This window comes from Plectrocnemia conspersa, unplaced genomic scaffold (assembly GCF_051122295.1).
Source record: "Plectrocnemia conspersa isolate PC_06_02 unplaced genomic scaffold, ASM5112229v1 ptg000006l, whole genome shotgun sequence".
NCBI classification, from domain to species: Eukaryota; Metazoa; Arthropoda; class Insecta; order Trichoptera; family Polycentropodidae; genus Plectrocnemia; species Plectrocnemia conspersa.
In genome coordinates this window covers 12619058-12763236 of record NW_028277170.1, presented here as the reverse complement: position 1 = coordinate 12763236, position 144179 = coordinate 12619058, and the positions used below count along the sequence as shown (strand labels likewise).

At 30.2% G+C, this 144179-nt stretch overlaps 1 protein-coding gene across 1 annotated transcript in view; it reads left to right on the top strand.

Annotated features, from left to right (window-relative positions):
- Positions 1-143725: 143725 nt before the first annotated feature.
- The window catches only part of LOC148234258 (uncharacterized), an 8964-nt gene continuing 8510 nt past the window's right edge, over positions 143726-144179 (top strand). The window contains exon 1 of the mRNA XM_088188142.1: positions 143726-143773. Coding sequence (XP_088044268.1) covers positions 143768-143773 — 6 coding nt within the window. The 5' untranslated portion in view covers positions 143726-143767. The remainder of the gene's footprint in view (positions 143774-144179) is intronic.

Sequence of the window (144179 nt, the reverse complement as noted above, 5' to 3'; positions counted from 1 at the left end):
CCCGCTCAGGCCGCTATTTTACTTTCTATATAATAATGTCAATACTATTTAAAAAAATACTGTATGCTGAAAACACTATAATTCTAACGACGTAAAACCAATTGGAATTAAACATAAAAAAAATTGACATAAACTTATAAAAGTATTTAATAAATATAAAAATAATAAACCAATATTTGATATCATGGCATCCATAGCCTCTACTGTTAAATAGTGAATAAGGAAAATGCATTAAATAGAGTGAGAGTCAAATACATGGGTATACATAAATAACCAATATCGCAGAACTCAGGTCCAAAGGGCTTGTTGCCAGTGCGGCCCTTAAGCCTATATTTAACAGACAAAAGCGCATATAAAAATGTTACTACATCTACTATTAATTTGACCGGTAAAAACATATTCTTGTTTGGAATGGGTAATACCAGTAAGGCGATACAATTAATTTAAGACCCTTTTTTCTTCACTAAGCTTAGAAAACTTCATGAAAGATTTAAAAAAACAAATAACAATGCCATAAATATATTGAAAAATACTGCAAAAATATATTAGCCATTCTATGTCTATATTTAAATTTAAATATGAACATAGAATGGCTAAACTCGTCATGCATTTCAAAGCATAAATGATTTTATTCAGTAGCTCCAATTCTCAATTAAATAAATAGGTATAAAAAGTCTTAAGCATAATAATTTAAATACTTGAGTAATTTTTTTTTTTTACTTTACTTTGTAAAACCTGTTATAAAGATTTTACCGTAATTCATCTAATGTTTTTATTAGTAATACTTTGATTTTATATTCTTACCATATTGTATATTAGAAAATAGTTATAACCCAGAAACTCGTATCTAAATTTTATTGTTTTAATTTTTTAACTAACGTATATGTATGTATTTTAAAAAAATAAAAATATTTTATGTGATATATAATATTTGGGCAAAATTAATATATTATTTATATAATATTAAAAATACATTTAAATACATTATTATCTTTGAATAACAGCAAGTAAAATATAGCTGGATAATCGCCTATTTTTGACTATGCAGTATGATTGCGCTTTTTAAATCAATTATCAACAAACAATATTTGGCTCAGAATTTAACATTTTCAGGGTTAATATTTTTTTTTTGTAATATTGTTTACTATTTAGTTTACGCCTTCCAGTCTTTAACGCTGTGCCTTGTATATTGGCTGTTACATAAGCAATTGCTGGAATTTTATATGTATATACTTCCCGAACAATGCCGTATTTGAATTTAGAATTTGTGCGTTCGTGTCAACGCGGTAGGGCGGGCGTCGTTTGTTTAAGGGCGAAAAACATTCATTCTGCCCCGTTACTACTATACCTAAAATATAATATATTGAGTCCCTCATTATTAAGGTAATAAATCATCGGGTCTTCTATAACATGGCTCTTTTCAGCGATAGCTATAGAAATAACAGATGTCGGGTTTAAATGCCTATATTACTGGAGCCATTACAGTAAATAACTGTTCGGCGGAAAGCGGGTATTGGAAAAGCCGAAGGATATTTCAAAGGGGGCCCCGTTAAAAAGTAATGTTCGGGAATTTGTTATTTTCGATAAAGGCGCGTACTCCCACTACTGTGTTTGATAAAAACACACCCTCCCCGGTCATACTTTTTACCCTCTTCTTATTTTTTTCTTTGGCCCCTGTTTTATTTTATTATTATCAATATATTCTTTTTTATAATGTGCCTTGTGCCCGACGTAAACTTTTATGCCCTATGCGCATGCGTTTTATCGTCTCTCTTTTAAGTTGATGTACTATATTCCCCGCAGCATAATCGAATTTAATAATAAAATAAACCGCAGGTTCATTTGAACGTATCAACGAGTATAAAAAAATTTACCCGGTCGAATAAGTTTAAAAAATAAAAAACACCCAAAAGCCGAAAAAACAGCACGTGAATATATTAAATATAAAGAGAAACTTGCGAATATAAAAAACAATGTTACATTTTATTAAAATCTTCACACTGCATGATTAATTGTACCTAAAAAAAATCTTTACAGTCATGGAAATGACAGTTCAAAACAAACAAAAATTTAACTGCCCGAGTTTTTTTTCTTAATAATACAAAATTCACAATGAGTATTTAAAAAATATTTTTTAACTAAAAAATACCCATGTTTATTTATTTACTCAGTTACACGTGCATGGCATACCACATTTATGCTAATGCACCCTGCACACAAAAAAACAATACATAAAATAATAAATACATATTTACAGAGCAATTAGATAAATTCATATACAATAATTAATCGAATACAATGCGTTCAACATATGTGTGTTCATAATATTATCTGATGGATGGTTAAGGATTCTGATACCTTTATTCTTCCATGCGGTACTTCAAACAATATTTAATTGCTATTAATTAGGAGGAACACAAAAACATAGATAATCTAGAAAGTATACTCGTCAACGCGACTCGAGAGAATCATATCCCAACATACACTGTAGAAATTTTGTGGGAAATAAAAATGAATAATATTTTTTAGCATTTTTTATTTAAAGTTATTCAGATGTATTATTTGTCAATAAGGCTAGAAAAAACATGTTTTATGATACTGTTTACTAAGTGATACAAGTTTTTTTATATGCTTATAGGATCTCTTCAGATATAAAACATAAGTCGGTTATCACTTTTGTGCTATAAAGCACATTGTTATTTAATTTTTAATCAAATTTAGGTGGTTATTTAATATCATGGTAGTTATGGACAAATTTTTCGTCACAAAATTAAAAAAAACTGTATAATTAAAAAAAAAAGGAATTTATTTAATTAGTTAATATTCTGACACGATTAAGTGACAAATATGTTTACTTTCGTTTGAGAAAAAGTTAACGATTAAATTAGATGTATTATTAGAATGACCTCTAAAGCAGATTGTGAAGGTTGTTAAAACTAGCAAATATAAATAGTGTTACTGTTCTCTAAACAACTTAATTAATACTCGGTTTAGAAAAATGAACGAAATATTTAAAATATTTAAAAATTAAATGAAAACAGATTTTCATATAATATCCAAGGATTGTTACACTGCAGCGACTTCTGTCATGTTTATTTAAATGATACAGTTATACCTCCTGTGGTTCTGTGTAAATGTATTATTTTTTATTCCGTTTGCTTAGGCTATGCGGTTTTAGCAGGACGTTTAATTAAAATCAGCAGTGGCTAATTGCAAACACAATTAGTGCGGTATATGCTCTATGGCTCGCTGCTCTAGGAATGAAACTTGGTTAGTACTTATTATTGTGATGCATATAAATTAAATTCGAATGAATGCCCTGTAACGATATATCAATTCAGTGCATAGCAGCAGACTTCAGAGCGTGCGTGGAGTACGTAAACAAAGATTTGACGGGGAGCAAAATGCAACAGAAAAAAAAATCACATACGTACAAATACGTGATGCTGCGAAACCTATGATTTTAATTATTATAACATATTATATAATTCAAGCTGTAATAAATATATTTTCTATGTATTTAAAAGTTAGAAGGTCTTGTCGCATTTTTTTAAAATATATTTTATATTATGTTCATTGCATATCGACTAAAAATAATAGTTTGGAAAACGCTGCACTATGGTATCTAATCGATCAATGCCGTACCACTACGAAGATTTTAAAATTTCAGTGTGCTTTATAGTTGCCAACGAAAAGTAGGATACTTGCAAACCAAAATCAAAAATATTATTTATGATATTATGACCCATTTCCGAGTTGGCTTAAAATTTCTAATGATAAAGTTTACGTATTTATTTGTAACAAGGCATGTCATAAAACAATATCCGGTCGCGATATCTGATTATGACACATTACATCATTTATTGATTTACATGAACTCAAAGTTCGTTTACGGATTGACTTATTAAACTTATCGATAAAAAACAATTTATTTATTTATATAAGTTTACATATATGTTTAAAAGGAATATAATTATATATTATTCAGAATTTAAGCCAAGTGATACTTGCCTAGAAGTTAATAAATAATTATCACGAATATATGCACTGCTAGCACTAAAATACTTACTAAATAAAAGCTATGCTTTATTACGTAATACAACCTAATTAAATACAAAATAAAAATGAAAGTGATCAATATGCTTTAAGCAAAATTTAAAGGCATAAGAATCTAAATATTATGCTAATAAATCATAAACACTGGTAGGAAAGCCATTTAGGCATTGGCATTTTAAAAACATAAACGTGTTAAAAAATATTTAAGGCAAAACATGGGCTTCTTTGGTAAAATGAGACACCACCGTGTGAAAACTTTTTTTGCAAATTTAGTCGAAGTATCCGCTATGAATCAAAATGGTTAAAAATATCCTTCGAAACACTACACTTTAGTTCGAATATTTGTTTACATAGGTAAATCTGACAAGAACATCGTTGTATATATGTATTTTGTATCATCTTTTTAATTAATTTATAAAGTTCAAATTAAATATTTATTTTTTTTATATGAATTTACATGTCTTGATGGTGTTATATGGTATATTATATATTATATAATATACAGAGCAAAGACATTTTAGTCCGAATATTTAAATATTCGAATATCGAATATATTCACTAATTGATATTTGAACATTTGTACAAGTATTTATTTATATTTTTAGTAAAGTTTTTCTTTTTTTTAATTTCTAGAATCATCAAAAAGCGACCAACTGTGGTTTGTATTGTAATAAAGCGTAATTTTTTCTTTATTATATCGTTGCATTATCTACAGCCCTATTGAATCATTTTTTTGTAATGGCAAATTTATTTTATTTTCATGTTCATGGACGTCATTTCAGCATTATCTATGGGAAGAGAAAAAGTTGGCCGATCTGTGGTCGTTATTGAAAATTTCAATTTTATTAAGATTCATAGTATTTTATTAAATTATGTGCATCTTTATAGGCAAATTTAAGGGGCATCACCTCCTCTCACCCCCTGTTCCCTATGTATAACAGCCTACCACCCTCTGTTCATGTTATGTATAACAGCCATGGCAAAACAACTATTAGCTGACAAACCATGCATTTCAGCCGAATTTACAGAAATTACTTATATGCTTAAATTGATTGATAAGATTTTTTAATCTGTCAAAATTAATTTATTATAATAATATTTAAGCAATAAGTATATTTAAAACTAAATTTGAACTAATTAAAATTTAAAAACACAATTCTCTAATATTTTAAAATGCTCTATTTATATAAATATTTATTCATAAAAAATGTTTTTACTAAGATCAGCGTAGAATTACATTTTTAACCCCGCCACTCTTTTAAAAAATGTGTTTTAAGTAAGTACAAGTTAGGTGCTAGTTAATATACATTCGCTGCTTTTTAAATAATTATATTTTGGCAAGGAAATAAATGGCAATTATATTTTTCCAGAACAATCATCGTAGCAGACAGTGGTTATCTAAAAGTAAAGCAGCAAAACCTACTTTGAAATTCGGGTTTAATTGAAAAAAAATATTGTGTGTGTTGGGAACAATAACAAGCTTATATCAGCTAGATCGTTTATACGAGAAAGTGAAAAAAAGCACAGCTCTTTTCAACAGAATTCGAATAGTTCTACAAGTCGATAATACGCGTTCCCTGTGACATAATTTACTCTCGATAATATAAAGGATCTTGACTAGAAGGTTCCATCTTATCCACCTTTATATCGAAACCTTGCTTTTTCGAAATACCATTTATTTCGATGCAACACAAAAAAAGTTCAAAATGTAGACGATGTAAAAAGGAGGCTATCGAAATATTTTGAATCAAAGCTTTTAACACACTATGGTAATAGCAATAAAAAAATAATCGAGGTGAGAGAAGGTAATATATTAAAAAAAATATATATTTTCAATCATTAAAATAAAAATAAATATTTAAAAGTGATATTTTTGCTTCTTTAAAAAAACGACATTTATTATGTATTTTCTAGTATATAATAGTTATATTTGCAAAGATTTTTCGAATATGTTTATGTTTAGTGTAAATTCAAATGTACATGCTTTAATTCGATCCTAATTTGTGCTTAAAGATGTTGATTGTTTTTAAGCCTAATATTTTTTACAAGATATTCGGGAATTTAATTTATTTTTCGATAGCAGAGGGAAACTTTTTTGTCGGCGTATGAATGTTAAAGCCAACGCGCGTGTGAGAGAGAAAGAATACAAGGAAAATTCATTTTGCAGCTTCGTCTTTGCTACCGAAATAGCCGTTCATCACAATAAAAATAAATGCGAGGCAAAGGACACAAAATATTCATCCGACGATTTTTTTGTATCCCTCTGGGAAAAATCCTTTTTTCACACTTCAAATTGCAAGCATGGTAGGCTGTAGTAGCAGCATTTTACACAGCGCGTAGATAGCAAGCACATTATGCCATATATCGTGTATGATATAATTTCAAAAATTAAAATATAAACCCCGTTTTATAAGAGTAAAAATAAAAAGTTACATCAATGCTTGTTGTACACATTTTAATCTTAATCAGTGAACCCTTTGAATTTATGGATGAGAAAGCGCATCCTCGGAGTGGGCACAAGGGTGTTTATTAAAATTTAATTATGAATTTTATAATGGTATAAAGCACTTCACATTTTTTGTTATTTATTTATATTCAGTCCAACTAGTAAAATATTGTGGAAATTTATATTAGGTAATCCCGTTAGGAATGTATTTTTTTTAATTTCAGTTTTAACAGTTATTTGGTAATTTAAACATAAGTAAGAATTGTGTTGATACACATCTAGACTCCATATTTAGATATTTAAAAAAATGGCCTCCAACTTACGATGTCAAAACCTACCTTGAAGCCAGTGCTCACTGCAAAAATAATATTTTGTATATATTGTGGGTATTAAAATATGAACCATAGAAATGAACGATTTTTTTAATAGACAGAAGTTACTTTGTTTTTTTAGCTAGATAATTCGTTATTAAGATCCAGATATTCTAAAATAGGTGTTGCTCTGCTTCTTAAATGAGCCATGTTAATGTAGAAATGCAGATATTTATCACAACATAATAAAAACTATATAAACCTGTCAATATATATATTTGATAGGGTTTCTTTACAGATGAATTTGCCAACTCTTGATACTGGTGTTAATAAAATGATAATTTTCACGAAGCCTCGCGAGTTACAAGGAAAAATATGTTTTTAGCTCTGTTGGCATAAAGTAGTTTGCTACACGTAATATCACGCAAACGTGACGTCATAATATTCATTTCCAGTTATGAAATCACTTCGTTAACGCTAATAGGGGTACGAGAGCACCTGCAAATTGATACAAGCTGGAGAATCTTACTATAATTTGATAGTCTAAATGATCTTGCTAATTTTAACGCAGTTTTAAGAAAATAAGCATAAGCTCATGTTATTGATAAAGATAACCATCAAATGTATTTGATATCGATGTGTCTGAATAAACACAATAGTGAGCTTTATATATATATGTATATTAACTATTTAAATGCAATTTTGGTTCGATATCAATTAATTTATTCAATTAAAATGACATTTTGGAATAATTATATTTTTATGTTTCATTGCTGTTTGGTTTTTGCTAGTGTTATTATTTTCTTCTTTTAGCTTTAGCGCCATCTGGATACATATTTAACTAAAATAATAAAATGTACAGTATCAATTAAATATTAATTTTCTTTAAAATAAGGATGTGATCCCATTTGCCGCATATTCAAACAAATCTTTTAGTTTTCCTACACGAAAGCATGCAACTTATAATTACAATAAGAAAACCATGGATTCTCTAAATTCAAACCACATACTTATTACGATTGATTTTGTGATTTGTTTATCGTTATTAAAAAGCGAGTTTAATTGAAGTAAATTAATTTAATTTATAATAATATTTAATTTTTGCTCGATTTACATAAACGAACAGAACAAATTAATTGATATTGCATTAAGAATAAAAATATTTTTTTAAATAAAATAATGTGTATTTTTTCATTACAAAAGATTAGAAAAATGTAAAGCAAACATCGGTATTTAAATTATTTTTGTTTGACAGTAACAGACAGATACTTTAAACTATGTTTTTGTTTTTATAATATTTTTTTTATCAAATTTATCTGTAGTTACGAAGTTAAAATAAAAGTGGTGCAGAAATTTGTGTTCATTAGATTTAAAATATAAGATTTTTTCGTTTCTATATTTTTTGGTTTTTTGATATGCCCTCATGCTTTTTATTTTCTTGATGTTCACATTATTTATCCTCTTGCCGTTAACATTAATTTACATTAATTCTTTATGCTCATACGAGGCTTTAACGTACATTACTCCAGGTTCATCCTTGAGCACTTTAAAAACTTTTAGGTCATCAATTTTAATTACTCCATTCCCCTATGCGTTGCTGAACTTCAGTCCTAGCAGTTGCATTAGTTATTTCAAATTGATACTATAATCATTAGAAATTAGACCACATAGTTATTTTTGTAACTTAATTTTGAATGATTTATTCGCCTTTGAAGCATTTTCTATAACATAAAAAAACTAGTTCATTCTGAGAATTTATTGTTTATATTAGTACTTTTACAACCAGTTAATAATATTTTTTACAAAATTACCATCATATTTAACTTAATCTATTTTCTCTGAATATTTAAATGTCCGAATTAAAAATTATACCCTTGCCCTTTTTCTATTTATAAGAAAACGAACTTAATTCTTCACCCAAATTTAATCGCTTTTACTGAGATTAATATAAATACAGTGGAATATTCAGTTGGTCTTCAATTATCATTTTTTAATAATATATGTACATATTACAACAAATTGTGTCATTATAATAATTTAATTGATTTTTTAAATTATTTTTCAGATCTAATTATATTATTATTATTTAATTTTACCAATTATATGAGTGGTTTGAACCACAATGAGACAATATTGCATAAATTGTAGAATGAGATCTTGTTGTGTTGCTTTCAACCATCTGTGCTATTAATCACAAATTAAAAGGTAATGTTAACGACCAATTGAACAACGAAAAGAGAAATCTTGTGCACAAAAAAGTATCAAAAGGGTTACAATAGTAAAACCACCAATCAATCGCCAGAAAAGAGATCTCCGTACCACAAAAGACCAGCACCAACATAATAAATCAAATATGACATATTAGTACTATCATGCAAAAGACACGTTATTAACTTCAAGTCAAACAATCAACAGATTTATGTCATTAGGTAAAGGTGTGAGAACATAATGTCTTTAGTATCAATATTTACGCTAATAATTAGTGCTATCTATTAATGCTTATAGACTTGATTCGGATAAGTAGGGAACGAAAATGACAACTGGAAGAGAATCGCTAATTTTCATGAAAGTATAAATGATAGTGGAGAGAGGCTGATCGACTTTGCTATAGTTTGCATATTGGAAGCACTATAGTTCGTTACAAAAATGTTTACAAGCACACGTGTATAGAAATAAATGAAAAATATTTAATGATTCAGGTAAGTAATTTATAAATAAAACGAGGCAAGTAACTATTGAATAGTTTTACAAAGGCGAAAAAGGCAAACAGCGATACTGTATATTACGAATGCGATGTCGTAAATAATATAAAAGAAGTTCATATCTGTAAAACATGCAATAAAATAACAAAGTTACAATTCAGAGGTCACCACAACGTCCACTTAAACAACAAAAGTTAAACATTTCAATATCACAATAGCCAACGTAACAAAAGGAAATATTGCCCGAATTACCAAATAGCGCAATCCGTACAAAGACGTTAACCATTTATTTTTATTAAGAGATGTGTTCAAGAATCGATGCAATAGGTTCGTAAACATCCTTATCTGCGATTCGATAGAACGATCAATAAATTAAATGTAATAACAACTCACCAATTGAATATACCATATTACATGACATAATTATAGTATTTAATGATTATTTAATTATTTAATCAAATACATTTATTTAATAATAAAATAATTGAATTAACACATCAACACAAAGATAGAGACTCGGGCAGACCGTCGAATGCATATTGCCAAGAGATCACACGACAACTCGATGACAATCATAGTTACTCCACTAGCACTCAGCCGTTAAATATAACTTGACACACCAGCAAAGTCTCTCTGACTTTCAAGAGCCGCATTCTGATAAAATATTTCGATATCGTGGTAAAATTTTCATATTAAATAAATTGTCATCATCTTTCCAGCATCTATTGCCTACAAAGTCACAAATCTTCGGTCTCAAAATACAAAAGTTGAATTTCTGTAGCTGGTCATTTCATGCTCTGCATCATCTAGAATCAAATGATGTAATTTTGTAGTCTATCGGTTCATTACTTATTCATTATATCTGTTCATTAAACTGTTTTTCTTAGATCGATGGTCTTATAGTCGAATGATAAGTGATCCTAAAAAGCCATGTACCATCATAATTTTTTTGCATTTTGGATAATTCGTTATTAGGTATAACCACTCTTTTGCGACTAACAGTACTTTATTGTGATTTTATTATTATAATTTATCACAATACGTACACTTTTCAGTGCCAACGGAATTTTACGATTGCGTAATTGCTTTCTCTTAAAGTTTTATTTTTTGTGCAATTAAAATATGCAAGATGGTTTTTGTATATTATTGATTAGCTTATGAGTTCTTTACTTAGCACTTTTATATATCATTATTCTGATTTTTAGTTTGTGTGTAATAAATATAAATATATTTAAAATATATTACAAAAAAACTTTACCGGCGCGTTTTGCAACTATGGCAATTTGCGATACGGTTACCATGTTATATACACTTTTTCGTTGAAACTCATTCAAGCTATCCAATGCACCACCGGCAGTAGCGTCCGTTCACGCAGAGTAGGTATTCATTTTTGAAAGTGAATAGGTGTCGTTACTTTCGGGACAGCGCCGTATTTCAGGTTTTTACGACGGTAATATTCATATTACATCACTTATTTTGTGCTCACACTCGAATGGCATATATACATATGATATGCGTATTTGTTTGTGTGGGTTTGTGTCTGTATATGAGAGCATTTCCATATTTTAGTGCACACATCAAAGTGTAGCGTTCCTGCGACGCAAACGCCGCTAATGGAGCGGCCATGTTACCGCCATGGCGACAATGGTGCTTCTGGCTGCGGAAATTTGAATTACACAGCCGTGGTTATCAATCTAACGACGAAAGGTGAATCTCGCCTTGACTATAGAGAAAAAGAGAACGAAGAGACAATTATTGGGCTGAATTTATCAGCCAGGATAGAGTAACAATAAAAAATGGCGTTCGAACGATAATGAAATATTTTATACAGCAAAAAATCATTGATAAAAAAATATATACATATAAATAAATAAATATATATATATATATGTATGTATTATTTATTGACTTAATTTTATTTGATTAAACTTGCATGAATTAATAAAAAAATATTTTTTAATTTCTTTGCAATTATTTATAGTTAATTTTAGTAAATCATTCAAGGTTTTAAATGCAATATATTTCAAAGAATTTGTGCCAAGCTAAACAGAAAATGATGTGTAAATCATCGGCAGTTCTAATTTTATTTTCATTTAATTTGATTTTCTTTCTAACATTTTTTGGTAACCATTATTTTGGTAAAATAGTATGTAAGATGACTATAAATATGTGCATAAGAAACGATCACTCTAGTTTTATACGATAATATATTTTAAAACCTGTATAAAATTTTGACATTATATTTTTTTTATTATATAATCAATATTGTTATAATTTTTTTTATCCAAAAGTAAACCAAAGAATCTTATATTATCATTTTTTGTAACTAAAGAATTATTTACTGTGATTATAATATTTCAATTATTACTAAATATCACATTGTTAGTTATATTCTTATTAATTATTAATTGGTTTAATATCATCCATTCACTAATATAGATCAAGTCACTCTGCATTACTTTGTATGTGATAGAGCTATATATTAGCACTTTAACATCAGCATACAGTTGAATCCTTCCTGCAAGTTTACATAGAGTTAAATCGTTTATGGTCCTAAAATAGAACCCTGTGGAATTCCAAATTTCACCACCATACATTCGCTTTGCGCATCATTTATTACAACTACTTGTTGTATATTATTTAAATATCTTTTTAATAAATTTAGCTTTGGTCCAACTATGACACTATGTTTTAATTTATCTAATAATATGTTATTAACAACTTTTTTTTTAGTCAAAGTTTTAAGTTTTTGTGTCAAAAGTTTTTTAAAAGTTTTATTTATATTTTTTATTATTATTACAATAAAAATATGCATATTTTGTATTGGGATTGTGATTAAATGTGATGAAAAATTTCAAAAATCATTTATTTTATTAGCTAGAACTGATTCAACAATATTTTTTAATAAAATTGGTAAAACAGATATAGGGCAATAATTGTTAGTAATCCTCTTATAATCAGCTTTGTATAAAGGATTTATTTTGGCAATTTTTAGGCAGAGTATTTGCTTTTTAAAATATTTATTGAATAATTTTACTAAAATAGAAGCATGTTAATTGATTTGATTGATTTAACTGTTATGCCATCAGTACCGGGCGCTGAGCTATTTTTTAATTTGTTTGTATATCTTATGACAATTTCTGATTTAATTTAGTGAAAATGGCTATGTAAATTTGAGTCATATTAGTAATTTTGCTTATATCATCAATGTTAATTTAAATTTGATCTGATAGAAATGTTGCAATTGAGATAAAAATATATATACATACATATATATATATATATATAAATATATATTTTTTATGACATCTCATGATTCATCGTGACTTTTCCTTACTTGTATTCTATATTTCGGGCGTGATTTTCCGGCCATGATCACGAATTATTCGCAACTCCGTGATCGTGGCCGGAAAATCACGGCCGAAATAAAGAATACAAGTAAGCAAAAATCGCGATGAATTCCGGATTTCAAAAATAACTATACTCGCGAAAATCTAAAAATCCATATATATATATATATATATATATATATATATATATATATATATATATATATATATATATATATATATATATATATATATATATATATATATATATATATATATATATATATATATATATATATATATATATATATATATATATATATATATATATATATATATATATATATATATATATATATATATATATATATATATATATATATATATATATATATATATATATATATAATCTGGCTACCGGCAAACTTTTACGCAGTTATAATTGAATATATACCCATAAATGTTGAGGTGGTTGAATTTCGTTCCATTGTTGAAGCGAAAAAAAATCGACAAGCATAAAATTGCTATCGCTCGTTTGTCGTTTAAAGAATTTATAATCAAAATTTTAGTGAACGGCACAAATAATTTATGCGAAAAAGTCCAAAAACAGATGTTATAGACGTAAATGTCAGACAGGAGGGAAAAGTTGTTTGAACGTTTGTACTATGTATGTGTGTACACTCGTACATATACATACGTATGCACAGAGCGAGCATTTAACCTCACAGTTACAGATTTCGCAAAAAAATGGGATATACTATCACATAATAATTTTAGTTATTTTAAATTTAAATGTTTTCATAATTTGTGCCAAAATTCTACCATTTTTTTTATAATAATAGAATAATATTAATATGTATATATATACACGTGTGTTTGACACTTTTGTAGCTCTTGGTGCTAGAAATTCGCCTGAAAGACGTATCGTTTGTTTGTACAGCATCTCAACGGCAGTTGCTTTAATGTCTTCTCATCATGCTGCTCGAATTCCCATCGTTACTGCCGGGAGCGTCTCGGTCCATTGGTCATCTTGGTGGCACATAATTGCGACTTTTAGTTGTCGATGAAAATGCTCTATCATCCGATTAGATTGTGGATGATATGTTGTCGTTCTAGTGTGTGTAGCTCCTGTAGAACTTGAGATGAGTTCTGAATCATGATTTCTATCCGAAGAATACCTTTTTAGCCACCGTCTCGGCTGTGATGTACTTATTGCCGCAAGATTGTGGCAGAGGTCCGACGATGCCAATGTGTATATGGTGGAACAGGGGATATGGAGGCTTAATGTTTTGTATGGGTGCCATTGTATGTCAGGATACATTTGAAAGTTGGCACACACTGCATTATCTTGTCCTCTTTTTGCAGTTTGAGCGTAAAGAAGATCAGAAGAACTTAGCCGCCATAACTTTCGTGGTTGGCCTTCCTGCCGGATGTGTTAAATTGTGGCATGTATCTGATAGCCTTTTGTATTCACCTCTTCATCTCGTCGCCATGAAGACTTAAGGAGAATTACTCCCGTGTGGAAACTACAGATTACTAAAATCAGTGACTATTCCAGATAGTTACTCTGTACCCCACATACAGGACTTTTCGCATGAATTCGCATATGAGAAGGTCCTTCAACGTCCTATGGAACTCTTCTTTTGCAATTAGGTTCCTATCGGGCGCGGGATAACGCGGGTGGTTAGATATAGGTGGTCCAGAAATTGTGCAGATATGATGCAATATCCCATGCTTCTTCTTTACTTGATTAATAATGATCTCAGGGAATTCTTTTAGCAATTTATGCTACTGCGATATTCCGGAAATCGAATCTTCGATCTGTTGGCCTCAAAATGTTTGTATAAGGCCACTTTTAGAAATCTGCCAATTTTGCTCATTGGAAATACGCAAAAGTCCACGAGTTGCGTTTAAGTTATTATATCCGTTACGAATAACGGCCTGAGTGGGATCGATCGCTTCCGGTCGTCTATTTCTTTCCGTACTAGGAGCTTCCCGTTGAAAGACCACCGTCTTGTTTGCAGGAAGTTAATAGCCTGTTAATTATTACACATTGCCGGGGTGTGCATTCGAAGCACTGACTTCGAATGCACACCCCGTAGGTGGTGCTGTGATTATTTTTCAAATTTGGGATGGTAGATACTGATATGTCTTTCAAAATTTTGTTGTGTCCATGGTAAATTTTGCCTGCTGAAACTGGCCCTCTAGCATCATGAACCAGAAGCGTAGGTATTCGTGTTAAATGGCGGGGGCATCTTGGTGATGGCTGAGATCTCTTGATTTTGTTGCGTGTTCAAATCACGTCGTGGTCACCACTTGTGCGCCGAAACTTCAATGTGCGTAGGTTATAAACAGCAACAGCTAGGTTTGCAAGCGGGTGCTCTGAAAATATTATTTTTTATTTTTTTATTTTTTTAGATTAAATTAATATTATCGTGGCCTAACAGGTTACTCCAATGCGCCACGATGGTCGAAAACAAATTTTAAATTTATAAAACAAAAAAAAAACGTATATATACATAAATAGAACAATACTTAAAAATAATAAACATAACAACAAATTATAAAATATCAAAATTAAATGATACAAACTGGATCAGCTCCTCGTAGCTAACATTAAACAGGTCAATGTGTATTGCCAGCGTATTAAGGAGCCGGATGGCCACAGCGAGTCGGCAAGTGCGGACGTCTTAGCCCTAACGGCCATCAAAAGAGGACATGATCGTGATTCTCGAAAATGTTCCGGAACCCAAAACTGGAATTCCTCGAGAACAGCTGGATTGTCGACAGCACCTTTTAGTAATTTGAAAAAATGCTTAGCGGCATACAACTTTCTGTGAGAACTAAGCGAATCGTATCCCAACGCTCCTAAAATAAAGGCGCTGGGATATATGTACGGATAATAACCAAAAGTCCTTTTGTAAAGGTATCTTAAATACCTTTTTTGAATTTTTTCCACTAAAAGGAAATATTTTGCTATTCGGGAATTCTAAATTATAGATCGCGATTCAAGAATGCTACGAATTAAGGTGTCATAGAGGATGCAAATAACTGACGGATCGAGCTGAGCTTCTTGGAAGATTTATCACAGACGTCGTGTATTAGTAGAGAGAACCTCCATTTGCTCTCGAAAGTGATTCCGAGATCTTTAGTGGAAGTTTCTCTAGTCAAAATGTTACCACCGAGATGGTAGAAATAAGCTGATGGCAAATGGGATCGAGAAAATGACACAGTATGGCACTTTCCGAACTAAAGGGCAGACGGTTAACAGAAGCCTATCTCCACAGAGAGTCTAAATCACTTTGTAGAGAGAAGGAGTCCACAACAGATCGAATGCATTTATATAATTTTAAATCATCTGCGTACAGAAGAAAACTTGAATTTGTAATTGCTGTGTATTTATGTCATTAATAAATAACACAAAAAGCAGAGGGCCCAGATTGGATCCTTGAGGAACCTCCGAAGGGGTAAAATATTCTTTCGACAATCGGCCACCATATGTTACAAACTGTCTACGATTGCTTAAATAACTCAAGAATAACTGAGTTAATGTTATGATTGTATGTAATTTTGACAACTGATTAGGGACTATCTTTATTTATTCGATACACGTGTGAATAATGATAATTACATATTAATGGGCTACACGTGTAAATAATTACATAAAATTTTATCAATGTGTAACATGTGCCAATAAACATTTATTCGTTGCTATGCGAATTTACTTTTAATAAAATAATGAGTTTATAGAACTCAAACATTAGTGGTTGTTAATTTGTTGGTCTCTACAATATACTAAATATATTAGGTTACTAAGCAATCTGTGTTTTAAAATGAAAAATAAATATTTATATCAAGTAAATTTTTATTATGCTAATTTAATTATCTTGATTATTTCCGAAGGTGAAATATCTGCTCACCATCATCGTTGCTCGCCGAACTATTGGAACTATCGGAAACGTATTAGAGATAATCGAATCCATTACGTTCGGACAAGAAGTAAAAGTCGGTCATCAGTTTTCGTGCAGTATCATGTGTATAATCGTCGGACCGTGTGTGTATGTAATGTACATACAGATTGTCTACATAGGTAAATATTCAATATGTATGTATGTATGCATATAAATATATATATTTATATACATTAAGCACTGATTCGCCACCTTCCCGCACCACAAATTAAGACATTACGCTTTGTCATCGGTTTATTTAAGGACACCTGGAATTTACCATTCTGTATCGCCCGTGGACAAATTGGGCGGAAAAAATAACGCCAATTCTTGGCAACAACTAGAAATATTTTTTTTTTGCTTTTCTCTTTATTTATCTTTCTCTCGCTTTTTGCTGTGCCATGCGATTCAGCTAGGGCGTGACGAGCAATTATGATTTATTTTTAATACAAAGTCAATCAAACGGTTTTTACCCCCACCTAGTCGGTCCTAGTTTAAATAATAATAGCCTAAAATATATTTTTTTAAATTTCAATTTACTGTATTAGGTTATTAATATCATTACTTTAGAGAGTTCTGATTTATTTTGTTAAAACTCATATAAGGGTATATGATTTATAATTTTTTTATATAGTTGTAGTAAATACTTGATGTGAGTACATTCTTTTATAGATATTTGCTGGAGATTATAGAGAAATTTCTTTTCACAATACTGAAGCGAAGATTTTATACTTTTGGAAGACAGCCAAAGGGTTACAGCTGCGTCAGATGCTGCTCTTACTGAATTGTTACGGTGGACAGAAAATACTCTTCCAAGTGACCATTATTATTTTAAGCGAAAACATAATGTCAAAGCTTAGGCAAATAAATAAAATAATACTAGCATATAATATGTGTTCAGTTTATAGTTCATATTAAATTATATTCGAAGCTATAATCTCCCAAAACGGGGATCTTTGTTGGTATAGATGTACAATTCGTTATCCAACACTAGCTTTTTGCCGCATTTACATAGTACAATTTAATATTCATGAAATAATTCAAGCACTTGATGTATTTGTGTAAATCCAATATGAACCTGATATTAAACGTAAATATGCATATGAACACATTACGAGTATGAGATGTATCAAATATCCGTACAGAAATCTGATCGATCAAATCGTTTATTTGCGTAATTTGTTACAAATTTCAATGCGAATTATGCATAGTTATAAATAATTGATTAAATTGATTTATCTCTTATAACATAAACATGTATATATAATACGTTTATGCAGCAATAAAATCAACTTTTATTTTTAAATTAGCGAAGATTTAAATTAATAAAAACGTGCCACAAAAAGCTAAAGTATTTTTTTCTATTATAAATCAAACATTAAAAAAATATTTATGCTGCATACATAAAATAGATGAGCAGCATAGCTATAGCTGAAAATATCCTTGTCTTTGGCAAGCTTGTTGAAAATCTGGAAGTCCAGCGCTGACGTTCTTGCTTGGGGTTGCAGTAATACCGTTATTACTGAGAGAGAAAAACAGTAATATATTTTTTTATTAATTAATAATATTAATAGACGCTAAAGTTTATGCTAAAATATATTGTTGAATGCTACTACGTAAATGCTTTAATACTGCATAATAATATTTTATATTGATATCCTACGCTGATAATACTAAATACTTGATCTATTACAATGAGCATTATTTTTTCTCCGCTTCTGATTCAAAAAATATAGTAATCGTCGTTTTTGTAGTTCTAAGCAGTGAAGATATCGATTTAAGCATAGAAAATGTATGGATTACAAAAAAAAAAATCGGTATCACCACTACTTCATTTTGTATTATCGGTATTCTAATCCATAGTTCTGGTCGCGTTCGGAAAACATAAGGAACGTAATTGCGACTCTCTACCATCCCTTAAAATTTTAAAAACTGTTTTATTTAGTAGACGCTACGCCGATTATATAGTATACAATTATATTTTTAGTTCTATCGATACATTATAATATAGTAAAAATTCCTAGATTATATAAACTATAGAAAGAAAAAAATGATTTTTTGTATCAGAAAATAGTTGAAAATAAAAGTCAAGCAATTTTTTCATAGAAAAAAAGACACACCAGATAATTTTTGGTATAGTTTTGGGGTAACTTCTCTTTAATATGTAAGTATTTATATTTAAGATTAATCAGATGTTGTATGGAAGCAGTCTCTAAATTTTGTAGAGTAATTTACGGTGCCATACTTGGGTGCCTGAGTTATATCTAAGAATGCGACTGAGCAGTAAGTCTTCATTGATATATTTTATGATAATTGTTAAGAGATTAAAAATAGTTTTCAAGTGAGAATTTCACACCTTTGATTTATTAATATTTTTTACATTTTTGTGTGTATGTAAAAAAATTAAGATGCAGTAGATAATGAGCCATAAAGAATATATATATAAATAAATTATTCTAACTACCGATTCTTATTTGTTTATTTATTAAATGTTATATTTACCAATATTTTTTAGTTAAAATAATAATACTTTATTCTTAGACAGGATAAAATATCTTGTGAGATCATTTTTCAGACATCTCTTTTGCCTATTAAAAATATTTGTTGATTTCTATCTCAACCGCTTCCCGACGTCCGAATAAAAAAACTATTATCATAGCATTATTATTATATAAAAAAATATTATTGCATAAAAAAATTCAATTTGATGGTTTTCCTCGAAGCGAATAATAAAACAATGAAATAGACAATAACATTACATATTCAATTTAGTTTTAAACGTTATAAATAATATATAACGTTACATGTCTATAAAAACCTATATAATCTTTTATATATCTGTAAATCAAATTATGTGAAATATTAAACGTCGTTTGGATGAAAATGACCCAATTATTTGTCATTGATATAATACCATATTGCCGTGGAATAAATATTAGCGCTATTCATAGCATGCTATCGATATTATAATTAAAATGCTTAAATTTGATTTGTTAGATAATGCTGGATAATAATGGATTAGTATCTAATTTTAACTTTTATGAATTTGGAAGGTTTAATGGGTTCACATTTAAGAAAGCGCACTGCATATATAATCATAAGTAGTATATTATTTTATTTATGATGCAGAATGAATCGCGGTTGATGAAACATATGGTTAAAACTGTAGTTCAACAACAGTAATTCATTTTTAATATTTATTTGCAAAAATAACGTGCTGAATCATATCGGGCCAATCGAATTCTGCTGAGATAAAAAAGGATGTTGCGATGAAAATATTATTAAATATTATTCATTTAAGAATGTTCGCCACATTGCGGACGAAAGCAAGTGAAAAAATAATAAATATTGCAAAACTAATAATATATATGTATATATATCCACAAGATAAAAATGTAATTTTATGTGTATCAATAATATCTATTTCACAATATAACACAAACTGTCTCATTAGGCGGGCTTCTGGTGGGGGCGATAAAAGGGCGCACTGTGAAAAATTAACGGCGCCCCTTCATAAAACGTTTCGACACAAAAGAAAAGTCATCGCCGTAGTCGAAACGTTTGACATTTCCATCAACATTTGCTATATCAATGGCAGTTAAATTGTGCGCAATAAATTATGCAGACGTTTGTTATTATACAAATTTACACAGCGCTATGGAGCTTTTCACCGCGACATAATGCCCTGGAATCGCGAACGAATCCAATTCGTGCGAATTCTCTTTCTAATCTGTCAACTAGAGTGAAGATATGTTTATGATTTTTATTGCGTATTCTGCACTCTACTACACTTAACTATGAAATGAAATCAATTTTTAGTTATAAAATGACAAAAAAATGTAAAAGTTACACTTGTATGTACAAATAAAATTGATAAAAAAATATAATGTAATGAGAATAATCTGCTCGTATACAAAACCAACCTTAAGCCAATTTTAATGTACAGTATTCATCTCTGGGGATCAGCAAGCACCTCAAAAATAAAAATAAGTTCCAAAATTAAATTTACTGAGTGATATTGAATGGTCCGTGGTATGTCCCAAGCTTTATTATTCACGAAGACTTAATAATTAAAATCATTTTTACTAGAATTCAGTAAATCATATTCATGTACTTCTGAAATAAACTCATTATTCAGATACAAATATAACTTATCTTAACTGTCTTAAACTTAAAATACAAAATATTAATAAATAAATATTATTTATTAAATTTTCATTTTTCTAAGAATTAATTAGAGCTAAAATTCACTACATTGTGTAATATATTAAAAAAAATTGACAACTAAACAACTTTTGTATCAAAATAAAATTTTCTAAACGTCGAACGTCCACTGCATAAAAAAGCTTATAAAATAAGAAACAATCTTGCATTAAAGTTATTAAATATTAAGCAAAATTAAAATAAAAAAATTAAACATGATAAATGAATTGGTTGAGTTTACCTACATATTATCAACGTCTCTAATTATATCCCATGTTAAATATATGAGATTTGGGAAAATGTAAACCAGTAATTTACGGTGCATTCCTATGTCCATTAAGTTTTATAGAAAAATATATACACCACCATCTGAGCTATTTATTCAGAAAAAAAGACTAAAACACGAACGCTTCTATGAGTTAAACCCCATAATTCTACTTATTAAATTAAGAGGGAGCACACCTGGCCTTATGGCCCCTGACATATTAGGCCAATCCATTTCCGGTATTCTGCGGTGTCAGTTATTGTTTGCATACACCTATGACCTAACACAACCATAATTCTTTTTTATATTATCATCTAATATTTTATTTTCAATATTAGTTATTTGTAGCATTTGGTGTTTGCTGCAAATGTTACAAATAACTATGCATCTATCATTGTTGTGAATATAATTGTTATAAAACGGTCGTCAGAATAGGTAACTTCTAAATTAAACCATATTGTGCATGTGAAGAAGTGAAACCCATAAAGTATCATATGATGCATTCAGTTTATTAGTATTTAATAAATATAATTATATTATTAAGAACAAATTAATTCCGTATTACTCGAAACTTTAATTTATTAAAATAAAAAAAATGAAATTATGAAATGATTTAAAAAAGTACACTTGAGTTCAATTAACTGTAAGAATTAAATACATTTTTAATCAACTATTTCTCGTGACATGAATTCGTTAAGCTTAACCTTAACATTGTTAACTCATCATAATTAAACCATTCATATTGACTTAGTGATATATAAAATTGATATATTATGGTTATCGTTGTATAAAAAATACACCGATACAGTTTTTTTCAGTATTTTAAAAGCTGCTTTTTTATTTAATTCAATTCATCAATTAATTGAACGGAAAGTGAAACTAGCTAACTTAATCATATTTGCGGTTCTTCCTCATTCTTTGCTTATTAGTTACGAACTTAACTTGGAATCACCGCTTTGCTAGATTTATACATGAACGTTATCCACTTTCGCTATTGTAAAGAAATCTACATTAACGTTTATATAGTATTTGATTATAATAAATCTAAAAATATCTGTAAATCGTATAACTGCGGAAGAGCATTTGTGAAATATCTCACATAAATAACAATGGCCGCAATTTTGCTGAATTGAAGCGAATAGTTATATTTAGAATGTAACTTTAAAAGGTGTAGCGGCCGTCATAATGATTTTATATAAAAGGTTATTACATTAAATATCGATCAATCGCATTATATTCAGAGGTATATAATTGTGACATATTAATACTAATATTTATAAATATCAACAATATTAATGTACAATAAATTGTATTAGATAATTTATTTGGTTAGAAAGACGGAGTACATATTGTTCCAATATTCTAATACAGACATTTTTTCCGATTTGGGGGTGCGTGATACAAAACTGTATTATTTTATAGCCATTGGATTCTGATCATATATTTTTTTAGTTAACAATATAAATTGGTTATGCTTTTTTATGTACAAAGTTTGTCAAACATTCAGTATATTTGTGCGAATGTATTTTACAATTTATGTAAACACATATATAAATATATATATATATATATATATATATATATATATATATATATATATATATATATATATATATATATATATATATATATATATTTATGTGTGTGTGTGTGTGTATATATTTATATACACGCAAACATCGCACAAAACAATAGGTACATAGCCGTACGTCATTTTTATATTCGAGATATAATTTCGACAAAGGGTTCAAGTTTAACTGTTCGCCTCTGGTTTCGATTTGAACTAAATTGGAATGATTTATAGATTTGGGGCTATTTGCCATAAACACAATTGTTTTCGTACTACCAATTTTGCCGGTGCGGTTTTAGTCTTGTGTCGTGATGGTTGACCGTTTGGTTTTGTCGATAAAATATAGAGGAGATTCTTCAAGTATTGTGTAACACCCGACCTATATACAGATACATATTTTAATATTATATAGTAAATTTAAATATTAATAATCAATAAAATATATTATTACCAATATGTCACAAACCTTATGTAACCTATTGTGGATAAATGATTATCACTTATATTATATGAAATAATTTATACAAAGAAAAACTATAATTAAATATTTGTGTACTACACATATATAGAACAACCCTTATAAAATAATGTATATCTTAAAATTAAATTTAACAGATAGAAACACTAGTCTAGTTAAGTTGTAGACCATAGATTTATTTATCTTACCCAAAATCGCTTACAACAATTATTATCTGCACGTATTATATTAAAAAGCGACATATTTATTAAAGGATTCAATTTAATTAAATGCTTACATTTATAGAAGAATAACTATATTATATATAAATTATTCATTACATTGATAATTAAATAAAAGTAGCATGTTTTTAATAAAATTATGGTAGCCACCTCGAAGTGTAATTATGATAAATAAAACCATTAATGTTTAATATACGAGAAAAATAATTGTAATAAAAAAATATAACAGAATTTATAATTTAATCAAAACCATTATTTTGTTATTAAAAAATAACAATACAGGTTTTTACGATAAATTATATTGTTGCTTTATTCAGAGAGTCAGATCGGGTGTCTTTATTCAGTAGATATGTACAGATGTATATGTGTAAAATTTCTACAAAATATATATTTAAGTTAGTTTAACACTTCGCCTGTATTTATCTTACGACTTGTTTATGTATGTATGTATATATGTATATAGTATATATACTAATTCCACTCTTATTTATTTTATACGACCTAGATCTTATATTCTTATTTATACCACATATCGTTTGTTCTTAGCAATCTTGACAATCGAAAGCATTAGAGACAATAGTTGCCTTCTTGCTACAATATATAAATAATTATTACAAATACAAATCTGCTCTTTAACCATAAATTAAGTCGTGGATTTTTTTAAGGGTTGCGGAGGTAGTCTTTCTGCTCCTCAAAAACATATTAAGAGCACTAATTATTTTTAATTATTTAATTTTATACGAAAAAAAATATAATAACGATATCTGTTAAAAGAATATACTATCAAAAATATAAATAATCTCTTTTGGTGTCCTAAAATATTCAAAGATGTCAGTAAGAGTCTGTTGGAGTCCCCGATAAGCATGTGGTATTATAAATTGACACGTGACCACGATGCAGCGGTCGACATGCGTGTTAACCATAGGACGTCTACGCGCATACTGAAACTGAGCCGAGCTACTCGTTCTATATCAGTTTGCAAAACACAATATCATTATCTCTCTCACTCTCGTCACTTAACACGCGAGAGAGAGAAAGGAGAAGTATCTCACTGCTTGCGCTCGAAAGAGCAGCTCCGACTTCGGTCACTTTGACTCGGAAAATAATGCCGACAATGTTCGGAAGCGCTCGAAGCTAGCCAAGTCGACCGAATTACCCCCACTTTATCTCCCGTTCTCGGTAACCTCGGACAACTTCCGAGAGATTTTAGAACGCGCAACTTTCAGAGAGTGTAGTGCAGGCATAACATTCGGTTTCTGGCGATTCCCCGAATCTTGTATCCCCGAATCGGGAAAAATGTTTGCACGGACCGGCAATTATTTCTTGCGGACCGTTGCCGGTTCACGGACCACCAGATTGAAGAGCACTGGCTTAGATGATTTAACTTGGTTATTCTCTCTATACAATTACTTGAGTGATCGTAGACAATTATGACAAATGGCAAATTAAAACAAATAAAAACGGTAAAACTTAATAAAAACTTTTGTTCTCTGGACTTTAAATATAAACGCCTAAAATAATATCTAGATATCAAAATGCGAGTTAAAATTATTTATCAGTTAATTTATCATGATTTAGTATGACTTACTATAAAGTCTAGTTCATATTGATAATTTCACTTACTCTAGCTAATAAGTATTGATTTGTGTAGTATAAAATTAGTAAATCAGATGTCATTCAACAAATATATAACTGCACACCCAAAAAACAGTTAAGTAATGTTAAACCAATATTTTAGGCGTTGTGTTATTTTCTTCTCTTTTGGCAAGAACCATATATCATCCACGATTGTCTGTTTCACGCACTATCTCGTCCTAGCATTCTTGTATTTTTTCCTCATTTATCCCGATTCTCATGTACATTTTTCTAATTTCGAACCACGAGCTGGTTCCCCATCATAAATTTTCCATAATTTATAGCCATCGCCTTTTTTACTTATTCGTTGATATGGTAAAAGTTCTTTGTATGACTCTCGCTTTTCTCTCTCTTTTACTTGCGGTGCTTAATCGCGCAATATCATTTTTAATATTAGAACAAGTTTAAAAAAATCATCAACATTAAATTTATTAGTAAAATACTAATTCGATATATGTTAGCGGCTTTCACAAACAACAAAAAACAATACAAGCACATAAACGGTGTTTTTTTTTCTATCATGGTTTTGATTCAAAATTTAAAATTTTGTAGTGAATTATACCAAACACTGACCATTCAACAATTAGTTTTTTAATATTCTAATAAAAAAATTATGAAATAGTGGCATATACAGGAAAAAAATATCTGGCTGACTCAAGTTTAATTTAGTTTTGTCAACCATGAATCAGAGCGTTTTCCTTGCTTTTTTAATTTTAATGAGCACTAGCAAAACACCTCCATATATCCGTAGCTATTAAAAAAAGCTCCGATTGTGTAAAGTTACAATTACCTATTAAACTTACCATTTTTAGTAAATATTGTGAGCTTTAATAGTAATTCTGTTATTACGTATTATTCTAAGTACATTTAAATGTATGTATATTTACATGATTATATGTAAAACAAACTAAATTTATGAAAAAATGCACAGTTAAGATTCACGCTATTCTAAATTTTGACTCGTAATATTTAATAGTTTTTAGATTATATATATATATATCGTAATATTTAATAGTTTTTAGATTATATAACTTTTTTGAAAAATCTATTTAAGCATATTATTATGTATTTTGTGACATTTCAGTTTTTAAAACAACCGAAAATGTCAGAGTATTTAATAATAAACCACCTATATTACCATTTCTTGTAAAAATTATAAAGCATCCAAAATGTCGCTGACATTTATATCTGTCAAGCAAATAATGCCGTACTAAATATGTGAAACAGAAATAACTATAAAATATATGAGCCGGTAATTTGAAGTATTGTATAAAAAATATTTTATTTACCATATTATTAGATAAAACCGTTATTATAATTGAAAAATGGCATTTATTATTATTTGTCGTTAGTTTTTAGAAAAAATTCAAAAGGTTTATAAATCAATGTTTAAAAAAAATATAAAAACATGTATCGAAAATGATAATGTAGGTATTTGAAATTTAATTAGTTAATATTAAAATAAGACTTAATATACATATTTATTTAAATAAAATATGCTTGGCAATCAAAAAAATTATAGAATGCTCTTCCGCTTATTAAATTTGTTATGGAAACTTCAAATAGTTGTCTGTGAAATTTAATTAGTTTACTTATTTTAATGTCGTCTCATTGTTGAACTTTTCTCATATTTCTTATAGGTATTAATTAATTTTTGACACTGTTTTAATTTAAATAACACTGTAACAAAATTTTATTTATTTTTGTTCCTATATATAATTTTTTTGATTATTAATTCTTTAAAGTAGGAAATGTTGATAACATATAATTTTTTCATCATGTTTAAAGCAATTAAATATTTTCGTATCTTATAATAATTAGTCATTAAATACATTTTTATTATATTTTCATAAAAATTAAATAAATGTCGTGTCTCCGATAAGAGATATATATTTTAAAATAAATTCAAAGATATAATACATAGCTAGAAGTTATATAGTATAGGCATTACAGCTGTAGTTTGATTCTTAAGTAAATACTCGAATAACTGTCATAATTTTACGTGCTTGCTTAAAAATACTTGATTTTGATTCCTCATGTAACAAACAATTCGTGTTTTTTTATCAAGTCGTTTGTTACATAGAATCAGAGTTTTTTTAGTAACTATTGTATACAAAGTAATTGCGTTTTCAAAAACGTGTACTATTTTTACCTTTGAAAGCGACTGAAATATATATCGATGCTTTCGAAAAGATTCAGTCGAGACACGAGAAAAGAAGCGTTTATATTTAACATAAAAAATAGTCAATTCTTGACACGAATATTCAAAGGCTCAAAATATATTAAGGAAGCAATTATAATTAGAAAAGCGAATGAGAGAAATAAAGAGAAAATCAGAGGCCACAGACGGGTAAGGTGAATGTAAAAGAACAACATGCACAGCGTAAGACGTATTATTTATCTTGCATCCTTTCCAAACAAAGATAATTTTAGCAGTACTTTTAAGTGATTAACGTCTCATTGCGGATGTCTGTGAAATATTTCCAATTATTATAGCAATTTTTTGTTACATAAAATACTGTGTGCCCTTACTTTTATGACTTGTTTATGTTTGTTAGAAATATTCGTTGAATTGAAATCCCCATAATGTAACATGTAGAATTTACATTGTAGATGAAATGAGATTTTAAATAGCTTGTTTTATTTGAAATACCCAAACCTTACATGAAATAGCTAGTCGCATTCAACATAAAGATTTATAACTTATATAATTATTGTTGCTCTTATTTTTTTGTTATTATATAAGATGGCAATAAATTTGAGTTTTAGAGAAGGTTTTTCTAGTTGAATTAACCACAGACATCTAATTGCAAAGACTAATCTGTGATGATCGATTAGGATTAAATAATACTTACATATCATTAATTTCGGTTTTCAAAACACAATAAAAAATAAAAGAAAACCACCAACCTCCATATGTGATTCGAACCCAGTTCTTTCAAGTCAATAGTCAGCGACTTATATCACTCGTCTGCTGTTTTTTTTTTAATATATATTAAAAGGTTTTTATATTTAATACCAATAATTACTTGGGCTTTAAATATAAAATGATCAAGTTATTTTTTTACTTATTTTTACGATGTTAATTGGTTATATACCAAGATCTTTTTTGTATGATGAACGGTATTAATAATCTCCACCTTATTTCACTGTTTCTTTTAATATTATTGAGATTTTACTGGCACCTAATAAAATGCTTTATTAGCAAAATATATATAATATACATAAAGTTTTACAGATTATTAATTTTATATTTCAATATATCTGTAAATGGAATTTATTAAACGAGCACCAGAGAGCATCCCCTCGCTTTTTTGTTCTACTTTCAAATAGTGAATCAAGGTGGGTATGAATCATTTATAAGTATTAGATGTGTGTAATCAAGGGTCGTCGACCATCCACTAACTTTTCGTGACTCACGCTTCATTGGTTTCCGTGACTTGTAAGTGATTTTATCACGAATCCACGACAATAAAACTGCCTAACACATGTTACCTGTCATGGTGAAAAGAATAAAAGGTGATTGTTAGTAAAATACTTGAAAGTGATATTTTTTCATCGTTATCAAAGATAATATTCTTTGTAATAATTATAATATTTTTTAATGTGTCGAAGTGCATCCTAAATACGTAAACTCACAAGTAGTACTCATTTTTGAAAAAAAATGGGTAGGCATCTAAACCAAAAAATCAATAACTGAACGATGATTTGATTAATCTATTAGCCAAACACATCTATGCTTGTCTAATATAACGCTAATATAAATTGTCACATCATTTTTCTAACCCTCTTAAACGACATCTATATGTCATTTTCAACAGATATTTTTTTTTAATTTAGCGGAAAATGCCCGTAGATCATGATTTAAATTATCTTACTTCCAAGTAGACAAAACTATTATAAAATAAAATTTTGTTCACGGATGAAACAATAAAGTCTTTCAAGATTTTAAACTGCATCCCACCGTAATATATCAAACGTTGCACCAAACTTGGGTTTTACCTTTTCGCAACTGGTGTGTGCTGTTGGAAGTTTTAATCCGTCATATTCCATAAGACTTTTCGACTTTTCGAAGAAGAAATTACAAACACACTCGCTTTATATAAAATAAGAGTCAGAGTTGGGTATGTCGTTAGCAAGCCGCAGTCTTGGAATTAAGGATCTTTTACCTCCAAGTTTGACGCAACACATGTTCGAGACGTGCTTTACAATGGGTCGCTTTTGGACACTCTGAACGCGCGTGTGATGCTAAGTGGTAGTGGTGCTCGTTTTAATGGATTTTACAGCCATACCTCACTAGCATGTACAACTAAATATGTGTAGGGATGAGGGTCACGCAAGAAATAGCTGACGTTTTCTAAAGACCTTTTGGCTCGGACATATATTTAATATGTCGTTAACTATAACTCGCTGGGTTAACGGTACACCGTAAAATAAAAGCACGTTAAACGCCTTTTTACCTCACGTGCGTTCGATTAGTTGAAAGTCAATTAAGGCAAGCATTATATCCCTGGAAATACAAAAAATATTTAAGGACTATATCAAGTCACGATCATTGACGCATAACGAAATTCATTTGTGTAGTTTCTAATTTTATTTTATCGTTTAGCTTTATGTTGCTAGAATGTAGAATTTAGATTGGCATAAAAACATAACGACAATTTATGTAACACAAAATATTTAATCTTAAATTTAATGCTAAATTATAACCATATTCTTTAGTCTCGTGCTTGTAAAATATGTACATTATAAACGGCTAAACAAGAGGTCCTGATAGTAGGAATATATAATTAAAACTGAACATTTAAAGATTAGGCGAAACTCCCGTAGCCTGATGATATCCAACTTTAAAGTAAGTTCACCCTTATTTGAAATAACAAGTATTAAGTCTTGAATGTTGCATAACATCAACAGGTGTGGTAATCATCTTCATGTGCGAGGGTCGTACAAATAGCAATACTTAAAACTCAATGTTTGAAAGTTAAACATTTACAAATACGATTTATCAGATTTTAAAAAACAACCCCTTTTGCATATTTCGCGAAATTTTTTAAGAACTATGACACTGAATCAATGTTTCTCATCTAAATAAATACGAAAATCCATTTTGAATGGAAAAAAAAGGAAAACACAAACAGGTCTATGATATGTTCAATTTTGCAAAATAAAAATATAATTCAGGAATACGTTAAAAATTGTGGAAATTTAAGATATATTTCCACAATCTTTAAATATATCTTTCCAAAAAAAAAACACAGCAAAAAAAAACATGGATGAAATGGTAAAATCTTTGTCATCATAGATCGATGACCAACATCAAAAATATGTCCCTCTGAGTATTTTAATTATTCAAGCAAAAGCTCTCAGTTTGCACAAAAATTTGAAGGATAGATTAAAAAAGATTTAACACTTTTTTTCAAACAAGTAACGGTTGATTTTACAATTTTAAAATGAAGTATTCTTTTTATAATATTAAATTTACTGGAGAATCGGCTGATGCGGATAAAGATGCTGCAGAAGAATTTATTTCTTAATTATTCAAAATTATTGAAGATGGAGAATATTCTTCTTGCAAAATATTTAATTTAGATGAGACAGGCTTATTTTGGAAAACTCTTTAACAATGAAAAATATGAATGAAGTCTTCACGCATCTTGACAATTTTTTAAATATAATGGAAGATTGTGATCCCAACGGAGAACGCATATCTCAAGTGCGTAGAGCGATCAATAAAGACATAGCATGTTACAAAATACTATATGAGGAAAAGAAAAATAATAGTGGAAAACAGTTAACTCTTGATAACTTTTCAAAGGAAGCATTTCTTAAACATCTTATATTTACTTGATAAATAAATATTTTAAAATACACATAATTAAAAAAATTTTTACTTTCCTTTACTTTCCAACATTCAACATTCGCACACATTTTCAGGAACCAATTATGTGTGAAAGTCGAGGGCCGCCTGTATTATTGTGTCATATTCAGTGTTCGTAAAATATTTCCTATGATAGCACTGGTCTTTTGTTGTATTGAGATCTTGATACTTTTATAGTGTGAGAGATATCACATTTTGTTGTTTTAGTGGTCGATATGGTGACTTCGCAATTTGTGATTAATAGCGCAGGGGATTGAAACCCTATACATGACTACAAAAGCTCATGTATCGACTTATTACGATATATTATCTTTATCACGGTAACACGGTTTCATAATAATTACAATTTAATGATGGTATCTGATTTAAAACATATTCTATAATTGTGTTGGTCTATGAAAGGATTTGGCAGCCTGAAACTATTTGTTAATCATGTATAATTTCGCACAACAAAATAACAAATCCACGTGACCTCTTATATGTATTGGAATGTATCGTGAACGCTCCGTCTACTGTAATTGGCTTCTTAGACCATGAGAGGTGAGAGAAGACGGGATTTTTCTCTCCCCCCATCAAAGTCAAAACTTCGCATCTGACGAGTTCCGACATTAGGTACCGCAGTCTTTCAGTTTAACTCTTCCAGACTGTTTGAACATTATGTCTATCAGGAGTGCTCACTAGTGAAGTTCAGCCTTCGTATATTGGATTATGGTAGCCGATCAGTCGAATTTGATCAGCAGTCACCTACGATGAGATGACCTGGCCACTCTTTGATATAGAACTACGGCACAAACGATCCAATAAATATAACATATAGTACAAAGTTACATGATAATAAGTTGTGAAATAAATTAATATCTATACCACACACTGTTATAACATAATAAAAAAAATTATTTAATAAAACTTTTTTTCTTATTGCTATTTTTTAAATGAAAAAAATGTCAATTTGCGCACATTTCAAGAGGTCAAAATTAATAACAAAATTGTAATTTCGCTCACATACTATATCTGCATGCCGCGTCGTAATTTATGGTTCATATAAAGGTTTTTCACATATGTACCCATGTGTGAAAAAATAACGTACATATAAAACAAACGTATGCTGGGTTATCTCCTTGCATGAAACGTGACCGTACAATGCGAGGTTGCTCATACTATGATTTACGCCGCTAAGGTTGTCAGCACTGAACATTTTACAATCGTGCTGGGCGCGTGCTCCCGCTATAGTTTTACCAATTTTGTTTGATACAGCGTGCGTGCACACACGTGCCTAATGATGTTTGTGTGGAATTTGCATATTGCGCTGTGTGATGTGCGCACGGGCTTTATTACATTACATGCATATATGTACATACATATTTTTAACACACATAAACTTACATATAACGGATTCGGAACGTATTTTCTATATAATTAAAATTTTAAAATACTCGAGTACTCGAGTACTTTCGAGTATTTACCAAATGTACCAAAATAGCTATTATTCAAATTCGTGCACATATAAATAAATAAATAAAATACTTAGTATGTTAATTTTTACAATTATTTTAACTTCACGAACATACTTTTTAAAAACAATAATGCAAAAAGTGTCTCGAATTTAATATTTCTGCTAACCTTTGGTTTTATTATTCCCGTTATGGAAAAAACCCTTTCCGTTGCTGTTGATGCTGGTCTTATTGTCATTAACGCGTTGGATAAGGCTTCTAATTTATATCTGTTCGCTTTTTATAGATATAAAATATTTTGAACTCTCTTTTTATGTTCTCTTCTTTCATTCCCTTCTCTGCTTTTCTCTTATTTCCTTTAACTATTGACAAAATAGCATTTTGTAATTCTTCTTGAATAGATTTTTTTTCTTAACAATATACAATATTCTACTCCTTCTGATTAATGCGAAGAATTTAAATCTATATCCTTCGAAGATGTATTTGGGTGAATCCCTTTCACTCTAGAGCTAAACGGTTCGCAAAGAACTGACTTTACTTTAAATGCCTTTAAAACACACAATTGATTTGATTTATATTTTAAGCTGAGGGATCAGTATAAACAATTTACAACACTTTACGCTACAACTGCATAGTCATAAAACCTAAAATTTTTTTTGTTGATATTTCATATTGTTCATTGCCATAAATTAGATAAGTCGGGACTGTGGAACAGAAAACACAAAAGAAATTTTTCCGTCGTACCCACTAACATAGCCGACGACCGGAACTATGCAACTATGGAACTATGAAAAAATTATACCTGATAGTAACCACTCTAACTCGGGACTTCGGGAATAAACACCAAATAAAAGCAAGACGTTAACCTTTACCGGACCGAGTTAAAGTTATTTTTGTTTTTGAAATATTTCAAAATTTTTTAATTTCGAGTATTAATCGAGTAATTTTCAAAATACTCGATTATCAAGTACTTGAAAAATAAACAAAAATACTCGAGTATCGAGTACTCGATTACTCGAATTGGAGAATCTAATTACTACGTACAATATATAATCATAAAAATGTACATGCCACTGTAAGGCGGTGGAATAAAAATTATAGGTCTTGAAAATCTGACTTTTAAATATTTACTAGCGTGTCGAGTTGTATTATTGTCGGCTGTGTTTTCGTATATGTGCTGATGTGTTATAGTAATTATGCTGGACGATCCCTGATGCGGTGGCGTCTCTTGATAAATTTAAAGTAATCCATTGAGACTAAATTTACAAGGACCAAACTCCCGCGCGCCACTCCTAAGTGCGGTTCCTACTCAGAACCGATCGTATAAAATCGTATCCCCACACTAAATTGTGCGGCTGGTAATTATCCCTACAATATAATATTTATTATTTTGCTTGACTTTTTAACATTATTAAACGCTGAAAAATCTCTTAAACTGCAATATGCAGAAATAATTTTATGATTTTGCCGTGCTTGGAAAATTGCTTCTGTCAGCCTTCAAAGTTGTTGTAAGTAACCATTTACTGTTTGTGAAAATTAAATTTAGAAAATTCCCTGCATATTACCCCTTCCTAATAATTCAGATAACATAGTTTTATTGACTATCTTGGCGAAATATATAGAGAATGAAACTCAAAAAGAAAAAACGCGATCTAAAACACGTAAATATAATAAAAAAAAATTAATATATTTATCGCGTAAAAAAATCAATATAAAATATATATATATATATATATACATTCCTAAACATACATATATGTATATGTGTGTGGGTTAAGCTTTAAGAGCGGGTTCGAAATTTTAGAAAATAGCGTTGATAAGGATATTGCTGAAAGGGGAGGAAGTCGTGCTGACTATTTATAGGAAATGAGTCGTCATTTGTCTTCGCTGACCACGGTAAAGGACCTTAAAACCCGACCAAAAGGTAAATCCGAGATGTTTGAGAAGCAAGTTCGGTATCGGACGACAAACTTTATACCCTTGTTTGAGTAAATATTACATCGGAGAAACTTTTCGACCGCGACCAGTCAGACGGACATTTTTTCCTTCTGGTCAGGAGATCCATCTGGAAAAAAATACTACGTAACAAAACGAAACGGCAAATTTACATATTTGGTCTCTCCTTTAGAAACTTTTACTGCACCCCTTTGGATTTAGTTTTTTAGGAAGATCATAAATTACGCCATAGCATGTTTACGTAGTGAGTCGCTTTTATGCGTCATATACGAAAATGCATGGGGAAAATGCAATACATCAGTGACTCACTGGAAATTTAAACATATAAATCTAATTTACACGCACTCTTAATACTTAAGTTCTAGACAAGGAAACTAACAAAAATAAATCGCGCATGCCAAATGATTTTTGAATCATCCATAAGGGTTGTAAAAAAGTAACTTCACAACAATACTCGTAGTTTCATTTATTTATGTAGTTCCATTCATCAAGCTTATATGAATTCAGAAAAATATACAATATTTTTTATTATTTATTTAAATACATATACATGGCGTAACAGATTTATATCAATACACTAAGCACAAAGGAATTAAGAAAAAACAGCATTTTATTGCTTTTTTTGTAAATGAAAGAATTACTTAACAACACGTTATACGTGTTCTTAAGTAATCTTTCACGAGCACTTTGCAATGTCATTATTGTTTTCACGCCTTCATTTAATATTAAGCATTCCTTAACTTAAATATATTTTTGTTGTCGTAAGTTAAATCAGATAAGCTTTTACGCTTTTTGTGTAAATGTGACATTTTTGTGGCACTGAAATTTGATCATTCATTTAACTTTATCTTAAATCCAATAATCAATGCAAAAAGTTCTCAATTTATTCTATTAAGAAACATATCGTAAAACTATTTATTAGGTTTTTAATCATTGATTGAAGATCAATACAAACGCCAATAACACTGGGCAACATTTTTCAACTCTTTGATGCGGTGAGATATTTTTCCTCTCAATCACTCGCATGTTAAGTGACGAGAGTGAGAGATAAGGGCATGTGGTCCGCATAACTATTTTAGATACACTTTTTCACATTTGCAACACAGTAATATTGACAAAACTGCTGTCAACTGTCAGATACCTCGTAATCGATTGTTAGTTTTAGTGAGAAAAAGCACTTAGAAATCCTAAAAATAAAACGTGAAATCAATAAAATGTTCAAGGGCAGTTCAAGACACTGCAAGGCCGCGGTTGACAGTTTTTTTACATTTGTGAAACATATATATATATATATATATATATATATATATATATATATATATATATATATATATATATATATATATATATATATATATATATATATATATATATATATATATATATATATATATATATATATATATATATATATATATATATATATATATATATATATATATATATATATATATATATATATATATATATATATATATATATATATATATATATATATATATATATATATATATATATATATATATATATATATATATATATATATATATATATATATATATATATATATATATATATATATATATATATATATATATATATATATATATATATATATATATATATATATATATATATATATATATATATATATATATATATATATATATATATATATATATATATATATATATATATATATATATATATATATATATATATATATATATATATATATATATATATATATATATATATATATATATATATATATATATATATATATATATATATATATATATATATATATATATATATATATATATATATATATATATATATATATATATATATATATATATATATATATATATATATATTAAACAGAGAAATAATATAACTCCGAATTTTAAAACTGCATATTTTCACTTCTATATAAAATAAGGTAATAAAAAAATATTGATTGCAATAGCTCATGCGGCCATTATTAAAGAAGCCTGCGACAGTTTGTTTATTCTGAGTAATTTAATAAAATACAATGATTTCCAATGAAATATTTGTGGAGCCTTAGAAATATTGGAGATATGGAAAATGCTGTGGACACATTATGGCATGACGTTTTAATTTATAATCTATACAAAAACAAAACAGCTGCTTTTCTGGCACAGCTATTTTAACTGCTGCTTACAGTCATAAACCAATCGCGAAAAATTAAAAAGATGACTTTTTAAAATTATAAAAAATTGCAGTTGTTGAATTTGGTAGCTAGTCTGATTGAGTAGTATCCTAAATGAAAGCTAAGGATTTTATTTATATTGCCACGAGTTGCTCTTTTTTATTGCGGCGCACCCGAGAGCAAGAGCAAAATAAAGCTAATATGAAGAAGAAGCAGAACACGAAAAATAAAATGCGGGCCTGTTATCTGTTTCCCCCCATTAGGCGGCCGCCCCGAAAGATTTGTACCGCCGCAACGGTTTTGCAAATGCAAGATTAGGGTGGTTGGTTAGGACCGTGGGGTGGCTTGCCTTTCTCCAGTAGGAGGTCCGTTGATAAATTTAATATTACGCGAAAAAATATAATAAGACAATGTTTTCACAACCCTCTGTGCAAATTGTGTTTTTTAAAGCTTTATCGTTGCGCCGAGCGCTCGCGGGATAATGTAAAATAACACCGAGATTTGCGGTTTTGCTTAGATTCTTGGGACGCACATGTCCACCGTCCAGTACCAATTACGTATTCATACCCAAAATCATAAATTTGGGCAACGCAATTTTGCTGTGTTATAATTTTATGATGCAGTGGAAAATTATTAAGGTGAGCAGTCACTGATAAGCAATGAATTTATTTTATACTATTTATTGCATTAAACTCTTTGTCAAGATTCGACATGATGATTAAAATCCCTAAAGAAACAGAATGATAGAAAACATATACTATATAGAAATACAAACATAAACTAAAATAAAGTAGTAAAAGTGCATTTTTTTAAATATTAAATAAATTGAGTAAAGAAAAATTGTCTTGTAATTTAAATTAGTTTTCTTATATTATAAAACCTTATTTATCGATTTAAACTTGCCTAATGATAGACTATAATAGGACCGCAATCATATTGTTTGGTTATAAGAAAGATACCATTATGTGCTGTAAAATTGTATTTATATATTATTTTTATTTATTATTAATTTTATATTATTATTCTATACTGTATTCTAAATGTAAAATGAATATGGTTGTATTGTCTAAAATACGTCCAGACCATGCTTTAAAAAACGAAGAAGATAAGATAAGTGAAATATTTGAAAAAAGAGGGGTAATTCATTACATCACAAACTGTAAGCAGAAGTAAAAGGAAGTGGGACAAAGCACGACATTTGCTGTGGCTTTTAAATAAAGGAAAGGCTGGAGTTGGTTAGGAAACGATTGCGAAAATAATTTGATTCAACAAATTTAACTCTGAGATAAGTTTTATCTCTTGATTGTATAATTAAACATTTGGAATATAATTTATTATAGTTGGTATATTTAAATACCTAAATACTGTTACCGTCATGTTTTATGATTCATTTTGCAACCAAAATTACTGTATATGTGGGTTGAAGAATCAGAGTAATAATTCACTGATTGCGGCAAATAAGAAGGTGGGAGAAGGCTTAGTAAAAAAAGTAACCATTTTAGTATTATATTGACCCATTTTAATTCTTGTGCAACAATGTTAGATATGTTTAAGAAATTAGACAAAATTATGTTGCAAAAATTAGAGTAATTTTTAATTAAAATATAATTACTAGTTGTAGAAGTATGATTGATAGATTTGAATGGTTAAATGTTCAAGAGATATTGAATATGATTTTTTTAGTATTTAAATATAAGTTAGAAAATAATATTTTATCAATGTAATGTAATTAGTATTTAATAATAAATTAAGATGAAAATTGATAATACTAGATATAAAGACAATTAAGGGATAGTTAGGTGTAAGAAAACGAGTACGGTCAGGGGAATTTATATTTATAAAATAGAGTTTGCACGATGATTTTCGAGCCTCTACTAATGAATTCTTTTCTTGTCGATCAATGAAAAATAAGCATTTAAATATATAACAAGATGGCCGACAGTAACTTGACAACAGTTTTAAATAATTATTATTTATAAACAAAATTTTGCTATGCGACAGTAATTTTCATTAATTTGTTGTGCTCTTAGTTTGATTTGACTGGATATAAATATTCGGATTGCAAATTAACAAGGTATGTTATAACTATAAAAATGAAATATATACATAATGTGTGTAAGGATTTTAAGAATACATTGATTAATCTAGATAAACAATCTTCGTAAGGAAATCTTCGAATTTTGAATTCCCGTCGACAAGCTCCGAGGCCGAAAAGTGAGTTTTTCCTTTTATAATACATAAAAATTATCATTGCTTCTGATTTAACGCACATATTCGTTCGATATGACGAATTGCAAATAAGCCAGATACGTTTTAAACGTGAACGTGTAATATTACCTTAGTATGTATGAGGATTGAAAGTTAATGTCGATCAAATCGGTTTCTTGGATGTTATCTAATAAACGAATTTTAAAATGATTATAAATATGTGATCATTGGTTAAAATATCTAGAAGTGAGTTATTTTTAATTCCGATGCAGTAAAATATGTATCTACGTCATGTTTTTTTTATAAATTTTTCTTCTGTGCAATCATTTCTCTTTTGGAACAGCCAAATTCAGAATATTCAGTTACATAAAACTTATGTAGTATGTTCTTTATAAAAAGATAATTTTTGCTGACAGTGACTTTTTGTTTATATATACCAATTCTACGTTGTCGTCACATATAGGTCACTAAATTGAACCAATTTGAAAAATAATTATTTTTCAAATTGTTTTAATCAGAACTATGAAAAACTGTTTTAACAATTTTAACTTTAAATAATTAAAAATGTTTTTTTCTGGTAATATTAAATAGTGTTTTTATAAATTAAAGCATTTTGACTTTCATTGAAAATTCTAAATAATAATGTCTAACATCAACCATTAAATTTAAAAATATATTAAAAAAAATCTGAACGAAGCAAAAATAATATTTAAAATCCATAAAGTTGAGGGTCTGGTATTCATACACTCGCTAGCTTCGCTAGTTAGTATATTTATATAAAACTAGCTAGCTAGTTTTATATAAATGTACTTACCAAAATGAAAAACAAACCATCAATAAAATTGATTGCAACGGACATTGCGATAACGCGCCATTTCAGTTGAGCAAAACGGCCATGGGCGCTCAATTAGTTAACTCGGTTGTGTGTTAAACCGTTACCCGGTAATTTTATTGGTTTTCCGTTATCAATAACCGAGTGTGTAAAAGGGCAGTCAAATCTAGTTTTACCGAATGTTCTGATAAACTTGTAGTATTATATTATAAATAATAAATAGGTGTTTCATTTTCTGATTATTTTAACCAATAATTGTTTGTGCTAAAATACCACTCTGTAAATGCAGTCAGAGCTTTGCGGGTTACTTTGACTGTGTAATGCTATAATGTGTTTTATGTAGTTTATTTTACATAACGAGATGGGAGGGATTGCATATCGTGCCATTTCCTTTTTAATTTCTCTTGCCAATGTTTCAATCTTTTAGTCATCATCTTATTAGTAGTGTAAATTATTAAGAAAATGTTAAAAATCATTAGATAAACCATAGTATTTTTAACTTTTCATTTTATTTTTTTAGATTTGGAAGCTTCTCATTTTTTTTACATGGTTGGATAACGTTTGCCGTTTTGATTTCATAACTAAAACTGCCACACGCTGACGACGCGTTTGTTTAAAATTATATTTAACGCCTCTCCCGGCGCTTTGAGCGAGAGTTATGCGCTGGCCGCCGAATGCGGCCCTGCACGCATTCGCAACGAGCTCGTCCCTGGTTTCATGAATTTTCAATTGGATCGCTGCCGCTGAAAACTTTTCATTTCGGCTAGTCGGCCCCGGGCGGCCGAGATTACAAAATAAAGTGAGCGCCCGCTTTTATAAACTTTGCTGACGTGCGGGACCAATTGGAAAAGTTTCAATGCACAAACTTGCGCACTACACCTCCATCTCTCTCTCTCTCTCTCTCTCTCTCTGCGTCCGCACCATCGCATTCAAAAACAACTATAAATAATTTTCAACTGCGACCTCGTGCTCTAGGTCAGGGGTATGCAAGCTTTGCTAGATAATCAAAAGGCGACAAATTTCACTTTTTTTCTACCACCCTCGTGCCTGAAGCTGATCATGATCATTATCATGATATTGTGAAGTTACGTGTGAAATGTAATAGTATAGGTTTTTGCATAAATTACTATTTTACTTAATATATTTCCAAGCCTATTTAAAAACTACTCTTAAAAGTCATTAATCAAGTGTTCAGTTGAGTTTAAATTAATATCAATTAATAGAATAGTCAATAAAAAATCAGTTATTTTCTAAATAGTAGTAAAGACCTAATTCTTAATTTTTCACAAGCTTTTTATTAGATCTATTATGCAGATTATACGAATTCTTATATTGATAAGAAAAACATGTTGATAGCACAACAGAAATCTGATATTTATTTATTTTAGACATCAGTGTCACAATGGCGGGATTATGGCTATGAAATATTGAGTGCAATCTCAAATTATTAAATTAAACGAATTTTTGTATTTTTTACCATGCTTGTCATATTATTTGAATCTTATTTGAGTTCACACTGCCAACGTATTGACAAAATTAGTGACATTTTTTGGTACAATTCAAAATTTTATTTGTTTTTTTTCCTCTTCGTCAGATAGAAAATACTTTTTCTGTGTTATTAAAGAATCATTGCAATACTCATAAGTCATCCAAAATATGCAGTATATTCGTGAGCATGGTTAAAATTAGTAACTCTTCTTTTATTAGACTAAAATTCATTAGTAAATGCGCTATAAATTTCTCGAAAAATATCGTGCTTTTTAACATATTGTTATCAATCATTCAACTAAGGAAATCAAAACAAATTAAATGTATATTGGTGTAAAATATTGATTTTGTGTATTTTGCAAAACAGCTTTTAATTGCGTGTCTATGTATTGTATAAATAATTGTATCAAGCTTAGCAGCTGATTAAATATTGTAGTAGCATCAATATATTGAATAGTTGTTAGCAAAGGAGGATTTATAAATCATAAGCTGATAAGACAAAACATCAACATTTCTTGTTAAGCGTTTTGTGTCGATGTTTGAGTTAATCAGAGGTTAAATGTAAATTGAAATAAAAAGCTAAAGGCCATAAGTAAATGATTGTATATTTTTTAGTAAGCATATATTTCTTCTCATAATTATTAATTCTGTTAGTATGAACATATAAGTAATGGACAATAAGTACAATTTGCAAATAATTCAAAGCAATATTATTATGTTCGCGACCCCAGTTTGGAAACACCCGCTCAACATAATTAGAATAATACTTGACGGGTCATCTCGCGACGGCCGCCCAATTACGGCCCATGACCGCATTACAAAGGTCTTCTATTGCCTTCGCCCACTAATGGCCACATTCGAATTACCTTCGGGCGTAACGACGATGCTCGCTCATATTCGTCGAGCCTAAAATGGCCTTTCGAATAATTTACATTGCGTTGCCGTTAACGTTTTTATGCGATAATTTTATCGCGCGCCCCAGCCCAGTTTTTCCGCAAAAAGGGTTTACAAACCGGTTTGCGAGCCAATAACGCCAGCTCGGACAATTAAGTTTTAAGACTATTTCTTTATATAGCTGCGATGAAAATGCGCAGTGAAAGTGTAGTGTATTTTTGACGCAGTCTATTAAAATATGTTTTGACCTCTTATTTTATGACAAATATATGATTATACTCAATGTATAAATCATATATTCATATTTAAGATCTACAATTTAAATACAAATTAGAATTATGTAATAAAAAACGCAAGAGTTGATTACTCTTTTAAATAAAAAAACAATATGTAAAAAAAAAATTAAAAACTAAAATTCAAAGTTTGACTATTATTTCAGTTCATCTTAGTGGTTTATATTTGCTAGAGAATCTCAAAATATATTTTTTGATATTATTTATTTATATATTTAATAATGTGATTCTGCAAAAATATTTTTTTTGATTTTTCATTCACAATCTGTCTTTTCATCCCGACATTTTAACATTAAAGTTCACATGGGTAAATCGCGCATTTACGATTCATCAGGACAAATATAATACATCAATATGTTTTCTTTTTAATGTTCCAGACGATCTCTCTGTAATCAGTTTCCTTGACAATTTTTATTTTATGTATTTGTGAATGAAAAAGTTTAGGATATACCATGGAACATCTAACATCACTCAAAATTTTATTTTGGAACCTCTGACTTATTTCTATCTTGGAGTTATTTACTGATCCATAGAGTTTGATACCGTACATTCGAATTGGTTTAAGGATGGATTTGTATAAGAGTAGTTAATTCTCTATTTTCAGATAGAGGTTTGGCCTATTAGCCAGTAATATTTTCTCAGACTGGTGTCCTATTTTTATTTTTATTCTAAGTATGGGTTTTCCGGGGATAGCCTTCTATGATGGTACATACTCAAATACTTTGCACCATTCATTTGTAGTATTATTACGTTTAATCAGACGGGAGGACATGTTCTCATTCTAATGGTAAATATAACTTGGACAGACTTTAGCTCGTTTGCCTTTCTACTTCAAATACACAGCCATTTTGTGAAGGTTTTCTTGGAGATAAGTAGAACCGGAGTGTCGCCATGAGCCAGGATGCACTTCAATTGCATAGGAATTTACTTTTCAAGTATATTGAAACAGTTACAGACAGTTACTCATTAAACGATGTATTTTTTCTGGTATGGATACATAATTATTTCTTTGTGTAATTTATACATAGAGATCGTAAAATGTCACCGAAAATTTCATTCAATGGCGAAGCAAAGCAATGAAACATATTAAACTGGCATTATTCTCGTCTTTTATGATTATAAAGTCTCTTTAGCGAACATAAATTTTGGGATATTGTTCGTATACAAAATAAAGAGAAATGTCACGAGCAAACTTCTCAGAGGAACTCCACTTGGAATTTTACGCAGTATCATGTTTTATTATTTAGGGAAATGGCTTCTGCTACTCAGGTATGAGCGTATTGAGCAAAACAGATAGTTGCGGGTCTTATATTTGTATAGTTTGTGAATAAAACCGTCACGTGCTAAAAGCTTTTTTTATATCTAACATTAAAAGGCTCGTACTCATTTTCATAATAAAGTTAGTTATTTTATAAGGCGTTTGGAATACAAAGAGCGGACTCAACAAGGTACATATATTATTATTTCATGATATAATTTTTAAACACTAAGCATTAAATACTAAAATACATAAACTCTAGACCTTTACAATAATATCTATTTATACACTGTGTAAGTTGAATATGCAAATTGAAAAGTAAAAGAAATTTTTGATGCAACAGAATATGCATGATTTCCTTTACTTCAACAATTTGATAACCGTTACTCGTAAAAATGGTTTTTAAACCAACGAGTTTAATTAGGCGTTATTATTTTAAAACTCACTTATTATTCTACAATAATCTGTAGATAATTATCTTAGAACATTAACTTTTAGTTTGTTTTAAATATTTTCAACTCGTTATTTTATAGATTTAAATATATTTTTTATTAATTTAAAAAATATTATATATCGTTATGTAAGAAAAACCATGAATTTAATTTAGTAATAAGATTTAAGGCTGTTAGTAATCATATTTTATTTGGACTCTTTTTTTTGATATTCAACTGAAAAAATATTTATAGCCGAACTTTAAAGATTTTAATACAGCTACATTAACAACATCTAGTATTACGTTTCGCAAAAATAACTTACTGAAAAAAGCACGTCATAAGAAAACTTAATCTGGGAAAGCTATAAAACGTTTTATAGCTGAATTTTTTTACACCTTCATAAATGAACAAAATCATATTCTTATATTAGGTATATGCAAGCATATAAACATTGGTAATAAAATATACATAAACAATGATTTTCACTTCTTTTTACATCTCATTTTTTATGTGTGTATGTTTGTGAGCTTATTTGGTTTATGTGTTGGCGAAATATTACACATAATACTTCTTAAATAATAATTTTATTAAATTAAAATATAGAAAACCACTTATTTAAATTACCAAACAACACAATGTTTTCAAAATAAATATAAATTTCTGGTTCAATCTTGTAAAAAAATCTTAATAATGCAATACTATTTTTTAATTTGTTGTGGTATTATTAGTACATACTGATAAATTCCAACAAATAATTAAATATTTCATTAAAATATTATTTTTGATTTTCGCTAAATTTGTCTCACGGCATTAGTCGTGCGTAAGAGCAAAACAATGAAGCAGCATTTGAAAAATAGTGGCGGCTCTTAATGAGTACTAGTGTGATTTTATTGAGCAAAAAGTCTGGTAGCAAAAGATAACTAATGCGGATATTACAATTTGGCATACTTATTAAGATTTTTAACAGTACCAGTTATTTTTCTTTCCATTACTTTCTTATTTTATTTGTTAATGAAATAATATTTTTGCATGCTTAATAATTCTATTTTCATATATAATATATTATCGAGCATACTTTTTGCACTTTATCAAGCATTTTATAAAGCGGGTACCAAGTGAAGGAGGGGCGCGTGTGTGATAGCGCGCGGGAATTTGGCCCTTGGAAATTTAGTCGCAATGTATCGCTTCACGGGGGAACAAATTTTGCGTAAAATGTTTTACAAAAACAACGATTCTTATATGAATATTTGCGCTCACTACCGATTACATAGTGTGAATTAATATCCGAGGGTTAATTTAATTAAATTATTATAAATTTAATTTTGGGTTGTAGTATAAGATGTTACTTTTTAGACATTTTCAATTTGCTTTCCCATAATCGAAAATTATTTAAAAGCTAACGTCATCCCTACATTCCAGTGTAAAGAACACAATAATAATCCCATGCAATGCATTGATTAACGCAATGGCATAGTAGATGACATCATGCGATAATCATGGTTATTGACCGGTGAATATAGAAAGTATACACTCATCATGCAAATTAAATACGGTTCTCCCAGATCAATGCGCTCTTAAGCAATTAAATTGTGTGTTCCTGGAATCAAAATAACAAAGATTTAAATTCCAAACACAACATTTTAATTTTCGATTGGTTAAAAACCAATTTTTTTATTTCATACATTAAGCTGATAGTAAAAATATCTAGTATATATATATTTTATTATATTTTAAGTTATATTATAAATAATTAACATTATAAGTATTCTTAAACACATAAAATTGGATCTGGATTACCACTTAATATTTTATATTCAATAATTAATAAAGTTTTCACGAGAATATAAAACAGTTACGGTCTAGTAGCTTTAACCCATCAAATTAAATTATCCATATGTGATTTCTAGGGAAGTGTAGAGAACGATATATTCGTATGTATGTATGTGTATACATATAATATATACGTAATGTATTCCATCTTATTCGTATTTATCTTGAGTGGAATAGTTTAACAAAATATGCTATCACACGGTGTTCAGAGATACGGCATAATTTGATGAACTAGTTTTCTACATCGATTCTGTCTCTCAACTTATCTCTTCAACCCTATTTGAACTGCTTCGAAGGGTTCCAAAACAAACACTGCTGCTGTTATCTCGCTGTATATCACAGGCTTTAATTTCCCCTTGCTAAACCGGCACGAAGAATAGTTGTTACGTTTCCCATTCAGATTACGTTTTAATCATTAATGATCTAATTGAAATATTGATTTCCATCCCTAAACTCTCAAAGGATTGTATAACATGCCACAACCATTAGTTTTCATATAAGCGTATACGTAATTTATAGTACAACATAAGATTAATGTCATATGTTATAATACGTATTTCTTAATCCCTATCATGTTATAAATACACTAATATCGATTCAAGATACCATAGTTTTTAAAAATATAAAATATTATGAAATTTACTAATAGATTTTGAGGTATTTTATGATTTAAAAATACTGCTTGTTTTTCAATTCTACATTTAGCACTCGCTTTGCCTTTAAGTAGTTCGTGAAATTAAAAATATGATTAGTGTGACTGTGTATTTGTAAAGACTAACGTTACTGTGAAACATGAATAATGCTTTTGATAGATCACACAAACTCTTAGTTAGTAATTTTATGATTTTTTAGTTAAAAAAATGACAATTATTTTTTTGATGAAACAATGTTAGTTATAGAAAATTGACACAAAGTATCAAAAGGGTGAAAAATAAAAAAAATTAAAGTAATGTTTTTTATTTCGTAAAATACTAAGTGGGTATTGAAATTATTTAAACTAAATATGTACACTAATATTAAACTACAAAAAAGTAACAGCCTTCAAAATGATGTTCCTGAATTGGAGAACAAAATGTTCTAACAAATCTCTAAATCAAGTACTCGCTCGCTTCAGTGAATTTATATTACTTTTACATAAAAAAAATTGAATGTAAATATATTATTATCATATATAGATTTTGCACATATTTTAATATATTAAATAAATATGCTAGAACTATGCACAATATAATCCTAACCACAAGCAAAAATATATAATTTATTTGATTTAACTATTGATTTGACATTTTTATGATTATTTTTTTTTCATTAATATTTGCATTTCATTTTTATGACAAGCAATATTTCTTAACTTATTACATTTATAAGAAACGTTGGTTTCCGTAAATCATAAATATATCTAGTATTCATACATTTGTATAATAATTTCGCTTCCCACATATCTAATAAACATCCCAGCGTAGGAGGTAAAAGGAAACCCTTACACCTTTAACATTTCGAAGTAAAGAATTAAATCCACAATCATGTTTAATGAGAATATTATTAATAACACAATAATATCAAATCAATTTAAAAATTGATCACTAATGCTAAATTGTTATAAGCAAATATATATAGTTAACGTGACTTAATACAAAATATATACCATATCATCGAAACACATCGAAATATTTTTAAAGATATTTCAGAAAGATTGTCTAAGTCTGTCCATTATTTGTAATGGTCTTTACAATAATAGTCGAGTTTAAAATATGATAACAGGGTGTTGGTTTTTATCTTTGCTACATTTTTTAACTGTACCTTTTTTATCAATTAATTAATGAATCTATTTAATTTTAAATTGGTTCAAGTGTGAAGTCATTCACATGTTATTGTAGAACTGACAAATATGAAAAATTTGTTTTTATTTATACGACTATACAGCTATGTACATTTTTTCAAGGGTTTTTGAGTTTGATATTATTTAATTTTGTGTACAATAATTGAGATCGTCTTGTACAGTTTGTATTTGTTAGTTATACGTTAGGTTTTCTGTGAGTGCTTCCGTAGGCCCCAGGAGTTTTCAAAGCGGGTTCAATTCTAAAATTCGAACCGGCCGCAGTCGTCGATCGCGACGACGTGGGTCGAGAATGAAGGTGGAACACTTCGTTGGTGTAAAGCCGATTATGCGAAGCCTACAGGATGTTAAAGTAACTGGTTGCTAATTTATTATTCATTACTGTTAAATCTTCCGTTGTAACCTAACAGGCATAAGCCCAATGGGTTACAACGGGGTAAATTTGTATTAACTGAGTGAGTGGATCAGATACAATGAGTAACTATAAATATATATTAACCACCAGGCAAAGCCTGGGAGTCAGTGACATCTATATTATTAATTATAAATTAATATGTGTAATATAATTTATAACCAATATATGTTACTGCAACTGAAAACGTTTTTTTTTTAAAAATAGCGCAGTTTTTTTAAAAATAAAAATTCAAGTGCTGCTACCGGGGCTCGAACCCGCAACCTCAGAGTTACTAGTCCGAGACGTTATTTCTACCGCTACTATTCCGCTTTTATTCTTTATCTTTTGATGTTTAAAAGACTTCAACTCCGTAGTGGATGCTAAAGTGGGAATGTCATTAGTGTCTAAGAAAGTGTATTCTCATATTTATACCCTTTTTTTTAAGTATTTTATTTCATTTTAAAGTTCTATACCTCTAAAATAACACCATTTATGTAATAAAGTAAATTTAAATTTAGAAAGTACAGTCGAGATTGCACTGATTTGCTCAAGGAGTAACAAAAACCCAATGTTTTTTTTATATGTTAATATTTTTTGCGTTTTTGTACTCATATGCCGAAATTCTGTTTATAGAATTAATACGTATCCACATAATAGATGGGCGGGTACCTAACCCATAGAAAACAATCACATTTTTCATGATGTCAAAAGTCAGCCAGCTCTTACCCGCTGACTTTTAAGCCCCCACCTTTAAACCCGACCCACCTCCCTCCTTTCTCCACCGCCCGGAGCGCGAAGTTAATAATTTAAAAAGGATCCGCGGCGGACTTTAGTGCTCGCGTTTTAAACACATTGTCCAAGCATAATACACTCGCGGACAATCGGACGCGGCAAATTTATTAAGCGACATTTTTTTTTGTATTTTGCACCAGCCGCCATCACCGCCGGAAGATAAAGGCGTCCGGACGCCATTCGGCGCCGGGGTGGTGGGATACGGCTCGGAGGTTGGCGCCCTTTGTCGTGGATATTTTCCGTACGGTATGATTTACAACAATCGCTAATAAAAGTGAGCCGGACGAAAATGTCACCGTCATAAACATTTTATTCGGTTTGTCCGTCCATTGTGCGGGCGGCAGCCATTGTGCCCCTGCGCTATGTTAAATATTGTCGCTTTCGCTTGGTCCCGCCGCCATTCATATGCAAAGCGCGGTCGACGGAATGAAAATATTAAGCATTTACTCGATACGAAAAGCAACTATTCGCGGCCATGGCCGATCGCTTGCATGGCGAAATTTTTGAAAATATTTCACTGCTTCGTGGTGAAATATACCAGTAGATGTATAAAATTGAAATTATAGTCTTTTATTTTTGCCTATATTATGTTTTAGTATGACTTTAAGCCTGACAATAGACGCTGAAAAAACTAGCAAAAGTTTATTTTATTAACAAATACAAATTATCACATATACAAAGAAATGTAGATGCCGTTTTAAGGCGGTGAAGTCGAAATGGCAGCAAGAAATCGGAGAATCGCTGGCGTGTCGAGTTGTATTATTGTCGGCTGTCATTTCGGTGGAGCAGCTGGGATCTTGTGATGCAGTTTGTACGATCCGCTAATGTATCTCGCATTGATGCAGTTTCGTCTTTGTGCTCTGTGACCAAGTGTCACATATTTTATAATTTCGATTCGAGACAACTCTGGCAACAAATTTTGGACACTCACCTTAAATGAATTTACACCTTAAGAGAAACGGCTTAGATGGCTACTCCCGCGATCAACACAATTTATGTCCCTTTTTGCTAAAAAAAATTGCGCTGATTTCAGAGACGTAAAAAAATATTTCTAGTAAGTCAGGTTTTTGTGGGATTGTAATTTTTTCCAAAATGTGTGTAACTTAATTTTATCGGGAAGTAACACCGATTCCGATAATTTTTATGGCAACGCTTGACTCAAATTTCAGTTTGACTGATACCGCTATTACTTTTCTAACCTCTTTTTAACTAGTTTTTGTTGGTAAATAATGGAAAAAAATTGTTGAAAATGCTTTGAAAGTGTAAAAACACAGCTGATTCTTTTTGTTATACGTGCAATGAGTATACCAGTTTCTCGAAAAAAAATATTGGTTTTAGAGGAAGAGGCGTATGAACTTTATTTCAAGTGCCAAGTGGGCGACCAGAAAAAATCATAGGTTCCGCACGTGTGCTGAGTACGATGTAAAATAGATCTCAAGAGTTGGCTACGAGGTTCACACAAAGTTATGTTGTTGCGGCTCCGATGGTTTGGATGGATCTGAAGGATCACATCAATGATTGCTATTTCTGCATGACAAATGTATCGGGGTGTTCAAAGAAAAAGAAGAAGCACATCACATACCCGAACCTCGAATCAGTCACAACGAATCTCTACTATACCGAAACCTCCAGAATATTTTCATTTAGAGGGAACTTCATCAGAATCAGATCCTGAATTTCTTACGTTATCAAAGTAAGCTTAATAATCTGGATTGTGACCTAAACTTGTCAAAGCTTCAAGCAGACATGTTAGGTTTGCGCTTGCAACAGTGGAATCTCGACAAGGATACCAAAATTACTCAATTTAGTTTATTATTTTGTAATGGAAGACACGTTATGTTTCTTTCGAGATACTGAAGGTCCGTTGACAGCTCTTGGCTTGCAACATAACAGTGCAGCTAGAAACTTATCATTGACTCTTCGAAAGTGAATTTGCAAGCTTTTTTGATTCACAATAGAAATTCTCAACCATCCATATAAATGCTGCTGCCATGCTACAAATATAAAAGAGACGTACGACAAACAAAATAAATTTGCTATTGACAAAAATGTAGTATGAAAAATACTGATGGAAAATATGTGGCAACCTGAAAGTAATAGAGCTCTTACTCAGTATGCAAACGAGATACACGGAGTGTTATTGTTTTCTGTGTGAGTGAGATAGTAGGGACAGAAAAAATCATTACACCAGGAAGAAAAAGTCTGCCAGAGAGGACCATATCCCTGGCGCGAAGAATGTTCACCATTTTCCTCTAGTAAAATTTGAAGATATCCTTCTTCCACAATTACACGTTAATTTCGGCTTAATGAAAAACTTTGTCAAAGGGTTGTCTTTAGATGTAGATGGGAAAACGTATTTGAAGAAAAAAAATCCCAGGACCAGCAAAACAAAAATAAAAAAAAAATCTTTGTGGGGCTTTATTTGGAAAGTTATGACTGATCTGAATTTAAATTTAGTGTTGAGACAGTTTGAGCTTGCCACTTGGCCTACAAAGGTATGAGATGTAATACGTCTTTATAAATCTACTTTCTACACTCTCATCTTGATTTCTTGCGCAAAAATTTCTTTAGAAATTTATTTACTTTGTATAGTTATAATACTATTAAAGTATTTAAAAATAACGACAGTGACTTTTCGTTAACTTATGTCAACTTATATTAGAATTACATCCAACTTTAACTACTTAAGTGAACTAGATATTTACTACATATGTTTTTATTTTATCAATGCTGACTTTTATTATCAATGTTTTAAATAAATACGACACAAAAGAGTATGAAATATTTCAAACAATTTAATGTACATATGCCTACTTTATATCATATATGTACGTTATCCTTGGCATTTTTTATAACTTTATAAATTAAAAGTCATTCAATTTGAAATGTGGACTACAATAAGACCACATCTTAGTAGTATACATATTCAATTCATTAAACATAAACCTACTTCAGCTTCTAAGCTGCTGATTGCAATTGTATTTGCAATTATTTTAGTCTTTAATATTAAATCGGGAAAATTCATATTTTATTATGGGATGTGGTTTTCAACTAAGACAAAATTACAATTTTTAAGATTTAAATTACGTTTGTCTATTACATTTTTTAGGATTTCGATCAATTTTATAAAATAAATTTCACCCTCAAAGAAAAACAATTTTATCAAGTAGCCAGGTTGACGGATCGATTATATTATAATTTTTGTCATTACAAAATTCTTCGTGGAAACTCGTGTGGATGTAGATAACAATCGATGTTTTAAATTTTCCGCCAGTGTCTAAGAACTTTTATCTGGAAAGAGAATTGAATTGATGGATGTTTTGGGATGGAATATTTTTAAACCCAGCTGAAAAAAATACATTTTCAACTCGTTTTTATTGTTTTTAATCTCTTTTATTGCTTTAACTAAACGTTTATATAATTTGTAAGCTTTGTGCTAATTAATTAATCTGGATTGTAGCGTAGTAAGAAATAATAACTTTTATTAACTGGTTTCAACAAAAAACCGAATTTTTATTTGCTTAAACAAGTTTTAATTTGCGGTACTACTTTAGGAGAATTTCTTTGATACTTTTATACATTAGTACTAATGAAAAAATATTAATATAAAATAAAAAGAAAGACACTTTTATTTGCTTAGCGATTTTTAATTTATTGAGAACAAAACATTTCAATGTTAAAAAAATCATGGGAGAGGAATGCTTTCCAAATGTTCAAAAACAGAGAACCGGTTGTTAAACATTTTTAGCACACCCCTGCATAAATATATTTTTAAAAACCTTGTGTTTTAAAAACTGAATAACTCGTGCAAGAGAAGTGTTCTCAAGCGTCGAAGTCTTAGCCACGAAGGATAAGAATACGGGATGCGATCGCGTCTCTCTACGGCACTATACAATTTTCAAGGGAAAGTAGCCGAGCGTTATTAGGATGAGCCCCTAGTAGCTTTGAGTAGACGTAAAGCCAAGAATAATTAATAGTACCTCAACCCTCCTAGTAAATAGGCATTTGGATACAATTACCGATATAATCCGTGCTCCTTGTAGAGATATCTGAGATTTTTTTTTTTGAATTCTCTCCAACAACAAGGAATACATTGTTGCTTTGGGATTCTTAACGAAGGAATCGTATTCCTTTGTATATTTAATATTCTATTTTTAAACGAATGATTGCGCTCTATAATATTGAATCATTCTACTAAAGTTTTACTTCATAATAAAGCTGAGATTTTGTATTATAGTGATTCTCATACATGTTTATTATGTGTTTTTGAATTGTGAGCTTACCATGTGAAAATCACAGCATTCGTGTCCGTTTCAGTGTTACATATTACATTTGTATACACACTACTCACACGTTACGTACACGTTAGTTATGTACAGGTTACTGGACCAGACATCTTCCGATCGGTCGCAAAAGCTTATCCATGCCTAAAGCAAAGCTTTGATTGGCACATAGTAGAATACTGCATATTGAATACACGATGCATTTATAAAACGTATTACATCATTTTACAATATTACCTTCTCGATTATCGAAACTTTTGCGACGCGGAAATCATACTGATATATTAAACTTTTAATAGACAATATTGCTTTAAATCAGGGCTTCTTAAACTTTTTTCATTCCCGACCTTATTTATTATTGTGAGTTTCTTCGCGACCTTAGATAAATATAAAATAAAGATATATAAATATTTTGTGCTGATTTATTGATTAGATAACAATGTTCATACATATAAATTTTAGAATTTGCTTAGAAACATACACAAATATAAAATTAAAAATTGCACAAAAAGTTGTAAAGCTGTATTTATTATAGTTACAAAAATTATTTGTCTTATTTCTCATCAAAACTGTATTTTTTGCAATAACATAAATAAAAGAGAATAATGAGCAAAATAGTATATATTCGAGCCCGGGCATTTTGGTCGTCTTAGTCGGTTCGAATATATTCGAGCGCAGTCGTTAAGGGGTTAAGTACACAAAAACTAAAGGAAAAAATCGTTTTTTAATGAGACGGATGTGCTTATTTTTTACTGCATAACAAATTAAATTTTGGTGCAATATTTGACACTGCTGGATGTAAAATCACTTCAACATTTTTTAGCGATGATCGATATTGGGATTTAATGTGTTAAAGCTGAAAAAATAATTTCACATAAATATGTGGTGTTGAATAGCAGAAGAACAGTTAACCCAGATATGCCCAGCAAATTTTGTTCTCTTAAAATTTTATTTTGATCAATGAATTTGCTTTATATATATATATATATATATATATATATATATATATATATATATATATATATATATATATATATATATATATATATATATATATATATATATATATATATATATATATATATATATATATATATATATATATATATATATATATATATATATAAAATCAATATAAAAAAAAAAAAAAAAATGAATCGCCATTAGTTTTCCGGAAAAGTGCCATCCTACCTGTAGGTCAGTGGGCAATGGGGTATTGAAAAAATAATAAAAAAATTAAGATATTTCATATATTACAACACATTTAATAGTTGTTAATATGTACATTGTCACAAAATTATCAATAATAAATTTTAACATATAAAAATATTTAAAAAATTAAAAATTTGCTTTATGGTAATCGATAAAACATTTGGTGTGCAATCCAACATCACATTTTCTACACCTTGTCATACATTTACAGTGGCAATGTGCACATTTTGTTTGTTTTTGATGAATTATATTAAGATGGTCCATTCTATCGTATCGTATGTCAATATTTTTTTTGCAGATACTCGTCCTTTTACATGTTGTGAATTTTGTCCATATCCTTCTAATATGTTGGTCATAATTCGCCTACAGAAATTCAAATGATCTGACCTTTCGCCCGTTGTTTTATAAATTTGCCATGCGCTTTGTTCTGCAGTATCAAGAATATGTGTAATAATGGGAAAATATCATTTTTTCCTCTTATAGATGTTTTATATAAACTTACGTTCTGATCAACACGATCTATTCCACCCATAAATTCATTGTATCGATTGAAGTCATTTGGCTAGGATACCTTTATAAATTTACGGTCTTTTTGAGAATACCTAGTATAAAATCATTGACAAATAATTTAATTATGAGACCATCAATAAATAAGACAAAAATATCCATCGGACTTAGATTATTATTTACAAAGTGCATATTTGGCCATTTTTCATATGTAGGTTCTAATATCAGCTAATTTCTATTCTACTATTTTTTTCTTCTTTCTTGCTAATTTGGTTCTCTTTAGAAATAATGGAAAAAGGAACGTTAAAATCACTATCACTATCACTAAAATTGTTTCTCATCACTTGTTCACCTTCAGACAATAGTTGGCCGGTAGAAAAACTGTTTATTGAGTTTTCATCTTTATTTCCATCATCTTCATCAGTTAAATTTCCATCATCTTCGTCAGTTATATCTTCACAACTATTTATCGGAGGCAGTATATTAATTATACTTTTATCCTGGTTTGCATTTCTCAAATATTCTACGATCTTGTGTTATTTCATATTCCTAAAAAATAAAAGTAAAAAAGCCGCTTCCCACTGTCCCATGTGTAGGACAACGATGTTTGGTACCAATTTACTACAATAACCGATGTATCAATAAACAAAATACTTTCAGAAACTATTTGCTTAGACTAATAATAAACTGAAAACATTTATTTTATAAAAATATAATAAAAAGAAACTCACTTTGGACGACTCATTATCAATAATTTCGACGCTTAAAAAACAGCATAACTTCAACAGACGACAAACAACACTATACTTAACAATATTCCGGATTTTATTGTTTAGGATTTATTATTAGACCCTTTTTATGAGTTCATTCACGTTTTGACTCGTGTAAAAATAATAAAAACGTCATAATTATAAAAAACAGTGACACAAGTTTAGTGACCTACCCATGGGACAGTGGGCATATCTGGGTTAAATGTCATATCAGAGATTGTGGAAAATTCAGTTCTAGTTCCGATCCAGTATTCAGTCAAGGGCTTTTTAGGAAAATCTAGTTTAAAGTTTGACTAGTGATCAATCAAAAATGGTTTTTGAATACAAGATAACTTTTTGAAATCAATATTTGATATAAAATATTTACCAAGCTATGTTTAAAGCGCTTTTAAGTGACATATATTAATTTTTGCGATAAAAGTTTTACAATGATTTTTCTCGATTATGAAATTGTCCATACTGGAAAACATTTCGAACGAATCCTTTTCTACCTTACTTTTCCAAATGTTGATATTTTTAATAAAACTTTTAATTTTTATTATTCAAAGAAAATATATCGCAATTGTTTCCTTAAAGAGACAAGCTGAGATCGTAAAATTTCTCAAAAATATCTGACAGATAACGCAGCTAGGATAGCCATGGGTCATTTTGAAAAAAAGCAGCAAGATCACATTTTTGTTCGGTTACAAATATTTCGATTTCGTTCTTTTTTAACAATAATCTTCTTAAACTTTCACCTTCTAATATACATCTTACTTCTGCGTGTAATAATAAATTTGTATAGTGGGAATCCGTATTTTTACAGAGATTTGAAAATAAGCGGGTGTTAAGGGCATGGCTCTTGATACAATTTATAATCTTAACAGCAGCCTGAAGCACATCGTTCAATTCTGATGCTAATTTTTTTGCTGCAAGGGCCTCCTGATGAATAAGGCAGTGAGTAAAAGTTATATGATCATATTAAGCAGCTTGAAAAAATGATTTAAAACATTTAATTTAAAATCATGTATTGAAATATTTTTTTTCAAGATTTCGCTAAGCGACTCATAGTTTAAGAAGCCCTAATAAATTATATTTAGTAAGAGAATTGATATCAAATATTGGTATAAATTTAACTAATCAGAAAATCTTGACACGGTCTTGAAAGTTGAGTGCTACAATTATTTATAATAATTGTAAATAGTTATACTGTGCTTTAAAATATATATATATATGTACATAGTATATATATTAAAAATATATGAAAGTATAAATACATACATGTTTTCCATTTTCCCCATTCCTGAGCATCATCTACCTACCGCCTCGGTCCCGCGAGAAGAGCAACTGACGTGACTCAATGCTACAATGTAGTTGCGGCGTTGTAAGTGGTCTGTTAAATTTTGAATAAGATTTTCCTTCAATAGTGCTTGTGGCAATTAATTTTATTTTAGTTATTCTAGATACATGCTTTGGCTAACTGGGTCTGTGATTAAGAAAATTTCGATGACGGTTATACATATTATTTTACTCAATCTCATAGTATATTGTAGTTTTAAGCTGCTTAACTTCATTTTAAAGAGTATGTTATCTTGACTTAGTAATTCACTATCGATAGGAACTATCAATTAGGATTTGAATTTTACACCACTTCGCTTCTGACTTAGAACAAACGATAGTTAAGCCTTAATCGCACTATGTGGAGCTATGGCGAGTATCGACCGAGACGAGTTTACGTCAAACGTGGTTCACTTTAAATGTCATCGGAATCTAAAAGTTTAACCAGATCTTTAATATGATTAAAAGACTGCGTGATACATGTCAATATTTAAAATTATTACTAAATTAAAAGATTGTTAAAAATTATTTACAACGTACTCTTATATACATATAATTGTTCTAGTGCTTATATATTATTTTATTTATACATTATACGCCGCTATCTAGTTATTAAATAAACCTATAAATTAAAAAAAAGCGAAACACTGAACGTCACAAAGAGATAGAAGGGCACTTGATTTGAAGACCCTTAATCCTAATTTCGTATTATTTTTCGGAAACGGGGTCGTAAACATATCAGACGTTTGATTTTTGTCCTACGCACAAATCAATATATTGATTAGAATTATATGGTGATACGAGTGGGACACATTCGATTATTCTAAATATAAATACTACATATGTATGTATTTTCGAGCTCAATGGTGTGTGTCACGTTTCAATTTAATCCAATTTGCCATTTTTTCTTTCATATCTAGCAGTGAACAGTAACTATAATGTTGGGATTTCATATGAAATTATTGATTAATAAATATAAATGTGTCATACATTAGAAGGGAAACTTACATAACCATACTGGGTTGCTAGTTTAGTTTATTATTAGTTTTTTACCATTAAAAACGTTTATTTAAATTTTATATATAATTTTACAGACATACTAATTATATATAAAATACACGCTACTGGTTTTTAGCAATTTTTATATTTACATCTGGGTTTAGTCACATTTTGAAAAAAAAATAAAAAAAACAATGATTGTTATAATTTAAGAAAAAAAATTAAAAATCTTGTACCATTTAAGCGAATGAAAAAGAAAAAATAGGAAACAAAAATAAAACAAAAATATAAGATATATTATAATATTTTCTGGTATGAAAATGACAGTACTTTCTAATTGTTGGTATTTGAAGGCTTATATATAATTTTTAAGATTAGTATAAAAATGTGTATTATATTATATATTATTTTTATAGCTTCGTTATAAATGACTTCTAACTCTTTTACTGGTGATTAATTGCTTATTAAATATGTTATATTAATATTGACCTTGTGAATTTTTTTATACTTATAGTATAAAGTCTTAAAAAAAACTCTTAAAAATAAATAGTACTATGAGGGGTGAGGACCGCTCTCTGGACGTAAAAATCTAGCAGTTCTCTCATTGAGGTGAACTCGTAAGGCCTCAGTATCAATGTGCTGGAATTATTACTTGTACTTGGGCTAGTACCCGTTCAAAATTCACCTTAAATTATTTTGCAAATAATAATTCTAATTTGTCATCAAACTAAATATTGACACATTTTTTTATTTCAATGAAAAATATTATTATTAAAATTAGTATCTTATTTGGGTTCATTGTTTAATGACAAAAATATAAGCTGATGCATGCAAAATAAGAAACAAAAGTTACAATATGATGCATATTTATTAATTCTTATAGGTAGCACTCAATCTGGACCTTAAATCGGTATTTATTCTAATGGAAATACGAATAGCGGATATCTAAATATCACATATGCATCTAGTGCCGGTCTTCTCGTATTTTGAAAGTTTTTTTACATTTCAGGTGGCTGTAGTATGCATTTGCATATTTTGATTCTGGCATATGCTCTGCAGACACACATGCTTGGAATATGGATTAGCATTTGCTTTTTGATTATTTTCGAGAGAACGTTTTAGTGAATTTAAATACATATTTAACGGATACAAATTGAGTAGCAGAAAATGTATTTTTATAACTTTATATATGTAATAAAACTTTATTGTGTTGTTTTATTATCATTATTTATTCAATTTCAATAGTATTTGATTAAATAAAATTTGTAACAATATAAAAAAATCGAATATTTTTAGTACGTTCCTATCCGCGGGGCAGATATGAGATTAATTTAATTAAAAGTCAGAAATATTAAAGTGCGTTACTAAAACTCTTATCTGTGCGTTGTGCAAAAAAGTATACCATAAATAAATATTGGCTTACGTGTCTCGTTTCCATACTTTTATGCGTCACTCACCGCGCCTTTCTTCTGTTTTTAAGAGTCACAGATTTTATATATTTGGTTCAAGACAGGTCTGGAAAATGCTTGTGAGATAATTGCATCGCTTTCTGGACACACCCACAAAGTGTGTTTACGCCTTAAAATAAAAACGGTTCAGATTGTCACTCTTATGGCTAGTAACCAAAAAGTTAACGAAACAATTGTTTAGTAGTAGTAAAGAATATTCTTTCAGCGGTAATTATGGACGATTAACGTTTTGAGATGAATGTGTTATTAGATGATACATGCAATATTTGCGATTAATAATTCAATTGCTTGGTCACGAGATCTATCTTCAATTGTAAATATACAAGTGTGGCCTGACTTTCAAGACTTTCGATATCTCTTATTATTTGTTTGAAATGATCGTTAAAATGATGATAAAACTCTCTTTTCGCAATAATAAATTTTCAAACAAGTAAATGCTTAAAAACAAAATACATTAAAAAAACCTTGCACAATTTAAACTACAAAAAAGTTTAATATTTATAACTTGATTTAATAATTTAAATTTAGTCAGAATTGTTTTTAATATATTTTAATAAAGAAAGTGTGTGTGTGCTATTTTGCTAGTTTAAATCTATCACTACTTCTTTTAAAAGTGTTTATTCGATAAATTGCAAGGCTGGGACAACGAGTCTCAATGTCCCGCGAAACCCATTTTGCTTGGACTTCCGAGTCACAGAACTCGTATATTAAACAACAGACTGGGGGGTGGTAATGGGTGTTGGTCCGGCGAATCCAATATCTGCAACCCGGACACCACCCTCTGACGATGTACGGTGTGAATGTTCCAAAACCGTTCAATAAAACCATGTTGCAGGACAAAATGAACCAACGTAACCAAACAAAGCTCCTGCAGAGTCGGCGGAATGCGTCCATGGCGAATTAGCACGTGCCAAAATGTATATGACGCACGAAAGAAGAATATTTCTGAGGACGTGACAAATTTGCGAGCGAATGTAAAAGAAAAAGGAAACGGTGTAACTTCAGCTTAATTGACGTCATAGTTATTTTTTGGGGGGAAATGGTGAGCTTTTGTAGGGTTGTGAAATATGCATTGTTCTTAACACACTTCTAAATTATTTCGCACGTGACATTTTTGCGTTAATATATAAAGTTTATAGAGATGTTTTTTACAAATGCCTATTTTATTTTACATTCTGAACATATGATATATAATTTAGGTATAATTTAGAAATCCTAATTTATACAGTGTCTAATATTTATTTTTTTCCAGTTCCTGGCCAAAGCCATTTACCTGGGTATCTATTAATTGGTTCTCACTTTTATTTATTTATTTTTAGGGCAAAAAAAAAAAAAGTAAAAAAAAAAAAAAAACTTTGTTTCTTATTACGTTAGCTAGCACTTTTTTTTACAAATATTCATGTTACCTTATTAAGGTTTTTAACTAGTGGGTTAGAATGATTTTTATTTCTGTCATGGTAATTTACTTTAAGTTTATCGAAATAATCGCGTAAAGTGTCTATTTTTAAATCTTTATGTATATTTGAGTTTCGGACAAACCATTGGGCATTTGTCGCCATTCTTAGCGCAATATTTTGTTGCGTTTGTAGTGATTTCGAATAATTACGACTAAGTATACCTCCCCAGACGGGGGAGGCATATGAAATAACTGGTCGGATGATCGATTTGTACAGGAGCAGTTTGTTTTATACATTTAGTTTGCTCTTTCTGTTTAATAATGGATATAGACGAGCACGAGTTGTTTTGACTCTTGAAGTTATGTTATTTATATGGGATTTCCATGTTAATTTGGAGTCCAGAGTTAATCCTAAGTATTTGGCAGAATTTTGCCATTCGAGGCTTTTATCGTACATTTTTAATTTAGAGAGATTATTATTAGCATAAGCGTGTTTTCTCCTGCGATTAAACATTACAGCGACGCTTTTGTTGGGATTTGCTGTTATTAGCCACTTATCGAACCACTTTTGAATAGTGTTGAGTTTGTTTTGAAGATGAATTATTGCACGATGGGGGTTTTTATAAGAGCATAAAATGGCGGTATCATCCGCGAATAGGGCAGTAATTACTTTTTTATATGGCTTGGAGGGAAAGTCGCTAGTAAAAATTGTAAATAATAATGGACCCAAAATTGATCCCTGCGGAACGCCTGCCAGAATAGGTCTCGGACTCGATAGATGGTTTTCCAATTTAATTTTAAAGGTTCTATTTTTAAGAAAAGATTCAATTATTTTGACCAGTTCAGATGGAAATTTGTATTTTATAAGTTTAAATAGTATACCATAATGGTATACTTTGTCAAACACTTTGGCTATATCCAAAAATACTGCTCCTGTTGTCATTTTTTTATTAAAGCCCGACTGGATGTGGTTCACAACTCTATGCAGCTGCTGCGTAGCCGAGTGTTCCGTTCTAAAACCGAACTGTTCATTGGGTAATATTTTATTTTCTATTACATGTTTTAATAATCTACGTTGGATAAGCCTTTCAAATATTTTACTCGCGACGGGTAGGAGGCTTATGGGTCGATAGCTTGCGGGAAGAGTTGGGTCGGTACCGGGTTTTCTCAGAACTATCACATTAGCTTGTTTCCAAACTGTTGGAAAATACAGACAGTTAAATGATGCGTTTATGATATTAAGAAAAAAACTGATAGCGCTAGGAGGAAAGATTTTGAAAGCTTTACTAGGGATGGAATCGTTTCCAGGGGCTTTGCGGTTGACTAGTGATCGAAGAATATTTTCTAGTTCAATTGACGTTACTGGTTCTATTTGGTTGTGTTTTTTTCCTAGAGTAGTTCTAATTTCTTTTTCTATTTTGTTTTTAAAGTCTACATTTATTAAAGATAAGTTAATTGTACATTGATCTTGGAGGCTATCGGCAATAGCTTCTGCTTTATCTTCTAAAGAATAAACTAGCACTTGTGAAGGAGTCATAGTTTTTTTTATATCTACTGGATCTCTGCGTAAAATTTTTGACATATTCCAAAGGGAATTGTCTTCAGGGTTTAGGTCGGTAAGTTTATTCTCCCATAGTTCATTATTGTATTCTGAAATTGCAGTTTTTATTTCGGACTGTAAGCGGTTTAATTTTGATTTATCTGACTTATTCTTAGATTGTTGCCATTTCCTACGAATTTGATTTTTAATTTTAATAAGTTCGCGAATATTATTTGGTAAAGAAATATCTTTGTTTGTCTTTCTTTCGAGAGTAACTCGTTCTATCGATTTGTTTATTGAGCAAGTGAGAGTATTAATTTCTTCTTCTATTTCTACCGTGTTGTTAAGCTCTTTTTGTTCAGGAAGGGTTTGCTCTAAGTAATAAGGGAAGAAATCCCACTGTACTTTTTTTATGTTTCTTCTAATGTTAATATCAAAATTTATTGGAAGGCAAAAAATGACTGGGTTATGATCAGACGCGAGACTATTGTGGACCTCTATATTGCATGTGGGTAAGTTGTTTGTTATGGCAATATCTAAAATATCTGAAACACCCCGTGTTGAATAGTGGGTTGGATCTGTTGGGATTTCTAAGTTTATGTTATTATTATCTTTGGCAAATTTATTTAGCGTTCTACCATTTTTATTTTTATTAGTCGCCCTGCAATTCCATTCTCTATGTTTGGAGTTAAAGTCCCCTGCAGCAAAAATAGGTTGCGAATAGTTAAATAAATGTTGTAAATCTTCAATGGGATACGCCGGTTTCGGTGGGGTATATACAGAATGAATAATTATGGGCGATCAAGCATCAGCTTTAACTTCTAAAGTTGTAGCTTCAAGCTTATTAAATGTTTTTGTAAGCGCATCATTATGCTTTATCTCGTTTTTAATGTAAATTGCAGTTCCTCCCCCGGCACGGATTTGCCTGTCCGAGCGATAGGTTTTGTAATTAGCAAAGTTAATTTTTATCGATTCTTTTAGGTGTGTTTCGGAAATAAGAGCTATATCTATGTTTTGATCTATGAGGAATTGATTAAGTTTAAATTTTTTATCGCGAAGGCCATTAGCATTCCACGCTAATATCCTTAAAATTTTACGGTGGTGGGTTTTCCCTTTTTTTTCGCACATCATAATGTTGGCAATAGGTGAGAACTGATAAATTTTATTTTTTCACTTAATTCCATAAACATCTTGATTATGACGTCGCGATTGGAGGGGTTATCTGTTGTCACATTATTGATAGGAGTCTCTTCCGGGTTTCCTTTAAGTTTTTCGGCGAATGAGCAGCCGTTTATTTTATTATTAATATGGTTATGGGTTTTTTTATTATCTCGCGGTTTCTTGTAATCTATATTTTTTTTATTGTTTGGGTTTTTAGCACATCCCCCGTAATTCGCAGGATGAGAACCGGCGCAGTTACTGCATTAGGCCTTATCAATTTTTTCCTCGTGGGAGCAATCTCTGGTGAGATGGGGACCGGCACATTTTACGCATGCAGGAGTAGCTCTGCAATTAATCGCAGAGTGGCCGAGCAATTGGCAACGGTGGCACTGGAGAATGCCTTTTGGTCTATTCTGCTGCTCCACCGTAATACGCTGGGGCAGGAGATATCCCAAATTGTATATTGATTTATTGTGCTCGCTTTTTTTTAGCGAGACTGCAAATAATAGCATAGGTTTGCTTGACTTTTTATTTTTTAATTGGTTGATGGATTCAACCTCGAACTTAAGCGACAGGAGCTCCTCTTTAATTTCGTCGCAGGTAAAGTCAGCGTTCAGCCCCCGGATGACTACCCGAAGAGGTTTGTCTTCGGTTAGTGTGTAAGTATGAAAGGAGAATTTCCTTTCATCTAGCAATTTAGCTATTTTGCGGAAGTCATCGGTTGACACCGCAATAATTTTTGCGCAGTCGGTGCGCTGAATAGAGGAAAACGACAAACCATTGTTGATAATGGTTTGTCTCGCCGCTTTGTAATCTGATGGATTATTAAGTATAATTGGCGTGATATTCGCCTTTTTTATTTCCGTTTCTACTATTGGCGGTGTGCTAGGCCGTAGCCTCTTCTTAGTAGGGGACGATTCCCTATTATTCGAGGGATAACGAGTAGTCGAGGGCGCGGTCAGTTTATCAGCGAGAAATTTCGCGGGTGCAGAGGCAGTGTTCAATGTCACTATTCCGGTCGAAACGTTACTCGCGGGTATCGCGGGTGCAGATGCGGTAACAACGATTGGTACCGCGGATATGTTTTGTTTATTATTATTTTTTATTTGAGTAGAATGTGCGCCTTTTAGAAGCGCAGAAATAACTGCCTCCGTTGCGGACGCGGAAGAAACGGAAACCGTTTTTTTATTTGGTTTTTTGCCCTTCAGGAGCTCGGCAATTTGCACCTCAAGGTAGATGCGAAGTCGACGTTCCTCAAGGAGTTCCTGGCGAAGGATCTCCATTTCCTCCCTGAGGTTCGTCAAGTCTGAGGCATGCTCACTTACTTGAGTGAACTCCATGCTTAGGGAGTCCACGTCAAAGATTGGCTCCGCCATGACAGAGCCGGTCTGGAAGACTGATGAGTCAGCGGGGGAAAACCGTCGTTGGGGTGGTGTGCTCAGAGCGTGTATCTCGTCCGGTAGCCGAAACAAGAATGATCCTAATTTATGCATATACGTATTGCTTATATATATATTTATTATGTGCGTGTGTTTGAAATAGCGCTATAATAATATATATATATATATATATATATATATAAAATGAAGAGCATCAAGTGTTTTTGCGGGAATTCTATCGTATTGTTATTACACGTTGTTGAGATTATTTGGCGATACAATACAAATTTTCTATTACATACGCTAATGCGTATTATGCTCAGAAGCTAATCTGGTGCTTTAGAATCAATAGTTTATGTACTAAACATTCAACGTCGTGCTTATCGATTTGTTGTCGAGTAACAATAGCCTATTTATATTATAATACCAAAAATAAAAAAAATGCGCTCTTGATTTGATGTTTTTACACTGTGTTTAAAATGGTCGCGTTAATTTCTAATCGGTCTAAGAGCAAAGTATGTAAATTTAAACTCTATAATACTAGTTTATGAGACTACTTTGAAACAATACTATGGTTGTGTGGAAATGATTGGATTTGCAATTGCATATCTTAATTTTATTTTGTATTTTATTATTAACTCAGCCTGATGTAAGATATATACTTTCTGGTCAGTCAGTATATATTGTAAGGAAACAATGAAGGGTAAAAGTGAATCCAGTTGGAAATCAGCCTCCTTTTGTGGGTGGAGGAGGGTCGGTCGGTGGGAAAACCTCCTGACTCCGTGATTTATGTCTCTCACGTTCGGCTAATGAATAAGGGTAATTACTTTTTTGCAACACTGTAATAAAGAAGACGGACGATAATCTGTCCGGAATAATGGAATCTTCTATCATCAAATACAGAGTCGAGTCGCAACTTTTGGTTCGACGTTAACGATTGTGGGGGAAAGAAAACTTAATTTAATCCGCAACAAACAGCAATATATATTTTTTGCGTACATACGCAATTATCGTATAACCCTCACGCTACATAAATAGATACGTACTTGTTCATCTAAAGGCATAGAATTAAGATCCTTTCCTTGATTTGATGTTCTTGAACTTTTATATTTAAAAGTAAAGCGATACAAATATTTCGCATATTTTCTCCCCTAATTTCGCATACATGTTTACTGTTCGAAATCCTTAGCGTACGTTAGAATTTATTGACATTAACATATTATACACATAATTTATAAATAAAACAGGCAATATTGTATATTACTATATTTATTTATGCTGACAAGCCAACAAAGGGAATAACGAAATAACAATTTAAGATTATAAAAAGTAAAATTATATAAGCAAAATTAAAAGGTTTTTACTGGGATTAAATATTTTTGATAATTAAATAAACAATATATTGCTTTACGATATTTTTAATTAAAATTGCCTTTACTAATAATGCAAAATAAGTTACAAACACTTGAAAAATAATAAAAAAGAGCCATTTAATGCTCAAGTTTTAAGCAATTAATTTGCATTTTGTAAAATTTTGTTGAAGTTGGGTGACATTTTTTGGTATTCATCGCAAATAAGCAGTGAAACTTTGTTTTTATTGCTACTTGAAACGGAAAAAAACAGTTTAAAGCATTGCCAATACAACTTAAAATATATTAATATTCACAAGAGACGGTGGAGGTATTGATTATTTAAAATTTCAACGTTTAGAAAAGTACTTTTAAATTATATAATTTGTATTGTTCTCAACCTATAGTTTAAGTATTTCCGATCATATTAGTTAAGCTGACGAATATTATAAAATTAAATTAAAACGAAGATATTTGGGGTGGATCGTAATGTAGTCGTAACATAAAGTAACATATCAGGCTGCTCGGTCGAGGGTTGAATGAAAATATAATGGTGGCTTAATAGGATAATCATATATAATAAACCTCTTGTGACGAAACGAAAAGTTCCCGAGTTGCGTCTCAGTCTGGATCACTGAATCTCTAGATGTCGCAATTCTGCCGTTATAATAATTTCTTTAAGGAATAATAGTGTAGGGTAATAAAAATTGTCATAACTATCATATCAAATACAATTCAATACAGTAAAATTAAAACATACTTAACATATGAAATGGTCTAGTGAGATAATTATATATTATCTGCCTGTCGCTATGAGACAGAGGTATTGGAATTGCACCCCCATCTGGGCCACCCTAAGATTTTGTTCCCGTTTTTAGTGAAAAAAATTCCTGCGAGGTGCCGATTTCGCATCATATTTTTATGAGCTTGTTAGGTACAATAAAAGAAAAATTACCTGTAATAATGTAACAGCGCCATTAATGTCCCCTAGTGCCTCCCGCTATAACGTCGTTAGGGTGAAATAAAGTAAGCGGAAATTAGACGAATCCTTACTACTGAATGATTTTTTTGCTTATTCTGTGTTCGCCCTGTAAAAAATATAAATATTATGTCGGTACAATTTATTTTTAATATGATTATTTATATATCTTTTACTTATTTTTTGCAAATTTTTACAATAAAAAAATTTAAGAAATTATTCTTGCAAAAATAAATTAAAGCAATGTAGTAATTCGATCAAATTTTGATCAATTGATCAGGTTATCGCTTTGACGAAAAAAAAACACGCAGTTGCATTATATACTTTGATTCATGTCAGATATAGGCAATACAGCTAGGTTAATCTTTCTTTCGCGTGATAATTATATTTTGAATAAGTGAAATGGACATCAATGATTCCACATTCTGCATCAAACAGTTTAATTTTATTTAATTGGTAGTCTGCATCCCCCTAAAATAATACATTTATTTTTGTATGTTATTTTTTTTATTATTTTCATTTTATAAAGCAATTTCCAAAAAAATCTAGCATATTTAAAAAAACTGATACTCTAAATATTTTCAATGAGATTGCATTTTTCATTTAAATGGTACTAGTATGTTTGTAGAAAAACACGTATTGTACAATGTAACATACTTTTAAACGGTGTGAATTTACAGACGTGTCTTCAATGTCGTATAATTTATACGAAAACATCGTGATGTTTTCGTATAAATTATAAATGTTGTATAAGTTTAACGATGTGAATGACTTCATCGTTAACGATTTGCTTTCCCATATAACATATCTCAATGTACGTAGCATTAAAAATAAAATAGTCCATGTACAAAATGTAAGATCGGAATAACATTGTCCAAAAGGCAGCAGATTCAACTTTGTATTTATAAAAATGCGCTAATATTAAAAAACAGCCCTATCTATAAAGTAGCATTGATTAAATATAAATTATAATACAATTACAATTCATATTTAATGATATATGTAGATGTCACCGATTTCCATACTTTCATTATGGTGGTTAATACTAACTTATAGGTATTAATTATGTCTGATTTACACAGTTTATACAGATCTATTCTGTTGTACCGCATTGGGCCTGTCAGGTTAAATACGAAGTATTAAAAAAATACAACTAAAATATAAAATGTAGTTCAAAAGAAACGCACATATGTATTTTGCGATAATGTATTTTATTATGACCGTAAAATGCTCTTAGCTGATGCAGAATCACATATAACAAACAAAAATATAAATGCTGTGAAATTGATCGTTCTTGATATTGTTGCTTTGCTAGCACTATTTGTTAATAAGCAATTATTTTTATTAAATTATAGTGTCTGTACGAATTAGAATTGAAATAATACTTATGAAAATACCGTATAATTAAGTCTTTAAAGAAGTATTTCAATGTTTTTTTTAGAATCGTTTTAGTAGACGTCTTATTTAGCATAATGAATTGCGAGTGTTGAAACTCTTGAATAACAAACGTCGCAAATGTCTCTCTTGTTGAATTTATATTATACTATAGCCAAGTATAATATAATATTATTAAATAATAATTTAAGCGTATGAATACATGTGTATTAGTATTTCTGTACAATTGTTAATTATATTCACATTATTTATATTTCTGGAGGTTAATTAAAATATCTTAGTAAGCTTAACAAGTAGCTGTTGCCAGCAGCGAAACTTGTTGATGCTTTCATACAAAGACATCTTATTGAACAACAACATTCACGTATCATAATTATGTTGTTTTTCACGTATTATCTAGCAAATGATCGATATATTATATAAGTGATATTTTTGCTAAAACAGACCGTGTTTTTTGTTGTTCAAGATATTACAACTATTAATTTTAGCTATATTAGTATAGTTAAAAGTTATTTTAGTAATCTTATGTGGAGTTCTTCAAGGAAGTTTAGTCGGGCCATTTCTCTTTATCTTGTATACTTACGATATCGCAATAATTAAAAAATATGCGTTTACTTATGTACGCCGATATTATAATTTATTTCAATCTTAAATAAATATTTTGGGATGTAAAAAAATTAAATTTACCGAATTAATAAAACAGAAGCAATTATTTTTGTAAAACGTAGACTAACTATGCCACCATCTTACTTAAATAAAGATCACAGTAACGTGAAATGGAAAAAAAGCGTTAAATACCTGAATGAATTTGCGCGCTAACTGATATTATATTATAGTAAGCGCTAGATATAAATATATATATATATATATATATATATATATATATATATATATATATATATATATATATATATATATATAAATATTGTATATACTGTAGTTTGCGCGCTAACTATAAAGAATCAAATTTTAATTTATAAACAATTTATCAGACCAATTTTAACTCTTGCCTGTCCGGTAATACTAATTTCTCTAAATTACAAGTCATTAAAAATACAGCTAAAAATTTAATATATAATATACATTTTTGTACGAATCCTAATAAAAATGCTTAATAGCCTTTACATATCTATAATTAAAGAACACTGTCATTTTCATACCAGAAAATATTATAAAAATATCTTGCGAATCCATACTAATCCACTTATCTCGTGTATTAGTGTCTATTATGAATACAGCCTTAATTTAAATACAAACAGAAAATGGCAAAGCATATATTGATTTAGAGGCTAAAGATAACGTATCAATGGTTCTAATTCTCCAATGAAACGTATAACTTAAGTTATCACTAAATTAATAAGTTTTTTTTAATTTCTTAAATTTTTTTGATTTATTTGTACACTTTTTTTTCCCTTTAAATTACAACTACAGACACTTATTTTTGATCGAATTGTAGCTAATAAAAAATTTTAAACATAAAAATTGTTATAAACCAGTAACATGTATAGTAGAGTCTCCAATTACTCGAACCATCAACTACTCGAGTATCGAATATTAAAATTTTAAAATACTCGAGTACTCGAGTACTTTCGAGTATTTACCAAATGTACCAAAATAGCTATTATTCAAATTCGTGCACATATAAATAAATAAATAAAATACTTGGTATTTTAATTTTTACATTTATTTTAACTTCACGAACATACTTTTTAAAAACAATAATGCAAAAAGTGTCTCGAATTTAATATTACTGCTAACCTTTGGTTTTATTATTCCCGTTATGGAAAAAACCCTTCCGTTGCTGTTGATGTTGGTCTTATTGTCATTAACGCGTTGGATAAGGCTTCTAATTTATATCTGTTCGCTTTTTATAGATATAAAATTTTTTGAACTCTCTTTTTATGTTCTCTTCTTTCATTCCCTTCTCTGCTTTTCTCTTATTTCCTTCGACTATTGACAAAATAGCATTTTGTAATTCTTCTTGAATAGATTTTTTTTTCTTAACAATATACAATATTCTACTCCTTCTGATTAATGCGAAGAATTTAAATCTATATCCTTCGAAGATGTATTTGGGTGAATCCCCTTCACTCTAGAGCTAAACGGTTCGCAAAGAACTGACTTTACTTTAAATGTCTTTAAAACACATAATTGTTTTGATTTATATTTTAAGCTGAGGGATCAGTATAAACAATTGACAACACTTTACGCTACAACTGCATAGTCATAAAACCTAAAATTTTTTTTGTTGAAATTTCATATTGTTCATTGCCATAAATTAGATAAGTCGGGACTATCGAACAGAAAACACAAAAGAAATTTCTCCGTCGTACCCACTAACATAGCCGACGACCGGAACTATGCAACTATGGAACTATGAAAAAATTATACCTGATAGTAACCGCTCTAGCTCGGGACTTCGGGCATAAACGCCAAATAAAAGCAAGACGTTAACCTTTACCGGACCGAGTGAAAGTTATTTTTGTTTCTGAAATATTTAAAAAAAAAATTATTTCGAGTATTAATCGAGTAATTTTCAAAATACTCGATTATCAAGTACTTGAAAAATAGACAAAAATACTCGAGTATCGAGTACTCGATTACTCGAATTGGAGACTCAAATGTATAGCATATATAAATAATTGGTATGTTTGAAAATTATTTATAAAATTGAAATAAACGTTTATAAAAAAAATCTAACTTTATGCGATTTCTTTGGTACGGTTATGTTTGTAAATTTAATTCTTTCCCAAGTTTCTCAGGGTTAAAATTTTGCGTCTTTTTCTATAAATTTTTGATTAGTAACACTCTATGTTACTTAAACTTATTGCTTAATTTAAGAAATAGTAGCAGTAAGCTAATGTAATTTATACGTTTATACATGATAACCAAATTTTATTTAAATGCGACGATTTTAATTGCATAAAGGTAACCATTGATTTTGTGGTTTTATATAATATGATGGTTATATATTATTTGTACATTTTGAAATTCTGGGAAAATGTCGCAGTTGAGGAGAGCGATCGTAATTATAATATTGTATCTATATACATATATGGTTCACCAGTTCAAATAATATCAGTTCGAAGCATGTTTCAATATGTTTCAATAATCTGCACTTCGATATTCTCTATCAGTGAAATTTGCCAGCACAGTATTCTCTTTTCTGACAAAGAGAATTCAGTCAAAATGATCTGTAATAAATTTATTTGAAATAAGTTCAAGGCTTAAAAACAATTATAAATCTAGTTCAATTTGAACTGCGCCAATTGAATTTTGTTAATGGGCACTTAAACATTTTATTCGTACAGAAAAGACAGTTGCTTAAACTTGTTCAACCATTTACAGCCCTATAAAATTACATGAAAGTTTCCATTTTAAATCTAAATATATTAATCTGGTAGTTTGAGTCAAACGTTATTTTTTTGAAATAAAAGGGTTTGAGGTAAGCTTCAGAAGTCTATTTGGGTTTGAGCTAATCTTAAAAGATCTCTTTACCTTACCGTGGTCCTTTTTCAATAAACAGCAAGATTTATTTTATTTTAGCTCTTTTAAATGATATTGATTTTTTGATTTTAATGTTACTAAGAGTTTAATTTTAAATTCATAATGCTCCAAATAGATGCACTGGAATAATCGAGAGTACACTGTATTATATTTATTTATTTATTTTATTAATTTATTTACTTAATAGCTAATCTTTACATCTAACAAATTTAGTAAACATATATAAAATATATATAAAAAATACATAACAGAAAGAAAAAATAAAAATATACAATATTAAAGACTTAATATTATAATTTATTTCTATATGTACGAAGGTGTTTTTTTATTCCATTTATGAAACCCGTTATATTTTCGCTGTTTCGGATTTCTCTTGGAAGACTATTATATAAATCAAAACCTCCGTACATAACTCCCCTAGCCGTACTCGTTTTCTTATACTTAATTATCTTTAAATTTTCTCTATTTCTAGTATTATATTTATGTACATCTTTATTTCTTATTAAATACTTATTACAATATTCTGGTAACATATTATTTTCTAACTTATATATAAATACTAAAACATTCATACTCAATATTTCTTGAACATTCAACCATTCTAATCTATCAATCATACTTTTACAATTAGTTAATCTATTTTTATTTAAGATTACTCTCATTGCCCTATTTTGTAATTTTTGCAACATTTGTTTGTCTAAATTATTTAACATATTTAATAGTGTTGCACAATAATTAAAATGGGGCAATATTGTACTATTGTAAATTATTTTTTTTGTATTTATACTTAATATATTTCTTAATCTAGATAATAAACCAATTTTTCTACTATTTTTTTTTAATATGTAATTACAATGTTCTTTAAAATTTAATTTTGTATCAACAACTACTCCTAAATATTTTATATTATCCACTATTTCTATACTAGAGTTATTTATTACTATTTTGGTACTATTATCTAACACATTTTTATAATTAATAAACATAAATTTAGTTTTATTCTCATTTAATTTAAGTACATTATTCTTTAACCATATTTCTAATATACTTAATTCATTATTTAAGTTATTTACAATTTCTTTAATGTTATCACCTATGCAATACATTAATGTGTCATCCGCAAATAGATGAATTTTACATTTTTTCACGTTATTAACTATATCATTAATATACAAAACAAATAACAATGATCCCAATTTAGACCCTTGTGGTACTCCATAAAACACTAATTTCTCTTCAGAATATACATTATTTATTTTAACTTTTTGTTTTCTTTTATAAAAGTAATTATTAAACCATCTTAAAACTATATCACTTATACCTATACTCTCCAATTTCTTTAACATTATTTTTCTGTCTATTGTTTCGAAGGCTATCTTGAAATCCAAGAAAACTGCTCCAATGATTTTGTTTGTATCCTTAGCCAACAGCCAATCATTTATCACTACTTGTAATGCAGTTTCAGTGGAATGCTTGTTATATTATATATTAATATAATTATTTATTGTTATATTAATTATTAATAAAATTATATATTGTTATATTATATATTAATATAATTATAATTGTTATATTATATATTAATATAATTATATATTGTTATATTAATATAATATATAAAAATCTACTTGCCATACTTTTAGTACATATGTATTTAACCACAACTGTGAAAATAAATTGTCTCATCCTTACTCACATGCAAAGCTTTTGATTTTTGCGGTGTATTCTTATACCATAGAGCTTTTAATTTACCAGAGCTACGTTGACGGCGTTAAAGTGTGCGGATAGTTGTTTTGGGTCCCGCGACACATGTCTGTTTGCCGTCGCACAATAAAACTCGGTCGGCGCCATTTTGAAGACGTAGCGGCGGTGTCGCATTACTCCCAGTCGCCGACAATGATATCCGAAGGCGTCTACGGTGGCGAAACGAAATGAATCCCGGGACGACGGGCTTTCGAGCTGGGCCGGAGCTTTGAAAGCTCGACCAACTTTCCCACCCGCTGACAATACGTCCCGTGACGAGCGTGACGCCATTCGTCCTTTCGAGAGACACTTTTACAAGCGAACGACCAGGACGTGGAGAACGGATTTTGTAACTTATTACCGCCGCCGTTTTGGCCCTTACACGCCTTTTCGAACATTAACCCGCCTTTTACGTTATCCAAGCGCGCGCGTGTGTGTACTGTTAAAAAACACACACCCACACATACGTAGGGATAAAATCGTGATAAAGTACTGGAACGTAAATAAATTCACTCGAGCATAAAAAAGGGAATTAACGTATTCACGTATGTTCTTCTTCTTCTTTCAGAGCCGTATCCGTTATCGTACATTACACTGTGCTCAAAGATTTTGTTACAAAGTTAAGATTTCAAACCTTTAATAAAAACATACTTTCTAAAAACAAAATTGTGTGTGTTTTATAATAATTAATACAGGTTTAGACTAAGTAAACTCACTCACATTGAATCATTATGTAGGCACCGAAAGATTTTATATAGCTCATTATTTTCCTTATGTATTATTAAAATATGATCTAAAATGTTTTGCTCGGATGATTTAACTCGATCGTAGACAGTTTGTCCTCTATGGTGGCCGATTGTAGAAAGAGTATTTCACCCCTTCGGGGGTTCTTCAAGGGTCCATCTTGGGCCCTCTGCTCTTCAGGTTATTGATTAACCAAGCATCTATGTCATGTCTAATATAATTTCTATTTTTTTAAGGCATTTTAAAAGACTTGATGATACAATTTAAAGTATTTTATTTCATTATTTCCTCAGAGATTCATCTATCAATATATTACAGTAAAAAAATTTAGTAATTCCTAACCATTTTATCTAGAATTGTTGAATTACTAAAATTCGAGGTAAAATCTGTTAATCCATCGATGGATTTTAAAAATAAGTTTTTCACTAGTCTTTACCAGTCGCTCAAAACCTAGTAGTGAAAATTGTTATCCATGGTTCTCAATTCAAAAAGTTTTGTTTTTAGATTTACGTACATATTTTATTTAAATAAATTGAATTACTTTTTTTAGAAAAAAACACACAAATTTAAAGATATCTTCAGTTTTTTATTATTCGAATAAAAATAATACCAATTTATTAGCCGCCTTTGAAGCTTTTGCTGCAGCCAATATTTTCGATGTAATTTTTATGACTTTTTCGTGCATTTCGGGTGGTATCTCGCCTGTAACTTAGGTTCTTCAACGGTGTTAAATCGCATGATATTGTAAACCAGTTGCCCCTCCCCCTCCATGAATTTGGCCAGAAAAATGCATGTCATTTAATGAAATACTATGAAAATACTTAATATTAAAAAAACACTGAATAGGCAACTTTAACCCCCCTTCCTCTCACTTTAAGAATTCTGAAATCATGTCCCTAATTCTAAATCATTAAAACAATCTATTCCAAAAATATGTAATTTTAGTGAATTTAAATCGGATAATATTTTCACCGACAGATATAGATATATTTCTACCAGATTATCTGGCAGGTGCTAGCAAAATTATATGATATATATTAATATTTAAGTTATAATATATATTATTATATGTATATTTTTCAGTTAAGTTATATTTTCACTAGTGAAATCCAAATGTATTTTTACCAGTAGATATTTCTACTATCAAAAATATAATTTATCTGATAGGCGCTATTGAAATTATATGCTGCTCTAAAATGTCTATAAAACTCTATTTGCCAGTTGCGAAATGTCCATTTTCTGTTCAAACCCAAACCTAACATAATGAAAGTGCTAAAATTAATTATATCGCCTTAGAACTTTAATTAGCTCAAATCCAAAATATTTATTTTATGAGAGAATAAGCGGAAAACGAAGTACAGACAGAAATCGTCATCGAAATGCTTTCAAATATAATTTAATTTTGAAGATATAACCTTTTCCCACCTATCAGTCGATTCATAGAGTCAATTTTGCTAGATGGTGATGCACATTGTCGTGTTGTAGAACTATTAAACTTTTGTTGACTGGAGCAGACCATTTTTTACTTTGCTGTACACAACTATTCAGCTGATCACAAAAGGATCTTGCTGTTATTTTTTAAAATGTATAACACCTCTTTCTATTGTAATAGTTTCTGTTCGTTCTATTTCATTGCTTATCACTGCTGATTGATACCAATACATATTTTTGAAAAATCTTTCATTTATCCGAATATAATTTAGGCCCTATATAAGTTGGTCGTCTTTTACGCGATCCTGTGCTTTTTCAAAATCTATAATGCGGATGTAAATATGATTTTTCAATATATGCGCAAACAAATATATGTATATTTGGCATACTTATTAAATAAAAAAAGTATGACTTATATCGGATATATAATACAATATAAAAATATTGATTATATATTATACATACCGAATAGATACTGTATTTTGTATTGTATATTCCATGTTGTACATTAGTGTGTAGTTTGTCATTGAGTGAATAGCTGTGAAAAATGATAGCACCCCTGACATAATGGGTTAGATGGTTGTCAGATAGGCGTAGCCGTCTTCGTGACAAATGAAAGGTCGGTTAATAGTATTATGGTAATAAGTGGCATATCTAATAGGATCTGTTAGGCCGTTGGCCAACTTTCCAATGGCCATTATTTGAAATAAATACAAGAGCCAGATCCAATTAAAAGTCGTTAAAACGATAAACGATGTCGTCGCGTAGCTTTATCTCGTTTTGATGCATGGCACAGCCACAAAATAGGCTACGGCTTTTATATTAACCATTATAATAAGAGAGGGAGAGAGAGAGAGAGAAGAGATGAGAAGGGATGCGGGAGAGCCTTTAACCAGTAGTCCATTATTATTTTTATTATTATTATTACCATCGCGTGATGTTATTATTATTATGTGCGACAGGTTAATTATGACGCGAATTGTCGCGGAAGGTTAGATTGCTATTTGTGTACCTCGCTATTTAGATTTCAAATTATGATCAAATTTACGGTTAATTCTGTAGCGGTTATTTATTCATAACAGATTTGAGTTTATTTGAATTAAAATGTAATAATAAAATAATTTTAAAATGTTATTTTTGTAAATCCATATATAATGATTAAAACGAAAAAATATTTGTCACAGTAAGTAACATAAATATAAAACGAAAATAACGATCAATGATTGAAAAAATCAAATATAGAATTATAAATTTCTACAATTGTATACATATGTTTTGTAGGCTCAATAATCACAAATATTTGTGGATTTAACTATAGTGAAATTTAGAACATTAATTAATTACATTACATTTAAATCTTATTTTAGTTTAAATGGAGTATCTGCAGTTTTTACTGTATATGGTTTAAAATAATTAACTTAGTTTATTAACAAACATATTGATCAAATAATTCTTAGGGGTGATTAGAGACGGTTGCGAACTCTTGACTGTGATAGCTAAAAGATCTAGTGTAAGACGAGTGAGCAAAGTACTAAATGCTTCAGGCTACAGCCAAGAGATTTGGGGTAGAAAAATATAGAAATTCAATAAGCGATTGTTGTATGTCACGATTTTTAACAATGTAAGAAAAAAATGAAAAAATAATATACACTGCCAGTCGTTTTGATTCTAAGATCTCTATTATACATTTGTATATAATATAAAATCCGCCAAATATAAGAAATACGCCGCGACATAAAAAGGTATTGTTCGATAATTGGCGTAGTCTTTGTGGTTAACGCTTTTTTTTCTTTCACCGTTTTTTTGTTCTTCTTGTTGTTAATTCTTTGTAATTAAACGTCAGGTTAGCGACGACTCGAACACAAAGGGAACAAAAGACGTTTGAAAAAATCCTGTCAAATATTTTAAATAAGAGTTCATGCTCTCCTTTGTCCTACCTGCAAAAATGCGTGCCTCTTTGAACGAGAATAATGTAGTCGTTATCGGTTTTTCCAAGTTATATATTTTTCATTTTTGTTATAAAAGAAGCACAAAATTTCACCATAGTATAAAATATCGTATTAGACTCGTTTATGTAAACCGAAGCGATGATATCATTTGAAGAATTGCCTTATTTTCAACAAATATGTCAATTTCCGTAAACTTTTGTTTACAGCATATTAAGTATTGATTTATTTTAAGATAAATAAATAATGTCAAGATGGTTGTTTGGTAGGAATTAATTTATTTTAATCAAGTTTTTTAAGGGTGAAATTTATTTTATTTTATTACGTTGTAATAACTATATATATATATATATATATATATATGTAGTATATATATATTCGAAAGTATAAATTAATCTTTTTTAAATATTTCTACCCAAAGGAGTACTGAAACTTTTCATTGTAATCCCAAAGGTAATTCGAATATTTCTCATCTCAGAATGATGTAAACACTATTTTGTTAGAATGATAATTGTAATTATGATAATCTGAAATTACAATTTTATATTAATATAAATAATTGTTTATGTAATTAAGAGCTTAAAAATATAGAAAACATTTTTTCAGACATACCACTTAGACCAGGGGTGTCAAACTCAAAAGGCACCAAGGGCCGCATAAGGTATTTTGAGCACGCCGGCGGGCCACATCAAAAAACTTAAGAATCACTGTAACATTTCGTATTATATTTAATTAATTTACATACTTACTACAACGGCTACATTAAGCTATTGTCTCTTAACGCTAAGTATAATAATTTTGATCAAAATTTTGAAGGATGGGATGAAAAAAATATAACATTACATTATCAAAAAAATACAATTTATTTATTACAAATACAATTTTTTATTTTTGTCCTGAGGTTTGATGCCTCTTTTTCATCACAATTGTTTTTAAATTTGGCTTAAATGTATTTGTTGTTCCCACCTTCATTAGGGATGACAAATGTTTATCATTAAGCCTTGTTCTTTGAGATGTTTTTGTTAATTTCATAAATGAAAATAACTGTTCGCACAAATAAGTGGAACCGAACATTGATATAATTTTTATTGACAGTTTTTTTAAGTTCGTATAGCTTTTGGGAAGGTATGAATAATTCGTATAGCTCTGAGCGTAGAATCTGACTGCATTTCTAATAATTCCATCTGCAAGTTTTCTTTTGCTTTTACAACGTCAAAGTTGAACGGTGCTGAGAATAATGTAAATTGTTCATCCAAAGATGAGAAATTACTAAATCTATTCTGAAATTCTTCCAACAACAAATCCAGGTGACTTTCGTATTTAGAAAAGGTAAATATGGATTCAGTATTAACATTGTTTTTGAGTTCTTTGCAGTTAGGAAAATGAACCAAATTTTCACGTGACAACTGTTTCTTCCATAACTTTAGTTTTGTAATGAAGCATTTGATATCATCGTACAACTGAGTGATGAGTTTGTTTTTGCCTTGTAATTTCAAATTAAGATCACTTAAATGTGCAGTAATATCTACAGCAAATGCTAGATCATGGACCCAACTATCATTCTTTATTTCATCCGTGTTTTTACCTTTAATCTCCAAAAATAAAATGATTTCTTGTCTTAGCAAATAAAATCTTTTCCACACTTTATGACCCGATAACCATCGAACTGCCGTGTAGAATGGAACATCTGTGAACTCATTATCCATATCTTCTAACAGCTGACTGAATTGACGATGGTTGAGAGCATTTCCTTTGATAAAGTTCACTGTTTTTGTAACCAAGCTAAGCACGCGGTCCAATGGTAATGCCTTTTTACACAAATTTTGTTGATGAATAATACAGTGAAAATGGACAAATGATGAATCTGGATACAAGTTGTTAATTTTTGTTCGCAATTTGGCAGCAACACCATTATGCCTGCCAGACATATTCGCTGCACCATCAGTAAATAAGCACACAAGTTTACTCAAATCAAAATCATAGTCATCCAAAATCCCCTCGACTTTTTCAAAAATGTCTTCGCTTTTCGTTGTATCGTGCATTGGAATCAATTCGATGAGTTCTTCGTAAACATTGAATTCAGTGTCACAGGCCCTGATAAACACTGCGAGCTGTGCGATTCCTGTGATGTCAATAGTCTCGTCCAACGCAATAGAATAATGCTCAAATTTGCATGATGCAGCCTTCAATTGTTGTTTCAGATCATCCGCCATTTCATCAATACGTTCAGCTACAGTGTTTCTAGTTAATGATATGTCCTTAAATAACTGCACAATTTCGGCTGAAATATTCGCGGGCAGACGGGTCGCTTCTAATGAGACTGTTTTCGAGCGAATAGCCCTTAGTTGTCGAAATCGTCGCGAACTATAGTAATTTGAAGTTAAAAACATAGGGATGTTCAAGAGCGCGCGCGCGCGCTCGCTCGCTAATTATTGTAACGCGACTTTTACTCCGTTTTAATTACAAATTACTAAAAATCAATATACTTAAATAAATCTGATCAAAAAAACCTTTTGCGTGGACAAATAATGAAAATACCGCGGGTACCCGCGGGCCGCAAAAAAATGGCTTACGGGCCGCGAGTTTGACATGGCTGACTTAGACGATATTTTAAGTTACTTACAAACTTTGCAATATTGATAAAAATATAATATATTTTAAATAAACTTTTTCACTACAAAATGGCAAACTTAACCGACAATTAATTATAAAATAAAAGAGAATTGGGTTTATGCCCCTACTATTAGCTCTAAAGCTCACGATACGCATATACGTTCGATATACTTATCATTACTCCTGTGTCTTTGTGCAGATGTTTTTGGCTCTAACGGACATAAAAATCAAACCCAAAACTGAAATTTCCGCAACTTAAGAATTACTAGTCTGAGCTATTCTGTTCATTAATATTTTAATTTTAGAATGAACTTTTTTATTGATATCAGCAATCGTGAAACAATAAATATTTTTTTAAATTTGTAAACAATAAATATTTTTTTACCTTTGTAATCGTGAAAAAAAATTAAATTCAGCATATGCAAAAAAATAATGTCTAACATGTCACGCGGACCCTAAAAGAAACGGCCGAGATTGCAACTCAAAAAATTATATGCATTTTTAATAGTCAGTATCTTAATTTTTTTTTTATCGTTTTATAATATTTTATTGGTTTAACGTATAATATTGTAAAATAAAATATAATACGTTAAACTTTGTTTTGAATTTTCTAATAAATTTACAAAATATATATTAAATATATTTAAAGCTCCAGGCTCATTTAGTGTTTCTTATTGAATTAAATACACTTTTTAGGCATAGTAATTTATATCATACATAGCAATCTTTATTTTATTTGCAAGCATGCATAGTTTTTTATATTTAATTAGGCCAATAATTTAAATGTGTCATTATATTTTGTATAATATTTTTATTCGTACAAAATTATTTATTTAATATTATCTTAAAATTAGCAATTTATTTGCATGCACATTTAAATGATTCATAATTTCATACTTTACATAGAATCTGCACTTCCTAGTACTTACGTATATTCAATGTCGACATATTTTCTCATATCACACCATAGTTTTACTCAACTTTGGCCTCATGTAGCATAAAATACTAGAATTTCCTTTGTCTAAATGCCGTTTTGTCTGTCGTACTATATAATTTCTTAATTGCCGATTAACCTTTTAACTATTTTAAAATCTTAATTAAGTAAAGCGATAATAAAGAGGTTTATGTATTAGAAACCATTGAAATAATGCAAATGAAGTGAACTGATACTGAAACTGCGCCAATTACAATGCACTTGTTTTTCTCTGAAATACAAAAAACTATATTTACCACATTACTAAGCGTTTCTCTAGTTTAAATTGCATTCCCAGTAGAGAACCTCAAGCACATCTCATCGCACAGTCAAAAGTTGGACATGCTTAAGAGTAGATTTGCTTGTTAAGAAACTTTGAGTGAATGTCGAATGTCTTAACGAGCTGCGAAATGGCATATTCACCCGAATTGCTAATTGGGAATCGTACGGCAGCTGTTCCGCTAACAGTTCGCTCGGTCAGGTGTAATTGCAATTGCTTCAGCTAAACTTGTGTGTGATCGGGTAAACAAGTAAATGTTTACCTTTAAGCGCGCCGAAGAAACTTTGTTTACTAAATTGAATCACATAAACTTTATATCGTTTTCGATACGACTGTAACACTTACATTTAAGTGCTTAGATAGTTTTATATGCTTTTACTAATAGCGCACAATTTAGTGCTGCATAGACTCAACAATAAAAAGTTTCATACTTTTTTGTTGTTTTTGTCATATCTGTCATCCCTCAACCAACTGACTTCTATCATATAAGTATGTATCTAATCGATTGTTATACAATTTTCTCGACATTCTACATACACACATATGTATATAGGTGTATGTTTTTCCTTATTGAAAGAATATTTTTTAGAGGTATGAAATTAAGTAAAACACATAAAAATCATAGTAATGGCCATGATATTGAAAAGATATTTTTATGCCTTTAGTTTTAAAATATGATTTCGGATATATGAGCGCCGAGGATCGTCAAGCAGCTTCAATTCTTGCACGAGCTGGATCTTGTAAGCTCGTAAACTAAAATCTTCCATAAATGGATGGACACAGTTCCAATTGCTGTCCTCCTCAATATTTCGCTCCACAGCAAAAACAACTTCTTCGGTGCGCCCTGTACGACGTCTCTGCGGTTGCGTATTATCAATTAGAGCATGCGTGGTGCGAAAACGATCCATTGTTATACGAATTCCTTGCTCGGATGGACGGTAATGTCGAATATAAAATTTAGAAAGGGCACATCAAATTTTTCGATTTTCGAAATAAATTTGCATTATTTGTAAGCGTTTGTCTGGCGTAAGTCTATTCATGATGAAATGGTAAACCAAGCTAAGCACAAATCAGCTGTCAGCTGCGAAATTGGCTGTCGCTAGAAAAAGTGTTGCCAAACCTCTAAAAAATATTTATTTCACATGTGCGTTCGCGGCGGAATTATTAAAAATATTTTTAATGAAGTTGAGAAAAAGATTACAATGTACAATCTTGTATCAATTAAAATGTTTTACATCTGATGGTTCTAGAAATATGTGTAATATATGTTAGGGCTAAGTTAGAAAAAATACATGCTTTATGAAAATGCATGTAAAATGAAAAAGTATTCAAAGCCTCTGATTATTTATTGTAAATAATTAGTTGTGTCAGTGGTGAACTAATTTACACTCGTAGACTTAACTGTTATGAGTTCTCTGATTTATATTATCAGAAATAGAAACCTAATATCCTGTTTTGCATTATCATACACCAGTAGGATCGCTCAGTAACGTAATATAGAGATTTTTTAAACTCAGAAGAGGGAATTAAATTTTTTTTTAATGAAAATATTGAATTGCTTTGGGAATAGGCGCCGAAAAATAAGGGTGGAGAAAAAAAGAGCACAGACAAAATAGGGCGGACAAAAAGGCGCAGCGACATAATAGCGTCAGATATAACGGCGCAACGAAAAAAAAGCGAAATGCATATAACAAAATTGATTGAGGACAATAACAATAAAAAAACGTTTTTTATTTTTTTTTAATAAATTTTTGCTATATTTTTGATATTATCTTAAATTAAAGCAAAATAATTATATTTAATTTGTCGATTCTCAATATTCAAGTTTCAGATTCAGTTCAATTTAAAATGAAAAGCAATTATATTTTTTTTAAATTAAATAAACTATAGCTATTGCAGATAAAATAAGCTAAGATCACACGAGTGTGAATAAAATACAGTCAAACACTTTACATCTAAATCGAATAAATACATGATTTTAAATGTAAAACTTAAATATATTTGAAACGAATTTTATAAACATGAGGATCGGAACCTTGGCTTGTTTGTTTTGTGCGGAATTACAGCTGTGACAAACTAAAAATATTTAAATTGTGTAATTAAACATAATATCAAAGGAACAGATGAACAAATTAAAAATTTAAATAAGAAACAGTTCTCATTTTATCATTATTTGATTTTTTATTTTTATTATCCTATTGTTTTTATTTTTTGTATATGCGTTGCGCTGTTTTGTCGTTGCACTATTCAATCTTGCGCTATTTGCCGCGCTCTTTTGTCCTGAGTATTTTTGATAAATTGATGCAGATATCACAGTATTTCTTAACGAATTTTACTTAAAACTAATACTGCGGTGAAAACTTATCGACGACAAATGGCCTTAATAAATCACAATTAATGTCAAGCTGTTTTGTGTATTTTTCATGATGTCAAAAAATTGGAACATAAGTGATATCTCTATTCCCACAATTTATTTTTTTTAAATTATGATTTTTCAATAAATTTGTCCCGAAAATATACACAAACTTAGAAAAATTATGCCAACCCTAAATCTAATTAAAATTAAAGGTACTTTAAGAGCTGCTTTCTGCAATATTACACTTCGGTATATTTTCTTATTCATAAAGTGCTGAAGCGTTAAAATATTTGCTAAAAATACAAAGATTTCTAATAATTTATATAAAAAGCTTGTATATTCATCATTTAATTATTATTAAAGATAAAAAACTCGTTATTGTTTACTTCTGAAATTGAATATAAATTGTGACCAAGGGTACATTTTAAGCATAAAAAAGCAAATATATTTAAATATATAGAGTTTTCATTGCAAAAGCGCAAAAATTGCGGGTTTATTTTCCCAAAAGCACTACACATCGCCATTAGCCGATAATAAAGTGGGAATCGTGGTACATCAGGGAATACCGGGAATAACGGCAAAATTTAGTATTTCTTTATCAGTTTAATATTTTATTAGCGGCTTAAAATACTGCAAGAACAGTTTTCCTTCTCTCTCTCCCTCTTTCTCTCTTAAATCTCTCACATTCTTCTGACCTGCTATGGAAATCATTGTAAAGTCAAATTCTATCGACTATATCACATTGTTGATTTGGCACAAGAATATTTATTAGGGTATGGCTGGTTTGCATTTTATTTATGTACTTTTTTGCCCGTCGAGAAATATTCAAATGTTGCTTTCGATGGGTTCGATCATCTGTGGGGATTTTCTTTTAGGTTGTAAATTATCCGCGAATACCTTTTTGCTTATTTTCAAACATTTATTTCTGTAGATAATGTGATGTTTCTAACTTATAAATTATAGTAGCAAAACATATTTTTTTCAAATAATTAAATAAAAATGAATTTAATTTTCGTATTTAAAAAAGCATAATTCAATTGTGCCATTTTTCACATCAATAAATCTTCAACAATATTTCAACAAACTTTACCAAATTTCAATACATAATAAACCGGGAATTATGTATATTTATATATTCTATTAGAACGTCTATATTTACAATTCCAAGACTTCCAGGTCTTTGTTCGCCCGATACTGAAAAATTGCTAGATCGAAATCTGGCAAACAACGTATTAACAGTAATCTCACGTAGCAACAGTTAACTTCGCACACGTTACCAATGTTTATAGGCGCTTCAACAGAGAATTCGTATTTTTTAAACAAAAAAGTAATAAACATCGAGATCCGTGTGTAACGGACGAAGTTAGTCGATAGTGTAATTATAAACATTTTATATGAATTTTATTTTGCTTAAATTAATTAGTATATTTTTATTCTATATTTAAGATAGTGCTGGTGCCTAAGAAAAAAAATTGTCTCATGAATATAATAAAAAAATACACAAAACCGTTTATTTCAACAATATAAATAATTTATCAATCATACAATTATATACAATATATTTATATTCACTTTCATATTTACAATTTTGATATAAGTTGCAATATAATAAAAAAAGTAATATAAAATAAAACAGTGGGAATTGTAATTAAAAGTGAAAAACTAAGAAACATTTTATATTTTAAGTAGAACAAAAAAAATAATCGATTGAGTGCTAATCTAAGCATATTTAGCTTAAAATCTCAAATCTTTGATATTTGTTCTTTAGTCTATAAAGCAATTTGTGCTTATATTTTAATTTAGGGTTGTTTAATCACTAATACATTAGATTAATCGATTAGTGTGGTTAAGCAAAATATTTTTATAGTATTTTTTGATAACAAAATATCAATATTATTTGATTGTTTGTATTTGTGTATTATGCCTGCACTACACTCTCTAGAAGTTAGCGAAGGTTGGCCAAGGACGGAGAATATAGTGGGTTAGTTCGTTCGAGCTCGGTTCTGCCCGCTCTAAAATCTCTCGAAGTCCGAGGTTACCGAGAACGGGTAATTTAGTCGACTTGGCCAGCTTCGAACGCTTCCGAACATTGTCGGCAAAAGGACCGAAGTCGGAGCTGCTCTTTCGAGTGCAAGCGGTGAGATACTTCCCCTTTCGATGATAGTGAGAGAGATAATGATATGGTGTTTCGCAAAGTGAGATAGAACGAGTAGCTCGGTTCAATTTCAGTATGCGCGTAGGCGTGCTATGGTCAACACGCATGTCGAGCGCTGCATCGTGGTCACGTGGTCAATTTATAATACCACATGCTTATCGGGGACTTCAACAGACTCTTACTGACATCTTTGAATATTTTAGGATACTAAAAGGGATTAATTATATTTTTAATAGTATATTCTTCTAACATATATCGTTATTATATTTTTTTTCATATAAAATTAAATAATAAAAAAATAATTAGTGGTACTTGATTTTGTTAAAAAAATCGTTTCGAATATCCTTATGTATTTTCCTAGATCGGTTTATATAAATGTCACACCATAACGAATTCTTATTTAGAATCGATGGCGATAAATTCTAGGATAGTCACAGATGTGGTGTTCGTATTCTGAAGTATCATTTGTATGCCTTATGGCATTTTGTAAAAGCCGACAAAATTGAATATTTACGACCGAAAAGTCTTCACTGATATTGTATTGGTGAGTGCCCACACAAACTTTTATAATTATCAGTAGCGTAATTTTAATAAAATGACAATTTAAAAATTGCGATTATTTGGCACATTTTTTGACCGCGCGCAAATATGCCAGCTGTACGTGACAGCAGCCGCCGTGCGGACGTCGTTCACGGCCGCCGTCCGGACGGCATATTCAATTTGTGGCAGTGTGACCGTTACTCGGAATTCGGCGACCTCAGCCGACTTTAGTTGAACTTCGGTTCGGACAACTTCCAGAGAGTGTAGTGCAGACATTAAATATTACTATAAAAATATGAATTAGATATTATTTTCATAGCTTTGCTTTATATTACTTTATATTTATAGAAATTAGTATTACTAGTGTTACCCCACTCCATAATATATACTTTGGAATTGTGTGCTTATATTTAAATTAAGGGTTATTTACTTGTACTTTTTATTTTATTTGTATAGGGTTTTTGTAATTTTATCTAATGGTTTTTAGTATTAGTACCCATATTCTATATTTTAAATTTTCACTTGTAAACTCAAAAATGGTTATTAATGAGCAACTTTTACGACTGTAGTTGTAAAACTAAATATTAATAACTGAAACAATCAAAGCATCACATATCTACAATGAGAGTTTCAATAAAGCGCTAATAATAATATTTGACGCAGCCTCTTCAAATAGCACTGGCAGTTTTAATATGAAATTTTCAACTGGCCTACAAAAAAAGTGAAAGCAGATTTAATTCAATTTAGTATGCATAATAAAGTCTCAAGGTTTTAAAAAATGAATAGTGTCTATGTTAGGCAGGTTTTATTATTTTTTTAAGCTCAAATTACATATATTACTTATATAGTTTTTTAGTCCACAGATTCCATTATAAAATATTTTTTACTGTTTTCTGATTGTATCAAAACATGATTGAGTTTTTCCTTGCATTTTATTTATTAATGTTACGACTCACTTACACGTTTGATATGATTTATGCAAGACGTCTTGATACATTTTAAATTTGTGTTATTCTAAAGTTTTTTTCAAAGACTGCTCGTGATTCAAATTGAATTTTATCGTGCACGTGGCACACAGCCGCAGATCCGCGCCGCGATACGTGCGGGTGCATTTGTAAAATTGCTTTCCGGCCGGAAATACGATTCGATGGCTACGGCCTACGCTTGTACCGACTGTAGTGTGTAAGATATCTAGTAGATTTTTATCGGATACGCGATATACATGGTGATACGTAATACGTTAATTTATTAATTTAAAAAAAAAAAAATGTTTTGCATCGCTCACCGATCCAAGTCAAAAAGCTTAATGGTAATTCTGCTCTGGCCGACCATAGTTTTAATAAAGACCACAAGATTAAATTCAATAGCACAATGACTGTTGCTAATATATGTTCGCACAAAAAATTAAGTAGTGGATATTGAAATTCACAAAAATATCGCATTGAACAAACGATACGATAACATAATGATCTCAAAGTCACGGCTTCTGCTTTCTTCGTGAAGGGCTGCAGCATTTTTGACAAATGTCTTGCTAGCTTTGGAGTGGGAGTGCTTATGGCGCTCACTACATCAAAACCGCATTCACAACATCAAAACCGCATGCACATCAAAACCGCAAGTATATCCAAACCGCATGTACCACATCAAAACCACATTCACAACACTAGTGAAGATTCGTGACCACACACGAAGAGTCAAGGACCGAATTAAATAAAAAGGACAAGGAGTGTACGAGATCCCCTGCAATGACAATGGGAAAACTGAAAATTTAAATTATATATAAAAAATGAAAATCTCCTGATGATGCCAAAAATATTTAAGCGAAATATAAAAATTGAAACTCCAATCATGTTATCATAATAATTTTATAAAATATATTTATCACGTATATAAAACTATTAGTATATCTATATACACTGAAGAAACAACTATTTAAATAGTGCTTACGGTCTTTAAGCAATTGCGAATAAATTATATACATCTTTTCAAATCTATAATAATTATTTTGAGAAGTCAAAATCAAAATCAGAAGCAATTATTTTCACTAAACATAGCTGATCTATGATACCACATCTCTAAAATAAACAGGAGAGTAAAGCTAATTAGAAAACAAGTGGTAAATACCTGGGCTTACACATGGGCTTTAAGCTTAAATTTAATAAAAATGCTCCGGAACTTCACTCTGGCCGCGATTGCAGTCCTTAGAACGCAAACTATAAAAAATTAAAGTTAAATTTATTAACTTTAAATTAGGTCCATTACAACATATGCCTGTTCAGTGGGGAGTAGGGATTCCAATCCCGGGATCCCGGATCCCGGGATCCCGGGATCCCGAACGATTTTCAATACCCGATGAGTCCCGGGATTATAAAACATAATCCCGAATTTTTCGGATTGGTTGATTTATCAAGCACAATCGAATTATTATTGACAACATCGTTATATTTCGTGTACAAACTTGCGCGAGTTGCACGTGTCATCTGTGAATCTTTGAGGCTGTGAGTCTGAACGTGCTTTTTCAGCAGCAGGCTGCTTAGGAACCAAAATCAGATCAAGGCTAAATGATAAAACACTTGATGCTTTGATGTTACTTCGTGAGTTTTATTCAAAATAATGTTTTCAATTAATTGTGTCTATGAATGTACATACCTATGTACATACATTGGCAAAAGTTCATTTTTTTCTTCTCAAATAAATATATAAGACCTTCCCTTTTTTATTTTTATTATATTATTTTCTATTTTAAGTCCAAGACTAAAATTATACGTACTTTATACATTGTACGTTATAAAAAACAGATGTAAAAATATATTGTATTATTCATTTTAAATTAATTTTATCGATAAAATAACATGAAAATTATCCCGGGACTGGTCCCGGGATCCCGGGATCGACTAATTGCAATACCGAAATCCCGGGATCAAAATTTTGGCCCGGGATTGGAATCCCTAGTGTGGAGTAATACTGCTTTTGAAAATAAAGCTATATAAATAATATATCTATAATATATCTTTATGTACTAAAAATGCCATCAATTAAAGAACAGTGTTATTTTCATTCCTGATAATATTAAAAAAAAAACACTAACTCACTTATCTCTTGTATCGAAAACAACATTTAATTCAAATATAAGCGCAAAATTCCAAAGCACATATTGCTTTATATAAGGTTAACCACATTGCGCTTGAATACATATCGCTTAAAGGCAATATATCAATGGTTCCAGAATTTCAGTAAAATGTACTCAAATTACTTTTTAATTTATTGTTTTGATTTAAAGCTTTTATTCTCCTCAATTATAACCTCTAACGTTTTATTTTATGTTCCAATTTTTATAAAATTGTAGCTATAAAATATTATGAACGTGAGAATGGTTAGTATTCATAATTAGTATGTTGGTAAAATTATTTACATTATTAAATCAAAAATATATCTGGAATGTGCAGATTAACAGAAAATTTGATAACGTCGATCGGCGAAACATCGAGTAGTTTGATCGCAATTCAAATGCTCCTGTTTTCAAGGTTTGAATGATTTGGATAATAAATTTATTGCCACTTAAACTAAAGAATTATTGTTGGTAAGAATACAGGTAAAGTAGATACTAACATTTGTATTAAAATTTAATGTACTACATCGAATGGAGGATATTTAAATATAATCATATATTATTTATTATAAAAATTCATACTGATATTCGGATTTCAAAAGCAATCAAGAGTTACAAATTTTGCTTAGAAATAAAATAAATTATAATTTACATTGTAAAAATATCAAACATATTTAAAACACCTATAAAATTGATAGTTTCGGATTATGCGTGTTTGTTTTTCAATTATCCGTGGCCTTTTCTTCTTCCCAGAATTAGCCAGGATAATCGAGATTGTACCTTTTTATAAATATTTTTTTTGTTCCATTAGGGAAGTCCAATTCAAATCAGTTAATACAAATCTTAGTTCATATGACAAGATTATTTTTTATTGTAAAACTTATAGCGACCAAAAAAAATAAAAAATATAGTAATTTTAAGTCTCAATTCACAAAAAATTCCTTTGTAATAATAAGTTTTCGCTGTTATTTTTAATGGTGAATTATTTATCATTTATTATGTATCTCTTTTTTTAAGTTTTCATTTCCTTTCACTCAACTTTTTATTTAAAAATAAATGTATAAAAAATTCTTAGCAGATCATCCCCTATAAACGGATTTGATGGGGCGGCGATAAAATCCGTTTGCGGATAATTGCCGCCACACCTTGGACCCATACATAATATGCGTGATGAATGACAATTTGTCTGAATCTGCCTAAGATATCGAATCGACTAGAAAGGCAGGCTGAACTCGTTTTCCGTTCTTTTGAACGGTCGATCGTAAAATTTAATTTATGTTCGACTTTCAAATAGGCGATAATTGGAAGACCGCGTAGATATTGCTTTCGTAAAAAATATATTTAAGAATAAAAATAAAACGTTCAAAGACACGCAATAAAACGCACAATAAAGCAGTGGTATACACCTTAAAAAAACTGAATTAAAACCCTAGTGTTTTTTTTTTTAATTTATCATGTCTGGGAGATCATAATTAGTGATTAATATATAATTAATATTCCGATCGATCAATACAGATTAGTTATCATTGTCGTCTCATTTTAATGACTTATTAAAAATAAAACACCAATTAATACATAAATTATATGACCAAAATATAAAACCGCAATTTGTTACATTTACGATTTATATAATGTGTTCGTACTCTAACCACATACACGAATTCTGGAATAGCTAAATTATTGAGTATTGCGGTTTACTCGATATTAACAAATCATATCAGGTCTACTTAGAGAAGGAATTTTAAATTATTTTCAAATAGTTTTATTTCATGTCAATAATAATATCATATTAAAAAAATGATTATGTGCAGTAAATTAAATTATATAAAATATAATACGCGTATTTATAATTTTACAACAGTTAATAAATATAATAAAGTTCTTTACAAAAACTATTGTTACGTAAAAACGTAACACTATATTTACACTTCGTTTAAATATTAAGTCGTTTCATATGAAGTGGTGGTTTTTGTAGTGAAATATAAAACACTATATGAGCCATTGATTTTTAATGTGGGGCAAGTCCATATTAAGTTATTGTTGAATAATTAATGTCAAAAAAATCTACTGTGGGTACACAGTAATTTATTTATAGTTTATGTTGAAATATATTTTATCCTACCTAAGTAGCATATGAAATAATTGATTCGTAGCTACCTTTCCAAACATAATATTTTACTAACGTTAGGAATATATAGCAAAAGAATTCATATGCAGAAACCTAATGTAACGAGTGCATTTGGAACTGCAATAATAAAACAATATGATAAAATATAAAGTGCTCGCGAACAAAAAGATCGGTGTAGTACGTTATTTGTTTACGAACAGCCTGATAGACAGACATACAAAAGGGCCCCTTTAGTGTTGCATACGAAAAATACCTTGTTAAAAATAATATATTATACTTACACGTATAGTTTTTAAATTCAATTTTCCGTTTGTTCGTTTACACATAGATCACTTTGAAATACTGTGGCTCACTATGTAATATTGCAATTTATATTTTGCAAGCCCAGTAATATGTTTTGCGTGAGTTTTTCTAACGAATGTTTTCAGTGAGAACAGTGTTTTTTTTTAGTTGGGATAAAATAAAAATGAGACGTGCAACGTTTCGTATGAAATTCGTGCTTTTTAAATCTATCTACGCATATTTACGCCTTTAATACAATGAAGTATTGCAGATACATATTATTCTAAAAATTAAATTAAAATTAAATTAGAAGCAATATTATCTATTTTTGTTAAAAAAAATCGTCTGTGAAAAAATTTCTCTCGTTTAGTGTTGATGTTGGTTTAATCGACAAGTTTAATCGATGGGTAAGAGACATTTGCTCTCTCGCCTGTCGATTCAAATATCTTTTATTCTTTCTGCATTAATCTGTAACAAGTTAGTTTTCTTACATTACTCTCTCTAAAGCTGAAAGAAATATCTTTCTCTAATTGTTGCGCCAAAAATAAATTATCAATTTCTTCAATGGATTTTAATGATTTAATGAAATTGCGAGGGTCCTTAGAATTCGTCGATCCATTAAATAATATGCGAATATTTTTTTTCATATGCTTTTGGAGAATAACGAAAAAAGTAAATATTTTTTTGACTAGTGAAAGATTCTGGATTTTGCAAATATTAAATTAGTGACATCAATACCTGGTTTCTTTAATTATGTAATTTCTTTTAAATTGCCTGTTTAAAATCAGAGTTTATCTTAAAATTGATATTTTCAAATTGTTTTACAAAAAATTTAAGGCATCTTTGGCTGTTAATAATAATCCTAAGACAATCGTCAGTTCTTGCTACTTTACTAAAACATTATAAAAAAATTTTTGGATTATCGAAAAATAAATGCATTCTTACGATTCCCATGCGTAATTTCTTCTTATTGGAACGAGGATTTATATTACCACAGTAAATATAACCGCCGGCCGATTAGTGTAATAAAAAATTAAAAAAAAATGTTTGCCATTCTAATTTTTTCGATCTTCTGAGAAAATATGCATATTTTCAAACGTCTGGTATTGTCTGGTTTCTTATCTGAGCATCTTCTTTTAAAAAATTGTCATTTACAGACCATATTCAAACCTTTCAAGAAGTATGCATATAAGGCATGATCCCACCCTTTTAAAATATTCGTAAATATTAAATTTTATTTATTAAAAAATGCTTAATAAAATTTTTGATGAGAATTCTCAGTTTCACATTGTTTTCGAGAAATTCTCAAGAAGAAGCACTACCTAAGACATATCAAGCCAATTTGTTTCTGCGTCATAGAAGAAGGAAACTATGATGAGAAGAAGACATTTGATTAGCTCTTGAGGATGTCCAAATAATTTAATTTCAATTTAAAGCAATTTAATGTACAAAATAACTTCTGTTTAATATTAGCTAATCCCGAAATAAATGTCACTTTTTTAATAAAACATAAAAATAAAAATTAAATTTCTTTTTAATAATTATATCATTAAAGTAAATTTTTCACTCTCGGTCAATTTTTTAATTCCATTAAGATAAAATGTCTGAGGCTTTGATTCAAAATAATCTGATAGCTCCCTTTTCATATCGTCTGCATTTTTATTTTCCGTCTAGGAAGTGTTGCATCAATCAAAATAATTGCTTGTCGGAAGAAGCAAGGTCTGAGAATAAAGTGGATGAGATAAAACCTTCCAGCCAAGTTCCTTGATTCTATCGAGAATGAATTAAGTGACGCGGGGACGCGGATTGTCATGTTATAGAACTATTATAAGTTCGTGCCTTCTTTACTTCCTCTTGCAAATGACCAGATTTATTACAACTGAAGCTTGTTGTTAATAATTGACCAGGTTTAAGAATTTTGTAATTCTCAATTTTTATATAGTCCCACCACACACACACAAAATGTAAGTTTTGCTAATTGAACTTTATGTAACTACTGTATTTTACGATGATTCTCGATACGTGCTAACTTGTTTTCTTCGCTTAATTCGTGTGGAACCCATGAACATTGTCTCCAAGCCTTTCCAATATTTTTAATGTGTCTGTGCTGATCATTATAAGTTGCTGGTTGATCGAGTCCGTGCACGCCGAGGAAATGATCAGATCCATGGGCGGTTGTTTTGACTGATATTTCGGCATGCGGTGTCGTTGCGGCTGTGGGTGATCATATGGTCGCTTTTGTAGTCGATATCGTTAAGTCGTAATTCTTCAAGCGGAGACGGTGTATTTGTGACGGCGGCGGTTTGGTGTCGTCCATATGTTGTAGTGGTGGTGAGACAGGCAGTGTTTTCCATAGTCTTTGGCTTGTTTTATCAGAAGGTTGCGTTTTTGTATCACGTCGGGTTCACCACTTTATGGGGCGTATCCCTAAGGGTGGTTGACGTGGTGATTGATGAGGCTCTTCGGTGAATTCTATTAGATTGTTTATTAACTTATAATTACATTTTGACTATGGACGATTATGGCGTGACGTTTCTCGCGATGAAGGTGTGCAGGAGATGATGTCTCAGGGAGTGTGATCTTCAGGTTTGTCGGTGAGGGCGCGTGGCTGGTTCCTCCGGATGGCTGCTGGTAGATCTTGGCTCTCTGGTCGTCTGCGTCGCTGGCTCTGCTGTCTGGTGACGTCTCTTGTCTCGTGCCTCAGCCGTTTCGTATCTCGGACCGTCTGCACTCTCCTCGTCGGAGTCCGAGCTTATATCCTATAGGGGGATCCACGCTAGATCCCTCTTGTGTCATGATGTTTGTCTCATTTTAGTGAATTAGCGTTTTTGGTCACGATCATTAACAACGAGACAATCGCTATTTTAAATGTGCCTATATGTGTGGTCGCCACATGTTTATGTACTGTTGAATCAGACTGCTTTAGTTTCTCAGCAGGCTGATAGATGGTTTGGGTAAGATTTGCTATCATTTCTGCAGCCAGAAGATCAACATCCAGGACTATTATTGATATCGTAATTATTTTGCCACTTACGGATTTAAAGACATGTTTTTAGTTGCCAATCTATTTTAATAAAATTAACTTTGTTTAACACATGTACATGCAAATTCGTATAAATTGTTCACTGGGTAAAAGTTCTGCCATCGTGAATTTTTAAGCCTATTTTTTTAATGTCTGAATGTGCACTAACATAGATAGAATAAAATACATAAATAGGAATCAATTCCCAAGGAACGACTGACTGTTAAAACTTCATTTCGGGATTATCAAATATTAAATAGCAAATAAATCAAACAAGTGTATAATTTTAATACATATTTTCAATATTAAATACATTATTTAATTTTTTTTAATGTAATTAAAGTAAAGTGTTACAAAAGTAATTAAATAAAATAAAACTGTGTTAGTATGTACACTATGTCACACTCAACAAAACCCATCTAATTGTGAAATTAACATTGTTTCTTAGCGGTTTTGAGCGCACAGCTGAATCGTCTATTTCTATTCTCTTTGTTCCCACTTGCAGAGCTTCTATTCTTCCGTTCGACTAAAAGCGCTTAATTTCCACTCGAAAGTCGTCATAATGGATGCTGCATCCCTACTTGCTATATTCTTCGCGAGAACAGCGGCAGTATTTTCAAAAAGTACTAGAGAATCCATGGCCTTATTACTGGCTCATAGTCACACAAACGGTTGGTCACAGACATAATGAAAAAAATAAAATATGTTGAAATTTATTATGCAATATTTAAAAAAAAACATATTATTTTTTAATTTAAACCTGATGGAAGTTTGTAACTCACCTGCAAACACTTCTGGGCATTCAAGTTATAAAAAGTTGTAGTTCTATATACGAAAAATATTTTACAGCATCTGAAGCAATTATTATGTAACTTTAATATAATATTAGCAAATGTAGCGACCCAGGTATTTAAACCCTATATTCTTGAAAAAAATCAATTTTTTTATTGTACACAACTACATAATCTATTTTAAAATATATTTTTATATTTTACTATGTGGCGACCACACATTGTTTGAAAGAGTCTTTGACTCAAACTTGCATTAATTTACTGTAACCAAAATGATCAATCATCAATAAGGAGACAAGATAATAGCGTAAAGGATTTGGACCACACCATTCGTTTCGACCACATATATAAATAACACGAGTTTTGTTCTTACTATAAATATTCTTCGTCATTGAGAGAATAATTCTTTGTTTTGAAACGGTCACAGATGTAATAAATCAACAAGATTCCCGTTGCAATGCAAAACGACCATGGACAATGTCCATCAAGGGAACGTCGCTTTCTAAAGGCGTATACCTATTTCGCCGTTCTAAGAAGCGACATATCGCTTTATAATTGCAATTGAACGGCAAGCTTTGCAGCCCTGGATACTTAAACCTGGACTTCGATGAGGAGAGGGCAGTCACCAACAGCTTCTTGAAGAGACCAGCAAACGCCCGCCGCCAGCTTCTTCACCACCGCTCGGAGAACATTTTTTTATCGTTTCATTTATCGTCTGTCGCAACAAATGTAAATATAATGTAATAAAACTCTAACTAAATTCCACCCTGAGTCTCACTGGCTATGAAGTCACAGACCTATAGAGTTCTCAAATCTTAAAACACAAAATGTACACTGGCTTCAAAATTCTAAAAACTAATCCTTTTTTCGGTTTCAAAAATAATTTTTAACGCCGTTTTGTGTACAGCAGATTCTCTAATTTTTTTCAAGTAGCTTTTTATCTTTTCCAGAATATGCGACTTCATTGTTGGCCCATTCATTGAAAATTTGCTTTCTATCGTCGTTTTAATTAAAAAAGTTCCGTTTTGTGTATGTTCAACCATTCATTTTTTGAACAAAAATCGTTTTTTTATCTAATGATCAGCAATCTAACCAATCATTTTGAGTTCGGCCTTGCTCCTCAAGATGATTCAGAATCATTTTCTGTCGTCATTTCTGTTTTTGTTTTGGACTTTTTTTCATAGTAAACGGAATTTACTTTCATTTTTCACTTTAAGGTTAAGCTTTCACACTTAAAAATAAGGAAAATGAAAATAATGACGTCATATTTACGTGAAAATTAAGAAATAAAATGTTTCGCAATTGTCAATAGCTGCGCATGTGTACTTAGTAACAATAAAAATACCGTTAAAAAATATGCTGGAACCCCAAAGAATGACAAAGAAAGCCCTCAGTATATGAATTACGTACAAACCAAAACAGCAATCAATGTACAGCTGGATAGATTCAAAGAATTCTTTTAACTTTAAAAGCACCCGATAAATTACACTCGATCACTACATCGACGAACTATCAACATAAAACCTATGTACATACAAAAGGGTGCCACAAGACACGCAACCGATAACGAAAAGTTTGCCAATTACCGACTTATTCGCACTATTTTTATTGCCGGTCCCGTCCCGACCAAAAGACCCATTGTGTCCCGAGGCCCGACCCTATCCGGCCAAACCCTTCATCAAAAACCCTTTCGCCCACTGATTGAATAGTTTACCGATTAAGCGCGTGATTTGTTGATTTGTATGTGTGTGTTTTGGGATTCGTTAAAAACACATTTTTTCTGTTTGCGCTAATTAACAAAACGATCGTGTTCCATTGACACATAAAACTGCGACTGTAAACTTTAGCCAATGGTTAAAGGGCGTGTAATGTTTTCGCTTGAATGGTTACAATTTGCATAAATTTATTCTTTGTATGTATTTTTTTGAGTAATTTTAATGAACTACATAAAGTACAGTCACTGCTATGAACTGAGTCACATAAAATACGTGACGCTAAAGCAGTGTAGATAAAAGCAAATATATTTATTCAAGTGATTTCATTTTAAACCATGCTAATTATAGTGTAAACGTGTTCAAATAAAATAAATAAATAAAAGCTAGAAATATTAACGATAACGCAAGAGACTTTTTTGGACCATTAAATTTTAGATGCGCTTATTAAACAACATACATATAAAAAAATATTTTTGTGTAACATTAAATTATTAAATAATAGAAAAAATAAAATTTACAATATTTAAAGTCATTAGGGATTTTTGCCTTTTGATATGCAAATACCCATTTTTGTTTTGTAAGAATTTAGAAAATATAACGCTGTAATTAGTGATTGCCAATGTATCTCAAAGTTGTACCCAAATTAGAAATTTATTATACAAGACATTGTTAGCTAATTTTAAAAATATGCAATGGGAAGTCCAATAAAATTACATTAATAAAAGCTTGTTGTTATTATTTTATGTGTACTAAATTATTTAGTGTATTATTCAAATGTAACCTTTATTCAACTGAAAGCCACATTATTTATGCAATAAAAATCTCTTTTTACAAATATACGAGTTTGTTATATAATACTCCTTCTTTAATACATATTAATACATATTTTAATACATATTTTCTTTAAATAAAATTGTTATTAAAAAATTAAAAAACCTAACCATTTAAAAATTAAATACAATTGAGTAGTGTATTATTATTATTTTTGAATTATTAGTGACCATGGCTGAAGAATCACAGCCGAAATATAGAATAGAGACAACTATTACTGTACTATATTCTACTTTCTGTAAGACAATATCTTAAGAATAAATTTTGCGCAATTGTCTTTAAGAATAGTTGCATGCTCTTTATTTACATATTACAAAATTCTCTATTGTAAAATATTTAACAATCTTAAACTTAAAGTATAAAAGTACGTATATGTATAATCGCAGCCCTGTCCTATTAACTTAACAATTATCTCTGGGGTCAAGTTAAACTTGTTAAATTAATGCTCAGTTAAAGTTATAAGTTTATAATTTATTTGATTAATTCACAAACTTTTTATTTCTTCAAAAACAGCCACACATATTATATTCTCATATCAATATTTGTTTTATAGATGTCTATATGATTATATATACGATTAGTTGATACACCGTAAAAGATACGATTTTTTCAACTTTATCTTCTTTTATTCGAATTATGTCAATAACAAAACTTTTGCAGCGTGACTTGAATACGGAACTGCAATTTTTACTCCTGGAATAAGTCCTGAGATTTCTTAGTGAAGTCACATAGAGTAAATTGTTCAACCAGAAATCGATGCGGTCTCAAATAAATAGAAGAGGCAATAAGTTAAGAACGTCTATCCGACGTTACGGCCAGAATTCTCACAAATATACACGTATAAAGAAATATATTTTTCGACGATCTTTTTCGATGCTTAAATATATATGTATATAAAATGGTACTTGAATGGAGAAAATGGATAGGTATACAAACTTATAGTATCTCTGAATATATTTATTTTACATAGTTACAGTAACCCTAACCAAATTATTTTAAACTCGTAACTAAAATATTAAATTAGACAAGCATGTAATTTTTTTTTTACCAATAAAAATTTAATCTTGATCAGCTTACATGGATTCCGTTTTTTTCTACTGATAAACGAAGACATATGTACGTCGTGTTCAAGATATTACGTGTTAACGAATAACGCTAAATTCTTCATCATAAATTTCCATTGAGAAAACAGTAATATCATTCTCCATTAACCATCTACGTGTTGTTTATTTTCACTTTTTTATTGTATTTTAGTCCGGCAGCAGCAGATAAACTGTAATAATAATGTTTAAATATTCAACGTGATGCACGGTATCGCCATAAATTTTAATAATCGCGTAATATATCTCACGGTAATTGAGCAAAGCAATTTCATAGTGAAATATTTCGGTCGTATACAACGTGTATTGTGTGCGGCATGGCAGGTTACTAAAGATCAAAATCGACTATGAAGGAATCAAATATCCAAAAATATCTTATTGTTCTCAAACGATAGTTATACCTCATTAGTTAACCACAATATTAAATTATTGTACATTATAAGTGTAAAGATACAAAGCTTTTTAAGTTGAAAAACTGCAGGACAAATTTTCTTTACTTAGCTTGCCCTAGATTATTTAGCAGTAGTGCAAAGTCTCGGTAGGGTTTAGTGCTTTTACTAAAACCGACTTTTGAGCACACTAGTTTAAGAATTTCATTATTTTATTGATAGTCCAGTCAAATAAGGGTTTAAAGATAACAAGCTGAAATTTTTCACAGACCTTTGTTTTGGTGTTCTAAATATATGGTGAAAAGTCTCAAAAGATATCGTGTCTGCTAATCAATATATTAAAGGTCAAAGGTCATAAAAATCGTTTTTTTGCAAATATCTCGCCTCTTTTGCGTCGCATTTCATTAAATGCTTCACAAAACTTATAGAAAATAAAATTTTCTACAAGTTTGTTTTAAATTATTTCTTCGTATGGTTAATGGTTTTCGAGATATAGCGCGGGGAGTGGGAAGCGCGCATCCGTTTATAGGATAACGCTATGTGAACTACGGAGCCAGAGCTACCTGCACATTTTTCCACAGTTTCATAGGAAACATCGCAAAATGTTATCTGCTGAATGAACCCATCTAGAGCATTATAACTTTCAATCTCCATATCTTCAAAAATCATCATCGATAATGCAAAAAGTAATATGTATGGCCTCTGATACTTCTTGCAAAAGCGGGACCATCCAACATTTTGTCGACAGAATTCGATGCATAAATTGTACTGAGAGCTTCCTTGATTCCGCTTCCATTCATTATATACCCTATGCATCCAATAAAAGACATAAGCATATGAAAGCCTCCTAGTTTCACAACTACTCTGGACAAGTCTGAGCTAGCACCTGAAGCTGCTACGATTTTACGTGCTTTTATGTACAACGGTAGATCAAAAGTTATTAAGCATGTTCTTTGTTCATGTTTCTTGGCAGTGTTTATAGCACACTGTAATGTAGTGTAAATTGTGTCCATATTACTCACAGGATGATGAATAAAAGTAAGAAACAGAATCCGAGAAGTTACAAAGTTCTCATTGTTTTTTGTAAGTTGTTCAATAAATCCATTCCACCCTGGCAACGGTGAGATATTTTTCCACTTTCCGTACTTCCACAACAAATCAACTACATTAAATATTTGTTCGGTTAGTTCTTCTACATCATTAAAATTTTGAACTTGAATCTCTTGCTCAATCCGGGTACGACATGATTTTCATACACTAGAAGGGGTATATGTGATAGTGCTGCTAACTCCTTTGCACTTGGTTTTGTTGTAAATTTCTTTATGCGGTCATCAGATATAACTTCAGATTTTGGAGTTATTATTTTTATCATTCCCATTATATGAACAGTATTATTGCCATGAAGAGTATAAATATTTTTCTGCATTATCTGCTGCATACTGTACTAAGGCACTTGACTATGATGGTTGATTACGAGGCTGTGGGTGATAAACAGCTGAAATTTAACATTTTACAGTATCACTATATGAAGCGAAAAAACCTAAACTTGACAAAACATCCAAAAGTCTTTTTGGATGTTTGGCCTATCTGTATTTAAGACTTGGTCTCAACAACAGAAGATCGAATATCTTCTCTAATAATCGCCGCAGCAGCTTCCATTACGCGCAAGTGCTCTTCTTCCGAAGTGCCTTTTTTATTTTCATACCAAGCTATGGATAAAACTTAAGCTTGAGCATCGCGAAAAGAAAAAATAGGGAATGATCCAATCTTCGTTATAATTATAATATCAGTTAAATATTTTTCTCTTAATTTGGAAATGATCTTCTTATCATCTGGTACATACTCCGTAAGGACATCTCTCAACTCTTTCAATTTTTTGCACAAATTTCTTGTCGAGCAATATTTCATTTTTAATTCCTAATAATACAATGAAGAAAGTAATAAAATTATGGTTCAAACGACTTGCCGAGACCACTTTTTTCACGATTGTTTACTTTTTCAAAGCTTATACCAAGTTAAGCAGGTAGAAATACTCGCTGGATTCTATAAACGGATGTACGCCTCCCACTCTTCGCGCTATATCTCAAAAACGGTGATACAAAACAAATATTATAACTAAACTTGTAGATAATTTTATGCTTTACAAGTTTTGGGAAGCATCTAATGACGTGCAACGCATAAAACGCGAGATATTTGCAAAAAAACAAATTTTGTGACCTTTGACCTTTGATATCTTGATTAGCAGACACGATATTTTATGAGACTTTTCACCCTGTCCTTAGAACATCAAAACGAAGGTCTGTGCAAAATTTCAGCTTGGTGTCTTTCATTCCGAGGTTTAGCCTTTATTTCACCTTATTTGACTGGACTATGATCCATTTTAGCATATCTCTATCCAATGTGGAGTAACACCAGTAAAACATTTTTTTCTAAATTACAAGTTGTTCAAAACAAAACTACAAAAATAATATGTAACACAACTTTTTATACTAATCTTAAAAAAATGCATATTAACCTTCAAATATCAACAATTATAGAACACTGTCATTTTTATACCAGAAATTATTATAAAAATATCTTGCGAAACCACACTAACCCACTAATTTCGTGTATAGGTAACTACATTAAAAACAACATTAATTTCAAATGTATGCACAAAATGCCAAAGCACATTTTGCTTTAAAGGCTAAAGATAACATATGAAATGTTCTCAAATTATCATTTAAATAATTGTTTTTATTTGTTTCCTATATTTTAATTTTTTTGCTTAAACTGTAAGGAGTTTTGTATTTTTCCCTTAAATTATCACCACAAACGTTTTCTTTCATATCCATATTTTTTTTATTGAAATAAGTTAATAAAAATGGTTATAAACCAGTGTAATGTATATTATACATTATATATTAAATACGTCTGAAAATAATCTATATTATTGAAATAAACGTATTAAAAAAATAAAAAAAATGATACATGATTTCGAATACTTTGGCTGATGCTGATAAAATCGATATAGTCCTTCAATTATTTATCATTTCTTTATATACATCGGAGTCACTTTTGTAATTTTCATTTATCGCAAAAAGTATTTATTTTAAACGATAGGTTAAAAGCAGCGGATGTGCGATAATGTTTTGTATTTTAAAAACACATTGGTTATGACACCATTATTTATTATTGCGAATTAATATGAATGCGTGTACGCTTAGAATATATATAGTTGGATATTTGTTCCAAATCCTTTTTGTCTTTAGGCCATATCCGTTTTAGTGACGAGGGGAGTGAATCCCAAAATTAAACAAATTCTCAGTTCGACGCTCAGGCAAATCAACCTATTTACCTTTGGTAAACAGAACTACTCGGCTGGAGACATTTCGAATTTCAGTATTCTACTTACGTGTGTTTGATTTTGTCTGCAGCAGTAATGCTACTTAATTAATAATAATATTATTATGTATAATACTTCTACCTTTGATAAAATACGATTCCAGTACATGGTTCCTTATCAGTGTGAATCATCTTTTTATATGCCAAAATTAAATCAACGTTTAATCTTAATCACATTCACGCAACATACATGGTAAATAGAGATGAGACATGATTTTAACATTAAACTTTATCAATTGGCAATGTAACTTATACTACTATTACCTAATTTAAATAATGAATATTATAGAATTATTTAAAATGACACCAGGATAGAAGAATAATGCTGCTTCGAAAATCACTAAGATATCTTAGAAACTATTCAATAATGCAACTTTATTTTAAGTAATTTATATTTATGTATATTAAAGTGGTTTTATTATAAAATATTTTTAATTTATTTGGAAAGACCCTCTACTGATATATAATTTAAAAATATAATGTACCCAGTAAATGAAATTACAAATATCGGTGTGATACATTTTCAACACAGCTTGTAAACAGCAATAATCATAAGCCGTTGTGAATTTCATGTCCAATATTTTGAATTTCAAGTAAGAATCTGATATTTCATATGCGACTGAATAAAAGTTTAAGTGTCACTGCCACCCCGGTGCGGTTGGGTGGCCCGAGAGCTCGAGTAAATAATCAAATTAAGAATTTACGCCGCTCCTAGCATTTGTAATGTTAATAAATGTGAGTTAAGTGTACCGCGGCACCAACCAGTACCTAGGTACATAATACACCAGCCGGACGTAACTAGATGAAAGTGAGCGAAATTGCCGAGCGAGGTGCTCCGGTGGCTGCCGTTAGAGAGAAACGAAACGAGCCACCAATTTAACAAAGTGAATTTTTAATTCGAACCCTGACCCTAGGCCGAGGGTATGTGGTGGTCGGTATTCCTGAATATCCCTAATTTGACCCGATCGATTCGCGAACACGGCCCACCTACAAAACGCTAATGCGCTTCGACAAACTTTCCAGAGCTGTTAAACGAACCAAAACATTAAACGCTTAATGGTTAATAAACAGTTAATATATAATAACATTTATAATGCTTATCTCTTAAAAATATAATTATGAGTAGCAACCATCATTAGTCGACATACATTATTTGTAATAATACATATAGTAATAAAATGTATACATCTACTTATAAAATCAGTAAATAATTTGCTGTCTTATAAGCACGTCAGAAAGATGATATACATAATTGAACTCACTCGACAACTAACTGCAGAAAATAGCAGTCATGTTATTGCACTTGTGTTCAGATAAATAAAAAAACGCCAGAGAATAAAATCTTGTTGAAATCTAACTTATTGATTTAATAACGCATACGATAAACTAAATAAACAGAAATCGTTACTCAGAAGAGATACATTGACACAAGATAACGGTTGATTGAATTTAATGTCGGTTATAATCGTAGACATCAATAAGATGAGTTATACAAACCCGCATCTTAAATAACAACGCTCCTACAAATCAAATGCTCATTTCTCAGTGTATGTACTGTTTTGCAAATATCACAAGAGGTGAATTAAAAAAAAACAATAACAATTTAAGCCCAAAAAATAACCCCTACTAACTGCAGTAAGTGTAATAATAAGAGTGAGAAACCGAAATTAGTCCTAAAAATACTTTATTTAATGTACAGTCAGTTCTCGAGTTACGACGGGGTTCCGTTCCACCACCTTGGTCGTAAGTCGAAAATCATACAAAAAATAATTAAAAATAATGCATACATGCGAAATACAAAAACCACTTTTATTGCTGACTTCAAGTTGTTAACTAAATACTTTTTAGCAAATATCTACATAAATAATTTATTTATAAGAATTGATCTAGAGTATTTTTATCATCTGTGCTACTGATATCCATTGTTAATTCTTGAGATTTTTCAGCGAGTGCAGTGATAGTGCTTGTTTTTCTTAAAAAAACGTCCAGGTTTGTTTGTACAGTTTGTTGTTTCTTTTCTCTATAAATTTCATAATAACACGCAAGTGCTTGCTGAATAAGGCCGTGTACCCTCGAAGATCTATCGATGTTTTTGTCCATATTTTCAAATTTTTTAATAGCATCATTGATTTGGCTAAAAGCTGCAGCCATGACTTTTAACACAATTTTTTTTAGTGGTTCTTCGAGTTCATCTAATTCTTTTAGCTCTATTACATTTTTTTCTGCAACTCGTTGTTCCTCAATCTCAATCAAATCTTGGTTTGTAAGTTCCTCAACATCATTTTCCAAAAGATGAATTGCATATTCATTATCAACTTCCAGATTAAGTTGTTGAGCACATTTTACAATAATATTTGCCACCTCATCTATTTCCCCTTCTTTATTAAAATACATATTGTCATTATATCTTTTTAAGAGTTTGTTCTATATGCCGTTAATACAATTCGTCGTTACTTTGGACCATCCTTTTGAGATATTGTTTATTGCATGAAAGATGTTGTAATTTTTCCAAAATTCTCTCAATGTCTGATGTTGGTCTGTTCCTGCAATTGCTTGGGCAAAAGTGATTCTTAAATAATAGGCTTTGAAGTAAGCAATACCCCCTTGATCCATCGGCTGTAGAATGCTGGTGGTGTTTGGAGGTAAATAAACCACTTCTATATTTGGATGTGATTCCCCTAAGTGTGGAGGATGGCCTGGAGCATCGTCAAGAATCAATAAAATTTTAAAGGCTATGTCGTTTTCATCACAGTTTTTCTTTACTTCTGGAATGAAACAGTTATCAAACCAGTCTTGAAATTATGTATATGACATAAAAAAAAAAATTTTTACAACTTTTTTTTCGTCGTAACTCCGAATGGTCGTAGGTCGAGGTGGTCGTAGCTCGAGAACTGCCTGTATAACAGTTTTTTAATGCCGCTTTTTCTCCTCAATACATCTATGTATGAAATGACAAAACAACTGAGAAAGCTTTTATAGATTATGGTTTATCATGGTAGTAAATAAATAATATATTTTATTAAAAATCCATTTCATTCGACGTGCAATATTGGTCGAAGAGCAGCGATAGCGGTTAGGTTGGTTAATAGTTGTTAAATTTAAGCTTGGCGTCCAGTTGAATGCCTAGGTATTTAACTTTCTTTCTTCATACTATGGGAGTGCGTTCCTCACTATAGAGAAATGTGGGTAATGCTTATCGGTGGGTTGTAAAGATTATGGCTTCGGTTTTGTTTTCGTTTATTTTAATTTTCCATTTTAAAGAGAGTATTTAAATTTTTCAGGAGTTTTTGTAATCTTATAGAAATTTGTTTAGGATTTTCTCGACTTTCGCACATAATTGGTTCCTGAAAATGTGTGCGACTGTTGAATGTTCGAAAGTAAAGGGAAGTTAAAAAAATTAAAATTGTGTGTATTTTAAAATATTTATTTATCAAGTAAACATAAGACGTTTAAGAGGCGTTTAAGAGATATATTAGGGTGGAGTTTGCGGGCGTTTCCTTTGAAAAACTTAACTGTTTTCCACTATTCTTTTTTTTTTCTTCTTATAGTATTTTATAACATGCTATGTCTTTATTGATCGCACTACGCACTTAAGATATGCGTTCTCCATTAGGATCACAATCTTCCATAATATTTAAAAAATTGTCAAGATGCGTGAAGGCTTTATTCGTATATTTAATTGTTAAAGAGTTTTCCAAAATAAACCTGTCTCATCTACATCTATTTGGCTTGAAGAATATTCTCCATCTTCAATAAGTTTGGATAATTAGGAAATAAATTCTTTTGCAGCATCTTTATCCGCATCAGCTGATTCTCCAGTAAATTTATTATTATGAAAAGAATACTTCATTTTAAAATTGTAAAACCAATCGTTATTTGCTTGAAAAACCGTGTTAAAATCTTTTTTTAATCTGTCCTTACAATCTTTGTGCAAACTAAAAGCTTTGGCTTGAATAATTGAAATACTCAAAGGGACATATTTTTGATGTTGGTCATCGATCCATGATGACAAAGATTTTTCCATTTCATCCATGTTTTTTTGGAAACATATCTTTAAAGATTGTGGAAATATATCTCAGTAATGTTATTTTTTAAATTTTACCAATTGATGAAAGTAAGCTTATCGGGCTATAATTAATTGGAATAGTCAGGTCTTTTCTTGGTATTTTATTGTGATAAATTTTTGCCGTTTTTCAGATCGAGAAGTATCCAAGATATGGGGACGCATTAGAAATGTTTGATAAGAGTTGTTTAATAATAATGTTATCCAAACTATCAAGTCCCGGACTTTTCTTGTTTTTAAGCTGCTTGGCGATATTTAATATTTTTAAAGACGTAACAGTGTCAATTAAATTTACATCTAAAATTGATTATTCATTTTTTTGAATTGCATTCTTTTTTCCGTGTTTGTGTGACTGAGGTCACGTTTAAGCACAAATGATGTGGCAAAAGCACTCCCGTTCCTAGTTTTTAACGAAGGAATTTCTGAATGCTTATTTTTAATCGATTTTGAGAGAATTATCTGTGGGATGCAATTTTTGAAGTTCACGCGTCCAGTTGACGTTTTTTATATTTTTTATTTCAACGCTAATTAGGTGGGCTACTTAATTTTTAATAATTTTATGTGCAGTTTTTGGCCACATTTTTGTATTTTATTTTTAAATGTAATAAATTTTATTTAATGTGTATTTACGCGTAATAACAAAACTCGCGTTGATAACTGTGACCAAAAATGATCAATAATGATAAACTAGACAATAGTGTAAAAAATAGGACCACACAAAGGTCTTTGTTACGACTAGAAAAATGGGTTCCATATAAATTCTTTGGTGCATTGAATAAATATTTCTTTGTTACGAAACGGTCACGGGAAACAATATATCACCGGAAGGCAACAAGCACCACAAGGTCACAATAGTCACTTTCTAAAGGCGTATACATATTTCGTTGTTTTAAGAAACGAGTGAAACAATTGGCTGGATGATCGCTGCATGATTTTAATTCGCCAGCGAGTTTTCCATCTCTTAATACTTGAGGCCCGCCTGGCAGATGAATACGATCATCGCATCGAGAGGAACTGATCTACATATACTGTCACTGCCACCTACAAGACCCCTGAGGATCTTCCATGGACATTATCCCTGCACCAGATTCTCCACCACTGCTCGGAGAAAACGATACTCGCCCATCATAGTAACTCGCAATATATGTAACAATCTGATAAATTATTGCTAGTTTCCACCTGCGTCTTACTAGTTGCGAAGTCACACCCCTTAGGGTTAATGAACCTTAAAGTATGTAGTAGATATAGCACTTGGTGACACTTGAAGATTTTCTAGACACTTGAAGATTCAAACGCAAAAAAAAACATTTATAGCAACAGCTCCGTAACGCTGAATCCCAAATCATTTATTCTTATTTTTTAGTATTATTTCAATCAATCTGTGATTTTATTTCAAAAGTTTCTGAAGCATCGTTTTGCACTGTGAATGTCAGTAGAACAAGATTATCTTCGGCTATTTTTCTTGTATATTCAGTTGGAAATGGTTGTCTTTTCTATCATGTTAGTCATTTGGTAATATTATTGTTAAATGGGTTAATTGAGAAACCTTCGGATGTTTACATGATCATAAATAGACCTAGCGGATCTTTGACTTAATACGTTAAGGTTAAGGTGTACGGTCGAAATGTGTATAATATAATTATGTACTATATACTATTGTATCATGTCTATGGGCACTTTTGATGCCAAAGCATACCGAATCATACCCAGTACGACACCCGCGAGACTGAAACTGCAAAACTGACACAGCGTAAACCTTTTCTCTTCTCCGTGTCAGGTAGATATGGTTTGAGGCTGAAAGAGATTCGGGTGGCAATAATTTAAACGAGTGTTTTCCAAACAACGTATGTACACAGCGCGAGAGATCACGTATGAGACAGGCCGTAATTAAAACTAATTCGCCATACAAACGATAGTATCTCCGGGCCGCAATTCCTTGCTCCGCGGGCCGCAAACTTTATAACCCCTGAAGTTTTCCTCTTTTGGGGCTCAGGTTCATTTTTATAACGGCCCCCGGCGAATGCAATCGCTTTCCTTTTATGGCCCACATATTTTGGCCTATCATGCTTACGAGCGAAGCTCATATAGCGAATGCATTGTGATCGGCGTTTAAATCGCATCTTTGAATTTCGATTATATGTTAAACGCAAATAAGACTTTGATGAGTAAAACATAGATAATAATATTATTTGGTAGGTATTACTTTTTCATAAATGTATCAGAAGTCGCAATCTAATATAACCATTATTATTAAAATAAATATACACAATTAAAGGGATAATTAATCCTAATTCAGCATACGTGTGCCAGCGAATTCAGGCCGTAAAGTGAGTAACCCCTGAAGTTTACCCTATCCCAGTCACTTTTATAACGGCCCTCAGAGAATGCAATCGCCCTTCTTTTATGGCCTACCTTTTTTGTACATTTATATTTTTGTGTATATGTAGGTCATAAAAAAACATATTTGTTTATGGACAAATATTGCATACGTATTATAAACCAACGATAAAATGCGTGTATCAATTAATTTTTCGTTTGATCTGGTAAGCATTTTGTATGCACATTTTGATTGATTGATTTTTTCCAAATGGTTAAAATTATGGCTTGAAATGTATCTATAACACTTAAATGTATAGAGGTGTGAATACGTTAATTTATTAGCAACTCATTGTACATGCTATCAATTCATAATTTAGTTTGAAAAATGCCATTTGTGAATTTTGTGAAATGTGGCAAAAAGCGTGAGTGGAATTGCTTAAAAAAAGCTTTATTTCCAAGCGTGCATTTTATTGTGCAGCTTAAAATGTTTTGCTACGAATGCTTTTATGTAAGTAATTAACTTTTAAATTGTTGTAGTATATTTTTTCCTTATTAACTTGTAATTAAATCAGATAAATGAGCAATGATATGAACTAAAATATCTTCCATTTATTATTAGCTAGAAAATCGACCAATATTTTTTCCTATCATTCTTGTAAATAGTTATACCTAGGCTTAAACAATATATCGCACTGTAATAAAAATTTATTTTAGATAATATACCGTTTATTATATTTTTTTATAATAATGGTTTTGTGTGTAACAAACGGGGATAAATGAAAAACTAATTTTCCCGGTAATTGTTTTAAATTTTGAACAGAATGCTTACCTGTGTATAATATGTAAAGTTAATCATTTTTCAAAGAATTAAAATTCACAAAAAAGAAATCAAAAATTCAGAATCAAAACCACGCACAAAAAATTACAAATTGTGTGGACTCACGTATCGCGCCGTGTCAATTACCGGTTAAGACTTATTATATATCTAGTATTGAAATTCATTTTTATATGTATATATACAGTATGTTGCCAAGTAAAACAGCACTGGTTTTTTAACTTGAAGCTTTAGGGAGCGTACCCCTAGGGGTGGTTGACCTCACGGCCAATGATACTCTTCTGTGAATCCTATTAGATTGTTTATTAAGTTCGTAGGTGACAATCGGCCACCATAGGTGGCCGATTGTCACCTATGGTGGCCGATTGTCAAAGGAATATTTTACCCCTTCGGGGGTTCCTCAAGGATCCAATCTGGGACCTCTGCTTTTTGTGTTATTTATTAATGACATAAATACAGCAATTAAAAATTCAAGTTTTCTTCTGTACGCAGATGATTTAAAATTATATAAATGCATTTGATCTGTTGCGGACTCCTTCTCTCTACAAAGTGATTTAGACTCTCTGTGGAGATGGGCTTCCGTTAACCGTCTGCCCTTTAGTGTCGGAAAGTGCCATACTGTGTCATTTTCTCGATCCCGTTCGCCATCAGCTTATTTCTAGCATCTCGGTGGTAACATTTTGACTAGAGAAACTTCCATTAAAGATCTCGGAATCACTTTCGAGAGCAAATGGAGGTTCTCTCTACACATACACGACGTCTGTGATAAATCTTCCAAGATGCTCGGCTTTGTTATGAGGAATGCCTTTCACTTTGACGATCCGTCAGTTATTCGCATCCTCTATGACACCTTAGTTCGTAGCATTCTTGAATCGGGATCTATAATTTGGAATCCCCGAATAGCCAAATATTCCCTTTTAGTAGAAAAAATTCAAAAAAGGTATTTAAGATACCTTTACAAAAGGACATTTGGTTATTATCTGTACTTATATCCCAGCGCCTTTCTTTTAGGGGCGTTGGGATATGATTCGCTGAATTCTCGCAGAAAGCTGTATGTCGCTAAGCATTTTTTCAAACTACTAAAAGGTGCTGTCGACAATTCAGCTATTCTCGAGGAATTCCAGTTTTGGGTTTCGGAACATTTTCGAGAATCACGATCGAGATCTCTTTTGATGGCAGTTAGGGCTAGGACATCCGCACTTGCCGACTCGCCTATAGCTGTGGCCATACGGCTCCTTAATACGCTTGCATTACATATTGACCTGTTTAATGTTAGCTACAAGAAGCTGATCCAGTTTGTCTCATTTAATTTTGATATTTTATAATTTTTTGTTATGTTTATTATTTTTAAGTATTGTTCTATTTATGTATATATACGTTTTTTTTTTGTTTTATAAATTTAAAATTTGTTTTCGACCATCGTGGCGCATTGGGGTAACCTGTTAGGCCACGATGGTCTTAATTTAATCTAAAAATAAATAATTACAATTTTGACTATGGACGATTACGACGTGACGTTTTTAGTCACGGTCATTAACAATAAGACGATCGCTATTTTAAATGTGCCTATATGTGAGGTCGCCACAAAACTATTGTTTTTTCGTGCACAAATTTAATATCTGTATTTTTATGAAATAACATAAAAATGAAAAAATATATTATTTTTGAGATAGAAACAATGTTATTGTTAGAATTGTTTGTACCAGGGGTTTTGGTACTTTTTGCAATCTGATTCGGAAATGGTTCTGTGCTGAAATTTGTAGAACAATAGAGATATTTACTTGTTTAATGGTACATGACTCAATGATATATGTTCGTCTATTTTTGCGGAATTGTTAGTGTTATTTCGTTACACTTGCGGATAAAGATTCGCTATCTATTGTTAGATCATTACATATGACATTACATGTGTCATCAGGTGGTAGAGTAATACTTTTGGCTGTTACAAAATATATTATTCGAGAATCAAATACAATTCGCTTACAATGCGACCTCTCAACACAACGCTAATTATATATCGTATCACCTTTTATTAACGCGAACCGCTTACTCAATTTAGAACTTTAAATTTAATTTAGCCGAGATAAATTCGCGAAGTGTCAGTTTATGATATCTCTCTCTTTTCGAGAGACATGAATATTCAAGCCTGCGAAACTCACGTTAAGGCGAAAACTTATTTAAATGCCAAATTAATTTAGCGCGCAAACGTGTAAAGAATTTTATTTCTAAAGGATATTAAGCGACTCTCTCCCTCCTTCTTTTTCTCACCCTCCGTCTCACACGCATAACTTATATTGACTTAGCTTGTTTCGCAAACTTTATGATAATTGGCTGGATGCGTGTTTTTATTCGTTTAAGGTGGCGGTTTCGTTTTGGCAGCGCGCAGCCAATCTCTTTCGATCGACTCGACTTGCGACGAGTTCGTAACTTGGCCAATTTGCGCTTCGTTTTCGGCCGAATTAAATATGCAAAGCGAAGGGTACCCGCGAGGCCGCGATACGTTACACGGAATACGTTTTAGACTGCTACGAACGAGAATTTTCATTATTGTTTAATGTTTTGTAGGTGTGTATGTGCGTAACGATCTTTAAATAGATTATAATTGTGATGCATTTGCATAGAAGAGAAAATATCACATTGGCTACGAATATGTTTATTCAATATTTATAATTTTAATTCATTTTTCGCTACTCTTAAAGTAAATTCATTTAAATTGCTCAAAAATTTGGTTTCTTTTCGATTTTAGAAAGTTGTATTAAGACAAAATTTGATTACAAGTCATCGATTTTTAAATCAATCATGTACAATGTTGAATGATCTTGATGTAGTGCGGAAAATCACGTAGTTGATCAGTTCTACCCTACTTTAAAACTAGACTACTACTTACCAAACACATGTAGTAGTTATGAAGTGAGGCTGCTCATAAGAACCGTAGACAGACGTTAAAACTTTACTTGCCATAAAAAATTGTTTCGATTTTCTATTTAAGGTTATAATTAAAAAATCACCATGCAAAATATATTCAGGATCATAATACATATATGTATATTATGTATACATACAAGTGTTTTACAATATTATTACAAATGCATAATCACTGTCACTACAGTCGCTGTGATGGCTCGAATCGAAACTACTTTATGTTAGAAATGTTTATGTAAATGTATATTTATATGTGAAAGCATTTTATCCAGAAATGTATTCATTGTCTGGGATAAACAGATGCGAGTTAAAGTGTGGTATAGAGTTGCAATCGCGCCTATTATTCCATAACATTGCTTTCATAATGTCAGCGACATAAAGTTTTCATCTGACACGAGCGATCCAGCTCCTACTGAATGAGCATTTGAGACACAAATATGTACATAAAATATACAATTAATATTACAAACATGCCATTATTTTTAATACTATATTTATCATTTTAATGTTTATAATTTAATATGTGTAACAATGTAATAAAAATATGAGTATATTTAACAAAACAATACTGGTTATCATTTAAAGAAAAAAATTAAAACACATTTTACAATTTATTGACATATGTGCTTTGGCATTTTGTACTTATATTTAAATTTAAGGTTATTTCTATCGTAGTCTTTAATTGTTTTAGATGACTTACAATTTATAAAAAAAATAGTGCTACTGGTGTAACTCCATACTAGACGAGCACCTTATATTCCGGACGCGCATAACTTAACCCTTTGCACTCGTATTTTTTTTTTGGTTGGGGTAGTGCCAGCTCGTATTTAATTTCAAGATTTTTTTTAAGTTCAATTTTTGGAAGTAAAAATGAAATAAAACATGTTTTGGTTAATCTTTTTACAAATTAAAATTTACACAGCGAAAGATTGATAGTTTGTCAGTATTTTAGTGAAAAAACAATAAATTAAATATTAAAAATATATTATAATTTAAATACTTTAATCGAAAAATAACTTTTTTTATTGTACTTTTTTAAATAATTTGTAAAACGTTAACCATGAAACTTAGAAAAGAATAATTTATTGAAATGTGTTGACGAAGAATTGTACTTACTATTCACAAAAAATAAATTACATAGTATTAGGTATACATAGTATAGGAAGGTAAATGTAATGATGTTTTTAGATGATTTTTCGTCCATCGCAATCAAATGCGCGGTAAAACAAATAAATAAATTATTTAAAAAACAGCTGAGTGATGAAGCGGCAGGGGTTTATAACCATTAAGAAATTGCTAGATGTCATATGAATTCTGAATAATTAAAATATTGACCTGCTTGTATTTTTTTGCACCTATCGTTTATTGTCTTGCGCAATGCGCTTATTATCTTGCGCATCGCGCTCTTTCTATAGCGCTTAGCGCTCATAACATCGATCAACAATTTGCGTTCATACAAAAAAAGAATGGTTACAATATAATAAAATCAAGATTAAAATTACAAAATGCACAAGTTTTTTAATTGTTGTTTTTTTTTCTTAGTAAAACCTTAGTTTTTAGTTTTTTTAATTGTTGTTTTTTCTTGGTGAATAGTTAATATATTCCCATTAACAAGTTTTAGACTTTTTATAAAATCAAATTGAACCTATTATAAAAGATAAAAAATGTACTGTTAGTTAAATAAAACATATAATAACATATAATAAAGTTTTAAAACATAGATAATACGAAAAATTGGGATGCACCTTACAATAAATAAAACACAAACAATATGCACATCAGCACATATGTTTTAAGCAAAAGGATACATTTTGACGATTTAACCAATGATTTTTAAAAGAAAATTTAACACTTTTGACGCTAAGTTGCCGATAATGAGATTCTGAATAAAGTAAAGCGAAGGTCCATATATAAAGGAGAATGTAGATTAGTAAATATGGTTCTAGGACACTAACCGCCTGGAAATATACTTCTTGGACAATAACCCCCCGTCAAAACCCCCCTGGACATTGACCCCCCGTGCAAATAACCCCCTGACCATTAACCCACCATGCAAATAACCCCCCTGACAATTAGCCCCCGCCACGTATAAAGATAAGTATTTTATATAAGTTGTTAGTATTTATAATAAATGGTCATTATTTTAATAAAAGAATGTTTAATACGAATAATCAGTATCAATACTAATTATTTGCACAGGGGATTATTTGTACGGGGGGGTTAATTTCCAGGGGAGTTTTGATGGGGGGTATATGTCCAGGGGCTATTTGTCCTGCGTTTACGTGCACTTAGGATAGGAATATTTAAAATATGAAAAAGAAGGCCAAATTAAATTAGATATTTTTTTAATATATTCACTGTCTATGGCAGAGGTCAGAAAATTACGGCCAAATCCAGCCCTCTGCTTATTTTAATCCGGCCTGCAAGTAATTGTTAGATTTGACATTTAAAAAAATCAAAGTATGTGCTATAATAGAGCGGCCAACCGTCGAGTTAAGGAGCTAGCTAGGTATCACCTTATAAGGTACTCCTATTGCTTTGGATTTCACTGTGACGTTATGCAGTTTAAATTTGACAGCATCTTCATTGCCCACGTAACGCCATTTGCAATAGATTTGTTCGTCTACCAGTTCTTTGGCGAGAACAGTTGCTAAAAGATAAGCACATTGTGTGTAACATCAATAGACAACTAAATAACAGTTTTTTTAACTCAATTTGGTGGATTTAAATTATTTTCGACTCTTAACACCATTGCTGAATTCAGGCTTTTGCATGGCTCTCTAAGTCAAAATATTACATGTAGCCTTTGCCAAATAGTTAATATTTTGTATAAGTGAAGGGTTATGTATAAATAGTAGCAATATTTATCCAGTTTTAAAGGCTTCTGCAAACAGTAAGTTACTAAGTAAGTTACTGGTTTGCACTAAATTATTTATTCAAGCAGTCAATGCTATGTTTAAGTGACTGAAAAATTAGTTTTAATGATTAGTTCGCATGGAACAACTACAAATAAAAATATTATTAATAAAGTTGAAAAACGTTAACAAAGTACATTTTAAAGTGAATTTCGAATAAAATTTGTAACATCTGATATTAAATAGATTTGAGAATTAGCCTTTGCTGCAGATATCATGAGATTTCTTAACAGATTGAACTTAGAGCTAAAAGAAAAACAGTGCTTATATTTCAAATTTACACCACATTTGAATATTTGAGAGAAATGATAAAGCTCATTTTAATTTTGCTTCCTGGCCCGCTGAGCTTAAAATAGTTACAATCTGGTCCTTCACAAAAAAGGTTTGCCGACCCCTGGTTAGACGAGTAAAATAACCTTGTCTATATTCTTCAGTCATATGTTTTACAGAGAGACTTTCAAAGTGCGTCATGGCGATTTTACAACTTTATATTTAGATTGTCTTGTATAACCGGAATGTCGCAGTCCTTAAGGCGTTGAACTGATATCCAAGAGGCTATCGGTTCAGGTCCCCGCAGCAAACTAAACATTTTAATAATAGGAATGCGCTATTATTAAAATTAGGCCCTAGCTGCTAAGCGACATCTATTGATTGTAAGCTGTAATTATAGTTAACAATATATAATAGATATCACTAATTTGCAAACTGTGTTTTAAATCTTATCCAAATAAACGTGTAAGTATTGATTATGTTGTGCATAAACGGCTTTTAACAATAGTTTTTCAATGACGCATATTTGAGTCATCCACCTGTAGAGTGTTAAATATGGATACTTTTTTATAAGTACAATACAATCCTAAAACTCACTGAAAAAATATGTCTTAGAAGACTTTTAACCCTTTCCCCGCGGATGACTTCTATAGATGTCATCAAGAAAATCGCCAGTACTCATTTGACATTTAAAGGTGCCGTAAACATTTGAGCCTAATAAAATGGCTTTTTAGTATAATTTAAGGCTGTAAATCACTAGAATTATTTGAACCATAATATTTTTTAAAATATGGCATAAATAGGTGCTCCCTATTCATATTAACATATTAACAAATTTCAAAATGGCGCTCAAAAATATCAGCTGTAGTGATAATCTAAATGCAATCGGGGCCAGGCCCCACCCATTTTTTTGTACATAAAAAATATTAGGTGGGGCCGGTAAAGTTTTATTATATTTTGTGAAAATGATCAAATTTTATATTTAGACAAATATTCTACAAGTTTTCGTATGTATTTGCCCATTTGAGGCAGAAATGATAAATATTTCATTGTTTTTTTGTGGGGGTCTGTTTTGAATTGGCAGGCGTTCTTACATCTAGAGCGAACCAGCGTAGTTTGGCCTCGTGGCTTTATTTTTTAAGTTTTGAATTTATTAAAACAGTTTTTAAAAATATAAATAAATTGATCATAAAAAAATATTACATTAAAAAATTATCCTAAAACTTGAAACTTGAAATACTTGTACAAGATTTAAAACTGGTAGAAATAGTCTTAGCATAAACGCATACTTTTACTGTCACAGTAATAATATCACGGTTAATATCAAATTCATCGTCACGTCCTTAAAAATCTATTATTATATCGTCATTCGTAATTATATGGATAATTTTTAAAATAAAATTAATATATGTATTTATAAATATATAAAACACAGATTACTAATTCTGTTAGACATAATTTAGTAATTTACTAGCTCGAAAATAAATTAAATGTGTCGAGACCAATATTATCATTTGAGTTGAGTACCCAGGTCGATAGTTGTCAATCGCTCATTTTATTAGTGCGAGCGAGTAAGCGAGCTCTGCTTGCATAACGGCATCTCGCTCTTTTTTCCGTCATACAAATTTTATTTTTATTTCATAACAGACACACAATATAAAGTACTAATTATTCACAATTAGAGCATATGATCCCGTTTCATCCCATATCATAAAAATATAGATGCCCTTTGAAGGAAAAAATCAGTTTTAGAGCAATAATTGCCAACCTACATCTGTCAAGTCTAGCGCGATGCCGTCCTAACAGCGCGCGCTTTGACCATGTTCCGATGAAAAATTTTACAATAAACTTACACTTGGAAATTTAAAATTATTGAGTTATTTGCATAAGTTAAAAATTCAATATTACTGAAATGTGTTTAACAGAAGTCTTTTTACTATTAATAAATTTAAATTTTCAAAATTTGCTTGAGCACAAAGCCAATAAATGCATTCAAAGTTTTGTCGACATATTGTCGACGTTCGAGTGCAACGCTTGAAATACGATGTCGACACATAGTCGACTTACGAGCGCAAAGGGTTAAAATTAAATATTCTCCGCTCAATTTTCTACTTAGTGAATTGTATCGCTTTGTATGTACGGTGTATAATAATAAACGTAAACATAGAAAATATATTTAATTATAATAAAAAAATAAAAATTAAATTTGCTCCGATTAATTTTCGAGCCACCGGTATTGCATTCGGAAACCAAGCATTCTAATATAAAACAAGATGGCCGACATCAACATGACAACAGTTTCAAATAATTATTATTTATAAATAAACTTTTGCTACGCGACCATAATTTTCATTAATTCGTCATGTGCGTTGTTCGATTTTACTGAAATTAAATATTCGGATTACAAATTAAATAGGTATGTTATAACTATGAAAATGAAATATATACATAATATGTGTAAAGATTATAAGAATACATTGATTATACTAGATAAATAATCATAAACAATCTTCGTAATGAAAACTTCAAATTTTGAATTCCCATCGATGGGCTCCGAGGCCGAAAAGTGAGTTTTTCTTTTTATAATACCTAAACATTATCATTGCTTCCGATTTAATGCATGATTGGACTAAACTAGGTACGTTTTAAACGTGAACATGTAATATATACTTAGTACGTATGAAGATTGAGGTTAATATCGACCGTGTAAATCTATTGATATTTGGGGATACTACCTTTTACGACGATCGCGTGACAATGATTGTGATGCAGTTGGTTATTTAGCTGAAGAAGCTTAATTACAGCAAAATAAATTAAAACCATTATTGCAGCCTAAAAAAATTTACCTAGATCGTTCCATTCCGAGTGACGATTCACATATGTATGTGTAGTTTCTTGGTTGTTATCTAATAGACGACAATTTACAATGATTGCATAACTGGAATAATCGATAAGCAAAATATCTAAGAGTGGCTTATGTTTAATTCCAATGTGGCAAAATATGTATGTATACGTCATGGTTTTTAATCAATTTTTATTCTGTGCCATCATTCTTCTTTAGGCATAGGCAAATTCAAGATATTCAGTTACATCAAACTTATGTAGTACGATTTTTATAAAGAAATAATACTTGCTGACAATGAATTCAGCATGAGAAGATTCACTCTTTGTTTATATATACCAATTTATAGTTTTTAGAGAATTTTTTTAAAATAACATTTCCTTCATAAGGAGGCAAAGTCTCAAAATAAGTATTCGCGCTATCTAATATAAGAAACACATGTGTTACGGAAATCCCATTTATATTGACGCCTTCGAAAGGAAACTACACAAGATTGTAAAACACTAGTTAAATATTTTTAAAATTATAAAGTTTCATTATTAAATTTGAAGATTTTCTCAATTTTTATTTTTTTATGGACTTCAAATATTTTTAGTTTATTATAGATTTTATATATGTTTAATTTATTATAAATTTCAAATATAGTCAAAACTTTTTAAGCTCAATAATAATTAAATTATATGATGCTGCACAAAAAACATTTACTTTTAAAAAAATGTAAATCAAAATATTTTTTAATAAAAATAGACAAAGCTCTAAAAATTATTAATATTTTTAAAGCCAATATTGTGCATTCTGTCCTCTTCTGGTCTAAGCAATAGATCAGGTAGGTGGTATTTTCAGTTTATTGATTCCTTTTACTTTGAGCACGCAAAATATAATATTTTTATTTTATCAAGGTAATATATTATTACGTAATAGTAACGTAGTAGATGTACTTATTGCGGTGAATTTAAATCCCAGTTTAAATATAATCCCATAATATATACTGGAAACATGATACATACTACACATTGAATTTCATTTCCTATATAATACATAATAAAATTACACATTCGATAACGTCGCGTACTTTGATATCGAGATTTTCAACGTAACGAGTAAAAAATGACTTGTTTGTATAAAGTAACAATAATTATGTTTAAAAAATCATTTTGTTCTTAAAAAGCATACAATTTAACTTGATCACTTCTAAAGTTGCTCTATCGGAAATGAGCACAACTGTTTTTTGTATCAATAAAAGTATCATACAATAGTTTTGATGTGAGGGACCGTTCAGAGCCCTCGTCGTGGCTGACTAGACGTTTCGAATGACGGTGTATTTTCAGGTGGATTTTGTTTTGACAAAACGTTAGTTATGTAAAAAGTCAGGTTCATGTATTACACGATTTCGTAGTTCTGATGAATTGATTCTCTGATTCTCCTTCTACTTATTTGACAAATACACCCATACCTCGCTATACGGCCGCTCTTTATACGGCCTTTCGCTATAACGGCCCTCTTCAATTAAGGCACGTTTTCGATATACGGCCTAAAATGTTTCGCTATAACGGCAAAAAAACTTTTTTTCGATGTCGATTTTTTAAAAAATTTTAAAAATTATTTAATTTGCATAATTTTAAAATGAAAGGTGAAGCAGCTAGCGCCGATGAGGCCGCATCTAAGGAATATCCCAACATTTTAAAGGGAATTATTGAAAGAGGTGGTTATAAACCTGAACAAGTGTTTAACGTAGACGAAACAGGGCTTTATTGGAAGCGAATGCCTGATCGCACGTACATTTTAAAAACCGGAAAATCTGCGCATGGTTATAAGGGGTCTAAAGAACGATTAACTTTGCTACTTGGTGCAAATGCCGCCGGTGATTTTAAGCTAAAACCACTTTAAATATATTTGTCCGAAAATCCAAGGCCTCTTAAAGGACTAAATAAAAATCAATTACCCGTCATATGGAGATCCAACAAGAAAGCTTGGATGACTAAAGCTACTTTAGAGGATTGGTTCAAAAATCACTTTTGCACAGAAGTGAAAAAAATATTTAATATTATAATTTTGGATAATGCACCAGGGCATCCTACTGATTTATCCGAACTATCTGAAGATGTCATGATTGAGTATCTTCCGAAAAATACAACAGCTCTGATCCAACCAATGGATCAGGGTGCAATAGCCACTTTTAAGGCATATTACCTACGCCGAACTTTCCGACAACTTATAAGGAAAACCGATGGTAAATCTTCAATTAAAACATTTTGGAAAAACTATAACACCAAGGATGCTGTTTACAGCATCAGTGAATCATGGAAGGAATTAAAATAAACAACAATGAACCATGTTTGGAAAAAAATATGGCCAGAATGTGTAAAAAGTACTGATGCAGAAGTTAACTGCCTTCCTGAAATTAGGCAAAACATTTTGGATCTAGCACATGATCTCGGCTTTGAAGGTTTGAACGAACGTGATGTACTTTATTTACTTGAAGCCGATAGGGAACCCCTTTCATATAAGGAACTCATTCAGTTGCAAGCAGAACCGGCATTTGATGAAGAGACACTGCCTGTTGTATTCAAACAGCTAACATCAAAAATATTGCCAAAAGCTTTTTCCTATTTCGAACAAGGAATATACATCTTCATTGAAAACGTTCCTGACATCGAACGTAGCGCTAAAGTTTCTCGAGGAATTAACTCAGCCATTAGCTATTATTAATCACTGAAGAACGAAAGAGACAAAAAGGCAAAACAAACAACGTTGGACAATTTTTTTTAGCCAGTCCCATCCTTACCAGCGAAAAATGAGAACGACAGTGATCTGCAGGTTACTATTTCTTCATCGTCTTCAGATTAAAGCCATTTTAAAATAATTATGTATATATTCATACACATATTTTATGTAACATGAAGTTGTTTCATTTTTGTTTATGGATTATTGTTGGTTTTTGGACTCTGTTATTATTTTATATACAAATGTATGTACTTGTTATGTATGTATTTTTTATTTAAATGAAATAAAAAGATAAAATGCATTTTAAATGATAAAGCATGTTACATATTTAACAAATTTGGAACCGATCCCATTGAATTTGTATGAATTTGTATTAGAATAATTGATTCGTTATACGGTTTTTCGCTTTGCGGCCAAGTTTCGTGGAACGTATCTAGGCCGTAAAGCGAGGTATGGGTGTACTTCGGAACGAGTCCTGCAATAATGTTCCCCACATTGAAAATTTTAGTACTGATTCAATACACGATAGTTTTTGACATTCCAACCTCATATGTGATTAGTTTGATATTTAAACACCGGTAATAATCAACACCCATAAAAACGCCCACAATTTTGCTAAGGGTCATACGAAGAGCTATTAATCTTCAATGACCATCCGTGAAAGTCTTGTGTTACAAAAAATAAGCTTTTCCCTGTACTGCCTTTAACATTTCAAAGCTCATTTAACGCAAATTTTAATCGACCACCACTGTCTGACGTTTATCTGATTTTTTTCCGTCGACGAGGTTACACAAATGTACTTCTGTAACATATCCACCTTTCAAAAGATTTGCCTCATTACTTTTGGAATAATGCTTACTTACCAGAAATAGAGTTCAAATACACGTATAACATGCGTAAGACGACTATAACAAAGTTAGTGCACAGTTTGTAGGTAATTCCATAAATTAAATAATTACGCCTAATACATATTGTATTGCGAAAATTGCCGTTCTTCCTTTTCTATTTCTTTCAAAGTTTTGTATAATACATAAATATGATACAAAATCGCGTATTCAACTTTACCATGAAATTTTTAAACCTAGATTTCTCGAAACTTAAAAATCCTTTAATATTATTATTGCGCTCTATCTACTTTATTTTTATATGTTTCGGGAAAATATGCTTCCTCCGTGTGTAGAAAATCTTTTCAATAAAATCGAACTAAGTATTCAAAGATAAAATTGTAACTACAATAATATACAAGTAACCAGTACATTAGGGCATACATTAGGGCTTCCGTCCCGGCTAGCAATATAGGATTATCTTACAAACTTTACCGCGAACAAACTACTTAAATAAAATCCATATAGCAACTGAAAATGCATATACATTTAGTAAAGGTTTTATAACCATCTCCTGCGTTTTTCTCAAAGAACGAAGAGTGGATGGTACTGTCCTTTCTGGAGACTCCGTATCTATTTAAAGTGCTTGTTAAAAAAACTCCTAGAGATGATCTAATAACAGGAAAAATATTAATGGAACTTCCTGATAGTGTTATTATAAGGATCATATTTATTTTCAATTCTTATTTGAGACTTCAATACGATCCATTTCAATAGAATATTGTAAAGGTTATAATGATACCAAAACCAGCAAAGGATTCACAAGATCTAAAATCCAAGTATCTTGCCCATGTTATAAGTTATCGAAAAAAATTAGATCTGCTAAACAGAGAAAAAAATTAGTTCCTAATCATTAATTTGGTTTTCTTCAGTAATACAGTACAATCGAACAAGTACACCGAGTGGTGGGCGAGGTGAACCGAAGTATCCATGAATTGAAGAACTGATAATCTGTGTTTCTAGACATCAGTCAGGCGTTCGAAAAAGTGTGGCACGTGTACCTATAGCAGGGCTTCTTAAACTATGGGTCGCGACCGCCCAAACAGGGTCGCGAGATTTTATTATAAAATATTTAAATACACGAATTTAAATAAAATGTCTTAAATATTTTTTTCAAGCTGCTCATTATGATCATATAAATTTTATTCACTGCCTTATTCATCGGGAGGCCCTTGCAGCAAAAAAAATAGCACAGATGCTGTTAAGATTATAAATTTTATCAAGAACCATGCCCTTAAAAGTCGCTTATTTTCAAATTTATGTAAGGATACGGATTCCCACTATACAAATTTATTATTACACGCAGAAGTAAAATGGATATCAAAAAATCATAGTTTAAGAAGATTATTGTTATTAAAGGATGAAATCGAAATATTTTTAACCAAACAAAAATGTGATTTTGCTGCTTTTTTTCAAAATGACATATGGCTATCCAAGTTGCGTTATCTGTCAGATATTTTTAAGAATAAAACGATCTCAACTTGTCTATTCAAGAAAACTTCGAATATTTACTTCGAATGATAAAATTAAAAGCTTTATTAAAAATATCAACATTTGAAAAAGTAGGGTAGAAAAGGTTTCATTCCAAATGTTTTCCCGTATCGACAAATTTATAATTGAGAAAAATCATTAGAAAACTTTGCCACAAAAATTATTATAGGTCACTTAAAAGCGCTAAAAACACAGATTCGTAAATATTTTATATCAAATATTGATTTTAAAAAGTTATCTTGAATTCAAAAACCATTTTTGATTGGCTTGAGTTAGATTGATCATCTGGCATATAAAGCACAAGAGGAATTTGCTGAGCTTTCGAGTGACTCAAACATAAAATTAGATTTTCCAAAAAATCCCTTGACTGAATTCTGGATCGGAACTAGAACTGAATTTCCTACAATCTCTGATATGACATTAACTGTTCTTCTGCCATTCAACACCACATATTTATGTGAAATTATTTTTTTTAGCTTTGAGACATATTAAATCCCAATATCGTTCATCGCTAAAAAATGTTGAAGAAATTTTACGTCCAGCAGTGTCAAATATTGCACTAAAATTTAATTTGTTATGCAGTAGAAAATAAGCACATCCGTCTCATTAAAAAACGATTTTTCCCTTTCATTTTTGTGTACTTAACCACTTAACGACTGCGCTCGAATATATTCGAACGGACTAAGACGACCAAAATGCCCGGGCTCAAATATATACCAGCGACGATATATTTTGCTCAATATTCTCTTTTAATTATGTTATTGCAAAAAATACAGTTTTGATAAAAAAACTGTATAACATCTGAATAAAAATGGCTACGATTCTTCAGTATCGAAGCAAACGAGCGAAAATCTGTCCATATGACATTTACCATGAAAAAGGAAACATGCTCATTCGTCCAGATAAATAATACTATAGTACCACAACCAGATAGTGCCAAATAGCACCGAAAACTCACATGGAACACAAGGTCGTCAGATGAATGTTTTGGATACAACTAAGGGTGTCAACAAGCAGCTCTAATATAGATTTAATCCAAAGATACCAAAATAAAATGCTAAGGATGATTTGGATACTCCATGGTTTTTTTTAAATACATACTTCTATTGGTACATGAATATGGAAATAGGGAAAAAAGAGACCAACAAGATAAAGTATAAAGAAAAACTGACGAACCGTCCTAACCTGCTTGCAAAGGATTTAATAAAAGTCCAATACAGGAAATGTCTGAAGAGGAAGGAAATTTTATAAAGTAAAGGCTAAAATGATATCTTCAGTTGCGAAGTGAATAGCTGATGGGTGACTCACCCACCTGTCACTAAACGGACAAACAAATTGTTTAATGTCCCATAAAGACAGATTACAATTTTTTTATATAAAGAAATAAAAAAATAATAAACAATAGTGAACGTGCAAAAAATTTTGTTAAATATAGAGCATACTAAGAAAAACGATCACTAATGTAGAGCAAAACATATGTACTTAAAGTGTAAAGAATCTTATTATGCTTTAATATAATAAAAATATAATAAGAAAAATAAAGTAAAATTCTCATATTGAAAATTAAATCACGGGTAAATTTTATACAGGCATGCATATTATATAAATATATAAATGGAAATAAGAAAAACGACTGGATTTCATAATTTGTTTAAATCCATCCATCTGTACCCTGTCTGAAACAGCCACGTATTCCTTTTACGATTTCTTCATTGCGATACAATCAGACGTATATTCCGCTCACGTAGTCGCATATAAGTCGTTACGTCAAAATCAATACGCTTTATTTTTAGTTATTATGGTTGGTATGTAGGTACGTACATTATGTGCAATGTGCGGAGATTTACATAAGCCGCTATCTGAGCGCACATATATAAATCATTATTCAAAACGACCAAAAATGACGATGTCGCACCTGATGCGATGCGATGAAAATGATTCGAGTCTGATGTTTCCAATGATATCCGTCATGAGCGCTCGCTATTCATCCATTTGAATTAACATATATGTATATGTAGGTTAGACTGATAAAAATGGAAAGATATTTATGTATAATATTTTCATTCATAGTATTTAGAAGATAAGAAATATTTATTTTTATTAAATGTTACCTTCGTATTTTATTACCTTTCTTATCTGGTTTTAAAATTGTTTATTTTTTATGATGTTAGTGTTGTATTTATTAAAAAGTATTATAGCCAAAAAACAATACAAACTGAATGTTATATTTAGGTCCAACAAATAAATTGCCTGTTAGAGTACGCTCGGGATAAGGATGCTGGTTTGTTATTGTGTGCGTGTACATGTATATGAGAGGAAGAAGCGATGTAGCGTGTACTTCGTTGTCTCGTCTTCTCTTTTAAGGACAGTCGCTGATTCGTCAACGCTGGTATTCGTCATTAAATGCAGTGTGGCACAGAAGTTCGATCTTCTCTAGTGATTTATTTTAAATAATTTTGTGTTGATATTGGTTTAACTCAGATATGCCCACTGTCCCATGGGTAGGTCACTAAACTCGTGCCACTGTTTTTTATTCATAAATGTAATTTTAAGAGAACAAAATTTCTTGGGCATATCTGGGTTAATTGATATCAAGGCTTCAAATATACACTGTAAGTTATTCGTTCTCTTACCCGTGGATTAAAATATTTTAATTATTTTTCCACTAATCCGTACGTTGTGGGTTTTTTAACACTATTCTCTGTAAGGCTTAAAAAAGTTATTATTCTTATCGTTGCGCCAATGGTAATTTTTTAATTTATTCAATAGATTCTAATGATTTAATAGAGTCGTCGAGTCATTAAACATTCTGCGAATAATTTCTTTCCCAATTTTATATCTTTTTGCTTTTGAAGAATATCTTAAGACTTCATTATTTTTTTGACTAGTGAAATATTTTTAATTTTGCAAATATGTAATTAATGACATCAATGTCTGGTTTCTTCGATTATATAATATATTTTTCATTGTCCGTTGAAATTTTCAACTTAGCTCAGATGTATGTATGTTAAATAAACATATATTTTCTTTTAAAATAAAAAAATTAAATATTCTGAGCAAAATTTTTTTTTAGCCACACAGTTCATGTACACAATAACAAACCGGAATCTTTATCCCGAGCGTACTCTAGATAATACTACTTAAAAAATATTAGATTTCTGCAATTATCATTATATTTTAAAATGTAAGAAAATATTTCCCTATATTATTTACCAATGAATTACATTAACACTACACAAATGTATAAAATTACATTGTGTGTATATACTTTTGGCCTCCTATAAATTAAAAGAGTCATATTTCATATATCACAATCTATATATATATAGTGTAAACAAAAGTATAGTGTGTATTTATTTTTCATTTTTATACACATAGCATAAATGATTTGATTATGATAGCATAAATGAGGTTAATTGATGCATTATTACCGTTGAAAACACAATTAAAAATTAATTTGTGCTTCTAGTTTACTTTGCGGTTATGGGTATAAATAAATTGACAATAATCATATATTGTTTCCACATTCATATAAACTTATTATTAAATATTTTGATGTACATTTTGAAGTTAAATGGTTTTTAATTAATATGTTTAGTATGTATCATTTAATTGGCAAAAAGAGACTATCAAAATTCCCGATAAGTTATTAGTGAAATCGATATTTTTTATAAGTAATTATCTTTTTGTTATATAATACTTACATATGTACGTATAAATACACTTTTTATGACTTGCTATACTTTTATTAAATATTCAGTGTTTTATTACGCCACGTCATAATTATACATTGTGTACAAGATTATAAAAATACTAAAAATTATTGTACAATAAATTAAATTAAAATTCTCCGTACAAAAGGAGTTTCCTAAAATTTTCGAATTTCCATAATAAAAGCAATAACATACGTATTTTATTATAAAAATATTTTGATCAGCTTAACCCATATATTCCAAGATTTATTTAGAGCACTAACACCTTTTAAAAAAATCCTAACGCCCCTCTATAAATCACATTCTTTAAGCTAAAAAAACTAATTATTTTATGTACATATCTATATTTTTATTTACAGAACATAAATATATAGTAAAATAGTGTTATAAATAGTATAAAATAGTACTTACATTAATAAATTATTTATTAAGATCAACCATAGTAACATTACCAAAAATCATAGAAAGTAAAGTAAACGAAGCAAATTTTTAAATAATGATATAATTATTTCCAGCATTTTTTTTCTTTTGTAAATCGAACATACATCTATGTTCAGGTTTTCAATTTTATAGTCATTTTTTCAATTCTCATCTGCACTGTATTATTTCTTAAGGGAGTTTTTTTGGTAATATTTGACGCTAGCTTGTGTAATATAGTATAACTTCTCTTTGTTTTTTGCCAAATATATTCAATTTTCCTAAATTATAAATCGGTATTAAATATTGTGAGCAGTACGCAACACATTTACGGTGATAATAAATATAAATTATTATCTGTGTTTTAATCGTAAACTTATTTTAAATGTTTATGTGGTCTTGTATGTTTTCTACGTAAACTATGTTTTCTACGTAAAAATATATTACTCGCTAGTATTTTTTTTAGACATTACGGTTTATTAAAAAGTGTAGTGAGGTGATGATCAGAAATCCAATTGACTTATTGTTGTTGATTTTGAAAAATAACTATTTTTGTAACATTATTACAATAAAAATATAAAAATATCACATGTAAAAATAGTTGTTTTTAACATTTTAGAATAGTTTTTTTTTAATTTTATTTTGCTTTGTTGTTGCTATCAATTGAATCCGACGCTACTGCTGCTGGATGGATCACCCAGTGCTCACTGGTTTAAATGTTAAATCGATATGTCAAAATATGAATAAAATAGAAAATGTTAACGTGAAGGTGCATATTTGTGAATATCTATAATCCTCAAGCCCACACACGTGCAAGTTTTCTAGCGTAAAGTGACAGTTGAAGATAACGACCACAACTTGAGAAACAGCTGCCGGGAGGCCTAGATATTTATTGTAGTATAGTTTAAAACATAGAGTAGTTTAGAAACATTAGTTTTCAAAATATTGATAATTATAATTTTAAAAGAAAATAATATTAGTGCATATGTTACAACAAGTAGCTTCAAAGTTTTAAATGTAAAAAATATTGTTGTATGCTAAAATAGTTTTAGTTAAGTAATGTATAAAAAGAACGTAAATATGTATTTTGTTAAATATTCCAAGTCCTTCTGGTATTTGATTAAGTACAATGTGTGGTCAAATAGACATTAAATCACCGTGCCAGAGATAAGATTGCCAGGCAACAAGGGACGCTTACCAAGGAAGACGGCGACTTAATTGTTCTCATCTCTAGGTAGAAGAGGTATACGGGATATGGTCGTGTCTATCTAGAGGTGTGTATACGACTGATTCTAGCATCCTCGTGTAACGACTTTTAACGATACTTTTTTATTTTTTGATGGTAATGAAGTGAACGAATCACTTGACGATAAAAAATAATCTGCATATATATATATATATATATATATATATATATATATATATATATATATATATATATATATATATATATATATATATATATATATATATATATATATATATTATATATACTTGTCATATTCACGTTCTTGCGGTGGGTTAGTATTAATGATATTCATTAATTGCCCATTTTCCGGGGACGCGTCATTTGTGTCTGTGTTAATGTGATTGTGTGGCAATTAGGGCGGTAAACTGATTTTTTCGCTCGTGTAGACTCCAAAACCGGAAGCCAAGACTTTGATATTATGATGCTGTCATCCCGTTTGTTCATTGCAATATGTTTATGGATTTCTATTTTCTGTGCTTCACGTCTTGTAGGAACAAACGGATTTTTAACCTTAGCTACAGTCTTTGTGCTGCTAAAATCAAGTTGTGTTAAGCCAGAGCAGAATTGTTATTTAATTTTTTTCATTTTGTGTTCTTTTTCTCGGTGTGCGATGCGCCTGTTAGACTGTCCAATATAAACTGTATCGCAATTTTCACAGGAGATTTTATACACACCTTGGGATTTATGTTTATGTGATTTTTTTCATTTGGAAGCTTTGAACTAATTTTGTGTTTAAATTGAAAAATAGGTCGGATATCGTGCTTCATCAGGGCTCTTCCGATCTTTTCCGCCATCCCTCGGATGTATGGTAGAAGTGCATGTCCTATATATAAATAGTTTTTCTGGGTTTTATTTTATTTTCTGTTGTCTTAAAATTTTATTTTCTGATTTACGGTGTAGAGTTCGGCGTTAATATGTTCTTGGTCAGCCAAAACTCTGGCTCTATTGAGTAGAGAGTTTGCTACTGATTTAATGTGGTGGGAATTCACATGTAGATATATGTTAGTGTATGTATTTTTTCTGAATACTGTATATATATAAAAATATGCAAAGCTATACAAGTAGTGTTGCCATTCATAACATAATTTTAATTCAAATAGGGATTTTCTGCATTGGCTGAAAATAAATTAAAATATTAACCCAGTTTTGTGATAAAAAATAACCCTTAATGGTTTTTTCATCTAAAATACTACGCAATTTATAAAACTTGTGATATTAGACAGTTCATCCATTGTAGGTACATATAGTACCCACAATGGATGTAGCGTTATGATGCGTATACCGTGGATTGATTTGTATATTTGTGTATAAATCGTTGTTTTAAAATGGCTCGCTCGCCAATACCAATAATTATGCACACTCAACTATCAATTTCCATCGATTCTTTCAAATCAATATAGTGTATCGTTCATTATTAGAGCGAAGGCGCTTCCGCTGTTTTCAATAAAGGCAAGCAGCCTGTCGCTCGACGTGCTAAAAAAGCGCCATTTGCATATCTTAGGCAAATTGCTGACAAAGTAAAAGAACGTAAACAAAATACAGGTCGCCTTTGCCTCGGAAAGCTTACAAGCTAAAGCTTAATTTCGACCCCATGGCTTCCTTCGGCTGGCTGCCACTGTTGCTGCTCTTACTCGAAAAGTATCGCGTTTCACCCCCATCGTACTATACACCCTTGTGCAGTGAATTGCCGTTAAGACTACGACACATGCTCTCGTAGTATAGCGTAGCCGACGACCGAATCGCTCGATACTTGCATTATATGAAGAAAGTCGTTAAAATATTGATACCATTTAACATTGGTCATATTTGTAGGTTTCAATATAGGTTCTGTATCTCGTTTGCTTAAATCTAAATTAACAATTCATGTACTTTTATAGAATATGTCTATTTTTATTAACAATATTATTTTATTTATATTAACAAAGTAAACAAATCTCGAATCGTTGATGCTCCTTTTTGGTCTAATTAACAACAGGATTTATTTTTGTCTATTACTACGCCTTTTGTTTGATATATCACAGCAGAATCGCATTCTAATTGAAATAATTAAATTAATTTAAAAAAATGACGAATTCCTCAATTATTAATAATTCTTTTAAGTAATAAAATGTATCGCATTATGTAGCATTATACACGTGTTCTATTAAATAGTGACTCCTAATTCATTATTTAAATTTCTACACGTTTATTTCGCAACAGCCTAGGGGAAATTAGCATAGGACAGAACTGACGAGATGAATTTAGGTCAAGAATAATTATTAATAATCTAATATACTCATACGTCCCAAGTATGCATATTCGATCCTCTCAGCTCGATGCTAACTTGCATCCATTATTCAAGCGGCGTCAGCTAACAATGAGCTTTTGAAAAGGCTTTACGTGTCTTGGAGATCTCTCTTCGGCCGAGTTTAGTTTTTATTCGCGACAACCAGTGACAATTTATTGCGTGGAAGCTCCCGCCTGACTTGGTTGCCAACACTACATTTGCATCCATTACGAAACTTATTAATTAACTAGGGTATGTCGGGTGTACATTCCGCTGTGTGTATTTTTCCGCGTTTTACCTACCTGTGAAACAAGGACCCCACCGAGCCAGAGATGAGTCCTAATTAGGCTAATTCTGCTACCTTCTCTCGAAATGGCTCTGCTTTCAACGTTGCGAGAACTTGGGAGAAAGCATTTAGGAGACGGTGGAAAAATTTAGTAGTTAATAAATTGTTATATCAGCGTCATTATATTTAGAAGCTTTAAATGAAGAAACATCGAGGCATTTACGATCTTGCTAAATTAAAGGCACGTGTTTTTTTATTATCAAGTTTGTTATTCAATATACGTAATAGTATACTTTTTGGAAGTACACTCGGTTCTCTTTATATGCGGTTTATATTTCAAGAAGCATTTTTTATAAGTAACTATTTTAGACCATTTTGACATGTCAAAAGGGTAAGAAATTCGAAAAATTTCCAGGACAATTCAGCTAATCTATATTTGGAACATCCTAATGTACAGGTACTATTTCTTCCACCCAACACAACAAGCATCATCCAATCATTGGATCAAGGCATAATTTCCACAAAAAATATTACATTAAGAGCACCTATCGATATAAAGTGGATAAACTAGATAATGAGTCAGTGACAGAAACTGACATTTAGAAAAGTTTTTCTATGTTGCGCTGTTTAAATCATGTTGCACATGCTATCTTTCAAATAAGACCCCAAACTTTAAATTCTTGTTGGAAAGCAAATTGCCCCACTTGTGTTAGTCAATGAAACCAACCAAACGTCGTCAGTTTTAGATGAAATAAATTCTTTAGCACATGAAATTTGTGGGGAAGGTTTTGAAACATATACCAAAAACGATGTAGACGAATTAGTACTTGAGGATACTATCATGAATGACAAAAATATCATCGGTATAACTCTTGATACCGAACAAGAAAACGACAGTCACCCTCACTGCAAGTGTAATTCGAGAAGGTCTTCAACTTTCGAGTAAATTGGCAAACCATTTCCTTGAAAATGATGATAATTCTAGACGAGCATTTAAGTTTCAACGCGAGCTTCAGAATTGCATTTCTGAATATCAGGAATTGTACAAAAAATTAGCAAAGCTTAATCACTGATTATATTATCAAAGGGAAAAAATCAACATGCGTAGTTTAGGCTAATTTTACTTGTGAAGAATCATTATCTTCAGGACATAGATCTCTTCTACTGATGAAAGTGATTTCGAATAAGTTCGCAAATTATGCCGAGCACTCTCATATAGCGATGATAATTCTAAAGAAAAAAATGTAAAAAAGGATTAACTTTATTGTATTTTTTTTTATTTATAGATTTAGAAGAAATATGTTATTATATTTTTCTGAAATTAAAAAAACTTTTCTGTGCGATTTTCGGTAGTTTTAACTCCTTGGATTAGTGTTATGCGTTTTTAGAAAATTACTGTTATATAGCGATGCTAATTCTAAAAAAAAAATATTGTTAGCGTTTTTATAAAAATATGAATAAATATTTTAGAAGAAATATGGTAAGACTAATTATTTTTCTGAAATTGAATAAACGTTTTTTATGTGATTTTCGGTATATTGTAACTCATTGATTTATTTATTTGCGGTTTTAAAATATTATTGAACGTATCCTTTATTTTTATTCGTGCTTATTCGCTTTCCTGTGGAACGTATCTACCGCATAAAAAAGAACCGAGTGTAATCGTAAATATGATTTTTTTTTCTTGAGAATTATCAACGTGTTTCAATCACACGTTTTCAATTTATTATATTCAAACAAGATTTTTGCTATTTATTAAAAGTGACAGCTTTACATAACAGCAACATAATGTTAAAAATTCCGTGTTTTTTTTCTTAATATTTGACACAAGCTAGCATATTATTACCTACTTTTTTAATGTTTATTTTATAATTTTTATATAACAATGATTATAATTTATTAAATATGTAACCGCATAAGCTTTATTCTTTATTATCCGGTGTCGTCTTTATTATATTAAATATTGAGCTTTTTATAAAAAATTAAACATCTAATACTTTTAGCAATTATATACTCCACCATCTTTCTCTACAATTATTCTCCAAAATAATGCATTTTTAGAGACAATAAATACTTAATTGACATTTTTTATTTGTTTTTGTAAAATACTTAAAATTGTTGCAGTGATCTAAAGAGATGATAGTCGTTTAGAGCATAGTCTAGAAAAAAAGGTGGTTATGTAAGAACTTCCCAAGAAAATTCATTATTATTTTTATAGCCTTCTTCGACATGAAAGGGCGAGCGTTATATCGGTTTAAAATTACCCTTCTTTGATTTATAAAGCTGAGCACATTGTGTGTTTGACTTAACTGTTTGTCCATAATTCATAATAAATTAGGCCCTTCTTATCCAACCAAATGCATAATATAACCTTCTTATGGTGTAATATTGTTCTAAGGATTGCAATTTTGGGTTCATTGGCGTTCAAGAACTGCCTTTACTGTACAACACGACTAAAATAAATATTTCTGTTCTAGAATCATCAATAATTATAGTCTATTTATTTTCAAGAGTCAGTGCGCAAGAACATTGTTTAACGCGTAATCAAAATGTGCTCTTAAATTTCTGCCTTGTGCTTGGTCGTTCTCAATGAAACGATTGATCTTACGGCGAACGACCAATCACAGGGCAGAAATTTAAAAGCATGTTATGATTACGCGTTAAACAATGTTCTTGCGCACTGACTCTTGAAAATAAATAGACTATAGTATATTTGGATACGCTGCGTGTGGTATGCTCTCATACTATTTATGAATTACCCAATTTCCGCAAGCTAACACCACACTATTTTTAAATGTCTGTGAACTGATGTAGACCATACATTGAGCTTTTGTGCTAGCCCTATTAGCGTTTTTTTTTTTATTTGCTTTGATGGAAGCCTTGATATCCTCCCTTACAACCTCCAAGGACTATCCGTTCTGACGTATATCTAAAAGATAAAAAATTCCTAAACAAAATTCCTTGAACCATATTGGCCACTTAATAAATAAAATATTTGATTTTCGTATTTTGCTCTAACAGTATTTAAATATAAATATTAAAAAAATTAAAACTGATTTATAATATAAACAATAGATAATTATAGATATAGAAACAAGAACATTTACATTTTACCTCATAGATAAAACTTAGGATATTTTTTTTAAATTCCTAAGTCAAATATATTAAAAAAATTTAAAAATATCAATGCATCTAATATTTCATATTTTATATAACTTGAAAAATTGTTAGCATCAGAAGCAATAATAATAAATTTAATTTATAATAAATATGAATTACCTAATTAAATAACTATTTATTTGTAATTGGTAGCAATTATATATTTATATAAATATACACATATGATTTATTCATTAAAACATTACTACATTTATATTTATTCTAAATATTAAATAATGTATGTCCCACTGTAAATTTATTAAATATAATTTTAGGATTTAAAATAATAGATTTAGAAGTGTGAAAAATTAGAAATGTATGATTTTTTAAACGAAATCTAAAAATTAATTTTAATAAAAATCAGACGGAATTGTTATATTTTTATTAGTAACATTAAAAAAAATGTATATTATCGTTGATAATAAAAATAAATGTATTATATAAAAAATATGTATAAATATATTATATAATTTCCTGATTCTTGATTTAAATTAATTTTATTTACAGTATACAGATAAATTTAGAATAGCATTTGAAAAACTAAATGCGGAAGTTTAATAAAAAATATTAGTAGAAGTGTTTAAAATTTTTAGTAATATTAATACTTTAATTTTTTTTACAATAGCGGCTGAATTTATTGTTTAGTACAAAACTCTTATTGTTGCTAAATTTATCAGTGTTAAAATATTCGTAGAATAATGAATTAACAATCCGATCATTTTTGAAACTCGCATATGAATCTAGTGTAATTTTATAAATTTGTATGTAAGAAAGGTTTAATTTTAGTCATAATATATCGATTTAAAGGTCCTTAATCAAGATTAAATTATGGCATGAAACCAAAGTAAGACCACTCTTGTTTCTCTTTTTGTCCGTTAGCGTGGAATAATTTCGCTTTTTGTCTTTTAGCGTGGAATAGTTCTTCGTAAAAATAGGTGAAATGGCTTACTCGTTCCAATATATCGTTGACAGGAAAAATTTCTTTTCACTATGAGTAAAACAAAGGATTCACAAAAACGATATGTAGTGCTGACCATTGTCAACTCTCGCGGATTGTAAACTTGAAAGCATAATAAGGTTTTCAATGAAATTTTTACATTCTACAATATTTATGGATTACCTAATTGTACATGTATTTTCTTTTTTCATATTTGTAAAAGTAAAAAATAAATATGTATGGTCACTTCTAAGTCAATAATAAATATTATTTATTTAATTAAATAATTTACTTTGTGTAATTAATATCAAAATTGCATTGGAATATTTAAAAAAAATCTTCTAGCGGTATCAACCGATGGATAAATCACTAAGGGTTAATAATAACAATAGACTTAAATTCCGCTTTGTTGTGCAGTGTGTATTTTTAAAAAAATTTCAAGCGACAACTGTTTGTAAAATCCGAAATATGTCATCAAAATTCTATTATTCAACAATATTTTCGAACTGTTAAATAGGGATTTTCTGTCCCTTTTATATACACCGCTCTCACTACTCACTTAATCTCTTGTTTTGGGCTTTATTTTTTTACTGAGTTTTGCGAAATATTGTAGAAGAATAGCCGGATAAATTTAAATTAAAATAACCTGGTATCCGTTTAAAACAGCAGTGTAATCGGTTCCGGTTCTACCTGGGTTGAAAGGCATAGGTACAACCACTGTTAATAGCTTAACGACCGGTGTTTATTTGCCAAACTTTGCTTGGTGACCGGGTGATTTCACGGAAAAATGGTAAATGATTATCAATTGAATATTAAATTAATTGTTATTTTGCAAATAGTTATTGTTAATTTACAAAGAAAATTAAAAGACTTATGATACAACCTAATATAATATGTTAACATGAATAAAAAATTATAAAGGGGAAAATTTTATATATAATTTAAAATATACATACAAAAAAATTTTTTTTTATTTCATTGCAGCTGTCTTATTAAAATATATTAAATAGAATTAAAGGATTTAAAAGCTATGCATTTTAATAATTTTATACTAAATTCTAAAAAAAGCTATAAGTATCAATACATGTTTAGTTGTTATAATATTATTTATTTTCAAGGAAAAGGTAGGATTAATAAAAAAATTAGAGGATTTCTACGACTATGTAAGACCGAGGATCTTTAAATTAAATTAAATTAAATATAAGCCGAAGAACGTTCATAAGAGCAAACATGCATCTTGTCAGTATATAGTATGGGTTAAAATCTGTTCTTACTGAAGAGATGAACTTCAGTTTGCTAAATCCATATACCGGATAAGCCAAACTAAAGTTTTTGACTGAACAGAACCATTCACGCTGTAATATTTTTTATGGTTCTGATTAAGGATAATTAATTAAATCCTTTTTACTACAGTGTAGGTATATACGTAGTTAAATTCTCAGAGAATGCCTTTATATATATATATGAATATATATGTATGTACATACATATATTATTTTTGGAAACAACACTCGAAAACTGACGGCGCAATCTGTCACAGTAGACATATTTCGCGGCTCTGTTTTGTTGTTATTCGTATTCGTAACTCTTCTCTCGTCGTGGTTGTTTTACCCACAGGGTTTTAAATCAATGAAATATTACATAAGGAAAAATGTGATTTCATTTTTGTTGAAAAAAAAACAATAAATATTATACATGTTACATTTTTGTTTTACAATAGAAATTATTATCCAATTCACATGTATTTACATATATAAAAATAATCTTCAAAGGAAAACAGCAAAGACGCAAAAGAAAATAATTGTAAGGATGTTACGAGAAGAACGTTTTATTCAGAATTATCCTAACATCGATTTGCTTAATAAATTCGCGATATAGTAAACATTTGTATAAGTATAACTTTGTGTTTATGTATTTTTTAAATCCACATATTAGAACGTAATTAAAATTATTTATATAATATATCATTAAAAAAGTTATGCCTTTTTATAATTACGTTTTTCTACACATAAATTAACCCCGTTTAAATATTATATTACTACTATGCTTGTTTTAGCTCTTTTAAGTTCAAGTTTTTAGTGCATAATTATTAAAAATATTTTAAATTTATTAAAGGTATTATTTATTTATTTTATTAATTTATTTAGCTGTTGTATTGCTAATTGTTTATACATAGTATACTTTTGATAATACTTACGTTTCTATATTCATACATTTTAACACAATGCTTGTTTACAAGTCTATTAACTCCATTTGTAAATGTAAAGGCACTGATTTCACCTTCACGTTAATTGAATAAGGAATGTATTAATAATTTTATTATGCTTTTGCATATATGGGAACCTGTCGCTAAATACATCGTTGTTTTACAAAAATCCAGTAAGAAATGTACAAAAAGTTTTTTTAAGTTGGGTCAAGCGTTGTGCATTTTTCTTGTTTTGGTGTATTTTCAGATTATATAGTACATTATATCGGATTATATAGTATAGTAACAACACAATCCATATAAAGCCCTGTAACTTTCTGTTCTTATCTTCAAATTTTCATCTTCTTACATATGTATTATACATGATATGATAAATAATTATTGAATACGATAAAATAAGTTTAAAGCTAAGCTCTTTTACCTTAACAAATAAACACGTGCATCTAAAAATAATTTTGAGATACAACTTTACACAGCTGAAATAACTATGGTTAACATGAGCAAACAATACGTACAATGTAATGAATGCATTTCTCGATTGGTTAATAGTCAGAATAGCCATCTCACTCTCGCTCTAAACGTCATGCCGTTGTGCCAACAGTACCATCTCATTCTCAATTTTATCGAGTGAGACGGCACTGTTGACACAGCACAGCTTGCGATAATTCTGTCTCGAAGACCACAGAAGACGTTTTTCCATGTTTTGAACAATAACCGGAATTTAAACCACCCACCTGGAAGTTCTATACTCTCAAAACATGTCATAAATTTGCTGAATTCTTCTTTACTTTAGGATTCTCTATCAATCACATAAAGAATTACCACTAATACTTGAGAGTTGATTGGTAACGACAAATTCAGTTTCAGAATCTATTTCTCCAAGTTCCTCGACGAGTAGTCATTATTTTACTGTTATTTGTATAAATATAGTTTTAAATATAAATCACGAAACAGATTTTCTGACCCCAGGGTCATCAAATTATAAGCCAGAAACCTCTGGGTTAAGTTTATGTTATATATCACCAATTAGACAAAAAAGTCGTAACTATTACGAAATATATTAAGCGCTTGAGATATTGTGCGTATAAATGGTTGAATAAAATACATAAATCTCATATATCAAACGATAAAATTCGCAAAGTGCAATCCTAATAAATACAAAGGCTAATTGAACAATGGAGCATATTCATTGTTTTTATGAAAATGAAAATTTCAATGAAAATTCCATATTCTAAATGAAGAGTAATAAAAAATATTTGTTGATTAATTTTTATGAATTTAAAAAAAATTACAATTATATTGCATGTTCCTGTATGTATAAAATGTAAAAAATCCTAAAATATAATATTTGGAATAATACTACTACATACAAGGACAGTAATGGCGAACCTATGACCCGCGGGTTAGACACTGACCAAAGCAGGCTTTTTAAATGACCCACGCGTTGATTTTTATAAACTTATTTTTTATATAATAAAAGAGAGAACAGGCACTTAAAAATATTACAAAAAAATAGTATATATATCGAATGTCAAATTTATAAAAAAATATTTCCAAGTGGACCTTGGCTGGCTGATTTTCTATGGCATGGTTTCCCAAACTATGTTCCGCGGAATACTAGTGTTCCGCGGATCCAAAATAGGTGTTCCGCGGAGCCTAAATAGATATTTCACAAAAATTTGGAGTAAATTAAAAAAATTGTTAGTCTTGCTCCATTAAAATTGTAAATAAATCTGATAAAAAAGCTTGAATACGAGCTCCTAATACATTAAAATTGTTCATAAATCTGATAAAAAAGCTTGAAAATATGTGTTAAATATTCAACATTGATGTGTATAAATTCTGGAGGGAAAAGTTTCATATATAAAAAAATAAAAAATTTAACAACCCAAAATCATCAGAGTTATTAGGAATTATATTTATTTGAATTTTTATGTTTATTAATTAATATTTATTTAATAACATTTTTTTTATTTTTATTTATACTATATAAAAAATAAGGTAAGTGTTCCGCCAAAATTTTCGGATTTGCCAAGTGTTCTGTCGCTGAAAAAGTTTGGGAAACCCTGTTCTATGGTATCACTGCACCTGTGTATGATTTTATATCGTATCAATGTAAAACGTCGTGTTTCGTAGTAAAAAATAGTTTTTAACCATTCACCTTTCCCCCTTTTCAAATGACGCCACTGACTTAGTGACCCACGAGCTAGTCCAAAAAAAATAATGAACAAAATTTGACACACTTCTCAAAAAGGTTCGCCATCACTGTACTAGGATATTATATTTCACTTTATATAAATTGGATTATATAAAATATCAATATTAAATACATAATATTTAACATTAAAATACTATAATTGCATTTAACTATTTTTCCTCTTGTTCTTAAATATATTGTACGTTTAATCTTAAATTATGTTATTTGTTATTTTTTACATAGCCCCAACGTTCATTAAAAGAATGATTCTGGAAGACGTTCTGAAGCCCAAATCTGGAATTCCTTGAGAATAGTAATTTGAATAAGTACTTAGCGATATACAACTTTCTGCAAGAACTAAGCGAATCGTATCCCAACGCTCCTAAAACCTCTTAAAAACCTTTTTTTAATCTTTTCGACTAAAAGAGAGTATTTGCTTATTCAGGGATTCCCAATTATAGATACCGATTCAAGAATGCTATGAGCTAAGGTGTCATAGAGGAGGCGAATAACTTACGGATCGTCAAAGTGAAAAGCGTTCCTCATAACAAAGCCAAGCACCTTGGAAGATTTATCACAGTCATATATGTGTAGAGAGAACCTCCACTTGCTCTCAAAAGTGATTCCAAGATATTTAGTGAAGGTTCTTCTAGTTAAAATGTTCTAACCGAGATCATAGAAAGAAAATGACACAGTATGCCACTTTCTGACAATAAAGGGCAGCTGGTTAACGGAAGCCCATCTCCATAGAATCTAAATCACTCTGTAGAGAGAAGTTCGCAACAGATCAAATGCATTTGCACAATTTTAAATCACCTGCGTACAGAAGAAAATTTGAACTGCCGTATTTATGTCATTATTAAATAGCATAAAGTGCAGAGGGCCCAGGTTGGACCCTTGAGGAACCACCAAAGGGGTGAAATATTCTTTCGACAATCAGCCGCCATAGGTTACAAACTGTCTACAATCATTCAAATAAATTGAAAATAACCGAGCAAATCATCCGAGATTAAATTAATAATAACCCATGACAAACCTTGTCGAAGGTCTTTTCAAAATCTGTATATATGGCGTCTATTTGAATTACCACATCGAGATATTTTGTCACCGTTTTGGTGAAAGACAAAAGATTAGTGAAAGAACAGTGGAACGGGCGGGACGAAACCCATGCTGCTGGTCCAACAAAAATTGCCAAAATTGCTTAAAGATATATCTATGGATAATTATTTAAAACAATTTAGCACTGCGATTGATTAATAGTTCTTTATACACAGTTTGTCACTCTTTTTATGAATGGGGGTGACTTTTGTGCATTACCATATACCAGGAAATATTGATGTCTTGAGAATTAGATCAAAAATACGTTTTATAGGAGCAGTAGTATTTTTTCAATTAAGTTAGAATTTTTTTATTTGCAAAATTCCAACAACCGAAATATATACTTTTTTGAATTTATGCTTAAATTTTTTTTACCTTAAAATGTAATATTGATAATAATGAAAGTCTTTACTAATAAGTGATACTGATTTTAAAGTATGATATATATCTCACTCTAGTTTCATTAAGAAACATGCGATTTTACCAGCACTTAAATGATGGAGTTTGACTCGGCAGCCATATGATGTGCATAGCGTGGAAAGGAGCAATATGCGCTAGACAGCTTGCATTTTATAGTTATATGTATGTATAAATGTAGTGTAAAAATAAAATAAAAAGTATTGGGTGACTGGTTATTAGCGACGATCGGAGCTTAACTGTCCATTTATTAAAAAGTTATTGGCTACCTTTACGACAAAGAAATAAACCAAATATTTACTAGCTAATGATTAATAATATTAACGACCGGTTTGTTTAGAAAAGATTATGCATATATTCTTTAAAGTAATAAACATTTTACTCGTTGCCATAAAAATAGATAACAAATATGTCTTGAATGTGACCATATACAATTTCAACAACGCTTGAAAACGACGCCTTGCACTTGAATTATCGACGCTGATAATTTGTTATATTATCTTTGCCAAAAACACAATTGATCCCGAATAAAAACTAATTTTCACTGTACTTATTTTTTCATGGGAACAAACACCTCACAGAAAAAAACCCTGATTTTAAAACTTAAATTAAGAATTAAAGTAAAACGCAAATATGTGTTGGAATGTATATCATATCATATATCAACGTCCGGCGACGACGCCTTGCATTGACGCTGCATATTATAAACAGTACTGAGTCTACAACTTCTACATATTTCTTTCCCTTTTATTCTCCAGGAGTTAAGATTTCTCTCTCGCTCTATTCGCCAGGTCGATAAGAAAATCGATTCATTGCAACAGTGCGCTTGCGATATTCTCCGTGGAAGTGCGTTCGTCCCCTGAGAGCAAGCAACAATGGAGGTTAGGATTTCTTGGAATTATGTTTACGTTAATATTTGTATTATGTTTATTGTTTAAACGTTTATTAATTAGTAATGAATTATTTTATGGCAAAAAAATATGGTCTGCATTTATGAGATTTGCTATAAAAGCTTTGGAAATTAAGGGCAACACCAGTACTGTCCGTTACCATGTCTCACATCTACCAAACAAATCTCATAATATTTTGATGTTTTCGATTCAAATCCAAATCATACCGAGGAAGTCTAAACAGTTTTATTTTAATTATTAACCATATGTATGAGTTTCTATAAAAAATAGTGTAACACAATGTCCGTTAGTTTACGCGTCTTATCATTTAAAATTGAAAGGAATATTAAATCATATAAAATTCTAATAGTGACGTTGTTTGATTTTTTACGAAATT